Source organism: Neodothiora populina (assembly GCF_041146345.1).
Source record: "Neodothiora populina strain CPC 39397 chromosome Unknown canker_contig_12, whole genome shotgun sequence".
Lineage (NCBI taxonomy): Eukaryota > Fungi > Ascomycota > Dothideomycetes > Dothideales > Dothioraceae > Neodothiora > Neodothiora populina.
Window position 1 is genome coordinate 1,259,920 of NW_027191404.1, and position 109,923 is coordinate 1,369,842.

Here is a 109,923-nt window from a genome sequence, read left to right on the forward strand (position 1 = left end):
GGTGGACGTCGTCGCTCATGCGGATCGGTACGAGGATGTCAAGAGGAGGAAGCAGGAGGGGAAGAAGAGAGTTCGCAAGGAGAGGGGCATGGAGAGCAGGGGGTTCAGGAGGGGGTGGTAAGTGTTTTTTCTATCGTTTCGTTTCTTTCTGGTTCTTTGGTGCGCGAGGTGGGGAAGGGGGATTGTCGTTGGCTAGATATAGGTGGGAATAAGTATAGATATGTACTGTACATAGAACGTTTGAGTGTGTGTCTCAATGGAATCTCTCTTGTCGTTTGCTCTGTTGCTGGGGCCAGTCTCTCTGCGTCTATCCTTGATTGATGTTCCATATTCCGGATCTTGTAGTCCTTCTCTCACTAGCCCAGATCTGGGTATGGTATGGTATAGTCTGATATCGTTAGCCCTCACGAAAAGAGATCGAGATTTCGTATACAGAAGAACTACAAGAGACAAGTAGGGATTACAATATCGACATTTGATCCGCAGTATACACATCGTTACAGTGGGCATGTTCTTCTTCTCTCTCATCTAGCTATAATATTCGTCTTTCATGCACCACTTCAACTCCCTGACCATCCACCTTCCCCTCTTCTTCTTCCATTTCCGCATTTCCTAAGGGACCATATCAGACAAAACTCACCCCTTCAGTCCACCCCCACCTCCACCATACCCGAACCGAATGCCAAAACTGACCCCGACAGCGACGAAAAGCCCAACACAAAGCACCGACGGGCCCCACGCATCATGATAAGTAACCGCGACTCTATTCCTGATCTTGTCGACGCGCCACAAATACAGACACATGGAGTAAAACAAGGACAAGCAGGCGAGGATGGAAAAGGACCAGGCGGAGGCGATGGAGAGGGCGTCGCCGAAGTTCAGAAGCGCGGCTGCGATGCTGGCTAGGATGATGGAGAATTCGAGCTGCAGGAGTGGTCAGTCAATACGGATCTTGGGGTTGGTTTTTAGGATGCGGTTGATTGTTGGATGGGTGGGTGTTGGGGGGAGGGATGATGATGATCTACATGCAGAACAAAAAGAAACTCACCCATGATAAAAAGGTTCTCTCGGCTGCGAAATACACCTTTGGCTCGACGCGCACAGGCACGTGGATCTTCTTGCCCTTGGGCGCCTTGTACCTCTTCTCCGTCACCATTCCCGCGGTGCCGGACGCAGTGGCTCGGGGAATGCCCATTGCGTCACCGCCGCTGACGGTATTGGGCATGGTTGTCGCTTTGGGCGCGGGCACGATCCACTTCATGCTGTCCAGGAGCTTGTTGCCCGCGACGTGCGAGTAGTGTTTGGCCAGTCGGACGCGGTAGTGCCAGCCGCCGATGCGTCGCGCTTCTTCGAGCTCGTCTTCCGAGTCTTCGTCGTCGTCGTCGTCGTCGTCGCTGTCGTAGATGGGGTAGTCGTCTTCGGGCGCCAGAGGCTTGGCTGCCATGCGTTCTTCTTCGTCTAGGGAGTTGGGGTCGGCGTCTCCGTTTGTTCGCGTGCCGTTGCCGTTCGTGGCGCCGTAGTCCATGCGTTGCTCTGCTTCGTGTTGTTCGAGTGCGTCTCTGGCGGCACGTAGGCGGCGCATCTCTTCGTTGTCTTCGTCGCCGAGAAGTGGGGGGCGGGGACGGAAGGTGCGGTATTCGTCGTCATCACCATACTCTTCGTCCGAATCGTCGTCTAGCTGACCGCTGGTAGAGACGTCTCGGCTTTGACCAGGTCGCTCGATACCGAAGCGGTGCGAGACAGGCTTGCGGATGTCGACGTCCATCTGAGGCATCCAGAAGGGCAGCAGATGGATGCGCGAGGGGAACAGGGTCGCAGTTCCATGAATAAACTTGGAAAACTTGGGCACGGCTTCGACCAGATGAGATGCAGTCAGCTCGCGGATCCACTCTGGCGGTTGCTGACCCATCTGGGTCTGGAGCTTGACTTCGAGTACAGCATAGGGGAATCGCTCAACGTCCTCGGGGCGCAGCTGCGAGAAGGGGAAGTCGATGCCGATGTCGGTACGTCTCCAGTTGTCGCCTGCTCTCTTGCGTGCGTCCAGATTGTCTTCGCGGGTCATGGTCAATTCGGTATCGAGTGAAATACGAACACGGGCGTCGCCAGGAAGCTGGAAAGCGGTACGGTTGTAGAAAGAGCGGGTGACGGGGACGAGTTTGCGAGTGATGACGCGGTACTGCACCTCTCTCGCCAGCTGCTCGAGGTCGGCGATTTCCTTTGCGCTCTTCTTCTTGTCGCGGCGCATCTTCTCGAAAGCCTGCTCGACGGTGTAGTCGCCACGCATGAAAGCGTTGACGTTCTTTTCCTTGAGCGTAAATCGAGCCTTGACCGACTTTTCACCGGTCCAGTCCTCTCTATGCGTCTTGCGCTCGACGAAGATGGTGTCCGTCTCCATACCGCCATACCAGCGCAGACGGATAGCCTCAGCTCCCTCGGTCTTCTTCAGCCGACCCTCGTAGAGCTCCCAGGTGTCGGTGTTGTCGTAGTAAATGGAAGAGATGGCCGAATCCTTCTGCTCAAACTCTTTGTTGGCGTTGAAGACCAAGACAGGCAGATGCTTGAGGACGATGAGCTTCAGCTCGGTGATGTTGTCCGGGTGGACCCAATATTTGGTGGTCTGACGGACAAAGTTCTGCTGACCGCCGCCGGCAGAAGAGTCGCCCTTGACGGGGTTGCCGCGTGTCCTGACGTTGTCGTAGAGCTTGGACAGATTGATGATGGACTGGTCGTAGTTGTCCTTGAAGAAAGGCTTAGCGTTGAGACGAGCAGCGAACAGCGGCCTCAATTGCTTGTCGGGGTACAGCTTGTCGTGCTTCTTGATGATCTTCTGGAAGCCGGTGTAGTTCAACTGGGTGAACTTGGCCAGGTCGTGAACGTCGGCGATGATGTCGGACAGGTCTTCCTCCAACAACATGAAGTCTTCCTCGGTGGGCGCATCGACGGGGGCCTGTTGGGACTGAGGCTGGGCGGCTCTCTGGTCGGCAGCATTGGATCTCGCAATGACATCGTTGACCTCCTTCTCGCTGATCTTGATCCTTCGCTGGATCTCACTGCTCTTGACCTGTTGGAAGTTGCTGACTTTGTCCAGCTCGGCCTCGAGTTCCTCGTAGAAGCGCGTCTCGTCCTCGTCCGTCCACGGCTTGCGCTGGACTTGGCCGTTGCCAGCAGCGGAAGGTCTGCTCTCGATCTCGGTCTGCAGGAGTTTCTTAAGCTCGTCGTAGGAGATGTAGTAGTAGTACCAGTCCTTGATCAGCGAACTGTGCAGCTGCTGTCCGAACCTGGAGTTCGATTGGTTATTTATCTAGTCAATGGCGCGCAACAAGCAAAGGAAAAGACCTACTTCATGATTGCGGTGCAGTGACAGCTCGAATTGGCAGTAGTGTTACACCCACTGATGCTACTACCTCTTCACTCGGGTTCACTGGCAGAACCGCAGGAGTCGAAGTGGATGGCGCTCTTGCACAGACCAGAGCGAGGTCGAGTAAGGCAGGAAACAGAACGAAAGACGGACTGAAAGAGAGAAAAGAGAACAGATTCACGACATGGACAGAAAGCAAAAGAGAAAGGTTGATGAACAAATGTTACATTATTGTACCTGTATACCACCACTAGTCTTTACAATCTCTCTCTCTCTCTCTCTCTCTCTCTCTCACAACTTTCAGCTTTCACATTTCCACCTCCACATGGAAATCCTCCGTCATACCCTTTTAGTGTTGACAGCACAGATACCAGTAATTACAATCTACAAGCAAAGAACATTAGAACAACCCCATTGACTTTTGCCATTTCTCAACCAATCAATGTCCAGCGTTCCGTCACGGGCATGACATGTGCTGAAACCCTTGGTCAGTGCGTCCCACGTTTCTTGGTCTGTCGTTTACCTTTACCACTAATTAATCACTATCGCCTTTTCGAGATCCGATGTCCGTCGTTACGAGAACACACTGCTATACGAGGAGAAACATTGTCTTCGAGTTTACCATTATACTTGATGAGAGAACCGGAATACCTTCGCTGAGGCGAAGGCGTCAATTATCATTTGTGGACCGTCATCTCGCCGCCTCATCTCTTGTGTCAGGCTTGGAACCCATGCCCGCTCTGCTCACTTTGCTCACTGCAGAATGCACCGCGTGCTAGCCATGGTCATGATGATAAAGGATAAAAGTCAAGTCAGATCCCGCTCCCCCTGTCCTCTCCTGTCCGTGATGCTTTTCAATCGTCAGTCGAACGCCGCCCTCATGTGCTCAGAAGAACCCCCTGCTCGTTGTGTAGAACGCCCTCGAAACAAGTGTTGTAAATGCCGAGTAGAAAGTGGTAGAGAAGCAAAGAGACATGAATCTCCACCTTCTCTCCTTCTATGCCAGATACCTGTAAGAAGGTACGGCAGCCTCTTCGATGCGCTCCATATACTCGCGCTCGATCAGACTCTCAATCTTCTTCTTGATCATGTTGACGTCGGGCTTGAACTGCCCGCTGAGTTGCGTCAGAGTCTCCGTCAAGACTTGCGAGTGTGAGAGTTCTTTGCGTTGTCTGTCGAATCACACATGTCAGCGATGTCGATGGGGTAAAACAGAATGACAAAAGGAAACATACTTCATGATTCGAACAATGGCCGCCTCCACAACATAGCCTCGCGAGTCATTGTTCTTCTTCTCCGTCACTTTTCGCTCCGTGTCTGTCTCGACCTTGTTGGCGGCCGACACGACGCCGACCTTGATCTTGACGAATTTGCTCTGGAAAGCTTCGTTGAACACAAAGCGATCCGTCGGCTTGACGTCCTTGGTCATCGGCTCCTTGAGCAGAATTCGAGTCTTGGGCGCCACCGCCAGTGATTGTAGATTACGCACGAGCTCGTTGCTTGGGATGTTTGTGCGTGCTTGGATCTCTTCAAAGGTCAGAGCCTCGCCCGCCGGTAGATCGTTGAACAGTGTCAACACAATCATGGCGTACGTCGAAACGTTGATCTCATGAGTCCGCGACCTCGTGCCCTCTTTGCTAGGCACTTTGGGGAAGGTCGCCTTGATGTCCGCGGTTCCCATGTTCGCCTGCCAGCTCAACACACGGCCGGAGTAGCGTTGCGCGTAGAATTTCTCGAAACTCGTCTTGATCTTCTCGACTGCGGGCGGGAATATCGTTCTCATCTTGGCATCTCGCTCATCGTCCAGACCACGCATCGTCTCGAGGGGCCACGTCATACTGGTGAGGACATGGATAGACAGATCGATGCGCTTCGGGTCTGCCTCGCCGAGGCGAGCGATGTGTTGGTTGTACTTGGCCGTGAGCTCCTCTGACAACGTCATATCCTTGAACATGGCCTCGAGCTTGACGGTGAAGCTGTTACCGAGCTCGATCTTCATGCGTGAGATCATCGACTTTTCCACATCGATGCTCAGAGACCGGCCCATAAGCAGACGTTTGCACAGGTGCTTTTTGTAGTAGGTCTCGAAGACGTCCTTGTCCTGGAGGTAGCGTAGCAAGACGATGGCCTTCTCGAGCACTGCATCAATCTCTTCCTCCGTCTTGCCCTTGATTCCCTTCTTCATGTTGTCGTCGATAAACAAAGAGATGTACTCGGCGCTACGGTTGAAGGCGTTGATGACATCGGAAAGACTGCGAGTCAGGGCGGATTGAAGAACCTGGTCCGAGTGGAATGCGACTCTCCATATGCGGTCGAAGCGGTCCTTCATGGCGAGCACATCTTCCACCCATCTCAGCGCAGCCACAGTCTGCTGGTTGACGGCCTTTTCCACGGGTGCCTTTGCTTTTTCTTCGCCTTCTTCTGCCGGAGCGCCTGGCTGCGCAGTGGGTAAGGCGAGGGCGCCATTATTCACCAGAGTCCCGGAATCGATGATGATCTTTTGTATCGCCTTGGTCAACTCCGGCTTCCTTGCGTCCACCCTGCTCTCCAGATCAAAGACCAAGGCCAGATCTTGGTGTTTCTCGTTGTTCACCATGAACTGCACCCCGCTGTCCATCTCGATCAGACCCTTTATTTTGTTTCGGATCAGCTCGTCCTCGACGACTTTGGTTATCCGGGGCGCAGTCGTCTCTGACAAAGTTGATCGGCATCTGTCCAGCTCCTCGTCTATTCTCATCCTTGTGTGTCTGCAGTATGTGCCCGCGTCTGACTCTTGCAACAATCGCTCGCCCTCCCGACGATAGAACTCGGTGCTGCTGCTCAAGAAGGGCCCCTCGAAGTATCTGAGATATATCTTGTCGTCCTCGGCCTCGGAGTCCGACTCGAACAGGCCCTCCAACATGGAAACATTTGCTTTTATGAGTGATTTGTCAATGCTCTCTCCCTCTCGGTCCATGTGAATCTGATCCAAGATGATCGAGTTGAGGATGTCGAGAAAAGTGCGATTGTCGTCTTGAGCAGCCGAGACTCGAGCGCAAAGGATCTGGTCGCGGAACAAACTCATGGCTTTTGTGAAGATGGATGGCTGCCTGGTGTCGGTGCAGTATACGCGGTCCATGTACATCAATACGTCTGTCAACATGGCCATGGCGACCTGATGATCTGTCCATGATTCCTTCAGCGACTGCAATAGCCTCATGCCAGCCTCTCGCCTCTCCAGCGACGTTGCGCTTCCGCCGGCGACCTGATCGCTTGGGTCCAGTAATAATGTGCTGACCAGCAGATCGTAGATGTTTTTGCGCACCGTCTCGCCGAGCCATTTTCTCTCGAAGGCGACGACATTTTGGTAGAGATCCTCGCCCTTTTTCCGGAGGACCAGCTTATAGGCGTTGCGATAGAGGGTTTCGAAACTCAGACTCGAGGCGTTCTTGGTGTGGATCTCGCGAAAGGCAGACTCGAGCTCGCCCCAAGCCGTGTCGAAGTCGAGATCCGAGGCATTTGCCAGTCCCTGATGGTCAAGTCAGGTTAATCTGTCTTCTCTGAGGACTTGGTGGTTGCACTTACTCTTCTCGGAGCGCGAACCTTTATCCGACCTGGTCGACTCATGTTCTGTGTATTTGTGTATACGTATATGTATGAAGACCACAAACGGTCGGCTGTGGAAAACAAAAAGTCTCGCGCCCAGCCAGCAGCGGTGGTATAGTGGCGGGGTATGGTGGCCTTGCGATGGCAGCTTCGTGTATAGAAAGTAAGGGCCCCCTCGCGACTAACAAAGCATGTGTGGCGGGATGGCGGAGCAGGATTACCTTACTGTATGCAATAGCCGTAAAGATCAGACGAAGCTTATGATATACTAATCTTTGGTAATCTTCGAAAGTGAGGAAAAGGAGGAAAGAACTAGAGAGACAAGAGTGAAGACAGAACAAAAGAATGCATCTACTTGAGTTAGCCTATTACAGTAGCTGTAGGTACTGTGAGTACCTTACTTACAGTTACTCCACCAGCATTTAGAGTGACGGCGAAGGCGCCAGGCACATGCAGTACTACCTTAGTAGAGCACAATCAGGGTATAGCCGTTTTCGGCAAGGACACCGTCAGCCTGCGTTCCTACCTCCGGAACTTCTACTACTTGTGCTCTAGAATCTAGAAATGAGAGGCTCTTGGGAAGTGTGGACCGTGCAGAGCGTGGTCCCTTGTTCTTTCTCTTTATGCCATGACGTCGCTGCCAATTCTTTCTCCGTGCTTCGAGGTCCTCACTAAAGAATGTAAAGAAGGTATCTGTCCCTCTAACAAAGTAATTACCCGAATCTCGAAAACAGCCATACCGTAGCGTACATTCTTCGTCCTCCTCTGTAGACTCACCACAACCACCACCACCACCATCACAATGAACAGCATCACATTAACAAAGACTCTTCGACAAGCGACCTCTTCCTCGACAAGAGTCCTCTCCACTCCTCCTCCTGCTCTTCCTCCTGCTCTTCCTCCTGCTCTTCCTCCTGCTCTTCCTCGCCTACCGAGTAATCTATCACGAAGATGGCTACACAACCACTCCCCGTCACCACCACCTCACCACCTGGGCACCACCCACCTACTCCGCCGCTCGTCCCCCATCAAATCCCAACGCCAACAACGCCGCCACGAATCATCAGCAACAGGTCCCAAACCGCTCACCGACCGCCCAGACGTAGCCCCCGAACCCGCCCAACCGCGCGAACCGGTCCCGTCGTACGAAATGACCTTCACGTGCAAAGTGTGTTCGGACCGCAGCACGCATCGCATCACGAAACAGGGCTATCATCACGGCACGATATTGATTTCTTGCCCCGGGTGCAAGAATCGGCATTTGATTAGTGATCACATGAAGGTGAGTGCTTACACTATTCTAGCAGGAAAAGGAGAGGAAAGGAGGAAGAAAGTGTGGGAATGGGATGGCAGTTGGCTGATGATGATGGTTCACAGATCTTTTCGGATACCTCCCTCACCATGGAGGACATCTTGCGCGAAAAGGGTCAGCTGCTGAAGAAGGGCGCCACAGACGGCGATGTCGAGTTCTGGGATGATGGCACTCAGACCGAGAGGAAGAAGCCCGAGGACAGGTGAATCTTGAGTCATTACTCACATCTGGACCCGGAAGGATAATAGAGGGGAGCTTGTGCAGGACTGCGCTTGTAAGAATAGACCCGTCGGTGCCTTGCTTTGCAGGGAAAAGATAGATGACGCGAAAAATCATGCAGCGATTGGGCGAAGACATCCTTTTCGTGAAGAAGAGCATTTTCTTTCCTTTTCTTTTAGCAATCATACAGAAGAAGACGGGACATGCATATAATCCAGACGACCGAGACAAAGAATCTACGCTTTTCTGCCGATGCTCACGTCGAGCTTGCTCACCACCCAGGCGAAGCTGAACGTGCCCAGCACTGATGCGAAAATGACAGTTGGCTTTCTGAAGCCTGCCATGAATGGGTAGTCATATGTGACCTTTGAAGATAAATCAGCTGAATGAGAATGGAAAAAGCAGGCTGTCCGGGATGTGGATACGTACAATGACGTCTCTGTCTCTGAAGTCATCGACCACGTTCAGGGCGGTCAACTTGAGCGTCGTGCGTCCAAGAGTGTCCATGAATGTACGGTGCATGTCGAGCTTCTCGCCGATGAGCGGCATCGAGGTCTCGTACTTGACGTTGCTGCAATCATGTCAGTATTCAATTGATGCGATGGTGCTGATTGTTAGACTCACGTGGCACCCTCGGGCAGGACGATTCTGAGCACGACCTTCTCGTACTCGACGCCCTCGCCTTGCTTGGGACCCTCGATAAAAGGAACCTTGAGCACGTAACCATCTCCCGTCTTGAGCTTCCTCAAAAAGTTCTTGAGGTTCGAGTCCCAGCCGACTCTGAAAGAGTACTTCCATCCTCCGAAAATAGGGTAGCGAGGTCTCAGCTCCAAAAGTCCCTCCTTGGCATTGTTGACTGGGCGGAAACGCGAAGTGCTGACATTGCCAATGTCGTCGATGAAGTACGGGTCGGTGCTTCCGATCATGACAGGGTACTGGAACTCCTTGAGTGCCGAGGTGGCTGGGTGGTAGTACTGCATCTGCTGCCATGCAACACGAGAGAACTGCGCCTTCAGCGTGGCACCGCGGTTCTCGAACCAGTGACGCTCCTCGGTCGCAAGGTTGCCTCCCCAGTGGCTGACTTCGACGTCACGCTCAAGCAGAGTGGAGTGAAGCAGAGGCTTGGTGAATTCGTATCTGATGGCTGCGACGTAGGTGGCTCCGGCTGGGATGTCGGTGTAGGGTCCATAAGTAAAAGTGGCGCCCTGCTTCTGCGGGTCATCCTTGCCGTCCTCGTTGACACCTAGAGTAGTGTATTCCGGTGCGTCGGTGGAAGGCAGCTTGACCTTGGTCTTCTGCTTGAGTGTCTTGTAGGCAGAGGGCACGTAGGCGCTGAAACCAAACTGAACGTATTGCTTGTCTGCTTGGTTGATGCTGGCAGGGACAGGCTTCAGGGCTGACAGAATAGAATAGGTGATGGAAAGAGTGACCTTTTGCTTGGGTTCGAGTGAAACGGGAAACGTGATGAGGAAGTACTCTTCCGGGCTGTATCAATTTGTCAGATCTCGGTCTTTCAATTGACAGTAGAATAACAAGTACCTGTACGTGTCGTAACCCACAATGTAAGGCTGAGGGTAAACCAGATCGGGCCTGTTCTTCTCCTTGACCTCGAGGCCTCCAACTCTTGCGATGATGCTTTGCTCAAAGGGCAAGTAGTACTCAAACTGCGGCCTATCATCCACATTCTCCACCACGACATTGATGGTCTCACGAGAGTATTCCTTCTCGAGGTTGATCGTTCGCACGAGATTGGTGTGCTGGAACACCTGCTGGGGCTTGAAGGTGCTGGAGAGTATCTGCTTGGAGACTTCCGGAACGGTGAGATTGGACTCTGCCTGCGCAAATGGAAGTAGAGCTGCGGCGCAGCTTGCGAGCAGACTTAACGACCTCATTGTGTCTGCTACCGTAGAAGGGGTGATTACTACAGTATGGACAGCGCCTCAGACAGGGACGGCGGACCAGGTGTGTATAGTAGAGAGAGCTTGGCGTTGTCGCACTGCACCTTCCTTGGAGCTGATGCGTGTCATTCTCGGCTAATCTTTCCTCTTTCCTCCACATGGAAGTTTGGTCTGGTCTGTATTGTCCCGAGGTTGGCAGCTGCAGTATAAGATAAGCTGCTCTTATCTCTTTATCGCCTTTATCACTGCCTGTAATGCACTTCAGTGAATAGTACCCACTCTGGTAATCAAGACACGTTCTCTATATATAATCTTCTTTCGCCCAGCATTGTGTATCCTCATCTTTTATTTGACCGTTCTTAGTTGACGCGTGCTTGTCTTCTTCTCTGATTATCATCATAATATCTTCTCTATATGTCCAGGCCAATTCACAATGTGGCGCGCTGCCACAAACGATATATCCCAACAGTACCTACCACTAGCCGGAGATGTCTTTCTGTAAAGAGTCCCTTTCTACGAGTCTCCGAAGAGGTACAGCAAGCCATCTCAGAAGGACAACCTGTCGTTGCACTGGAAAGCACAATCTATACACATGGCTTTCCCTACCCTGACAACATCGCTCTTGCATCCCATCTCGAGAGCACGGTCCGAGTGGCGGGGGGTGTACCTGCCACCATAGGCATCTTGGATGGAGTTGCTCGTGTCGGCCTGACTGCAGAGGAGGTCATCCGTCTTGCGGGTACTTCAGGCAACCCAGACACCCTCAAGGTGTCACGTCGAGATCTTGGTTTTGCATGTGGTCTGGGCTCTCCGGGTCGTCGCTACAATGGCGGCACCACCGTCTCAGGTACAATGATCTTGGCAGCGGCAGCTGGCATCAAGGTCTTCGCTACAGGTGGCTTGGGAGGTGCACATAGAGGCGCAGAAGACAGCATGGACGTTTCTGCAGATCTGACTGAGCTTGGTCGTACCCCAGTAGCTGTCATCAGCAGTGGCTGCAAGAGCTTCCTTGACATTGGAAGAACTCTCGAGTACTTGGAAACCGAGGGCGTCCCTGTTGCTACTTTTGCAGATGGCCGCAGCGGATCTGTAGACTTTCCTGCTTTCTGGACACGTGATAGTGGAATCAAGAGCCCAATGATATTGCCAGACGAGAAGACTGCAGCTGCTGTCATCTATGCGCAACAGTCGCTAGGCCTTCAGACTGGTCTGCTATTTGCAAACCCCATCTCCGAGCAGTTCAGCATCCCCAAAGACGAGATGGATGCTATCATCGAAGTGGCCATTGAAGAAGCAGCTGCCGCAGGTTTCACTGGTAGTCGTAACACGCCATTCATCCTGGCCAAGATCAAGGAATTGACAAAAAGCAAGAGTGTCCCTGCGAACCGCGCACTGATTGAAGGAAACGTGAAGAGAGGTACGCTTGTGGCAAAGGAGCTCATGAAGCTGGAGGCAGAGGAGAAGGGTTTCACCTCGTGAGTGAGGAGCTTCGAATAAGTCTCGTAGACTGGAGACTGATGCGAGAAGGGCGTTCCAACCGGCACCCATATCAAAAACCGTAGTAGGACCTGCTGCGACCAACTTCAACCAATCCGGTACCTCAAAAGGTGTTTTTAAGGCATCAGATGCTCCCAGGACAGCCCCTTCCACCGAATTGAAAACCCCAAATGTGTTTGTTGCTGGTGCTCTAGCAGTAGATCTCAACTGCGATTATGCGCCACTCTCGTCCTCTGTGAGCAAGGCACCCATTCTCGAGACCTCCAATCCTGCAAGGATCAACCAGTCTCTCGGGGGGGTCGCTCACAACGTCGCTCGAGCAGCCAGTCTCATGGGTGCAAACGTACGTCTCTGTAGTACCGTCGGTGACGACTTGGCAGGCAAAACCGCGCTCCAGGCTCTAGCCATGGAAGAACTCGAGAACACCGGCATCAAGACACGGCATGGTGGAAGAACAGCACAATATATAGCCGTGAACGATCTCAACAAAGACCTCGTCATCGCAATGGCAGACATGAGCATTCTCTCCGAAGCAACCCCCGAACAAGACATTGCGAAAGCAGACCACAGCGACACCTTCAACGACTTCTGGCTCCCTCAACTACAAGACTCCAGACCATCCCACGTCATCCTAGACGCGAACTGGTCACCAGCAGCACTCGCCCGCTGGCTAGAAGCAAGCAAATCAATCTCCGCACACGTCTCCTTCGAGCCAGTCAGCACAGCAAAAGCAACCTCCATCTTCCACCTCCCAACCCCTGAAGCCACCCTCCAAGCATACCCTAACCCCTCCATCCACCTCTCGACCCCAAACGAGCTAGAGCTATCAGCAATGCACGCCTCAGCGCGATCCCTAGGCTTCTTCGACCGTCAAGACTGGTGGGAAGTGATCGACGCGCTGGGGATCCCCTCATCCGGCGCCCGCGTCGCTCTATCTCAAGCAACCACGCCTGCCCTGGTCGACGCTGGCCTCCCGCAGCAATGCATCCAGCTCCTGCCCTTCATCCCGTCCTTGTGCGTCAAACTCGGCGCTCAGGGCGTGCTGCTCACGCAGCTACTGCCTGCCAATGACGAGCGTCTGTATAAGAGGGAATATCAACCGTATATTCTCAGCCGATGCAATAATCAGACAGAGGAAACGCTGAGTGTGGGCGGGATATATATGCGTTTGTTCTCTGCCGCAGAAAAGGTCGCTGAGGAACATGTCGTGAGTGTCAACGGGGTTGGTGATACTTTCCTCGGTGCACTCGTCGCTGGCTTGGCTCGTGGATTGAGTGGCAGACCCGAGGACTTGGTTGATTTGGCGCAGAAGGCGGCGGTTCTGACACTCAAAAGCAAGGAGGCTGTCAGTCCCCGTATCGCAGAGCTGGTCATGACACGATGAACCAACTCCTCAGTCTCCCATTCGTTGCATTGTCGGACACCGTCCATGGACACTCTAGCATTGTATCTACGCCACACCGGCGATAGTCAGTGTCTCACTTCGATCTCACATTGACGCATATCGTATATATAGACTTCTGGATCGATCATGATGATCTCAGAGAGCAGATAACTAGATAGTATAATGAGGTAAAGCCAAAAGATTTCGTGTTTCCTAGAGAAGCCACTACCGAATGGGCATGTCAGCCTCCATAAATCAGAAAATAAATCAGAAATCGCTGCCCAATCGGACCGCCGCGTCAAAAATTATTGGAAGTTCACTCCATTCGCAAGAAAATCCGGATAGATCACCATTTCTCCTTCCAAGGAAGCCCATGGATTCGGGACCGACACTTGGTTCTCGGGGAAGAATTCAAGCGTCTCAGCGCTCAGCAGATGGCGAATGCGCATGGTCGACGAGCTTACTGGTGCTGAAACGTCCTGTTGACGCAGCCTTCACGTCCCCATCAATCCTCTCTGACCGGTCTCCAGATCTCCTGCATCTCCAGTTTAGTGATGACGCCACCGATGTTCGAGTCTTTTCCGTTCTTGATGTCCATCATATGTCCTTCGACTGTCTTGTCAACGACCAAAGTGACCAGCTCGGTCTCGGCCTCCTGACCGATACGATAGATCCTCGCAAAGGCCTGCTGCTCGATTGCCGAATTCCACCTACACAAAGTTAGCTGGGGTTCATTGTGAAATATACGGACAAGTCTGACGATTCTTCGTACCAATGGTCAAGCAGAATGACCTTTGAGGCAACGGTCAAATTGAGACCAATTCCACCTGCTCTCAACGATGCTATCAACACCCTTTTCTGGTCTTGATTCTTGAACTCATCGATCGCTTTGTCCTTGGCTTTGGGATTCATACTTCCGTCGTACTTGACGTACTTCCATTTCTCTTCTTCGCAGACTTTGGCGAGCACTTTTCCGAAGCCCAGCCATTGAGTGAACCAGACGATCTTGCCTTTCTTGTCCCTTGCGAGAAAGGCTTGTGTAACGCGTACCAATTCTTTGACTTTGGACGAGCGGTAGATCTTCCCGTGTTTATCGACCCAACTTTTGATGCAACCTTCAACGCGCTGATCATGTCTACTCGTGGCTATATCCCTTGCTACACCAAGTCCGGTTTCGGTTCTGTATTGAGCATAGTCCTCGTACTCAAAGATAGCCACCTGGCAATCTTGGACGATGCAGTGGAAGCCGTAACCGGCAGCGGCGAAACCCTGCATCTCAGAATCTACACATGCTTTGCAGTAGACGTGTTGGCAATTACTGACTTGTGGATCTCGCGCGGTGTGTTTGCATTTCGAGCACTTCGGATCACCTGCATCAGCCTCGCTTTGTGATGTGAAAGGTCCTGATCCGGAATCCTCGAGCGCCTTCCAGAGCGATTGTGCCAAAGTCTTATCATCGGGAGATGAGTATTTCTTGGGATCGGAGATAGAACGCAACTTAGCCAAATCCTCGGCCTCGAGCACCTTGACCAAGATGCGTTGGAGCATCATCGGATGAGAGACCAATTGACGAGGTCGTAGAAGAAGACCATACATGCGATATCCTAAGTTCTTCGAGTTCTTGGGGTCTTTGTTCCCCATCACGGCCTCATCATTACCAGTATTTTTCATCAACTCTTTCGCGTATTGACCAAATCTGTTGTGGATGATGCCATAGACCTTTGATTCGAGAGGGGAAAGCTGAATCGTTGTGTAAGTATGTGTCATCTTGGGCAGATCAACAAGCCTTTTGCCAAAGAGTTTGTTCGCGTAAGTGCGACGTATAGTGCACTTTGAAAGAGGACCGAGTAACATCTTTGCTATGTCCTTTGGATCCGAACTTTTGAAAATCGCCTTGTCGGATGCCAATGGATGTTTGAGGAATTGGAGGACTGCATAAAGATCAGAAAGTCTGTTTATGAGCGGCGTTCCTGTCAAAGCCCAGTGGCGAGTGGCATGCAACTCTCGACACGCATTCGAAACCACACATTTATCGTTTCTGATGACATGTGCTTCGTCCAGGCAAACTCGGAGAAATTCCGCCCTGTGAAGAAGGCCCTGTGCTTTCTGATCGCCTTTTCTTTGGTTGAAACTGTCCACAACCTCGGAAGTGGTAGTAAGTATAATATCAGCTCCATTCAGCTCTTCTAACGCGTTCATGGTGTCCTTTTCGGGCTCTTTGCCACGCCAGAAGACATACTTTCCGATCCCTGGCCCTTTCTTGGAGGAATCGATAGATATACAGTGATCTCTGATCTCCTGCTGCCATTGACGGAAGGTGTTTGGCATGCAGATCACCAGAGTCGCGCGAATCTTGACGTGTGGTGGAGGGCGACAAGCTGCAATCACTGCAAGGGTCTCTATGGTTTTTCCCAGGCCCATTTGGTCTGCAAGAAGGACACCACTAGTACTCTTTTCGATCATGATTCCACGGCCAGCGGCAACCACTTGATGGGAATACAATCCGGTTCGAATTCCAGGGACTTTCCAAACACCTCCCGACTCGGGCTTCACACTTCCTCTTCCAAATGCCCTGCAACATGCCACGAATTCGGTTTTCTGGCGTCTGGCTCGATACTTTTCATCATCTGGGAGATCATCAATGATATTTTTGAGTATGCTATCTCTATCTCCGTCGTTGTCAAAAGTTGTGGCATCCGCGAGATTCTCTCCAAGCGCAACATCTTCGAACAAATCGCTGTCGAATGTGAGTGGATCTTGCGCTCTCGAATGAGCGGCCCGTTTGGCCTTCTTGCGTGGCCTTAGTGGCGTGGAAGGTTGCTCAAGACCATGCTTCTGCGGAGCTATGGTGTCGAGGCTTGCGGGAAAGCTTTTTACCGATTCATCAGAGTAAAGAGAATTGGTCGCAGACGTTGGTTGTCCGTCGAATTCATTGAACTCATTGCATTCATCCCATGACTTATTGAAATTCAGGACATCGTTCATACCATTGGAGTATGGCAAATCGTTTGCGAATACGTTCTGTTCATCGTAGCTATATGGATCCATGACGTCTGTAGGGTAGATAGCAGCAATAAAGGAGCTGACTGTCTCTGTGACTAGGAGAACATCAGTCAAATAAGCATCCTAGATATTCTCGTGCTAGAACTTACCGTGCTTAAGATCTTCTATCGCTGAGATGTCACTCATCAGTAATGTTTGTGTGGTTCAAGCTTTGGATAATACGATCTCTAACTTTGATATTATCTCGAAGACTGATATTGATAGGTGGATATTGGCTGTAGCGTATGATGATGACTACTTTGATCGAGGACAGTATTGTATGTATGAGATTGGATATATCATTGGAGGAAGAGGCAATGTGGAAGTGTCAGATGGTAGATGAGAAAGATGAGAAAGAGAGAAGATGATTTTCCTGGATGTATCTGCTAGGCCAGAGAGTGAATATAGGAGGACATACGTACTGGTTGTATCTAATAAGAGGATAAGGAAGGCACGATATGAGATCTAGAAGTCAAGAAGTGAAGGCAGGTACACTTTTATGATAGGGACTATGCCTACAATATTGGCTCTCATATCATACTACTGTTCACTGAGGATGGTGCGGTGATTGACATGTTTATCACATACTCATCACATGGATATGAGTGATGATCAAGTTGCTGAGAGAAGAATAAGTGAAGGATCTAGGGTATCAAAATCCATTGGAAGTCAAGGAGTTCATCGCGGTCAACGTAAGTGTGAAGCATCCTCATGCCTCGATGAATGCTTTCGGTACTCAAGGAAAAGTGGTATACACTGTTGTCTGACAGAGACGAGCAGTAAGTCATGTTGAGGTGCGCACAGAAAACAGACTGATCCTTCACAATATCCCAGCCATGACTGAGAAGTCAGCTGAATCGATCTCGAGACACTTATACTGTCCTAGATCTCAGGACCTTGACATTATAGTCTCTATACATTTGCCTCATCAAGGCAAGGAGTGTGCTTTCACACCATGGTGGGAGACTTGAGAATTTTGTCGGGGCGCGTGGGATATGTATTGGAATATGACCACAATCACGCCACGTGCTTCAACAGAAGAAGAGATATTATGTGCAAGGCAGGTGCAGAGATGCGCGTACTCGTTTCCCTGATCCCCTATGAGACAGACTTCCATATCTGACATTATGTTAATTCATGATGGTTTTAAAACATGGTCGCAACCGCGATATTCTGGACAGGGTCGTCCTGTTACTAAGACTAGTTGAATCTCCTGGTCCCCTGTCACATGCTCCTCGATGCAAAAAGAAAATTCGTGATTCTTATGTCCGACCCCAACTACAAACATAGTGGGCCCACCTTGTGTGAGTAGACGGCTGACGGACACTTCTATCCTTGCAGCTGAGGTTACAATGTGGATGAAAACTCAGAGGGCATCGCTCCAATACCCATTTCACGTGGTGCCTCGTTCAGAATCTGCTGCACTTGCGGAAAGGGAGACCCACTCCGAGTCCTTTCAACAAAGTAAATCGCGAGCGCATGAAGGAAAGAGAACACATATATGTACCCTTGTATCCATGTACTTTGTAGTAGACTGCTGGACCTCGTTGCCGAGTATGTCAAGACCGCATGTCGAGATCGGAGAGGGAAGTTCAACGGAAGTTTCGCCGAGCTATGGTAAGTTGGGGAGGAGCTGCAGGAGGAAAGGGTGCCTGCAAGGATTGGGAAAAAGACAGCAGTTCATACAACTTCTTGAGAGACACATTCAGCACGCATGTCCACCTCTTGTACGGCGCGTAGCTTTCTTTGATCTGTACTCGACATTTGGCAAAGCTCACAACGGGATCTCACTGTAGTCCATCAGTACAACACTTCGGGAGAGGGTGAAGTGCAAAATTGCTGGACATGCTTGTATTCATTTCCAGGAACGCTTTGCCTGGGCTTGCCATGGCTGTCTGCAGCTAGGAGAATGGGCTGAAAGGCTATTCCAGAATACATGCTGAGTTGTATCACGGTGACTTCGGGTTCGGCATCGGGTACAGCCTTCTTTGTTCCCAGGTTAAGGCGGGCCAGGCACGAGATTCCCTTGGGGCTCGAACATCTACACACATGACGATGGATCTTCAGACGAATATTACGACGTGTCGTGCACGGGAGCAGGATCGCATATCGATTTCATTGTTCGTGACACAAGGCTGATCAGGCCTCCGGGATCCCTTGAGGTGAGGTATTCAGGAATGTACGATATGTGTGCGGTAGATTGAGATTTTGACTTGCCGAAGGTTGTGGTGGAGCTTGCTTTCATGGATGCAACGTTCAGCAGCAAAATCCCGCGAATTTCGTCTTGCTTTTGTCAATACTTTTGACTTCAGGCAGGCTTGCGTAATCCATCCTTCTACGAGCTTTGACGAGTCGAAGAAGCACAAGTCAAGGCTACCTCATGTAGTCCGAACTGGAACATACTGGCACAGTGTCCATGCACACAGGTGTGTTCAGTATCAGCTCCTGCTGCACGGCACAGCGCTGACATAAAGTCCGCCGACTTGCTTTATAGCAGAAGGGCTGACCAGGATGCATTGCACCTCTATGTGTACAGCGGGACTTACGCAAGCTGAGTATAATTTGCGCGGTGTGACAAGGGCATGTTGAAACCGGACGACCGACGAGCTGAGGTGTCGTACGGTAAACTCTGCTTCACTACCTTACCCATGGGTGGGGGGACTCGGCTTACGTCCGACTCGACTCGGCTCGAACTGCATGCAGTCAAGCACGTGTCTGAAGCCAAGACGCAGATGCATCGGGTCACGGTCGCTCGATCATGACAAAATAATGTGACAGCGACTCACAAGTGCGAGTTGAATTTTCCTCTTCTCACCAACCAGCGACGAAAGATTCAGTGGTTGCAGGTTTATCCTTCCAAAGCATCGGTGGAAGCCAGGGTATTGCCGGTCGAGGCGCAACTTGAAACAAAGCCCCCTGTCAAATCGCCCCTTCCCCTGATGCGCGATCTCCCGTTGCCGAGATAGTGCTGAGCTTAGCCTCCAGCTTCATCAAACCGTACTGACACTATCCGCGCCATCCTCCATCCGTGATATCTTTTCTGACCAACGAGAGTACAGTCACGGTGGTTGTATGCATGGTGTACCTTTTCCCGCCCCGTTGAGTGGGTCGAAGTGTAGTGAAGTAGCGAATAGGGACGACTGTTGCAAGCCGCCGCCAAAGTTCTAGCTCATGTATGCAGATTTTAGTAGGTATTCTGGCTCGCGCGGCCCCGTGTTCTGTCTCCTTCTGCAGGTCCACATGGCGGTTGAAAGGTAGGGAATCTGAAGTGCATGTGAGATAAATACACCACTGCATCTTCGACTTGATATTCTCTTTTTTTCCTTACAGCACACTTCCTTTGCGCCGGCATTACTTTCTCTTGAGCATTTGCTCGTCCATTCACTTGTCTTTACAGACAGAATACATTCTTTTCTCGCCCTGGTCGGCTCATCGAACATCGCGCTCTAGCAGCTGCATTTTCCTCGTCCATTACGCGTCTCATCCTTACGAAAAACATCTCACGATCAACGACATCTACCTACAGCTTCATAGATATTTCTAGACCATGTCTTCTCTCATCGTTCTGGCTCTTGCCGGATCAGCTCTGGCTATCCCCTTTGCTGAACATCACGGCCATGTTCACAAACATCGCCACCACTTCTTTTCCGCTGGTGTCACTGGAACCGGCAACCCCTATGCACTTGCCAACGCCACCGGGATCTACGGTGCCACTGGTACTGCTGCCAGCACCGGACTTCCTGTTGCATCAAGCTATGCCTACAGCCCCGAGGTCCAGGTCGCTGCTGGTTCTGCTGACAGTGGATCTGTCGACGACCCTGAGTCGACAACCTGCACTCAGAGCACGACTTATGTAACCAAGACCAAGCAAATCACCATCACTGTGCAGCAGACCGAGACCGAGACCACCACCGGCACCAGCGCTGGCTCCGGCTCTAGCTTGAGCACCGGAAGTGCTGTCACTAACGGCTTCTATGGTGTAGCCAACTCCACTTACGGAGCTGGCAACTCTTCTTATGGAGCTGCTCACCCAACCCACGGAGCAGCCCACGCCACTGGTGGTGCCGTTCACAGTGCAGTCAACGTCACTGATGCAGCCAACTCAACTTCGTTTGCTCCCATCTATGCATCTTCTGCAGCTCCTTCGATGACCCTTGATCTCCGAAACAAAGGCTTCAACAACATAAAGTGGCACAGAAAGTCCACCTCTGTTAGTACCTCTGCATCTTCTTCCGTTGTCGAGAGTTCTTCCAGCAGCGCATCGGTCGCTGCTGCTTCTTCGACTTTGTCATCCTCCAGCAGCGAAAGCACTAGCGTTTATGTTGCACCGACTTCTTCCGTCGCTGCCTCCTCTTCTGTTGCCGTGGCTTCCTCGACCACAAGCTCATCTACTGCTTCGCAGTCTGCCTCTTCCAGCAATGGCAAGCGTGGTTGTGCCTACAATGACGCTACCCTGTGTGCTGCTTTCGAGAGCTCTTCTCAAGTCAGCTGGGGCTACAACTGGGGTCAATCGTCTTCTGGCCTCTCTGACAGCTTCAACTACGTTCCCATGCTTTGTAAGTCCGCCATCTGCTTTACTGGCCCGACATTTTACTAATTTACATGCTATAGGGGGCACAAGCTCGACCTTCACTAGCGGCTGGGCCGACTCTGTCAAGTCATCAGGTGCAACCCACCTCATGTCCTTCAACGAGCCCGACTTGAGCTCCCAGTCAAACATCAGCCCTGAGGATGCAGCAGCAGCCTACAAGACCTACATGGAGCCCTACGCCGGCACCTACAAGCTCGGCGCTCCTGCCGTAACCAACGGCGCAAACGGCATGGGCCTCGACTGGCTCTCGGCCTTCTTGTCCGCCTGCGACTCATGCACCATCGACTTTGTGTCCATCCACTGGTACGACTCCTCCAGCAACTCTGAGTACTTCAAGGACCACGTCAGCAACGCCACTTCCGTCGCCGGCGGCAAGCCTGTGTGGGTCACCGAGTTCGGCTGCACCGATGGATCTGACTCTGACATCTCCAGCTTCTTGGAGACCGTCATGCCCTGGATGGACGAGCAGGACTACGTCGAGAGGTACAGCTACTTCATGGCTTCCGATGGCATCTTGAACTCTGGAAGCGAGCTTTCGAGCTTGGGCTCTACTTTTGCTTCTTAAGCTGCCACCTCTTCTTTTCTTTAAGGAATATCTTACCTCTTTGAACTCCATTGATATGATACAATTCCACATCCTCTCTGTACAACTTTAGGGCAGGAACCCCGAGGCGACTCACAAAAGGGGAGGATGGATGGATTCAAGGGGACGTGATCTGATGGAAACACGAATGAGATATACATGAGGTTTGGAAAGGAAAACGATCTGGTGGGATTTATGGCAGTGTCTTTATCTTCGGAGGAATTTGTCTTACTAGATAAGCCTGAAGGCAGAGAAGGGATATATGGCCCACCTCTTGATGTGATGGGACTCCGTACGCCCTCTTTTTGCTAGTCGGCCTTGGAGTATAGATGGGGAAATCAGAGATGATGTACGCTGCGCTTCCTTTGTTCTTTTCATTTTCTCTCTCGTGTTTTTCGTGTATGCTTCTCCTCCACTCTATGGTTTTCTCGCGCCTTTTGTGACTGTATATATGTGTGTCCCACTTAGCCATCATCATCTACAGTAAGCAATCGCTACTCAGTAGCACCCTCACTCGCCTTACCTGGCTTTGTAAAAAACCCTACTAACTCATACTGTACATCCAACCCTTTTCTCCTCGTCCTTCGTCTCCAAACTCACCCCTTGACTCGGCGCCTGACCCCCACGCTGAGTTGTCGACCTCGGGAAGAATAAAGTATCTTTTCCTGGCTAAGTTGCTGGATTTATATCATGTTCTGCGCGGCGACATCTGCGGTACGGTGAGGTGGATAGCCTCGCCGATTCGTAATTTTGTCCATGTTTTAATGCTTGATGCTAGAGGGTTTCCCGTTTACATATGATAGTAGGTGGAAAGAGGTCTGCACGTTGTCAGATGCAATGGAAGTGGGTTTGTTCGTTGTCTATATTCTTTTTTTTTCTGTATACGTGTATTCACACGTGTATATGTATGTTCTGTGTGCATGTCGAATCTGTTCAAAAGGTGAACTGTTGGAGAAACATACCTACCTCTTCTTACTGCCCTTACCACCCCTACCCCCGCCCTTCTTACTCGCAGTCTTACTAGCCTTGCCCTTGTTATTGTCCGCGGCAGCGGCGCCACCACCCATCATGACTCTGACTTTACTGACAGGCACGACACCGATGATCTCCGCCTCCTTGAAGCCCTTGACGAGCTCGACTTCCCGCGGCCAGATCTTTTCCTTGTCGCTGCTCGTCTGGTCGATCCATTTCGGAACCGCGAAGGCTTTGTTCCAGCGGTCTAAGATCTCGCGCACCGCTTTGCCTTTCTTTTGACTGCCGGGTTGAAGCTTGACTTTGTACTTGTATTTGCCGAGCGCGGCCCAGGGTGCGCAGATGGGCAGGGCTTCGAGGAGCTCGTCGCCGACGTAGGGGGTGCCGATGAATGCGTCCAGTGCGGCTCCCGTCATGTCTGCGCCGGCGGCGTCGTCGTCTTCTGCGGCTGCGTCGTCGGCGGCGGTGCCTTGCTCGAGTGCGAGTTGGCGCTGGCGCTCGGCTTCGAGGCCTTCCTTCTGGGCGCGCTCGTGTTGCGCGCGGCGACGGGCGAGCTTTTCTTCTTCGGTTTCTTTCTTGATGGCGGCTTCTTGCGCGGCGGCTTCGCGTTTCTCTTCGGCTGCGCGGGACCCGAGGAGTTGCATTGCTAGGCGGCGGTCTTCTTCGTCTTGGTCCGCGTATTTGGTCGCTAGCTTCTTCTTCTTGCCTCGCTTGCCGCGCACTTGGGGTTTGTTGTCTGCTGGACTGAGCTTCTGGGAAGAGTTCTCGTCATCGATGGGCGTGGGTTTTGTGTCGTTTTCCTCGTGGTCAGAGTCTTGGGGGATGGACTGCGGTGGAAGAGCTTTGCCCTTCTTCTTGAGTCTGCGCTCTTTCGCAGAAAGGTGTCGCACTCCACCTTGCTGTTGGGGCTTCGCATCGTCTTCTGCTGCAGCCTCGTGCTGAGCTTCCTCGCCATCTTCGTCCTCAGAGTCAGAGCCGGACGCGTCCTGTTTTTCATTGGGGGAGGAAGCCTCAGTGTTTTTGGATGCCGCTGCAGGAGCGAGGTTTTTAGGCTGTAGTGGGTTTGCACGCTCATGGGCGGGCGAGGCCTCGTCGCCGTCGGTGGCGTCATGATGGTCATCCTTTTGCTCCTCTTCGTCGTCATCCTCGCTCTCCTCTGCAGCTCCGTTCTCGGCGTCCGGGAAGTCATCGCTGTCTTCGGCAGCCTCGCCAGCATCAGGGAAATCGTCATCATCATCATCATCATCTTCATCGTCCTTGTTGGCGGCCGTGTCAGACTCGGCAGCGCTCCTGATCGGCAGAGCCTCCCCTGCGCCGAACCTGTGCTTGGTGTGTCTCGCCTTGCTATCCTCGCTGATCTGGAACATGATACCAAAGCCAAGCAAGAGCTGGGCTGGAGGCATGTAATTCTTCTTGCCGCGGATGTTGAAGCCACCGGCAGCCAGGTATTCTCCTGTCGGTCCCGTCTTGGAGACTTGGTCGGCGTTGACCCACCAGGCCGACATGACCGCTTTCGAGTCCCACGCATTGGAAGTGCAAATGGACATGTTGCCAGCTTGTTGCAAGGTGGATGGTGGGATAGGGGCGTCGTCCTCGTTGGGATTGTTTCTGATGATGATCGAAGCAGCACCGGGTAGATCAGCGTGAACATAGATATCACCCTTTTTGAGGTATTTGCGATAGAGCATCTCGCTCTGCTGTGCGTCTTTACCACCTAAAACCAAATAGCCATCCGAGGAAATGAAATGGATGAACTTTTCAAACCACAACTGCTTTCGCACAGGTCGAAGAATCTGCTTCTCTTGCTTTAATCCCTTCTTCAGGTCAGCCTGAATCTTCGCTTCAGTGCTTTTCAGCGCTTTGGAAGAGGCCATCTCTGTCTTCTCCTGCTTGGTAGCGGCTGACTTTCTCTGATCGTAATATTGCCGAGCATTTGACCAGGCGGATAGACCAAGATCGATGTCGACGGCTAGCCGCTTATCTTCTTGCTGCTTGGGCTTAGCCGAGGAGGACTTCTGACCCTCATCTTCGCTGTCGGATGGCTCAGAGTCCGTTTCGTCGGCCATGTCGTCGTCATCGTCCTCCTCCTCATAAGCATACTCGGACACGAGCAGAGTCGCGATATTCTCCTGTAGCTTGAGCGGAAGCCTGATCATCTGCGCGACAGGGTTGTGACGAGACTGTTCCATTTCGATGAGACGGTCGATCTCGAGCCAGTCCATACCCTGAGCGACGAGACCATTCACGGCGGCCGCAGCTTCTTCGACGCGGTCGAGGTTGGCTTCAATGGCCTGCGCGCGCCTCACGTTCAGCTCCTGAACTTGTTCGAGGCCTGCGATACGTCTGGCATGCTCCTGTCGGGCCTGCTCGATTCTCTTTTTGGCATTTTCTTCTCTCTCAGACAGCTTTGATTCGAGCTTCTGTCCTTCAATGGACGAGAAGAACTCGTCTACGGTCTTGTTGAAGCCCTCAAATTCAAGAAATTCGATATCCGGTTTCGCCTCGAGCTGCTTCGGCTTGAACGGGTGGAAGTCGTCGTACAACAAATTCTGTGTCTCTTCTGCGTTTTCGTCCCCTACACTCTGCGTTTGTTTGCCGTGCTTCGCAATGATGTATCCCTTTGCGACATCTCTGCTGGTGATCTCGGTCAGGAGTCTACCGGCTTCCTCGAGGGCCCGCATCAATTTGTCAAGCAGAGCATCATCTTCGACGATCGCAGAAGGCAGTAGTGTCTTGTCAAAGCCAACAAGCTCGAGCGCATGATCGATGATTACGGGGGGAAACTCGGTGATGGAGACGGCAAGTGCCTTGCGCAATGCATCTCCCGGCTTCTTCTTGAGTTTGCCTGCCTTCTTCGGATCCTCGGATTGTTTGTCTATGGCCTTCTGCAGACCGCTCCGTAAGCGGTGCTTTGTCAGCGGCGGTATTCCTTCGTAGTTCTGTCTCAAGGATAGGTTATAGGTCAAGCCCAATCTATATCTCTCATGCTCCGCGCCCTCGTCTACATTTCGCAGAAGGGCGATGATGGTCAGCTGATTGTCGGTCAGGACGATGTTGCCGCCGGCATAGAATTCGAGAAAGAGTCGGTAGGCGCCATCGGAAAACTGGATCTCAATGATGCGGTCAGTGCCGACTTGGGAGACGGAAGTGACTCGTCGGGTCTTCAGATACTTCCGCAATCGAGTGACGAAAGGCGATGGCGCAGAAGCGGTGGCGCGGGCATAGCTGGTCAAGTGAGCGCGAAAGCCAGAGTCTATGAGGAGCTGCTCGCGGTGCTCTGGTTTGGCGAACTTGAGGAGGAAGATGCGGGTGGAGAGATCATAGATGTTGGACAGGCGCAGGGACACAAGGCTGGCCGAGAGCTCATGGGCAATCACTTTGACGTCCAGAGACGAGAACCTCTGCTTCATGATGTGCTATATACAAGAGCAGAAGAGGTTGCAGAGGGGTGGCTCTGTATCACATATAAAGAGTCGAACAGTGGGATGAATAATGAGTAATGAATGACGATGATGCTGAATCGCTGCGGGCAAAAGCGAATCTCGAGTCACTTGACGTCACTTGCTCATTGTACTTGCACAATTTGGCCTACAGTCTTTCAAACAATACTCGTATTCGATCACTTTGATATTTGTCGCATGTATCTATCGAATCTCCAATTGGTGATCCATGATGGTGATCGTTATTGTTCCACGGAATATTCAAACTGTTCATGCCATGTATGTGAGATGCGACCAGAGCTTCGCGAATCGGTAACTTGTTGTCGCGTGTAGTTGACCTCTATGGCCCAGATACGTGGTAAACAAATGCCAGCAATACTAAAAGAAAAGGCTTCAATTGCTCGAATCGTCAAAATGTCACCGTCTCGTACAGGTGTCATCGCTGGCAAGACTGCCAAGGTGTTTCTTTGGGTGATGAAAAGTTGTCATTATTGCATGTCCATGTTCTCTCCTGCACCAGATGACAAGCGCATAGCTGTCCTCCCCTTTTAGATGATGCTCCGTGTCCAAGCCACTCTGTGATATTCCACAACGAACGCCCCAACTCCTCGCCAATGCAGTCGAGCCTCGACATCACAAGCCTTGCCGTAATCTCTCGCCCAGCTTCATCTTGCCGAATTCCCATGCCTTGAGCAGACCCTCTTCCGAGAGATCAATGCCCTTGACCGAAGCCAGGTCCTGGACGGGAGGCTTGCTGACTCTTGATGCGACAATGACAGGGTCGGTCTCGAGGATGATGCCGTCGTCGATGATCTCGTCAATGGCGAGCGAGACGAGATCGTAGTTTTCGATGATCGTGCGCTTGTCCACAGAGTTCCTGTCGAGATGGTTAGCCATGAGTGCAATGATATGTGGAACGATGATTCCGTACTTCAGTAGAATGTTCAATGAATCGCGGAGGGCCAGGATGACCGAGTATAGTAGAATCTCATTCTCGTCTGCGCCTCCGACGACATAAAGCATGACGTCGCTCTCCATCTTGAAGAGCACGACCTTGTTGTCGTAGAGAATGATGTCGCTTGTCTGCTTGGCCGTCTTCTCTAGCAGCCCCTTCTCGAATGCCTTTTGCTCTTTGACATGGGGGTATGGGTTGGCACCAGGAAAGTCGTTGTTCTGGGCATTTGCCGGCGCATGTGGCGGCGAGTAGTATTTGGCCAGAATGCGAGAAGAGTCGTCGGTCGAGAGGATCAGAACGGCATTGACCGAGAACAGGGACATGTTGGGAGACATGATTGCGGTGTTGTGAGGGCAAGGAGTCGGCGCGATTCGAGGACAGGCGAGCAGCACTTGTGCTGGTGGTGAGTGTCACGCGGGTTCGTAAGCTTTTTCCAGTGTCTCGGAGGATGGGGCGGAGGAGGAATGGATGTCCAGCCAGGAGGATGAGTCGTGGAATGGCGAGGGTATTACAGCGACTGACCACTATTGACTGTTGGTGTTGCTGTCGCTGTTGCTGCTGCTTGTCCTCTCCAGCTGCTGCTCCCTAAAGGAGGGGCCTTGGCACCGTCGGCCTTGGCACAGCAGCCTGAGGCTCAGGTACTGTACCTTAAAGGTAAGTTGCGGAGAACAGAGCAGCACCCCCGAGATGTGAATTAAATTTATCGTCATCTCTGTATTGCCGTGACTTTCTTGCTTTGTTTTATTGTTGAGACAAAAATGATCCTGGTCTTCTTCAATGCTACGCGGTAGATTACTGTATAATGCAAATGCATCGGCATGTTTGATTGGCATAGGTAGAAATGGAACCCGATCACCTTTAGCCCTTGCCGCTGCTGGCCAGAGAGGTCTAGCTATCCAGAGACCATCTCATGATGCTGTCTCTTCACCATCTCAGTGCGTTCTGATGGGCTCTCGGTCATTCGTCTCTACGCCTGTGTTATCTGCCAAACACTCGAAACATTCGAAATCTCCCAAGGTCAAATCAGACAAGAACCGTCGGAAGGATTCCATCTCGAAGTCTTCTGAACGCCATACTCCGCATCTCGACACATTATTACAGTTGCGCGATGCCATCACCGACAACGATGTTGCATCTGCGCTCGATGCATATCTTGTCGTTCGCTCCGTCATGCCCATAGGGGGTGCTGATGTGGCCGAAATGGCTCAAACCTTGCATACTGCCTTTCGCAGGAACCGTCCAAGATCTCCTCAAGACAAAGCTCCGCCCGAGCTCCTTGCCTTTGCTGACATCTTGGTCGCCGATATTGGTGCTCATCAGTTGCCTCCGAATCACACCGCTCACTTGCATCTGCTTGCCTACTACAAGGAAGCAGGCGAGCTCGACAAGGGTGTTGGCTTCTGGGAATGGCTTGAGAACCAAGATGACTCTTATGTCGATCCTGCCGTTTACGGTGCTGCCATTGAACTCTTGGCTGTTCAGGGCCGACCAGGAGAGGAAATAGAGCTCCTCTTCGAGCAGGCCTTGAAGCGTTTCCCTGGCGCATACAACGAGTACCACCTCTCCCCTCACGCAATCGTGGCTGATCGATCTCGACCCATCAACATCAAGGGCATTCCTACTACCCTCTTGCAGGGCATCCTGCATGCACGTTTGTTGCGCGGTGACACCAAAGGCGCTTACATGGCCCTAGATACTGGCTTAAGACTGTTCCCTACTCAGCTGCCCTCTCGTTTCTTCAACCTCTTTGTCTCGGAGCGCCCGATTGCAGAAGGGTACAAGGTCTTCCTGATGGCATGTCGATCCGGAACCACTTTGGGTCCTGATTGCTTGAAGAGTCTGCTTCAGAAAATGAGGCATACTGTCGTGGCTGATCCTCTGGCAAATGCTTCTGTACTTCGCTCCATGTTGACTGCTGCGTACGCCTACGCAGCCAGTGGCTCCTCACTATCGACAGATCATCTCAACGAGTGTGTCATCGCCATCACCAGTGTCTTCCAGGACCATACTGCGCGTGGGCTTTCCGGAGACCAAGCCAACTCGCTCAGCAACGCTATCTTGCAGTCCGTGAGTAAGCTCTTTGCCATCTGGCGCACACAAGGCGCTCGCCCGGGCATCGCTGCTTTCAACACTGTTCTAGCGAATGTCGCTGGAAAGGGGCAGACCGAAGCCATTATTGCCACATGCTTGGCGGACATGGAGGCTCTGGAACTTGAGCCAACACATGTGACCCGCCGCTGTATCATGAAGGCAGCTGGAGAGGGTAAACAATCGCACATTCTCAGGTCCACCTGGCAGATTGTGGTTGACAGTCGTCCGAGCCATGATAGAGTGCCTAAGACGCATGACTGGCAGTCACTTGCGAAAGCGGCCGTCAGAACAGGCGACGAAGAATTTGTGAGGCAACAACTCGACAGCTGGTCGTCTGATCTGGATTCCTTTGTTGTCACTCGTATAGAGAGAGTGCTCGATTCAGGAGCTCGCGAGACTGCAAATCATGTTGACAGCAGTGTAATTCCTGACCAGCTTACGCGCCTGATCGAAAAGATCGACCAGGACGCCGACTACGTTGAGCATCAGCTACGAAATGACCGCTTCCTGGATTTTCGCGCAAACCCGTTACCAATGACACTCGGAAGCGCTGAAGCCGCCGAGGGTGTAGATTCGGAGAAGGAGTTGCGGGCTTTGTATGATGAGCTTACAACCGACAAGAGCTACGAACAGGCCAGACTTCAGCAGTCAAAAGACACGATGATGGAGGCGACTGAAGGAACACCAATCATTGAAGCCGCCGGACTGGTCGAACCTGCAATGAGCTCTACTGAATTCGATTATGCTGAGCTTCGATACCAAAACTGGAAGACTCTCAACGAACTGCTTGCTGAGGCGGAACAGCGCGACGATGACTTCTTGCGTGCTGTCGATACAGCGATAGAACAGGGCACGCCGCCACCTCAGCGAAACGACGAATGGAAGAATCCTAGTCCTGCTGGTCCTTCCGTAGGCCTTACCGACTACCATGCAACGAAGGCTGGCTCGAATGGAACCGTTCATGGTGACAGTCAGAACCGCGACATCCGCCAAGAGGTATTGCGCTTGCGCGCATACGCATGAATAGATGGGATAATACAAAGGGAACTTGCATATAAAATTATATGCTATCGGGGTGAGAGCCTGCAATGACAGCACTTTCAAGAAAGAAAGGTTTCTTGTATTTTCTCAATACCAAGTACCCGACCAATGCCTATTAACTTGTACCATTGCTCCATATAATATCAGTATACACCCAGTATTAATAACCACAGTAGACCGAGACCCCACATCGTGTTCCGGTACACCAGCAGCAACCAAATCCGAACCGTCGATTCATCTCATCAAGTCATTATTGTAAAGTTTGACACGTTTTGGTCTTTTATAATTCAGGAGACCGATTCACTTTGTCTCGGTCGACCACTCGCAGTGAAAGTTGATGGGCGATGGAGGTGGGGGCGCGGGTGTCTCCTCGTTTGTGACGAGGCGAATCTGCAGGTCGTTCCTTCGGGGATACGATGCTGACACGGCGAAGGCGTGCTGCAAGTCCTCGTGTGTGAACGAAGAGCTCGAGTCGACTCTGATGAGTTCTGGGGAGCTCTCGGGGCAGGAGAATGTGGGTGATGATGGGAGAGACATTGTCAAGGTTGATGATGTGTTTCGTATCGTCAACAGAGAAATAGTCTTTAGACTGTGAGTGTTGGCTTGAACGCTCGTCGAGAAGTATGTATCTCAGACTGTTTGGCGAATGTCGTTGCGATTCGGTATTGTCAATCTAGTAGACTCGGCCTCGGACCCAAAAATAGCTTGGAGTAGTTGATTTAGTAGTAGACTTCTGGAACAGAAGGCTTTTTGTTGCAAGGCAAGTGCAGGTATTTTTTTTGTATCTATACGAGGCAAGTATAGATATTCTTTATCTAGGGAAAGGAACAAAGAATCGCGGATGAGACGGAGGAGTAAAATACGAGGCTAGAGGGACATCTGGACCAGATATATATACCCTATTCCTGTCTCACGTTGACAAGGCACCCGTATCTCAGCTGGTTTGGTGCGGGAAGAGGGAACGATCCGCAGCGAGAGAAAAGCGAGACACGACAGCGATCCTGTCATCAAGCAATCATCTTCATTTCCAAGATTCCTAGGTTCATTCCCATCTTTTCCAGAAACGCGTCCTGTGCTCCATTTCAGCCCCCTCCCCCTCCTTCATTCCACAGTGTCCGTGAGGACAAATGCATCACACTTTGATCTGCCATCCAACGGATCGTTTCGCGTCTTTCCAATCCTGGCCGAGAAGATACAAGTCAGCTGCAGAGAGGGTGAGAGGGAAACGCGAGTGCATACGACCATCGACCGGGGAATTAGCAATCTATTGTGCTAGCTCCATTCCCGTCCCCACGGTTCCCTGATAGACCTCTACCCACCTCGACCCCACAGCACCAGAACCCCTACCTGAGCCTGACCTTGCAGCATGCAGTGAAGGTAGATGCAGCAACTCCATGGTGGCGGTCCCTCCGCCTTCACCCACCACTTGACGCCCCCCTGCCTGTTTTAATATGACCGTGCATGTGCATGGCTTCGTATCCGGGATTCTGCCCTTCTGCTTTGGTGTCTGACACTCGTTTCTTCTTCGTCACTTCACCCATACATTCGCGGCCGAACCGGATTTTCCATGACCACTTGGTTTTCGTCTTCAACCGTGCTTTTCCGTCGGTCTGTTTGGACGCGCATTTAGCCGTTTCTACACAGTTCGTGATGCGCCGGTTGGTTCACGGTCAGCTTCCCTGGGGTTTATTTCCGACGCTTGGTCGGGACTATCATCCGCGTTCCTAGTGCTGGCAGAGCGCTCCACCGCTCATTGTTAGATTTGCTCGCCTTCCAATATTATTCCGCATGGCTTATCGCGAATTTCTTCTCGTCTCGTCGTCCCTCTTGGACCAAGCGGCTTAGAACAAAAAGAGAACCCGTCATTCTGACCAGTCTCTGTTCTGCGAAGTGCGATGGGCAATTTGTCTCACACAGACATCAAACCTCGTGGATTACGACTCACGTATCATGTTGGTCGTCGGACACGAGCATGGCGGTCGCGCGCCCACACGGAATGGTTCTGTGACAGCTGTTTGCAGTGTCTCCGACCGGGGTTAGACGGATGTGGCGCTTTTTCACTTCTGTGGAGTTACCCCATAATATGCGAGCCCGTTTGGGCCTTGTCTATCACATTCTCCCCTTTGACGTTCCATGGCCCCGTGCAGTTGTTCTTCACATACGCGTACTTGTGAAGTTTTGATTGACATGTCTGCAAGGCTGATTCAATCGTTTGCTTATTGAGGCATGATCGATCGGTTCTTTTCTCCATGCGGGGGGAACAGATATTCGGCGTGATGGTCTTCCAAGCTAGCGAAAAGGTAGGTTTGCATTAATTTGGGCAAGGATGCAGCATAACAGCAGTGCGGCAGCTACAATAACAATCTACAAGTGACGGATGAACACACAGTCCGCACTCGAGACCAAGTGGATCGTGCGAATGAGCATTAATCAGACAGCAAGAAAAGCTCATTGCGATCAGATTGGTAAGGCATTACTGCAATGTTAATCTATTCATGACAGCACCTTCCCGGACCCCATACATTTCTTTGTCTACTCCCTGTTGTTCCTGCTCCCACCCGCTCTCCGTACCACCTCCGAAACATCGTGACTGGTTGATTTCCACGGACCAAATGCCAGAATCCTAGAGGCTTCCCGATTTCGTTCTATCTCCTTTGCGGAGACCTTCCCAGCCCGGGCGACGCGCATACAACTCCGCAGCAAGCTCGTTTCTTATACAGATGCTTGTACGATGCGACAGGACACGATCTTTACAATCCGGTCTACTCTGGGTATCACAAGGCTACCCCACAAACGTCAGGCTTTATTTCTGCTCCTCCGAGGCAGGGAACACGGGCCACATCTATCTTACCTCTTTCTCTTCCCCATATTCCTGTACTCTCGTTTCTAGAAACAGTAGTATGTCGATCTTTGAACACATTTCCTTCTCCGCCTACTGCTGCGGACAATCTACTTGTACCAGCATCCAGGATCACTACCCTAGCTTGGCCGAGAGAGGGGGCGGGATACACGGCTACGTGCCGTGGTGCAGGAATGATCTCCATCGTTCACACACACCGTTGCGTGCTTGAGAGGGCGGCTGTAAAACGAACCGACACGTTCGCAAATCGAGATGGCACATATGACCGGTACCTGGTGTGCTTAGGTAGCGTAAGACACAGATATACGCTGCTTTTCTGTAGGGCTGTAAGGCTCAAGGTAAGATTTACTGTACTAAGGCGGGTGCAGGTACAGTAATGTACGTACGGGATGACCGACTAAACGACTGTGCAATGCTGGGCTGAGCAGGATTTGGCTAAGTCTGTGAGCCTGGAGTATGATGATTATTCTGCTGACATAGTCACATAAGAAAGACGACAGAAGTGTGTGTGTGTGTCACAGAGAGGAAGGCAAAATTGAGAAACTCAACTGACTAATTGACTGACCGACTGACTGAGTAGCGGCCCCTTCCAACCCTCTTCTGCAGGGTGTGCTTATATACCTGTGCAACCTAGTAACTTGGGTGAGACGAAGTCTATTCGATTAATACTCAATGTCACCTCGTCGTCAGTAACTGTCAAAGTTCATTGATTTCTCATCTAGATGCAACGTGGGTATTGCTCACTCAGACCTTGTGTACACACACATATCTATTTCTTGGATACATGCTTGACTACCTGCTTGACTACTTTTCATCGTGATTCACAGTTTGTTCAAGATTCTTGGAATCTCAGACTTATGTTCGCAAGGCAGGTAGACGTAACTATGTGCCAATAATCAGACAGACAGACCCGATCGTATGCGAATAGTCAGATAGACATACCTAATCACAAGTGAAAAACTGCATTAGAACTCAAAAAGACAAAACAAGTAGCTCCAATACTCACTTGTTCGATATCTCTGGAGCCCGCCCTAGATAATCCCTCGAAACTTGAAGACACCCAGAGAACAAAATATATCACCACCTAGCATTACGACAGGCAGGGACAGGGTCACCTCTGTTCATGTTGTTTATCACCACCGAGGTAGCTATAGAGTAGTCTTGGTTTCATCACTAGCTATGGAGTAGTCTCAGTGCTTCTCAGCCTCTTCCTCCTCGCTCTAGAAAGTCTCGATTTCCGAGATCCCGGTGAGAGTAATTTTGATAGAGGTAATCACAATTGAATCGCGGTTTCTTGATCGAGGAGATGAGAGTAGGGGAGGCGTGGGCAAGGGGGTTGTGCTTCAACGACAAAGTGGACGGTGTTCATCGCGTCGCAGATCTCGGTTCTTTCAGCAGAGCGGAGACATAAGAGCAAGGCTCCGAAGGCGATTCTTTTCCGTATCTTACACCGAGCAAGGAATAGCGTGTATGTTGTGGAACGATAAATGTCTTTTATTGTTGTCACGTTGTAGCAGTCATGTTTGTATATGCTCTCTTTCGCCTTGGTCTGATAGATGACGAGTGACTAGATGGAGGTCAGATACACACTTTTTGCTGGGTGATGTATTGTCTGTTCAAGTATGGTCACCATGTAGGCCTGACTGTTCATATGAATGTAGATCCGACTGTCATATGCTGCGCAAAATCACGGCACTGCTTCGACCGATTACTGATCTGGAGAGTTGCGTCACGCGGTGTGAGTTCTAATTGAGAGACATTCAGAAAAGACAGATGCAAGAGAATGAGGTGGCATTGAGTTAAATCGCTAGAACACTGTCTCGGGAAGAACTACAAAGTCGGTCGTCTCAAGATCCACCTGCTACCAACCGGCCAAACGAAGCGCCTCAGGCATCTACCTGCCACCAGCCAGCCAGATCAGCGGTCTCGGCCAACCGCTGCTTCATCACCATCATCATCGCAATCACCAGCGACACGATCAACGGAAAAACGCAACATCGACTGGCGTGGAAGGTTGCAACACGATATCAGACTGCAGACCAGGTGGACCAGGCATGCAGTTCTCGAGCCGGCTGTACGTCTGCAGGATCCGCACGGTTGTGTATGCAACTTCTGTCAGGGCGTATTGCTGTCCTATGCAGATTCTCGGTCCGCCGTTGAAGGGGATGTCTGGGGGAAGGAGAGAGAGAGTGTCAGTAATGGATCTGTCTACGTGAGGAATTATTGCTTCTTAGGCATAAAACAACACTAAGGTCAGAAACATCGCATGCACGGATTGTATTGTTGATGAGATGGAGAAAAAGGCCAGCAAACTCACATGTCCACATCTGGGGGTGCCAGTGATCCCATCGCTCGGGCGAAAATTCCAAGTGGTGTGCAAACGTCTCCGACACTGGCGGGTATATGTCTGCGCGTCTTTGCATTCCAAGAGGAGAATAGAAGATGGGCGTTCCCTTTGGCACACCTATAGGCTGCATACCATCGCTGCCGCCACCTCGAGGAAGAGTGGTGTCCTTGATCGCCACGCGCGTGTTATAAGGCACGATGGGATATAACCTTAGCGTCTCGTTGATAGTGTGCGTTAGATACTTCATGTTCTTCAGATCTGCATACGTGGGTGCACTGCCGTCTGGCAGAGTTGCGGTGATCTCCATACGTAATTTTTCGACAATCTGCGGTCGGCAAGAGATTTCGTAGAAGGTCCACGCCAGCGTCATGGCTGTCGTATCGCGTCCTGCCAACAGCACAGCCGCAATCTGATCGCGTAGTACCTGCGGATCACGCGTGAACCCCGCCAATGCGTGCAGGAATGTGTAGCCTTCGTCAGACTTGGAGTTCTTCTCTAGCTCATCAGGCGAGAGGCGAAGAGTAGACTCGACAAATTGCTCGATGAATGCATCCACGATCTTGAGTTCTTCTCGGAACTTCTTGCGTGGCACGAACGCACTCATCGGACCGATACGAGAGATCAATCCTTGTGTATGCTGGACTCTGGCAAAGGCATCTGCGAATGGTACCTCTGACATTTCGAGACTATGAACACTCGTGCCAAGCAGGAAGTCCGTTGCGGCATCCAACGTGTATCGATAGAAGATGTCCACAAGGTCCACAGGAGTGCCGGGTCTGCTATGGGCACCACCAGCAAGGATAGGCAGGAGCACGTTGATGTGGTTTTCGAAGACGTGCAAGTCTGACACACGATCTTTGATAAACTGGGGACGAATCAATTGACGGGATTGATGCCATAGAGTGCCATCTGTGGTGAATATGCCTGACAACACGAGTCAGTTTTTTGGACACTCGAATGACGATGTACATCGTGAAATGTGACATCAAGACAAGACCAACGAGGGACTCACTATCGCCCAGGAACTCTCTCCAATCTCGGTGAAATACTTCACCCTTGCCATAATCCGCAAATTGAGTTGCTAGTATCGCCTTGATGTTCAACTCATCAATGGTGATAATGGACCTTTGACCTCCAGGGCTCACTTCAACGGTGGTCGGATGATTAGGATTTGCATACTTTCGTAGGAGACTCTGCCAGAGATCTAGCAATTCATGTTTGTTATTTTTGCGGAAGACTTCCACAACGAAACCGATGCCTAAGGGCAGATAGCTAGGCACGGAGGGCGCGTGTCCGCCGGAGCGTCTTATTTTCGACTCTGTCGTGAAATGATAGATGATAGATCGGACAATCCAAGTGACAGTCAAGGCACTAATGGCATAGACTGCAAGAGCCTTAGGTGTTTGCTCCATTGGAAGTGAAATGGATGCGAAATCCTAAAGGACTAGTAGCGATCTGGTCTGTTTGTCCTCACATGAGGAACGGCGTAGCGGCCCTCGCCTTGCTTATACGGCTGTGACCCATGTCCATATGATGGTCCTACGACAATGCCTGCGCATGACTTAAGTGGGGCTCCATGCGCTCTATATGCAACCGCTGGTGTATTTGGGGTCGTAACATAGAGGTTCTCGCGCAAAAATTACCCCTCCTGGTAGATAATCAACTACCCCTCCTTGAAAGCATTGAACTCTGCCTCGGCTTTGCTTCTCGTCACTTCGAGAACAGCAGGTAATGTATCACTTACTTGGCACAATTGATTGAATGGTGATATTCGCATACGAAGGAGTCGCAACTACTTTAGACAATGCGTCTATTCTTAGACTATATGTCTGCGGAGCTCGCTAGTAGCAGGTACAAGCTCGGATTAACTAGTACTGATCAACAACAACTCATTCACGGCACCATAAAAGTACAGTATAGTAATGATGATAAGGCACATGGATTTTGTCGTTTTGAATCACTCCAGGTAGTGAACAGACAGGTCTCTACTGTGTCAGTACTTTTTTTTCATACCTTGATGTATCATCACATGCGTCCTGTGCTTCCCATCTTATGCTTAGGTTCATTCTATGTTTGCCTATAGTAGTCGTAGCATCATACTTGTGTAGTAGCACTACGCAAGTCTAGTGCCCTGTACAACATTTATCCAGCTTGTTTGTGATGACATCCGTCCAGTTGAGTGAGAGCCGACCACAACCCAGGACTCTGGGAAAAGAGTTGGATATGGTCGCATCACACACTCATTAAGATAGACGCAGAAATAGAAATCATTGATTCGACCGATGATCGGGATGTTGTCGCAGTGGACAACGATATCTCCAGCAGCAACTCAAAATACAGTCCGACAAGTATCACTGCATGGTCAAAGGCGCGGTGGCTGCACATTTTCTGTTGAAGCAAAAGGGATATGAAGGTAGTGGATCCGATGGTGAACTGGATGTGCAGTCCAGAGCGGCGACTGAACGGAAGCTCCGCAAATCTTGGCATTTGCAGCTACTGCTGCAGTACGCGCTTCATGTTTCCATCATACCAAGGTTTCTGAGAGTACATAATTCATTCTTTTTTGGCTTGTCAGTCGCACCACATCACCTATATCAGTTGTGGTTCTGCCGAAATAACAATGCGCAGCCAGGCGCAAAAGTTGCTTTGTTTCTCACAAGCATGTGAAAGGGCAAATCCCCATCACGGCTTGATCCACCGTCGCTTTGTTCAGATAGCCGCAACTCCATCTTCGACGAATCCAAGTTCCGACCTCAACAGCGCAGATCCAGCATCTCGCTCTTCCTTGACACCTGGTGTGTAATGCATGTGTTCTTCTCTGTCTGCACTCTATTGACTCTTCGTCAGATGCCCAGTTCGAGGTCTTAGGCAGCCCTTATTCCCTACTATCCGCTTCAATTTCTGCGTCGCAAGACCTTTACACTCGCAAGGGATCTCTAGTCGGCTTCAATGGCGATGCTGAAAGCGTGAGCATGCGACAAAACATTGCGCTCACGGTTATGATCTGATGTCCTCGTAGACCGTGTCGACTCTTTCCATTCTCGAGCCCTTCCGACGAGCCCTGTTCGGCATTCCATTCCTGTATCAAAAGGCAAGACCGGCAGCTATTGGACATGGACGAATTGACCGATGCTAACGATTGAGTAGATAACTTCCACCTCGCCTTACACAGCCTTGATTTCTACCAAGTCGCCAGTCACGACTTTCTCCGTTATTCACCTCGATGGCCGTTTAGATTGGATGATCGCCCAGAGAAACGCGCTCCTTGCATGGACTGGCCACAGCCTGAGTGTGAGACCTCAGATCAAAACGTCAATGGTATACGGACCCGACTCTTGAAGAAGAGGAACATTGCTAAGAGTAACAGAGTCTGGCCCATTGGGGCAACTCCCGCGTTACCGGTCGCGGTTTGTTATGTTTATCAGGCAAGGGTCAAATTTATCAATTGGCTCTGAAGTCTGGAGAGGAATATGTCGTCCATCCCAAGTAAGATATCCATACGATTGTTGGAGAGAAACACCCGTCTGATGGATCCGACAGCAACTTGATCGCCTACAGCGTCATGCAACACGCACCGCAGCCATACAGATTCCGATCATCGACCCTCAGATTCCAAATACCAAGCCCTAGCTCGCTGTTGCCTGATACGCGCTTCTTCCGCATAATGCGGGAGTCACAAAGCTGGCGTTTCATCGCATCAGCAGCATACACGATGAGAACATGGGCGAGACGCACGATTTGGGGGGATAGAGTGAGTAAAGCGCCGAATTCTGTCTGTGACCATACTAACGGACCAACCAGCTATTCCTCCGATTCCAAGGACCCGCGAATATACTCATCCAATCGAGGGGCGCATCCATCCGCGAATCGCTAAGTGCGGGAGACGTAAATGAGATCGCGGACACTCCAGCTGGAGTTGTGCAATCTGCGCTTGCCCCCGCCAAGCCAGTGGAGGCACCTAAGCAATCCTCACAGCCTGCTGCACCTGTGAAGCTCAACTATGCCACAGTGAGCAAGGACGGCAAAGTAGATATCAGCTCAAAATGAGCATGCATTGTCCATTCTGTATAACTAGTCCCTATACCCCTTGTATGATGATTTTACGCGCAAATTGCGATTGCGGTTCTCGAACTCATGATGCATGACTGCGCAAATCCTTGTAGAACCAGATTTCGTCGACGAGTCTTCCGTCTTTTGGGGAAATGCCGTACCTCGGAATCGTGCCGACTGCTGTATACCCCAAACGAGGATACACAGCCTCCGCAGGACTGCCCACCTCTGTGTCAAGTACCTGGAAGATGCATTAGCTGGACACCGCGAGGCTGGTCCAATAGGGTTTAACTCACAAGCAAGTGCCGACGCTGTGCTATAGCAACTTCCTCGAGTTTGTGCATAAGCTGTTTCGCAACACCCATCCTCCGAAATCGAGGATCAACAAGGAGTTTCTCGACTGAACCCCTAAAGGGTCCTGTCTCAGCGCCAGGCATGGCTAACATGACAAAGCCCGCGAGAACATCCGCCAAGCCCCCTTCTGGCGAAATCATTTGCATGATGATGACCCTGTCTCCAGCAGCCGCCTGCGTCGCTTTGCCCTCCCAATACTTCAAGACTCTGGAATCAGTGCTATCACAATCCGAATTGAATGGAGGAAGGAAGGTCGCCAAGGTATGATCGCTCTGCACACAAGCTATGTGAACTTCAGCAAACCTGGGCAACAAATGAGCATGCTGCTCAGGATTAAACAGTGTCGGTGGCGGAAGCATGGGAGGCAGATCGCTGATCGCAGTTCGCGTTAGTGTAGGCGCTGATGACTTGAGGATCGCGAACGCCGAAACAGTTTGCGGATCATGAACACCATCGAAACCCAGGAATGCACTGATTTATATGCGCTTCAAGTTCACAAAGATAGCCTTCCGTATGCCGTCCTACACTTAGGCAACCACAGCACTGAAACCAACTACTGTAGGTACCTACTTCCTACTCTGTACAATACATAGACAACGCATCACAACCTGGATACTATACCGATGGAAACAAGGATTTAGCGCAATGATAGCGCTTGATTGGCAAAGCTTAGCAAGGCGTTGCAATCGGACTCGATCCCTGACTGTGGCTGATGGAAAACCATGAAAACCCCCTTTGGAAAGTGTAAATTGGTTGTTATTAGTGCACTCGGAAGTCACGGACTTTCTGCTTCTGTCGCGATTTCACTGCTGAGCAAGGCCCAGTATGTATATTCGACTGTAGTCTCTAGTCGAGGCCAATATAGATTGTATATCGGAGCGCGATGCGATCACAGTTACTCCGTACACCGGTGTATCTCCCAGACATGTCCTCGAAAGTACTGTGTGATAACCAGTCCGTGTGGCGTTGTGGAGCCCCTTTGTCCGCTACTAACTCACCTTAATCCTTGACCTGTTCGGCGATGACGTCGATCGTGGCTGTTTCCATGTTTACATGCCGTGTCGCATATGAAGTCGATCATTCACACGAAACTCATTTCCTTTCCTGAGTTAAAACATCGCTCTCTCTTCCTCTCCTATCCACCTACCATCGCATTACTATCAAGGGTCAACAAAGAAAACACACACAGAGTGTTTCGTTTGTGTGCTGTGTTGGCGTAGCTCTTGACTTCCATATTATCTTAGGGTCGTTATTTGATTCGGATTGGCAGACTTGGCAAGACTCTTTTCGCAGGGCAAGCATTTCAACTCGTATCTTATCCAGGCAAGGCTCGGCCTGTCACAACGACGATTATGCCTTCTATTACGCGTCAAGCATTGCTTGAAGCCTCACTGTTCTCTTTACTCGCTTCTGCTTCCCCAGCGCCCACTGCGCGTGCCAACAATGTTGCCCCACGGGATCCCGCAATTACCCCTTCTCCTGTGGAGCGAAATCCATCTCGCGTCGTAGGTCGGAATATCTTGGACGATGTCACTTCGGACATCGGCAATATCCTCTCCGGTCTTGGATCCGATCTACCTTCATGGGTTGCTTCAGGAGTGCCCAATTACTTCCAAGGTAAGTCGTGTTGATCGTTCTGTTGGAGCCATAGTTGCTGTTCGGACTGTGTCCACCACATCTGCGAGCACAGATGTAGAGGTGTCAGCCTCAACACTTCTATCCAGAGCTAAGTATGCACAACAGGTTTTCCCACGGGCGACTCTGTCAAGAGCTCTCTGGGCATAGACGACGCTCAAGTGGCTGCTCTGCCTACCAATGTCCTCAACGTTGACCCTTATGCCAACTGGACGGAGTCAGGGTGGAATGTGCGCTTCCACGGAAACGTTTACAAGCAGCCAAACACCTCTGTTGAGGATTTGAACAAGCTTGCTGACGTCTTCCTTGTCAACACAAGCATCGCGGACCTTCCCGAGAACCAAGCAAACCAGGCTCGCAATGTCACCGCTGAGATTTTTGTCATTCAGCAAGACAATGTCGCAGTGAACACGATCCATCTCGAACCCGCTTCAGGCCAGGGTGGCGATGGCCAGCCTGGAGGCGGTGGTGGCTTGACCAACACACCTGGAGGCACACAGGACGTCACCTTGCCTTACAACACTACCTTCGAGGGCGACTTCGACGCTTTTGTTCCCATCAAAAGCAACGGACTCATCGCTGGTAACGAAACTTCGGACATCCAGAGGCTCAACACCTATGTCGAGGGCGCCAGCATTGGAAACGGCACTGCATACCTCGTCCCTCCCACTGGTCTGACTGTTGTTTCCGATATTGACGATATTCTTCGTATTACCAAGATTTATGAACCAGCGCAAGGACTACTGAACTCGTTTGCACGCCCTTTCACTGCTTGGGAGAACATGCCCGAGATTTATGCCAACTGGTCCGCCAGCCTCCCGCACATGCATTTCCACTACTTGTGAGTCACTACAATTCAGGCACCCACTTCGAGATATTCACTAATCCTCGCATAGGACTACGCTCCCCGAGCAAGTTACGAGAAACTACATGGAGTTCATCTATGCCAACTACCCTGGTGGATCCTTCGACACTCGTCCCTTGAACTTCAGTGATGTTTCGGCTACCTTGTCGATTCGCAAGTTCCTCTTGCAGAAAGTCTTCGAGACATTTCCTGAGCGAAAGTTCATCCTCGTTGCGGATACTAGCAACAGCGATGTCATGAAGGATTATCCCCTAATGGCCACTGAGTTTCCTGGACAAGTGCAGTGCATTTTCTTGAGAAACACCAGCGGCACCGATCCGGGTGATAAATTCCCCTACGATACTTCTGGATTCAAGGATCTGAACCAGTCGATGTACATGTTCTTCTTACACCCCGATGATCTCACCAACTTGGATATCGCCAATGGCCAGTGCTACAACCAGTCAATTCCTCAAAACCTCACCTTCGGTTATCAAGGACTTCCTCTGGGTCTGGGTTCTGACCCTACTGCAATCAATGGATCGGCAAACCACACTGGAGCTGCTGCTGGATTGTCCACTAAGGAGACGGCCAGCGCACAAAGCTTGATGGCCCTCGTTGCAGCACTGTTCGCTGCAACGTTCATGTTCTTGTAGGACCACGCAGATACGACTAACGTTCATAATGTACATAGCTTTTGTAAATTCTAGATCATGCGTTCTTGATCATCTCCCAACAAAATTGGTCTTTCAACACTCGAGCATAGTTGAGTGCTATCATCCGCGCAGATTGTCATCACGCACATCTATGGGCTAACTGTCGTCCAAGTTTTCTGCTCGCAGGTAGTCCTGCTCAAATGAGGGGTGCCTGCGTGCAAGCAGATGGATCTGCAGGACACTTGGTTCATTCGATGCTTGTAAGCCCATGCAAAAGCGAATATCGACTTGCCGGACATCAAAGAAGTGAAGTCAAAGATAGAGTATTGTCCCGAACCGACAAAATAACGACTGTGCGTAAGGTGATAACGCTCGGGCCGTTATGGAGAGACCCTCGGAGTTTCGACACAAACCGAACAACGCTCGCCAAAGCACTGGTACAAGCTTACTATCACAACATATCGGCCATCTCCGTTTCGTCGACTAATGCTTTGCTCTAGACTTTCGCCGGATCTCTGAATGCTATGAGAGCACAAGTGCTGATCTCCCCTTCTCGACTGCTGATGCCGTATAGCCCTGTGAACATACTGCTAAAATTTATGTAACATCTACTTCTGAGGTGGATGGTGCATTTCAACAACAGCGAACCGAGGATCAGGGCACATCACGATTGGCCAGTTGTGACCTGTCTAACACACTTTACACAGATGCTCTCGCCTTTTTACCTTCGTGGCAGGTCACGCTTGCCGACTATACTCCTCGGCTGATTGATAATACCTCATACATTTCAATGACTCCCACAATTCGAGTGAGACTTGTTGCACTTCGCGAAAATGGTCCCAACATGACTGACAATCGGCTTGCGATTTCGGAGGTCGGGACTGTGAATCACATTGTTTTCTTACTGTATAAGGAGCTCTGAGTCCTTTCACTTTTTCGAAGTATGAGTCTTCGCCAGCTATCTTACTCATAGATCTTTGAATCTCGACGGTAACGCGACCATGGCTGAGCACACAAGTGGAGCGACAGAGTGAGTATCAGGCCTTCCTACCTGTACGCATCGACTCGTCCCTAATTATCCACAATAGAGTACAGGCGCAGACCTTGGAATCATACATCCACAAAGATGCGGCCGCAGAAGTTGATCCTATCTCTAAGACGGAAGTCGAATATGATGGAACTGTATCCATTGCAACTGACGACGATCGAGTCACTCCCGATGGCGATGAACCAACCGAAAAGGAGCTACAGACTCTACGCAAAGTTGCGGACAAGCTGCCCTGGTCTGCCTATCTCGTAGCAGTCGTCGAGCTCTGCGAAAGGTTCACCTATTATGGCCTTTCGGGTCCATTTCAGAATTATATGGCCAATAGCTATCACGACCCCAATGGTCTTCCTGGTGCTATTGGGCTAAGTCAGCACGGATCTACAGCACTTAGCGATTTCTTCCAATTCTTCTGTTATGTCACCCCTATCCTTGGAGCGGTCATCTCCGATCAATACCTAGGCAAATACTGGACCATCTTTCACTTTTCCATCATTTACATCATTGGCAACCTCATCCTGTTTCTGACGTCTTTACCCGTAGCGATCGAGAACGGTGCTGCGCTGGGTGGCCTTGTCACAGCAATGATCGTTATCGGCTTGGGTACTGGTGGTATAAAGAGTAACGTCTCGCCACTCATTGCGGAGCAATACACAAACACTGCACCCTACCTAAGAACCCTGAAGTCGGGCGAGAGAGTGATTGTAGATCCAACTGCTACTATTCAGAGGATCTACATGATTTTCTATGCCACGATCAACATCGGTTCTCTTTCCAGTATCGCTACTACTGAGCTCGAAAAGAATGTTGGCTTTTGGCCCGCCTATCTTCTGCCTCTGCTGTTCTTCTTCGTTGGCTTCGCAGCGCTTGTCATTGGAAAGAAGAAGTATGTCGTGAAGCCACCGCAAGGGTCAATTATTCCGAAGGCCTTCAAGATCATCTGGATTGCTCTCGTAAATAAGGGCAACTTCAATGCGGCGAAGCCGGAGTATCAGGAAGAGCTGGGGGCAAGACGCAAATTCGAGTTAAGCTGGGATAGCGTCTTTGTTGATGAAGTCAGACGTGCCTTGACTGCTTGCAAAGTCTTTGCTTTCTACCCGATTTACTGGGTTGTGTATTCGGTATGCTAGAGGCACATTACGATGAGAATTCAAGCTAACAATAAAACTAGCAAATGTTGAACAATTTCGTCACGCAGGCCGGTACCATGCAGCTGCATGGTATTCCCAACGACATCATGCAAAATATCGATCCTATCACTGTCATCATATTTATCCCCATCTGCGATTATCTGGTCTACCCAGGACTTCGCAAGATTGGTATTCAGTTCAAACCAATCACTAGGATTACATGGGGTTTCTTCTTTGGTGCATTTGCGATGGCTTATGCCGCAGGTGTGCAGAAGCTCATATACTCTACTGGTCCTTGCTACGATCGTCCTGCTGCTTGTCCAGCTGCTCTCCAGCCAGACGGAACTTACGCTCCTAACAACGTCCACGTTGCCGTTCAGACTCCTGCTTACTTACTGATCGGTCTGTCCGAAATTCTCGCGTCCATTACCGGACTCGAATATGCCTACACCAAGGCTCCAAGCACGATGAAGAGTTTCATCATGTCAATGTTCCTACTTACAAATGCAGGAGGGTCTGCCTTGGCGATAGCACTTACTCCTACTGCAGTGGATCCAAAACTTACTTGGATGTATGTTGGTCTGACAATCGCTTGTTTCTTGGCCGGTTGTGTGTTCTGGATCTTATTCAGCAGATACAACAAGACTGAGGAAGAAATGAACGGGCTTGACAAATTTACCGTCAAAGCTACACCTGTCGGCGAGGACATGGACGGCGAGAAGGGTTTACGAAAGACTATGAGTGCAACGTCAATCGCTGTCTCTTCCAGCGCTTAGACGATTGCTGTAACTTTCGATGCTTCAGTATACTGCATGATAATGACAAGTCTTTGGGAATGCCAAGACATATAGTGATCCTGTGCCAAGAACGCTAGTATGACCACCTTACCATACCTTATCCAAGGCTATTTTACGACTCGTAGGTCACAAGATGTCTTGAGTAGAATCGTTTGAGTATAGTGCTGTATAATGTGAGGCGTGAAGCAAGGTGCAATCATTCAAGGTGTCGTTTCACCTCTAATCTCACGGTCTTACGATGGAAGCAGCGCCTCCGACATACGAGAAGGCTACCGCACCTCAGAAGTGGGATCTTATTGCGCAGTATCTCCCTTCTAACGACCTATGCTCAGCTGCACTAGTATGCGAAGAATGGCATACTGTATTTGCACCTCATCTATGGGGAAACCCTGCCTCGCACTTCGGAACGGAGAATGACCGAGTCTACGGTCCGTAGAAGGCGTCTCTAGTATTGTTTACCTGCGTATAGCTTACGATCATTGATAGTTGCTTTGACGAAATTCCAACGAACATTACTATGGGCTCGTCTCCATGTCCGGTCGTTGACTCATACTTTGCATATGCCTCCGGCTCATGCTCAGATCTACTATGGTCCGCATGCTGATTGGTTGAGAGAAGTGCTTCATCGCCTGCCGAATCTACAATCACTGATTGTTAGGGGACTTCCATTTTTCGATCATGCCTCTCTCAATGCTCTGAGGTGCGTTCAACCTGTTGGTGGAGAGGGCTACCAGTTTGCGAGGGCTTTTGGGCTACGTCTCCTGGATGCCTCGAGATGTGCGAACACGACTGCAATCGGCCTGAGCCAAGCTTTGGATAGATTCCCGTTCATGCTCTATTTGGACCTGTCGTTCACTTTTCCTGCCCGCGACCATGCAGTCTTAAAGAAACTACGATCGATGACTGGTTTACAAGTGCTGAAGTTACGAGGCATATCTCTGCGAGACGAAGACGTTGAAGTGCTAGCTCCTGCTATCTCTACGAGGATCAAGTCATTAGATATGAGAGATAATCAACTTACAGATCGTGGCGTGCATGCGCTAATCCAGCATTGCTTTTCGCCGCAGAGATCGCAAAATACGTCTACATTTTCTGCTTTCGGCGATCGATCTCCTTCCCTCCTGCGCTATCTTGGCGCGGAGATGTTTGCTATCTATAGAGGCGAGCAGTACGAGGCTTACATACGGAAGGCTTTCACCATAGGATTCGTAAATCGTCTTGCTATTGAAGATACCCCGGAAAGTGGAACGGGCATTACGCATCTTGCTGTCTCTAGCAACCGAATTACCGTCAAAGGCGCGTCCGAGCTGATCAAATCAGGAAGGCTCAATGTCCTCGACATCGGCTTTGTTGCGCCTGATCTGGAAGGATATGCCCTCGAGAGTATGGATAATTTGGCATACCCGGGAGCAGAGAAGCTAATCTCCGTCCTCATTGAGTCAGCCGGTCGTACACTCACTTTCCTCCGAATAGATCATCGATTGGTCACAGAAGCAACATCGACAGAGCTCGACGATCTGGAGATGTCGTCCGGACTCGCGGAGCTTCCTGATTATCAACCAAGTGTGCTGCCACGAGGCATCGCTGAGTTACCGGCCGAATCCATCTATGAGTTGCCAGCTGACGTACCAGAACGGACTGAACTTGCTGGAGATAGTGTTCATACGCCCACCGTCTTGGCGGGCATGCAGGCCCCGAGCCACAGGGCAGAAGATACTGCAGAGTACCGTGCACGTCGTGAAAGCGAGATAGCACCAGAAGTTGCTGATCCGCCCGGATACGAGGATGTGACTAGCCATGGGACCGCCGGTCCTCTTTCGTACGCATTCGACATCGCAAAAGCACGTCGAGGTAGCGAAGTAGCGCCTGAACCGTTCGATCCTCCACAATACGAGTCTGATCACTCTATCCCCCTATCGACTGCCCCGGTGATCTCGCCACTAGACGAAGGCCCTAGCAGAACTGTCTCCAGTACCACCAGCACTATACCTCACAGAGGTCGACAACGATCTTACTCGTCGGTAGTATCGGAGAGAATGTCTCGAGTCAAGACACACCTGACTGAGTCGAAGCTATACCCAGGTGCTTTACCGCGTCTGACGAATCTGGTACTTACCGACGTACCACCGTTCGCTCCCACTCCAGTCATAGGAGAGCGTCTGGTGGAATTTATCCATGATTGTGCCGATGAGACTAGACTTGCCCAGTTACAGGCGCAACTCGACTATACAATACCACCGGGCAGGAAACAAAGCCAGACCGCTCTACTCACGCGAGCGAATACACTTTTCCCGCTACAAGAGATAGTATTGGAAATGGCTCACGACGAACCACGGAAACCCAAAGGCGCCGCCAGTACATGGAGACATCACGGCACCAAGTCAGTTACGCAAGACCACGATAGTGAGGCCCTAGCGGCAGCAGCAGACACTGATTTCTCATTCTTCGGCGAGTACGACGACGAAATGCCCAGTCTCGAACCCACACAATCAGTGCCGTTTCCCGCCATGTCAGGACTAGAAGTTGGCATTGCCCCTTCACCTGCTTTACCCCCGCAGTACGAGGACGAAGCTCCAGTGCAACCACGTCATGATGTCATTGCTAAGATCGCAGAGTTCCGTAAATCGAAGAAGGCAGCTTATCAAGCTGTGATTGCTTGCGGCGAGGAGCAGCCGAATGTCGAGGGTTATTGGGGTGGGAATGTCAAGGTCATTCGTCCGTCGAAATTGGCGAACCCGATGGATGAGGACGATGAGGTTGTCGCGGATTATTATGGTAACGTGCACTCGACTGGAGGCATCTATCGATAGTATAAGGGCAAAGCAAGAGCTTCTGGCTCGTCTTTCGGCTAAATGTCGCCGAGGTGCGGCATTCATTCAATTTGCGAACAGCCACACATAAGTCATGTCGTGGTCAAAGTCACGGTAGTCTTCTCAATCAACGTAAGACTCCATAATGAGACATGTCCAATCATTAGAACCCCGCCTCGTGATTCCTGCTCCTCATCATACATAATCATCATCATCAAATCATTCTTTAGCCCAGCCTAAAGCTGACCAGAAGGCACTTCATAAGGACCATACCCCGGTCTGGGGAACCTCGGACTCCCATCCTCATTCCAACCAAACCTCTGCGTCCTAATCGTCCTCGCACTCCATCCATGCGTCGGATCCCTCATACCATGATAAACAATCCAATCCTCAGTCGCATCCGGACTCTTGACAAAACTCGCATGCCCGACTCCATACGCCTCCTCGCGCGGATTCTGGTAAAACACACAGCCACGCGTATCCTTGCGCCAATCCGCCGGGGTCATAGGATCGTCTCCCACGAGCTCGAGTAGTCCAAGACAGTAATTCCGATTATCGGAGCGCGCGGCACTGTAGATTACGAAATTCTGGCCCGTGGCTGCGTTGACTAATTGCTGCGGTCCTTCGTTGGACGAAAGCCGGTCGTTGACGGCGCGGCCATACGGTGTCTTCTCCCATGCTTGGTCCGGCACACTGATGATTTGGCGGTCTGTGAAGTTCGAGGACACGGTCCAGGGGTCGGAGAATTTGGAGATGCAGAGGTTAGAGGGCCAGGATGAGTACGCGTCGTACCAGCATGAGTAGATGTGGTATAGCCCTGTATCGTGCTGGAAGTAGGTCCCGTCGATGGCGAATTGGTCGTACGTGTCGAGTTGGCCTTTGAGCGTGTATGCCGAGTCCCAGGGGTCACTGGATGACCCTTCAAGAACGTACATTCTGTGGAAGACGGCGGGACAATTAAAGGGGCAGAACATGTCTATCTGTGGCGAGGGCGTGTCGTTGTTGGGGTCTGCGGTCAAGATTATGTACCATTTCCCGTTGAGGTTATGCAGTTCTGGAGCCCATAAGTCTGTCGAATAGGGCATATCTGGGGGAGGCTGGAATGCTAGTTTCACATCCGCTGCGTCCCAGTCTGTGAGGAACGGACTTCGCAGGATGGTTATGTTATCATTCGTGGTATATGTCATGTAATAGTAGTCACCGTGACGAATGACCCACGGGTCTGCGCCGACTTTGTTCAGGATCGGGTTCATATATGTGGTGTTGGAAGATGAGGAAGAGGAGGAATTGGTATACTGGGCAGAAGTGATGGCGCAAAAGAGCGAGCACAGGAGGCAAGCAAAGCCAGGCCATACTCGCTTTTGTCTTTGTGAACGATACATTGTGCTGCTCTCACATTTCGATAGAACAGAAAGACCCGACAGGCGGCGGGCTGTACACCTTACTTATGTCCTTCGAGAGGATTGGCGATCAATGTAACATTGCAATAGATCACCGTTTCCCCTCATCAATGGTACATGTACCTTGCATTTCATGTACTATATGGTACAATATTTTTCCCCGTCTCCGTCATTCATGATGGATGAAGGTGGAGTTTCCGGAAGCCAAGACGAAGCCTAGTCGATTCCCCCAGATGCTTTTAGCCGACCCCTACCACAGACCATGTCGCGAATCAGATAGACTCCATATCATCTCAAGTCAATCGATCGGCACCAGATGTGACTTGGCCTTGAAACCAAGAAACGTTGGATTGTGTGTTGAGTGAGGGCCTCGAAGTGAGATGCGATGTGAATGATACAATAATATTGATACAATTGGACGATGGAATATTTCGTCCTCACTTTCGTCGGTTCATGACCTTTTCGCACATCTCCAAAAGTCCGGATTTAGCTTGACTGTCCGGGAAAGACGAGATGGCCTGTCGGGCTCTATCGACATACTCGCGGGCCATTGCGCGAGTCTGCTCGATACCGTCGCTCTGGATGACGAGATCTCGGGCCTGCGAAACATTAGCATATACTGTAGTCTCATTCAGCAGCAATACTCACTCTCTGTTGATCACCATCCTCGGCGAAACGTCTTCCGACGAGCTTGCCGAGTTCCTTGTTCTCTTTCCACGCGAACAGCAACGGTGCAGTCGCCAGACCCAGCTCCAAGTCAGCTCCAGCCGGTTTACCCAGCTCTTGACCGCTGATAGTGTAATCTAACATGTCATCCACAAGCTGGAATGCGAGACCCAGATTCTTGCCATATTGGTATGCGGATTCGACAACGTCCGGGGTACAGTCCCCGAGGATAGCAGCAGCGCGGCAAGATTTGCTAATAAGAGAAGCGGACTTGAGGTAGGTCTTCTGGAGGTAGTATTCGACAGTGTCCTCGCTCCACACCGGGTTGCGCTCGTCAGTTGCTGTGTTCTTGAGTTGCATGAACTCTCCCTCGACCAGGTTTGCGATGACGGTTGCCAGAAGTTCGGTAACCTCGGGATCTCTTAGACGTGCAAGCGCAACTGATGCACGACCCAACATGAAGTCTCCAGCTAGTACTGCCATCTTGTTTCCAAATTCGACATTCGCAGAAGGAGCGCCTCGTCGGGACACTGAGTGATCGATGACATCGTCGTGAAGTAGGGAAGCGGTGTGGATAAGCTCGGTGATCTCTGCCAGTCGACGTTGAGAAGGGAGGACAGAGTCATCCGCTAGATCCTCTCCGACAGGTGGTGAGGTCAATGGCGAGGAAGGATTGGCGTCAGCGAGAACGGCAGAAGGAGAAATTGGCGCATCCACACTGAGCAGTGTTGAGGAAGGCACGTCGCGCAATGCTTTCGCTGTCAAGGCAGTTGCCTGCGACATGAGAAGTACCAGTGTGGGGCGGACATATTTGCCTTCGGATTGCGAATAGTATTTTGACACAGTATCGAGCATGGGATGGCCGGATCCCAGCAATTGTTTGATGTTTCCGGTCAGAAACTTGAGTTCCTTAGCAACACTTCTCAACGGATCGATACCCAAAGGACCCGGCGGAGGAGCTCCACTGCCAAACATCTGCTTGGCTGCTGACACCGCCGCTGCCACCGACGACTGGTGTCTTCTTTGGCCAATCTCATAGCGAGCGCCGAGAGTCGCGGGGACGCCATTGCGAGCGACCGGTCCTGCGCATTCCGGACATGATCGAAGTTGTATCCGAGGACGATGTGCGGCGAACGATGTGGTGAGCGTGGACGCTCGAGCTCGAAGAGCAGGCATTATATTGTTGTAGTGCAACCGGTGGGTTATGCCCTCACGTATATGTGCTTCTTCAGACCGTCAAAGATGGGCAACTCTGTAAACGCCGTTCGCGCCAGGAGCGATTGCAAGGTGAATTAAAGTAGAAAAGAAAGATATGGCAACAATTGAACAACACAACCTCAGAAGCTCTCGATGGCAATGGATGATGCTTCAATGCTTCCACCGTGGATTTGTTGGAGATTTTGCGGATGCAATCGGCGTTAACAAGTCCCGACGACTTTATCAGGTCCAAGCTTCAATGATTCGAGATTCGAGATGCAGATCTCGCGGATTGATTATTGAATCACAGTTCAGGAACAGAGCATATTACAGCTAAGGTATGCGGTAACCAGGGCAGAAGAAACATGCTGTTTGCTTTACTTTTACTCACACCTTCAACGACTCTCTCCGAATGGTTCTCCTCACCATCACTCCTGCTGCAAAGACTGCCATAGATCGCTATAATGCCGTGACAGACTCTCGCACGCTGTCCTCTCGTGATGATGTTGATGCGCTCGATGAGCCTTCATTGATAGACGTATCTGTCGGGGACCCTGTATCCCATACACAATTGCTGCGCATATCCGACCAATTTAGACAGCGCAATGCCCAAGCTCCTGGTGCTCACTCGGTCACTGACCTGGAAGTGGCCCGTCTGGATGCATTGCTAAGAGGCTCCAAGATCCATACTCCTCCACCCAAACCCAAGCCAGAGCCGGTATGTATCTTGACATTACATTCTTACCTGATCTACCTTACGCTGATAATTCTTTCTGTACCCCAGAGCCCTCAATATGTTGCACTTATGGCCAAGTTACGCCGGGAAGAAGAAGAGCGTGCCTATGAGAGGATGATAAACCCTCCACTCCCTACCGAAACCTTTTCTCAGCGCTTCCCCAGTGCAGCGCCAGCTATACCTGTGAAAGTAGAAGATGATGAGGTGGTATATGCAGACGTCAACAGGCAGTTGGCTCTTATTGTCAACGTCCTTGTATCTGTCATTGCTTGCAGTATTGCCATCTGGATTGCTGCACGTCACTGGAGCGTCCCGCAGAGGCTGGCTTTGAGCATGGGTGGAAGCGGCCTGGTGGCTGCTGCGGAGATAGTCATCTTCTCCGGCTACATAAGGCGGGTGAGGGAAGCGAAACAACTGGAAGGTCGCAGAATTGAAACGAAGGAGGTGATGGAAACTTGGGTCATCGACAAGAAAGAATTACACGGCGGAGGTCCGGTAGCTGGTGATCTCCGTTATAGGAAACCTGTAAAAGGGAAACACAGATAGACTTTGCCCTCATCTTTCAAAATCCATCCCACGTGATGCGACATGAATCTGACTTTCTTGTTCGCCTGCTTGTCAATTATTCCGTATCATAACAGCGTGCACTCGATTAGATATTGTCTGAAGATGTCTTTGAGCTTCTAAAGCCTTGTAAGCAACAATGCATATCGTTACGATCATCTCAAGTAGGGTCAACTCCCGTAACCACAAAGATGGATGACCGTGAGAAATTCCATCATCCATATCAGCCATATGATATTCAATTGCAATTCATGCAAGCGCTTTACAAATGCATAGAAGAGCAGAAGATTGGCATATTTGAGTCGCCGACAGGTATGCCTTGAGTAGCACACAAGTGGATCACGAATTATACCCTAACGTTGTGCTAAGGCACGGTATGTGTAGTATCAATCCTATATAAGATGTATTCCTTACACATCGAATTGTAGGGCAAATCCTTGAGTCTGGCTTGTGGTTCCTTGACATGGCTTCGAGACCATAAGCGACGTGCCTTTGATGAGAGTCTAGCCGCAGTCGACACAGGTACAGTATCTAGTGCATCATAAACTTCGCGCCTCACTGACACTGCTCAGATGATAGTGAACCTGACTGGATGACAAGTCATGTTCGCGAGGAAAAAAGACGTGCTATCTTGACGAGGAAGGCAGATCTCGAGGTCAAGCTTGAAGCGATCCGACGCCGCGAACAAAAGGTCCGACAACGTCATGAAGGTGGCCCGCCAACTCATAAAAAGCGAAGAGTCGACCCAACGACTGATCCTGATGATGAGGATCAATTCGCCCTTGAAGAATACGACAGCGATGACGGTGTCTCATCTGACTCGAAAGCCATCAATGCTAAGACCGACATCGGACTGTCTAAAGAAACACAAGCATTGATGAAGAAACTAGGTTACTCACTAGATGCCAGACCCATGAACGATGATGCAGAACCAGAAGACGAACTCAAGATCTTCTTTTGTTCCCGAACGCACTCTCAACTATCTCAATTTGTTGGTGAACTTCGCCGTATCAAGATTCCTTCGGCATATCCGAAGGATACGCTGCCTGGAGAGACGGGCACACAGGATGTCTTTCCAACAGAAGAGATGAAGCATCTTACGCTCGGTTCTAGGAAGAACTTGTGCATCAATCCAAAAGTGACCGCACTGCGGCATCCAACGGCCATAAACGAGCGGTGTCTAGAACTACAGGATTCAAAAACGCCGGTAGACAAAAAGTGCCCATTCGTCCCTAACAAGGAGAATGAGGCTGAGGTTCTCGACTTCCAACACCATACACTCTCGAAGATCAGGGACATAGAAGATCTGGGGAAGATCGGAGAGAAGCTTTCGGTATGCCCTTATTACAGCACCCGGCCTACAGTCAAGCCTAGCGAAATCGTTACATTACCATATCCGCTCCTTCTGCAAAAGTCCGCAAGAGAAGCGCTCGGTCTGTCACTGAAAGATCATGTCGTCATCATCGACGAGGCACATAATCTCATGGACGCTATACTCGGCATATATACCATTGAAGTATCTTTAACGCAGCTACAGCGTGCCCGAGAGCAACTTACCATCTACCTGTTGAAGTTCAGAAATAAGCTGAAAGGGAAAAACCGTGTTTACGTGGCACAAGTTGTGCGGCTTCTCGATTCTCTCATCGGTCACCTCCAAGGCGTCAGCAAGAGTCCCAAGGCAAGCGCAGGAACTGTTAAAGGTGTGGATCTGCTCCAGGGCAAAGGTGTAGACCAGATCAACTTACATAAGCTGATGCATTACCTTCATGAGAGCAAATTGGCGAGGAAAGTAGAAGGCTACGTCAGCTTCCAACAGCAGAATGATCCCAAGAATATGAAGAAGGACCACACTACAGTACCCAGTGCTACTATGCCTACTCTCAGCCATATTCAATCTTTCTTTTTAGTGCTAACGAACCCTGCAAGCGAGGGTCGCTTCTTCTTCACATCAACAGGCGACGCATCCGAGACGAAGCTCAAGTATCTTCTACTCGATCCCTCCGAACAATTTCGAGACATCGTTGTGGATGCTAGATCTGTAATCTTGGCAGGAGGGACAATGTCACCTATGGACGACTATATTTACCAATTATTTCCATATCTCCCAGCGTCAAAGATCACTACATTGTCTTGCGGACACGTCATTCCAGCGTCCAACCTTTTCGTCAGTCCAGTCATGCAGACACTGACAGGTATGGAATTCGACTTCACCTTTGCGTCACGAAACTCGATCGCTACGATCAATGGTCTAGGGGAGACCTTGGTGCAATTATTGCCACTGGTACCGGATGGAATAGTGATATTCTTCCCTAGTTACGCATACCTTGATCAGATCACTACGGAATGGAACAAGCCGTCAAACTCTGCAAAGAGCACTGTCTGGTCTCGGCTAGCTAGTATCAAGCCAATCTTCAAGGAGACCAAGTCGGCCTCTGTAGAAGATGTCTCGACCGAAGACGTCCTTATCTCATATACACGAGCTGTTGAAGGTTCTGATCGTCGCGGCGCACTATTACTGGCGGTCATTGGCGGAAAGCTGTCCGAGGGCATCAATTTCTCCGATCGTCTAGGAAGGTGTGTCGTTGTCGTCGGCCTCCCGTACCCAAACCCCAGCTCGCCTGAATGGAAGGCAAAGATGGAGTATATCGAGCAGAAGGCGGTAGCGAGGGGCATTCCAAGTGGCACAGCAAGCAGAGACTTCGCAGAGAACGTTTGTATGCGCGCCGTGAACCAGGCCATTGGTCGTGCCGTTCGACATAAAGGAGACTGGGCTTCGATATTGCTGATTGACAAGCGATATGGACAGAAGCGCATAACAGATAAATTGCCTAAGTGGATCCAGGCAAGCTTGACGAACGCGGTTGCTGTTAAAGTTGGCTCTTTTGAGGATAGCCTAAAAAGATTCTATGCCTCAAAGGCGCGCATACAGTGAGAAATCGAATTGCCCGGTCATGCTTCCTTGCTTAGCTTATCACTACAAGTAACTGTCACTACTACACGTCACACATGAATCTACCCACAAGTGAACTCGGGAAACGTTCTATTCACTTTGATTGTACAGAAAGATTATCAAGAAAATGGAGCCCGATGCCTGGCACGCTTGGGGGTTTTCACTGAACAGCAGGATCTACAAATCTCGGCAGACGTTCTCCAAGTCTTGTTGGTTGCCAGAACGATCAGATAACGCGAAAGGAAAAAGCATCGCAGAGTCATAATGTAAGGCTGAGCTATTGGATGTGACCCGAAGGACGTTGCTAAACCTCTACCAAGTTTAGGTGAATGCCCGATAGCAGATCAAGCTTTTCGTAGTTTTGCATGCTATGCAGTACGAATGTACCATACATCAGCAATTGGGAGTCAAGTCCGCTAGTATTGCAGTGGAGACCTTCATCAAGTTCATTGGTTCTCTGTCATGTAGACCACTGAGCAGTCTGATCGTCTTGACATTAATATAAGAAGCATTTAGCCCCATGCTTTAACGCCGGATGGGGTTTGTGCTTTTCCAGCCTCACAGCCTCATCAACAGCTTACCCCAGTGGCTATAAGCGAATGATTACATCACTGGCAGAACTGGTAGCGTGAGTGGAACGGGAGATGACATCGACACCTACCGCATCTCATGCAAGCGAGCTGGACAGAACCCGAGGCTACCTACCTTGTACACACAACAAACCTGTGAATCAGCAACCACGATCCCACATCCCTGCGCGACAGGCAAGGACCACTAGATTGATAGTCCAGATTGGGCAATGACAAGCAAGATGTTCTGGTTCGGTAAGTCTCTATGCTTTGTTCCCGAGACGCCTCCGACGCTGTCCCACCCCCATTTCATCGAATTGTGGAGTGACCTCATCTTTCTTGTTCCATCGCCCAAGCCAGCGTCCTGTGTCCTTGGATAAGGTAGGTACTCGCTAGTCACCGCAACGAATCATGGGTATTGGACGTGACGGACGGCCTGGTAGCACAGAAGATCTTTCCATGCTGGCATTGCGATCAAATGGTTCTGCCGTGTTGTTTCACTTGTAGATACAGTAGGTCCGGGTCGCTATTTCCACTTTGACTTCTGTTTCTTTTCTTGTTTGCTTCTCGCATACTTTATGCGCTGCCTCTATCAAGCTCTATCATACGCGATACTCTAAACAATAATTATCGAATCGAAAGGATTCTACCAAGTCAAATCATTAGGTGCAGATAGCTAGTGCAATTGTAAAAGCATAGACTGCACTTCTGTCTGGGAACCACATAACAAGTACAGCTTTCTCAGTCGCAAGGCTCAATTGATTTCAGGTCATCTCTGTGACTCGTCAGTCTTATACCACCCGTATTAGACAAAGCTGTTATGGGCTCAATTTACCAGCACACAGACACAATAAAGAAAGCCGAAGGAAAAGAAGAAAGAGGAGTTGAATCCAGAGACCGGACACAAAATGGATTCTCCCATTCATACACTAGGAAGGCTGCTATGATAGCATTACTGGCAGCAGTTGGGATTCCTTTGCTCCATGGGACCTCATGGCCTGGCAAAGCATCTGCCCCTGCGATAGGCGCCGAAGGTGGCGTTATGCGACGAACACCAGGTCCATTCATCGATTCGGAGAACAAGGTGTTAGTACGCCAATCCGACAGTCCCACGGATATCTGCACAAGATGGGCACAGCAATGTGAGATTTTATCATCAATTATGGCGGTGCTATGGCTAACAATGCTTTCCAAAAGCTGCTGTCGTCAACGGAACATTATACCTGTACGGAGGGGAGGCTACTACTTCTACGAGTCAAACCGAAAATACTTGGAGTGGGTTAAGACTGACTAGTAGAGTGGAGGAATATATGTCACTGATAATACTCGCAGACAACAATTTTATTGCCATGGACTTGAGCAAGACGTGGCAGATTGCAGCGCCTTCGATGAGTTATCTACCCCAGCCATCAGGTCCACCAAGTGTAGCGCTTGGTTCTTTATGGAACTCTTACGATTCGTTGTATCTGTACGGTGGTGAGTTTTCATCCAAGCCAGCCGTTTCACCTGTGCCGTTCTCCCTGTGGCAGTACGAAATCAAGTCTGGACAGTGGTCTGAACATAGCAATCCGACAACGTCTGAAGGCAACAATTCTGAAGCAGCAAATCAACCTGTACAGCGAGCGGCCGAAGGCGCTGGGGTGTCCGTACCATCATTGGGCCGTGCTTGGTATTTCGGGGGCCATCAGGATGGCTACACCACCGAGGGCTGGTCCCAGAGCATTTGGCGGATTTACCTTAAATCGCTGCTGGAGTTTACCTTTCCCGGTGCACAGAATAACCAGGTCAACAGTCTCTCGGATGGCGAAACTGCGGGGTCAGATGGTGTGTGGCGCAATGTCACGGAAGGCGGCTTGCAAGATGAAGCTGGATTTCCTGAGCGCGCAGACGGCATCTTGACATATGTTCCCGGATTCGGAGCAGAAGGATTATTACTCGGACTTGCGGGTGGAACAAATGAGACATTGGTAAGTTGAGAGACTCACTTACCGAGTGACTCTCGCTGCTGGAAGCTGACCCACTGCCCTGCAGACCCAGATGAATGTCATTGATGTATATGACATAGCGACCTCAACGTGGTACAAACAAGCCACTAGTGGACCTATGCCTCCAGCGCGTGTCAATCCATGTGCCGTGGTAGCAGCTGCACCAGAGTACGTTCAACTCTACTTCCATATGACTAAGCTAACGAAATGATTACAGTGGCTCATCATATAATGTTTACATGTTCGGTGGACAGGACCTCAAGAATGATCAGACACAACTTAATGATATGTGGATTCTGACCACTCCATCTTTTACTTGGATCAAGGTTGATCAACCCAGTGATCAGTCTGTTCCATATGCAAGAGCTGGACATACATGTGCCATCTGGGACGCGCAGATGATCGTCGTGGGCGGATATGTTGGCACATCGATCAGCTGCGACTCGCCAGGCATCTACGTCTACGACTTGAGCAGCTTGAGTTGGGTGGAACAATTCACAGCACTCGGTGCATCAAACAGCTCTTCCTCTTCGATTAGCTCCGGTTCAGCATCAGCTTCAGACTCGAACTCATCCGGATCAGCTACAGCCTCAGACGACGAATCGAAACCGGCCGCAACTAGCGCACCGAATGCGGAGAATAACCCTCTCAACCAACAACCAGCTCAGATTGCCAACGCCACAAACGCTGGTGGTCTCGAAGGCTCGTACGGGTATGAGGTTCCGCAGATTGTTATCGCCGCCATTGGCGGCGCCTCAACAGGTGGCGCGACTTTGACCACTCCACGAGTTACTGCAACTTCTGGACCCTTGGCTACAGGAAAGGCCGTCACGTATACAGTCACACAGTCAAGCGGTGCAATAGTGACGGAGACGTCCGCGCCAGGCAACACGACTGTTGGCGGTGGCAGTGGTGGATCCTCCAGTCACAATGGACCAAACATCGCTGCTATCGTTGCAGGCACTGTGGCAGGTGTGCTCTTCCTTCTGGTATGCTACCTCGCATTCTGCGCCTGGCTATATCGCAAGCAACTGGTCCTCTATAAACGCCATGTCAACATGGCACAGACTCAAGCCCTTGGAGAAAAGCGACCCGCAATCCCAGGACTGTTCAGCACAACCGAAGACTCAGACCGAAGTAGCTCGCAAAGACAGTACGACGCGAACCGACTTCGCAACAGCGAATCGGCCAGTGGATCAGGAGGTAGTTGGGCACCGTATGTTCCTGATCGCCGCGGAAGTGATAGCTTACTACCACGTACGAGTTCAGAGAACGGTGATGTGGACGACCTGCTTGGTGGACATGAGCCTTCGTTCTTGGGAGTTGTTCTTGCCCCTAGACGGAGTCTCAGAGTGATCAATCAGGATTGAGATGTTATTTTCATAATCCCGTTTTTGTATATTCACGCAAGTGCTCTTCAGTCATGTTTTGAAGTTTTAGCGTTTATGATCGGTATCAATTCTATGGATTTTTGAGCTTTTTGGCACTACTTCTTACATTCGTACTTATCAGTAAGCTCGGCGACCCCTAGATGGCGCGCCATTCGACGCGTATCACAGTGCAATGTCCATTTGGATATTGGTATACTTCTACTTCGAACCACATGTTATATTGATCGACTATGGACCAAGGCGAACTCGAGATACAAGCAGCCCTTCAAGAGCTTCAAAACCGCCTGAAAGATCAATCAAAAGTATTGCACGAGAACACGGCATGTCAGACACAACGCTCCGTCGTCGCCGCGACGGAGGCATCAACCGACGCGCCAGTCACGAGCAACTAGAAAGAAGAATTTCCTGTGATGTGGATACTGGAGGACGATCTGCATGGATACCCGCCTTCTCACAAGCGCGCTCGCGAAATGGCTTCGCGTGTACTTCGCATGCGCGGCGACGACAACGAGCCTCTCGAGGTCAAATGGTTGCCTCAGTGTATCAAGCGGAATCCGAGAGTTGCCTCTGTCATTGGACGTAAAATTGGGGTTGCACGAGTTCATGGAACCACGAACACGTGAGCTTGCGTTGTTCGAGAGATAATGCCGCCACACGCGATCCAGAAATTGGGTTAAGGACACAAAAGGCATCTAAAAGCATCAACTCATAGATTGTGCTAATATTCCGGGCGTGTAATACCGGGTCATCGAACACACCCTTTGACTAATCAGTAATAGTGATGGGTATGATTGCGCATTTATATATTGAAAGAGTTCAAGAACGCCATGTAACTTGCAAATATTATCATAAGTTGTGCCGGGGGTATCATATATTGTAAGCTGTGGCTTGTATCTAAGCTCTTCGTCATGCTCGTCTTTCCGCTCCTTTCCTGAGCGGCCATAGAGATACTCGGTACGGATCATGACTCATTAGAAGATATCATTGTGGTGAGATTCAGAGAGGCGCGCAAACCAGCGTCCTTTCGTCCGCGAGTCATTCTTCCCTTCTGGCAAAAGCTTTTGCCTTTCTTCGTCTGGCAGCCGTCTGAGGAGTCCAGATACCGAGAAATAGTTCTTCGCACTCATTTTCGTCTTCGCTGTCGAATTCAATCTGGCTCTGATCAATTGAATCCTTGGGAAATGGATCAGTCTCTCGAGCGATTGTGTTATCGTCACCTTCCCAGCAATTATTCCGGCATATGCGTTTGGTCTCCAGGATGAATTTACCGACTTTGTAGCGTTGGCTCTCTTCTTCGGCGGCAACATACTTCCAGCCAAGCATGCTACCGCATTGCGAACAGCTGATGTCGCTGACTGTGTGTGCGCCTGTCACTAGATTCCTGGCAACAGGCTTGTGTGTGTGCGTATTTGGCAGATCTGGCAATCTCCCATACCTCGAGCCTCTGCTAAGAGCTACATTTTCGAGTTGTCTTGGAGGAGCTACGAGATAGGCACGACCATGCCGTCCGGTGAAACCTTTGGAGATTATCTGGTCTGCCAGAGCTAAATCTGCAAGGCAGCGAGAGCAACGAATGGCTGATGAGTGGCCTGTCAAGAATGTTTGAGGGTTGCTAGACGAGATTGTGCTGTCAGCCGTCCCAGAGCTGGACGCTGAAGTACTGGAGTCAGTGCTTGACTTTCGACGTCCGAATGGCAGTGATTGTGTAAGGTAAGTGGGAAATAAGTCAATTGGTGAAGGGATGGAGAGACGCATTTCTTCGATTAGTGAGGTGGCGGCACACACAACCTCCAGGCGAGAAGCTACAAGACACAATCGCGTTGTCTAGGTAGTGGTGCGAATGGATCACTACTGGACTTTCAATGTGTCGCCACTGAGAGCATCCCACTCTCACTCTCATTATAAATGAGTTGAGACATCAAGACGAGTAGGCAGACAAGTAACTCGAAGGGAGGGGTAGAACGGCTGGGCCACCCATACTGCTGGCTTATCAGTCACCTCATCATTAGGTAGCCAATATTTATCTCTGATGCTTAGGTGCAATGTCTGCAACGTCCTCGTGACCACTAACGAGTCTTGGAGCTTCATGTCCAATCCTACCTCATGTAAGGATGATTGCATTGCCCCGCACATGCTATGCCCCTCAGCTGGCATGTGATTTCGATCTCACCTTATCTGTTCTGCCAACACCACAAGCATACCTTACCTTATATACGATATTCATCCCCTGTATACCTGTCAAACGCGCTAATATCAAGTCCATGAAAGATAACCTATAGTGTATACAACTCGAGCCAGAGAAAGCTAGCGAGGCTAGTAAGATGTTGCTGCACTACTGCGATCGTATAGCATTCGAATTGTTGTATTCGTAATGTGGACGGTAGGTGGCAGGTCACTTTATGATGAACCTCAGATGACAGTCGGTCGCTCTTTCTACTTCTGATCGCGTGTTATGCCTTTCTGTCCAGCAAATCTATAGAAGCCCATAAGTTCTCTCGTTCACTTCTCTAGACGAGGCGTTGCTTATCACCAACTTCAAGGTTGTCTTATCCCCATCATTAAAACATACAGCTTCATGCGATGAGAGCTTCCAACTCAGTCAAGAGAAATGAGTCTTTTTCAAACCACATTCATTCACCAGTGCAGCGTCAAAAGGTCCATTTTGGGGAGAGTTTCGAAAGCGAACAGCTCATCATCGCACCACATTCATATGCAGACAAGACAAAACCTACCACCATAGAAGCACTATCACCTACAGCCAAACTTCAGCGAAAACCCAGCCGACTTATTGCCAAGCTACACCATCACCGAGGTATGTTCTGTTTCGTTGTCCGCGGATTGGTAGCTCTAATATCGCCTTCGTCAGATGAGTTAGAACCTCTGATACAACGAGGCTCTCACAAATCACCGAGTCCAACTACTAAACTAAAGAAGTTACAACGGCTCTTGAAGCCTCCAGGCTCTATCTATGTTCCACGCAAAGCCGTCCACTTTGACGGCTCACCCGAGGCTTCCCCAGAATCTAACGCACATGAAGGCTCGGAGTCACTCAACTCTGGTTTGCCCGAGGCCAGTTTCTTTGCACCTTCTTCCCCATCCTTCCTACTGCGAACCTCGAGGACAAGTCATGCAGCACACAGCATCACATCTCTGGCTGATATGAATGGTGGTAGTACTTTCCTTCCGTCGGCCATCGCCACAATCATACACCGGCCGAACGAAAAGGCCCAGCCAGTGGTATTGCACCTGGATACGGACACTGGCAACCCCCCAAAGAGCTTCCATGAACATGGGTCGGCGGTGATATCCCATGGTAACTCTTCTATACCCTCCGAGTATGATAAGAACCTCAGTGCAAGTCCGATCAGCAAGGCATCAACAGGCAAAACGTCTTTTTACCTGAGTGGAAACTCTTTTGGATCTCAGAAATCAGTTGAGATGAAGACTGCGCTCGATCAGTCCCACTCTCTGAATCGAAATCTTCTTTCATGTACAGAAGAGTTGGCCCCGATCGAAGAATCTGGGGTCCGCTTGATAAAAATTCCTTGTGTTGAGGCATCACTCACTTTCAAGCCAACAGTGGTAACCGTCGAATCCGCCACAGCCGCCAAGGTGTTCTTTGAGACACACTTCAATTCGCTCCTGTCAGATCCAGTGTCTCCTCGTACAGCACGTCGCTGCAGATTACAACAGAGACTATAGGAAATGTCGCTCAACATCGAAGATCGAGAACGGGCTTACCAACGATGGAACCAAGCCGAGAGTGATCATTTACGACAGATTCGTGTCTTAAAGAGCACATCGCTTGCAAGACACGCTGCAAAAGGAATTTCTATTGCAGGTTATGAGTCCGTCCGGGTCCTTGGTAAAGGAAGCTTCGGTGTGGTCAGACTGGTGAGGGAGAAACCTGTCGTAACCCCACTTTCGGATCCTGTGAAATATGCTTCAGATGGAACTTTGGAGGGTCAGCAACATGAGACCGACTTGGGTATACAGAGCAGTTACTCGAAGGACGTCTACGCGATGAAAGTCATTCGCAAATCAGAGATGCTGCGAAGCTGCCAAGAAGGTCATCTTCGCGCAGAACGGGATCTCCTGGTCGCGAGTGAAGGTTCCCGCTGGGTAGTGCCACTGATCGCTAGTTTCCAGGACAATACAAATCTCTATCTTGTCATGGAATACATGGTTGGTGGCGACTTCCTCGGAATGCTTCTGCGAGAGGACATGCTGGATGAATGGGTTACGAGATGGTATATTGCTGAGATGATTTTGTGCATCGAGGAGGCCCACAAGATGAACTGGATCCATCGCGATATCAAGCCTGACAATTTTCTTATCAGCCCTTCTGGTCACCTCAAGATCTCGGATTTTGGCCTGGCGTTTGATGGGCATTGGTCGCATAGCCAGTCATACTACTCTGGACATCGCTACACACTTCTCGAGAAGCTCGGGATTTCGGTCCAGGGAGACGAAGAAGATGTGGAAGAAGCAAAGTGCAAGGACACACGTTCGACATCCAAGCCCACCTCTACAGGGAAGACCGGAAAACGTAGAAATGATGCTGATGACGGTGCAAGACGAGAGGGCCTTCTCAATTGGCGCGATCGAACTGAGCGCAAGAGACTCGCGAAGAGTATCGTCGGTACAAGCCAGTACATGGCACCAGAAGTCATACAAGGTCGAGAGTATGATGGACGATGTGATTGGTGGAGTATTGGAATTATTCTATATGAGGTGCAATAACCTCTCACTTCACGTCTGAATAGACACTGACTAGATACAGTGCTTGTACGGCATGACGCCGTTCTTCTGCGAAAACCGACAGCGTACCAAAGACAACATTTTGGTAAGCTCTGAGTAGAGATACGATCGATATTTGGAGCTGACATTGCAGAATCACCGGGCTACCTTGGAGTTTCCTGACCACGAGCGATGGTCAAGACCCAGCAGTGACTCAAGGAGGCGATTGCCACCTGTTGGTAACGTAGTGATTGACCTGATCAGTAGTCTGCTTCAGGCCAAAGAGATGCGCTTGAGCTCAAGGGTGTACCGTGTTCACGACTTTCGCACGGGGAGGCGCGTGGGGTCCGCACCTGCATTGCAGGGGCTCATTGGCAGACACGTCTATCCTAACGGGGCCGAGGAGATCAAGGCTCATCCATTCTTCTCGGGCATTCCATGGGATCAGATGCATTTGACTCGCCCTCCTTTCATTCCGAATGTACGTGAACATCAATCTATCACCAAATACTTTGAAGAAGAGCATGATATTGTGACGGACGATTCCTCAAGCTACACCAGCATGAAAGACAATGTCGACTCCACAGCTTCAGAGACCCAGATCAAGGATTTTATGGGCCACCATTATGACAAGTGGAGAGCAGAGCGAAGGAGACGGGAAAAGGCGGAACTGGGCTTACACGAGTACCCCGATGATCAGTATGAGGTTCTCAAGGACAGGATGGGCCATCGCTTCGAGCATTTTCGAGCTCAGCGAATCTTGGAAGTGCGCCGATCGCAGCTCAACAAAGGCATCGACCCTGACGCTGCGCTTGCAGCCACGACCAACAAGAAGCCGAAGGAAATGAAGAGACCAAGGGACAAGATGTTGAGGGATCCAGATATTGCAAAGGTGGTCATGAAGCTGAGGAAGAAAGGAGCATTCTTGGGGTATACCTATCGCAGACCTACGCCGTTTCCTGTGGATGAAGCGATGTGCAGGGGAAGGGTGGCCTGTTCGAGGCCTAGTATTATCCCTGTGAAGCCTTGATTGTGTACAGTCGAGGTCACTTCGTTTCAATACTACCTGCGTTTTCTCTTCTTTGAATGGTTGTGATGACTTTCGTGTTCGTATCGTAGGCTTCAAACTCTCAAAGCTGATGTGGAAATATTGGAATATATACGTACGAGCAGATGCGTGGGGTGAATGTATAGAATGAAGTAGCCAATATCAGTCTATCAAGCATGAAACCCATCTATAGAAGCGAACAAGATTAATCAAACATATAGTTTCATATTCGGAAACGTTACCTTCCTCGGACCTTCCAGCTCTTGAAACAGCGTTCCAAGGTAGAAGAGAAAAAACAAATGGATATTCGATTCATATAAGCAACCAGAACAACGCCGTCCCCTCCCCTCGCCTACCCTCCGAGGCCTATACTTTCGCGGAGCTGTCGTATAGGCATATCATCCCACTCCCCCGGTTACAACAACACGACAAGCACAGCCGCAACAACCGGCAGCCCAACAGCCCCCGCCCATCCCATTGCCCCAGTCGTGCCAACCCTCAGCGCCGCAGCACCAGACGCCGACCCTGTAAGATTGAACAGCGTAAACTTCAACCTCCCACCGCATATCTCGCTCGTATTGCCCACGCAGGCGAGATTACACTCGCTGGCGTCGAGCTGCACGGACAGCGTGCTAAGGTACGGCGAGCACCAGCACTCCTGGCCGTACTCGAGACCAGCGTACTGGAAGGAGCCCGCGGCGCAGAAGTCGAGGCAGGATTTCGTCGAGGCCGTCGCGTTGGATTCCTGTTTTTGTTTCCATCAGTGCTTTTCTTGCGCGCGCGCGCGCGCGCGCTCTGAGTCGTACACTCGGATAGAGGTGTAGAACGAAGGACGCACCATTGCGCCGTTCGCTAGTGCGCGCGCCCCGCTGCCGTTTGGCACGTAGACTGTCTCGTTGTAGCACCCCGCGTACGTGTAGCCGTGCGAGCCGGCGCCGACGACGGCGGTCGAGTTTGCGATTTCGGGCGTCAGGTCTCTTTTGTGCAGGCTGGATTTACCGGCTGAGGCGAGGGATGAGAGGGCCAGGAGCGGGAGGGCGATGAGGGATAGCATGGTTGTTTGTTTTTTCTGTCTTCTGGCGTCGCGGTGAGAGGACCAGAGGGGGTTGAGTCGTGGAGTGAGAGAGTGGTTTGCGAATACTTGCCGTCGACGATACAGAGTGACTGGAGATGGAAAGAAAGAAAGGAAAGAAATTGGTGATTCACCTGCTGCGCTGCGGAGAGAGATAATCTGGCACAACCTTATCTCTTGTGTTTCTGTAGGATCGAACAACACAAGGTAGGCGGATCAAAGTAATTGAGCTGAACTACCGTACCTTCTTTTACCCTTTTTCCTACCTTGAGCTTAAACCTGCCATAGTACTTGCGCCGGGTCTAGCAGGACGCGCCGAGGAAGAAGAGGGCTGCTGCTGCTTTGCAGTTGGGTCCCGCCAACCGACCGTTTGCTGTGCGCGTGTGTGCATGCATGCCACCACCCCCCAATTCCTATCAACGCCTGAAGAAAGAAAAAAGACTAACGATTGTAGACAAGCCCACTGCATGTCTAGAACCTGAGAACGAAAGGGTAAATAATCCACTAAGAACAAAATGCACGGTTCGGGGAGAGGGAATCATGCAGGTCCCTGAGCCGGCAAAGTCGTTTGTCCTGTTTGGGGTTGGCTGGCTTTGCCCCTGCGCAAGCCATGGGCTAGCTTCTTTTGCTGAAAGATACAAGTAGAGAGAGAGGTGTGGGTGGGTTTTGGCGGTGGACTTCGTACTCGTGTCTATTTATATGCTATCTCTGGTCATGTCTGTATTGCATATTGCATACTGCATATTCAAGTGTTCCGAGGCGCTGGGGCAGTAGTATACGAGTGGTTCTTGCGATATGCATGTATGATAAGGTAGTCTCGTGGAAGGCTGACTCAGGTCCCAACACATGGCTTGGATCAGCACAGCGTTTGATTGTCGTTAAGAATTCGATCGACCACGAATATTCACTGTACATACATTCTCCAGAAACACGTAAAATCATGTCTACGACCGTACATACACGGCCACCTTGAGCAACCTCTACTCCTCTCGGCCTTGCGCCGACATCATCAGCCGCGAAGGGTCAGCGGCACTTTCAGTATGACAACATGGACAGGGTCCCGTGCCCAACCCCGGCGGCTCCAGGCAATCTTCGTAAAAGTCATGACCATCCGCCGTCGCAAACCACACTGGTGCAGCCGGTCCGATAACACCGCTGTCGCCAGTCAACAGATCAAGACCCTCTGAGGATGTATAGCTGCCTGCTACACCGCCTGTTGAGCTGATCGTCGCGGCATCGTTGTCCGTATCCTCTTCCTCGCTTGTTGCAGAGCAATCAGAGTGAAATGCGATCCCTGAGTCGCGAGCAACATGGATGCGTTCGCTTTGAAGTCTCTCGTCAGTTTCACTTCCTTTGTGTATAGACGATCCGGCAGGATCCCGAGCTCTGACCTCAGAAGCCATCGGGAAGAGTGTTGTGATAGGTAATCCGATGAATTTCACCTTGCGATGACGCTGCTTATACCGATCCACGTCGACAAGCTTTCCCTCGGATGAACTGGTGGGCGGTGCAGTCATGGAGAAGGCTTGCGCAAGTGGTGACATCGTTCTTGTGGTGTTAATGTTGTAATATACCGCATCCCTAAGGCATTTCGGCAATCGTTGAATCAGCTCGAATGGCATCGAAATCGTTTCTCTGTTCCGGTCATGGCCTGCTTCTCCATCTTCCTCTACTTCCGCCTCATAATCAGAATCCGAAGCAGTCGTCAATCGGGCCATCTCTTCGATGGGACACTGCGGCTGCAGCACATTTGCTGAAGCCAGCTCCTCGACATTGTCTGATGTATTGACAGGCTCAGTCGTCGGGACATGTACACTTTCAATCGATGAAGGGCCCGCAGACATCAATAGTTCAGCAGACTGGCGCCGTCGCTGTCTGTCGGCTGCTTGCTCATAAATTGCCTGCAGCTGGACCATGTTCTTCTCGTGCTTGGTGGTAGGAGGTGCGGCATCACTGCCAGTCTGATCGGGTTGGTTTCTCCTGGCGGCTTGGTCGCGGATGTTGAGGAGTTGGGCCATGATGCGTGCGTGTCTTCCAGTCCGAGACTCCATTGTTTCTTCCGCGTGGACAGATCGCTCTAGATAACAAGGGGTGATCTATGAAATGTTTCGAGATGGGGGCTCTGAGTTTCTGATGCTGGGTGCTGCTGTTAAAGATAAGGTTGGAGTGAGAGACGAGTGTATCCTTCTTCTCCAACTCTTTTACGAGGGAAGTACGACTTGATCTAGTTCCTTGTAGATGATGAGAGCAAAACAATAAATTGAGGTTAGAACTTCAAGTACTTTGCTCTTGATCGGGAGTTTGCCCATTTCATATACCAAAACTGTTGCACTTAGCTTTCTGGACCTCTAGCAATGTATGTTGCGCATCACAGTTCGCACACCTGCACTTTAGCTTCACTGGTCTTGGGTTTGGCTTATTAGACTTGCTTGCAAACGCACGTATGTTTACACTTGACTTATTTACCTTGCCAATACCGAAGGCAGGTTGGCTTGATTTGCATTAAGGGTATTACAGCTCGCGAAGCGGATTTCAATAGATATGATGTCGTGAGGCCTTGAGTAGAGCAAGGCAAGTAAGGGAAAGTGGTAGTAGAAGCACCACTTTTACTTGCTTACTGATGGTGTTAGAACAGAGTGAATGGGAACGCAGCTCCTTCCTTAACTTGGCCAGAAACCGAAAACACGTGAACGCAGTTAAGCTTGCTAACACAGTCAAGGAAGCTTATAATCTTGTCAAGGCAATCAGAGCCAGACACAGGGATTGGGGAACAACGACGATGATGGTGGCCTTAAGAATGATACTGAATCTAGATCAGCTCCTGTGCAAACACACCTCTCGTGAAATAGGCAAAACACTCTCTACCGCCCGAGTATCCTTTTCGCCACGATTTCCAATTGCCCGTGATTGCGTGTGCGAGAATGCAGAATGCAGAACTCCCGTGACACAAGGAGGCGCCGCCCAAGGGAAAACCAAAAAAAGAAGGAATCGGACATGTAATCATTCCGGCAACACCAGCCAATGTTGGGGAGGGAAAACAAAAGACGAGGGACCGAGGAATGCACCGCTCGTGAAGACCAGATGTACTCCAAGGAGTCCAACCCAGGGAAACCGCCGTCACTGAGAAGAAATTCTTAAAGAAGTTCCCCATCTCCATCGCCGGCATCACTACCACTATCCCAATCCACCTCATCATCCTCCAACTCCTCGGCACGACGTTGCACCTCTGCCAAGCCGCTGACTTCCTCGACGAACCCCTTCTCGTTGACAGCTCTCTTGACGAAATCCCATCCGTCCTTCTCAAATGCTGAGATAATTGGTGGTGAACATGCGGAACAGCAGTCATAGGAACGACCTTTGATGGTCATTGTGCTCCAGTTCGACAGGAAGCCGCGGAGTTGGTGAGGTACTGTACCGAGAGGATGGTCGGATTCGTCCTGGGCCGCTTGTTTCGCTGGTGCCGAAGACGACGAGGTCATTTGAGATTGAGATTGAGATTGAGATGATGAAAGACCAGACGACGATGATGTGGTGGGTTGTACGGGTGCGGGCGCTCGCACGCGTCGTGGATGTTGTATCACTGACACAAGCAGCTCGACGGCCAGCGCTGATGCGAGAGGAGCGACGCCTGGTCTCGTTACGGTGCATTGCTGATCCAAAGTCGCGGATTTCAGGGAGTCAGCGGGGGCTACAACATCACTACAGAAATAGCAGCCCAGTTCTTCTTCTTGCGCCGTCATGCGCACGCCATGTCTCATGACCATGTACGTATCGAAGCCCAGAGCGGCATTGATCATGATCTTGCCCATGGATTTGCCCATCACTGTCGGTAACCACCGGGATTCGCGGGTGTCCATGAGTAGAAAGATGGCGTCGTGCTCTCTGATCAGGTCAAGTAGCTTGTCGTACTCTGCTTTGCCTTTTGCATCGTCCATGATGGGGTGACCGGCCATGGGAACAGACATAACGTGCCCCGTGGCGTCGACACCTGGATATATCTCTCTGAGAGCTTCGGCTGCGCGTTCCGCTTTGCGTGCGCCACCAGACAGACAGTCTTTGAAACTGTAGAGGGGTTGTCGGACCGGATTGCTGTAGCTCACCTTTGCGTTGTCGACAAAAGTGATCTTGCGCACTCCCCAGCCCATGAGGTTTCGTGCGACGTATGAGCCCAATGTGCCAGCACCCAGTAATAGACATTTTGTTTGTTTGATGGCATCGAGATCGATGGACGGAGCGATGCGCCACTTGATGAGTTTCAGGTTCAAGTCGACGGCTTGATCTGCGAGTCTCGAAGGGTCCATGTAGGCAGCCAGGTCGACGGTTCGAGAGGTAAGTTTGTTGTTATCATTGCGTTCCCAGCCAGTGATCTTAGGGCAGGGACCTCGTTCCTCGGGCGGGATGGATCGGGGAGAAATGGCGGGTGGCGTGCTCGGTCGAGAGTTGGCTTCTGTCTTCGTCGCCGCTGCAGGGGCCAGTGATTGTGTAGGCTGTGCAGCCGTTGACTCGGGCCGGGGGGCCTTGTCGCTTTCGGTCTTGATGCTCTCGATGTGAAGGATGATACTGGTGGGATGCTCCCGTCGCGCATGCGTGTCTCTGTAACAAAGGACTTGGAGATGATCGAGTTGCCAACGCTGTCGCACCAGTACAAGCAGGTTTCGTAGCATCCAACCTGGATTGCTGGGGTAAGTAGACGGATCGGCGAAACATATAAACCGGTCGCCGGGCTCTGCATTGTCGAAGAAGCCCTTCTCGTATGCGGACAGAGAATCGATCTGCCAAACATAACCGACGTCTTCCTCGGCCGGAGTGGTAGGATAATCAGTGCTTCCCCGTCTCTCGTACTCGTCGTGATCTTCTGGTACGTCCGTGTCATGGTGGAGATCGAGGAGACCCTTCTTCACCTTTTTGGCCAAGAAGAAACCGCGTTGGCGCGTGTCGACGCTGTATTTCCACGTCTGAACTTTGTCGACCAGGTGCAGGGTGTCGTTGGGGGTGAGCTGCTGAACGGCAGCGCCTGGGCGCATGCGCCACTGCGGACTCGAGTGCAGGGCGGGATATGCAAAATGGTAGTTGAACTTGTATTTCTTCAGGTCGGCGAAACATATGGCGGAGAAGGAGGCGAGGAGCGAGGGACAGGAGAAGATTGTGCCGTCGTGGATTGCATCCCACAGAGTCTGGCCGGCGCGTTCGATGTGTGCCGTCCTATCGACGCTCTTGTATTCTCCGATGGTGTTGAAGTTGCGGATGTAGCCCTCGCTGCGATAGAAGTTGTTCGGAACATGGTCCGAGGTCAGAGCATTGCCGTGGATCTGCATGCGCGTGGAGCGCTCGGGCATGTCCTTGTGCTGGATCTCGTACAAGCCAATCACTCGGCGGGCGGAAGAGTCGAGCTTGTCATGATTGATTTTGAGATTGGCGAGAGCGGAGTAGAAGGCGAGCTCGATGTCCGAAGTCCAAGGCGCATACTGCAGTAAGCCAGCCATGGTGGACGCTGGACGCTGGACGCTGGACGCTGGACGCTGGACGCTGGACGCTGGATGATGGGAAAATGCGAAGGGAGGGGCAGAAGCCGGAGGGATGTGGGGGAAAGGGGGGAAGAGTGAGGCTGTCAAAGGATATCAATGTCTCAGGTCAAGTCGGTCATGCGGCAGGCACTCAGATGATTAGATGACTTGGGTAGAAGCAGGAGGCGGTTATTATTTCAGGTATTCTTGTCCTTGTCCATCGTGGTCAGGCCTCATGCACCGTCGACTCACACTGCCACAGTAGTAATCCAACACTTTATGGGGATATACAGACACGCGCTAAGGCAGCTCAATGACGTTCATGTGCCTAATCCGGGCTCATGATTGATTTGCGCAGCCCAAAGCGCGTGTTTCGTGTTTTGCTACGCGTCGAGCCCCGAAGAAACCCTGAAACATGCGGCTGAATTGTGCAACAAGTGATTGTTGTTTCGTGTACTACGATGAGGTCTAAAGCAAGATATCACATAGAGATATCCCTCTGTCACTGCTGCGCCAGACGACTTACGCTAAGAAGCTCCTGCTGCAGGGACAGTAGGTACAATACAACAAGCCAGATCAGCCATCTCGTCTATCTCGACCATGTTGATCGGTATATGCGGCGGTATGTGTGCATCTGCACCACCCGACTCGTCGTTGGTCCTAAAAAGCTGAACCCAAAGAAAAGCAATCTGCGCAGGTAAACAATCAGTCGCCAACTACCTGATCCAGACACACGACTTCACTCCGCTTTCCATGAAACGACCATCGCCGACTCCCGCAATCGAGAAATCAGCCGACCTGTGCGATGTGCCGTCATCCACACCTTCATCATCACCAGCAACTACATCAGCGACGACAATCACTACCGCCACACCGCAACCCATCGAATTCGAAAATGTAAACGCTTTAGACGAGCACGTTTCCCGCGACTGGCGCACGAACTTTGTCCTGACCACGATCTGGAACGAGTCCATCCTCGACCACCTGCAGAAGCGACCCTACTTCATCTTCATGAGCATCGACGCCCCGACCGGTTTGCGCTGGCAACGCTTCCGCGCTCGCTGCGCACAACACAACCAGGAAGCCCCGACGCTCGAGGACTTTGTCATCCGCAGCGACGAGCACGTCTACGACACCACGAACAATGGCAGCAGCGCGGGATCGGCGAGTCTGGTGGCGCTGTCTGCCCGCGCTCAGATCCGCATCGTGAACTCCGCCTCGGAGATGTCGACCCTGAACGCAAGTCTCGAGGCTCTGAACCTGCTAGATCCAGCCAGGCTGCGGCCGACGTGGGACCAGTACTTCATGCAACTCGCCGACTTGGCTGCGCGAAGAAGCAATTGCATGCGGCGGCAAGTCGGCTGTGTGCTCGTGCGAGAGAAACGGGTCATCAGCACAGGATACAACGGCACGCCCCGCAACGTGACGAATTGCAACGACGGAGGCTGTCCGCGGTGCAATACCAGTATTGGACGAGGCGGCGCGGCATTGAGTACCTGTTTGTGTCTGCACGCCGAGGAGAACGCGCTGTTGGAGGCTGGAAGGGAGAGGATCGGGGATGCGGCCGTGCTTTATTGTAACACGTTCGTCTTTTGGCCTCCGTCGCAACCATCGTGCTGCCTCATCGTATCAAGACTCACACTGACTTTCGACGACCACAAACAGATGTCCCTGTCTTACGTGCAGCGTCAAAATCGTCCAGGTCGGAATCACAGAAGTCGTCTTCAGCCAAAGCTATCACATGGACGTCGAGGTGACAACACCCATCTCTTTATTTTAATATGAAAAGACATGTGCTAACATGAACCAAATAAACAGAGTGCCAAAATCTTCCAGCAGGCTGGCGTGCGCCTGCGACAATTCTCACCGGTAAGTGGAACAATACCTTTGCAGAAGGAGAAGAAAGCAGAAAAAGCATAGACACTGACACACGAGAGAAAAATAGCCCAGGGAAGGTCTTGTCAATCTATGTTGAGGTGATCCGGATGACTCCTTATATTTTGTCTTTTTCCCTGCGGGATCTGGGAACTTTGCGAGAGGGAAGAAGGAATTGAGGACGTGTGGATATGGATTTTCCCCTTTCTGTCTCGACAGTGTTTTTCCCTCCTGAAAGATGAAGAAAAGGAAAGAAGATTACGACTACGCGGTATGCCGTATATGTATGCCCTCTCTCTCCACACAGATCACAGTCCTATAAAGTCAACGACACCGACCCCGTAGAAGACGTCGGGATATGCGCCTTGGACCCCCTGAAGAGACTCTGCCAGATGAACGCCTCGCTGAGCAGCAGCTCGATGTCCTTTTCCGTCCACTCGCGCGTCGGCAGCGCTTGCAGGAACATCATGACTTCTTGGAAGTCCATCTTGAGCAGCTTGTCCGACCATTTGACGAGAAAAGCGGCGCAGACGTACAGGTGGAAGTGCGAGAAGCCTTGGTCTTCGGCCTGTTTTTTCTTACATTAGCATTGTGACGGGTGATTGTTGGTGGTGGGTATGATGATAAAAAAGAAAAGGAACGTACCAGATATGTATCCCACATGCGAATCGTGTTCTTGACGCTTATCTCGCGCATCAGCAGACAATTCATCCATCTGAAGCTGAACTGGATGAACTCGACGCCCTCCTGTTCCAGATGCTTGGCGAGGTTCGCGTCTATTCTCGTCGTCAGATCCTTCAGTGCCGCCACTTGCCTCTGTATGCCGGGCTGGGCGTAGATGTAGTTGTCCTGGATCCCGTCGAGTAGCTTCGTCAGGCACCAGAACGTGTCTGCCTCGACGGCGTCCAGCACTTGCTTCGGTAGTTGGCCCGGGTCCATTCCGGATTCGATCTCTGGGTCGGTAATGTACATTGCCAGGAAGACCTGCCAGAAGGGCGTGACGAGATCGTTGATGCCTTGCACGTAACCGCTGGCGGGATGTCTGATCGCCCACACATAAAGAATACGTTCCAGTGATCGCTGGGTGGCTTCGTAGCCGTACAGTTCGAGATGTGGATTCGTGCGCGGGACATCAATGCTGATTTGATGCCATATAGCCTCATCCAGACCGCGGCCCTTTCCTCGCTGTCCGACGGGCGAAGAGGCTGGGCCTCCCACCCCTACCACGACGGGCGCATCGCTGGCTGAGGTCCCCTTCTCGAATGCCTGACGCACACCATCCAGATACTCTTTTCGCTTGCGCTCGAGTGTGGCGACTCGCCTCTCGCTGCTGGTGGGGAGGTAGCCGAGTAGGACTTGCCAGGACATGGCGCGAACCTCTTCCGGCAGACCAGACCACGCAGAGTCGCGCAACTCAGATAAAGATATAGAGCTGGATTGCAGTATGCGCTTGAACTTGTTGATGCGCGTGATGCGCGCCGAGTGCTCCTCGAGTTCCTTTGGCGATGCGCTCGGTGAGACGGGAGGATGGTTGATCAGATGTAACAGGTTGGCGGGATCACGTAGGATCTCTTTGTATTGCGGCCGGAGGATTTTCCCGTCGGGCTTTTTGGCAGATGGATAGCTCGGTAGTTTTCTCTCTTCGGCTATGTCACCGTTATCGGCCAGGCCCCAGGAGGGTGACGGGGTGATTGGAGAGAGAGTGGGGAAACTGGACGTCGATCCACCAGGGTCGGATTTCTTCTTGGTCTTCTGTCGCTGGCCCTTCCTCCGCATGCTAGCTATACTCGGCAGTCCAAACTCGTCCTCGTCTTCGTCGAAGTCCAGGGCGCTTTCCCCCTCGTCGTCAATACTGGCGATGGATAAGTCATGTCTGCTTTCTCCGAAGAAGCCAGAGTAGCCACGCCTGGTCGGTGGCGGTGATGATGCATTGCTGGCGGATTTTGTTGGAGGCCTGCTTGACTCTCGTGTGGGCGGTGTTCGAGGCCGCGAGGAAGACAGTGATCTTGAACAGCGTGAGTATATTACAAAGACAGAAAGAGAATACCGAATCATACAATGAGTCAAAGTTCAAGACGTCGGCATGTGAATATGAAGCGCCAAAGACTTTCCGGCCATCACTGCTGGTCGAGGGTTCGCGCTTGGAGGTGTTGGAGGTAGTACGCCAGAAAGGAGCCAAAGAACTGCGGGCACATGCATCAGTCTATACCAATAGCCAAGGACAAATTGGACGTTCTGTACCCACTCCGATCTGTCTACATAGGACCAAAGGCCACGTCAGCTTGTTCGACTATAGCGCAATCGAGGGATAGGATGATTGTGTGTGCGAAAGCCACTGGAGACGAACCGACCTGTACCATTTCCTATAGACGCGGTATCAGATCAGTGTTATGCGCAAAGTAAAGCACCATGGCTGGGCAATGTTCTTTACTTACCTGTTGACCCTTTCTGGACATTCTTGTCGAGCTAGACCAGCTCTGTCTTGTTGCGCAGTCGTGGATTGTTTGTGTTACTTAGCAAACAAACATGGTATGATTTCACATGGACAACAGGTCTGTCGTGAATATGGGATTGTTTTGCTGCAAGGTAATTGCATATGCAATAACAGAACAGTGCATGCTGCTCTGCTGGCACAGTTGACAACAGCAATGAGCCCCCAGTGGCCCCCCATGTCTATTGGCGCATACCTCACTGTATGATGCCATTGGCGTCTGGGCGTGATAGAGACCCTAACCGTCTTGGGCCTGTCTCTCGGGCCTCTCTCTCTTGCGCCCCTCATCGTGTGTCTGTGTGGCTACAGTGTATTGCGACGGAAGCGGAATGCCGAGCTTCAGCCATATATCCGGCCAAGACAGTCACTACTACTGTCGCGATGATTTGGAGCTTTGGCCTTTGAGCTTCGGGGCTTGGCGCTTGGGCCCCTTTGAACCCCCGAATTTGTTCACAATCCAGACTAACTCTGTACAAAGTAGAGGCTAGAGAGAATTGAGCTAGAGAGAATTGAGCTAGAGAGAATTAAGAATTAAGGTACAGGTAGGAGCCAGACCAGCTCACTGTCAAGTCTCGACGTTCACTCTACTTCTCTTTCTTACCTTACCTACCACAGAACCACATCATCGTCTACCGCTTCTACCATTGCTTTGAAAGACGACATTGTGACCACTCAGGGTGTCTCTATCCGCAGAGAATCTCAGAACCAGCCGTCGTCACAAACCTTGATTTTCTCGGCGTAGCCTTCGAGCGCGGTTGATCTGGCAATCTCTGACACCCTCATCTATCCGCTAACATGGCAGACCACGACGAGGAGGATCTGTTCGCTGACCTGTAGGCGTTTTCTGAATCATACCATCCTCGCCTGAGCGCACTTCTGACGAGCTCTACAGGTACGAGAACGAAGATGCAGCACCCGCAGCTCCCGCCCCTGCTACCACTGCACAACCCGCCGCGGCTGCCCCTCAACCGGAACCTGCAGTCACTGCACAAGACAACTCTGCCGCCCAGCAGGCACATTCTGTCCCTTCTGAGGCTATAGCAAATGGCTCCAACGACTACGGCGCGTACGATCAAACCCAGCAGGACACAGCCCATGATGATTTACAGTATGACGGTGCACAACAACACCAAGACTACGACTATAACAATGGCCATGACCAAGGAAACGGCCAGGTTGCCGCACAACAGCACCAGGAAGAAGATTACAAGCCTATCGGCATAAAAGAAGACGGGTAAGTCCTGCAACCTTTTCTTGTCAACTTTCGAGCCATCCGCCTTCGAGGTAAGCAAGTCAACACGATCCAGGCGAACCTGGGCACGGAGCCTACAGCCCAACATCGCCGAGGCTGTTGCCGTTGTCGAACAGGTGTAAGGTTCACATTATGAATGTAGCAAGCCTTTCAGACTACTGGGGTTTTGCGAGTCGTCTGCGGCGGCACTATTCACTCTCTAGGGACGCGTTCCTTGACACAAACGAGAAGCAAGAAAGCGGTAAAAAGATCATTGAATCATGCTCGCAAGTATATGTCACGGAAGGAAAAGAGACGTTTGGGATGAAGCGTTACACCTCCTATGGGTCATTGACCACTAGCGAGAGGCTACTCAAGCATATTTCATATCAAGATATTGGCCTGGATACATCAGATGCACGGTGGAATTTTTGGAAAAAAAAAGATTGGACATCTATGGGCTACATATACGCCGTAGTGGTCCGTGTCCGTCAGACATTCGCGACCTCTCTGAGCTGGGAACTACAGAGCTCGCGAGCATCGCCCATAGCCATTTAGCTTCATGTCGATAACTCTTCATAGAGCTTAGCTAAAGCATGGAATCGAAGCTGCCGCTATGCCATTGCAACGACCTAGTCCCACTGCGTTGCTTCAAGCAATCGTGGAATTTATTCCTCTCGACAATACTCGACTTGCTTGACATCGTGGGGCTGTCAGACGTGCCTGCTTCTTTCTTGGCACTGCCTTTGGAAGATTCAGACCGCATGTGCGCTTTCCTGGTTGGCTTTCATATTTGTTGTCACCATCGCCTTCGCCATCATCAACATGGTCGGTCTGGAGAGAGACTACAGGCAATCGCCTTTGGACAGTCCATTGGGCATCCCTACGAGTATTTCACGCGTAGACGTGGCCAGAGACCTGGCACTGTTTGTGTTGAACAGACGCGAGTTCATAAGCTGCGGTACTCCCGCTGCGATGCTCAAGCAACTGATCAGATACTGAAGACTTGCGTGTTACTATTAACCTCAATGGAGGCTGGATGGCTCTATTCTTGACTGACTACTATTGTTACTGATGGTGTTAAAAATTATGCTAATATAAATCGCACCATAGCAAAATGTTTATTGGAGGTCTAAACTGGGAAACCACCGACCGTGAGTGTGATACCTGACTTGATGTATATTTTGCTGCAGCTGCTAACCATGAGTGTCGCATAGAATCTCTCCGCGATTACTTCTCGCAATTTGGCGAGGTTGTTGAGTGTACCGTGATGCGCGATGGCGCCACCGGTCGTTCACGTGGATTCGGCTTTCTGACCTTCAGAGATCCCAAGACTGTCAACATCGTCATGGTCAAGGAACATCAACTTGACGGCAAAATTGTAAGCGGAACAGTCAAAAACTGCAGGTAAAGTGTATCTACTAATGTAAGGACTCCAGATCGACCCGAAGCGTGCGATTCCCCGCGACGAGCAGGAGCGCACCAGCAAGATTTTCGTTGGCGGTGTCAGCCAGGAAGCAACTGAGCAAGACTTCAAAAACTTTTTTATGCAGTTCGGCCGCGTCCTGGACGCTACGCTTATGATGGACAAGGACACTGGCCGCCCTCGTGGCTTTGGGTTTGTCACTTTCGACAGTGAAGCTGCTGTTGACCGTACCCTTGAGCGACCCCTTGAGATTCTTGGCAAGTACATTGAGGTCAAGAAGGCACAACCGCGTGGCAATATCCGCGATGATGACGACAGCCGAGGTGGTCGGTTCAACAAGCATAACAAGTTCAACCCGAATGCAGGCGCTCAGAGTGGCGGAGGTTTCGACAATTCTGGTATGAGCGGCGGTCAAAATCCTGCTGCCATGGGCGGCGCCAACCAGGGAATGAGCCCTGCGATGATGGCCCAGTACTGGCAGCGCATGCAGCAGTACTTCCAGATGATGCAGCAGCAGATGGCAGCCGCGAACATGGGCGGTGGTGGTGGTATGAACCCCATGAGCAATCCTGCCATGATGCAGCAGATGATGGCAATGCAGCAGCAACAAGGAGGTAACGGTCCTGCCGGCGGCATGAACCCCGCCATGATGCAACAAATGCAGCAGATGCAGCAGATGCAGCAGATGCAACAACAGCAGCAGCAGATGCAGCAACAGCAACAGCAACAGCAGGGCAGCCAAGGCAACGTGCCTAGCGGTCCGGCGTCAGCATCTCCCATGAACGGTGGACCAGGTGCGCGACCAGGCTACACGGCTCAAGAGCAGATGGCATTCGAGCAGCAGAAGTACGAGCGGCAGCAGGTCACTCGCGGTGGCGGTGGTCCGGGCAGCGCTACCTCCTGGGAAGGCATGTACGATGAAGTCCCCGCTCCGGGAGGGAATGGCATGGGTGGCGGCGGCGGCGGCGGCGGTCGTGGTGGCTTTGGTGGCAGAGGTCGTGGTCGTGGTGGTGGCAGCCAGACTCCTCAACCTCAGGGCATGGCACCGGCCAACGCACCTACCGGTCCCAAGAATGCCGGCAGGCCAGGAGCCAACTACCGTGGCGGTGGCCGCGGCGGGCACAGAGGTTTCCACCCCTACGCCAGAGGTGGTGCGTGAGGGGGCATGTCGACGATACCGAAGGATATCAACGTTTGTCTCGGCGACACTAAACGGAGCATGGCGGAAGGGTACAATTGCTTCACCCCCGGGCAATGATCGCACAATTCACGGACTGCTGGCCCATCGCCGCAAGCGATCCGACCTAGGACAACCGACGCCCCGTTTCTCACCGATTACTATTCCTCTCACAAGATCTCTCTCTCCCTCGCTCTAATCTGTTTCTTTCGTATATTACACTTTAACCACAACGGTGTTTCCAGCCAAAGGGAAAAGCTGGCGGGAGGAAAGGCGCAGTCATTCGGGAGGAAAGAAACCTCTGTCTTATTATATAACATGTAAAACCAATTCAAAACCACGAGGACATGGAAGGAAAACGGTTTTTCTTTTCCTTTTGGGGCCAAGTATGCGTGCCCGCTGGGTGAGATGCGACGTGTTCTACTATGGGAATCTGGCGTTTTACATTCATGCATGGTAGGAGGGAGATGAACTTTTCTCTTTCGTTCTTCTTTCCCTTGAGGAGGGAGCTAGTTAGGGATGGTCGGAAGGCAGTGAAGTCAGAAAAATATCAACTCAATATGTACTAGCAAGCAACGGAATTCTTCACATTTGGAGGGATTCTCATAGAATTCCTTCGGAATACCGATTACATAATCTGTAGGAAACGATGCGCTTAGTAGGCTCCCATACGATATACAAGGTACTGTTCTGTGCTTTCATTCTATGAACCACACATCTTTCCACCATCCACTCTGCTTCGGTTTCCGAGAATCGGCTTGTGATGCCTGTGATACACTAACGAAAGGATATAATTATGGCTTGAAGGAGATATAAGTGGTGAACTATGAAAGGACCAGATGACCTCAAGCATCGGCGAACTTGACTCTCTTGCCTTCTTTGCCGCTTGCCTCCTCCTCTGCTTCTCCTTCTGTGGGCGCTTTTCGCTTACCCCCGTTTGCCTCTACGTCTGTCGTTAGCGCCGCACTTCCATCCTCTTGCTTGATCGCCGAAGGCTCCGGTTGCCTCTTCTTCTTGTGCTTGATCAGTCCTGTCAGGTCGTTGGCGGACTTCGTGGCTTCTTCGATCTTGGCCTTTTGCGCTGCTGCAGATTCGCCGAGTATGGAACCCAGGATGCCCCCTAGTGGGTTTGAGGCGTCGGTGGAGTCTTCTGCGGGGGCGCCCATTGCAACGGCTGGGTTGCGTAGGTCGATGAGCTAGAAAGGAAAGGTTAGTCCAAGGTATATTGCGAGAAAAAGAGAAAAGGGCCCACATACTCGTTGTTCCATATCGCCAACCATCTCCGTCACGTCCGAGATGCTCCTTTCTTTGTCCTTCTTCTGGTCTGCAGCGAGTGAAGGCAGTGATTGCTTTTCTTTTTCGATACGCAACTTGCAACTCTCGATGGCGGATTCCATGTGTTTGGCTGCTTCTGCTCGCATTTCCTCGTCGACTTGAGAAGTGGCATTCGCTGCGGCGGCGTTGGCTGCCTCGCCCTCTGATTGGGTTTGTGTGACTGATGCGAATTCCAAGGCGAGGGAGAGCTTGTAGTGGGCTTCTGCCACCAGACTGCTTTCTAGTGGGAACAGTCTGAGCTTCAGATCCAGACTTGCTTTCTCGTCAGCCACTGCGTCAGAGAACCGCTCGTTTTCAAGAGAAATCTCGGCTTGTAGGTCGTGTGTATCGGCCAGGCGTTCCATTATCTGGCGACCTTCGGGAGTCTCTTCTGGTGGTATCTCCTTGGCTTTCCCCTTTCCTTTTCCGTCGGTCTGCTCGGAAGTGGACAGAGACTCGAGTCTCCTTGTCAATAGCACACGAGCTACGTCGAGGATCTCGTAGGCGATCGCGAAGTCGTCTTCGTCCTCTGCACCTTCTTCAGCTTCGCCAGCATCTTCGTCGTCGTCGTCGTCGTCGTCGTCGCTGTCCGTCCAGTTCTCATCGCCGGTGATCTGGAAGAAAGGCTTGTCTGCCTCAGCAGCCGAAGCGTCCTCTTCTTTTGGTTCAGCAGCCGGTGCAGCAGCTTCTGTATCGCTCTGTTTCGTCTTGCGCTTCTTCTTGGCAGGTTCTTGTTCGCCTCCTGCTACTTTGCCACCCAACACATCACTCTTGCTGACAGCGACGTGGTACAGACACCGGCCGTAGGCGTAGAGGAGAGCAGCGTTGGAGGGGTTCATCTCGCCGTTCAGTTCTGCTTGGATCTCGGTGGCTTCTGAGTAGAGCTCAGCTGCGGCCGAGTAGTTCTTCAGTGAATATTCTCGGGTCGCTGAGTCTCTGAGCTTGGTGAGTTGAGCTTGAGTGGCTGAGGGCGCGGCGGCTTCTGCAGCCTCTGCAGGGGCAGGAGCTGTTATGGGGTCTGCCATGACTGTGTGTATAGCGCAGAAGTTGAGAAGTTATCGTGCGCCCACCAAAGATGACCTATTTTGGTTTCTTTGCTCGGAATGCGTTTGCTCGGAATGCGTTTGCTCGGAATGCGACACGGCGATGTATGCGGTGATGAGAAACAAACAAAAAAGCGAGCGAATGCTGAGTGAATCGCAAAGTGACGCGATGCGTGGCTGCCAAGACCACTCAAGGCGCGTTCTGATCGCGTCACCCCCACGACTTGATCGGGAAAGTACGCGTCTCCACCAAAATTCCACTTTACCACCGTAGATTGGGGGAAAACAACACCCTTCCTCGCTCTGCTGTAACACAACACATCGTAGTCAACCATGGCTGCTGCATTTCGACGGCAAGAGAGCAATGCCATTCCCTCTTCGAGTCCGGCTTTCGGCACCCCGGTTCATCCCATCAGACCACGAGATCAACGACCGCCGATTCCTCCTCCCGTCTTCAAACCCGCTGTCTCGACCATCCTCCCAATCCTACTGCCTCCGCCGTCGTTGCGACCACTGGCCTTCCGCACGTTCACGAAAAAGCACAACCTCACCCTGAGCTCACCGGCGTTGCAGTCTCTGGCGACGTTCGTCGGGCGCCATTGTGGATCGGGATGGCGAGAAGAAGGCACGGCCGAAAAGGTTCTCGATGAGGTGGCCAAGACGTGGAAGAGAAGCGGCGGTGCATTGATTGTGGAAGACGGGCCATTGATGAGAAACATCCTCAAAACACTGGAAGGATGCATGAGTGGCGGCAAGATGGTGCCACAGAAGGCTTCTGCGGGCACACCACTGAGTCGACAGAGCAGCTTCGCTTTCGGGGCAGGAGACAGTCAGGAGTCCGGAGACGGCGCGATAAGACCGACTCTGGATCACCAGAGCAGCAGTTTTGGTCTCTCTGGCTTGCAAGTGGAAGAAACAGACGAGGAAGAACTCGAGACACAGGATCCTCGCTCGTGGCTCAAGGTTGTCTCTGCATTCGAGCAGCCACGATTGTACTACGACACTCAGAAGAGACAGTTCGAGACGATCGCAGCCAAACCCTCCTTGTTGCCTCCGCCGTCACATAAAACACTTGTCTTCCGTGACCGCTACAACATCGTCTATCAACGCCTCATGCGATCCGAGGCATTCCAACAACCCTCGGTCAATATCCTTTCGAGACGCTCGCTTGGTCGAGCAGACAGCACCTCACTCCAACAGTACTACAAAATCACGCCCATTGCCAATCTACTGGGTCGGAATGGTTCCTCTCATGTCTTGCTGGGTATGTTAGTCGTCACCCCTACTGGAACACTAGCATTAAACGATCTGACCGGAGGCATCACCCTGGATCTTCAACACGCAAAGCCTATGCGCGGCGAAGACAGCGCTTGGTTTTGTCCCGGTATGGTCATTCTCATCGAGGGCGTCTACGAGGAAGAATATGGTGGAGCTGGTTCGTCGGGACTGGGTCAGACGAGCGGCGTGGGAGGCACAATTGGTGGCAAGTTTATTGGGTTCATGATCTCAGGACCCCCATCGGAACGAAGGTACCAAAGCCTAGGCATCGCCGAAGTCAAAAACGAAGACCTGACCATGGGAGGAGGATTCGGCTGGACCGATTTTCTTGGTCTGGGGAGTGAGAAGGCGTTGGGAAGCAAGATGAGACGACTCGAACAACGCTTACTCGCGCCCACCGAGTCTACGACAATTACTCGCAATCTGGCGGAGCGAAAGAAGGCGGTCATCATGAGTGAAGTGAATCTAGACGACCCATCCGCCCTCGAGGCCCTGCGTTCAATCTTGAAACTTTACTCTGCACCATCCGAAGCCGACCAGATCCCTGTCTCGTTCATCGTCATTGGCAACTTTGTCTCCCATCCCGTCATGGCAGGAGGCGGTAGCGGAGGAAGCATAGACTACAAAGAATACTTCAACGATCTTGCCGCTGTCCTCATCGACTTCCCTGCCTTACTAAGAAACTCGACCTGGGTATTCGTGCCTGGCGACAACGACCCCTGGCCCTCTGCATTTTCTGCAGGAGCAAGCACGCCCATCCCAAGAGGCGAAGTCCCGTCATTATTCACAACAAGAGTCAAGCGCGCCTTCGCCGCCGCCAAAGCCGAGGTCGGAGTCCGAGACAGAAGCAGCGGCAGCGTCGACGGCGAAGTCATCTGGACATCCAACCCAGCACGAGTGACATTATTCGGCTCCGCCCACGAGATCGTGGTGTTCCGAGACGACATCTCGGGCCGAATGAAGCGAAGCGCCATCACCTACGGACAGGCCAACCGGAACCCAGACGATGACGACGACGACGACGACGACGACGACGACGACAATGCCAACCCAGACTCGGACCCAGCAGACGCCGAAGCAATGGCACTCGCGGAATCCGGCGCCGTGAACGACCAAGCCATAGAGCAGGAAATGGCCAACGAGATGGACCTCGACACAGACGATAGCAACAAACAAATGCCTCCACCTCCGGCAGTGCCTCGCCAACAGCAAGCCAACAAAGACTCGAGCCCCGAGGAACCCTCGGCATCAACAACAGCCTTCGCGCGCAAACTCGTCCTTTCCCTCCTGCCTCAGTCTCACCTGTCTCCTTTTCCCTTGTCTGTCCGTCCCGTATCATGGGACTACGCCACCTCGCCGTTGTCCCTCTACCCCCTGCCTCACACGCTGGTGTTAGCAGACGCCGAGGCACCTGCATTCGCGGTTACGTTCGAAGGGTGCCATGTGCTTAATCCCGGGCGGCTAGTGAGGGAAGAGGGTAAGAGGCGGAAGGTCGGGTGGGTGGAATATGATTGTTGGGCCAAGAGGGGTGTGGTTCGGGGGTTATGGTTTTGAGACAAGACTTGGACTGTGATGGACGACTCGGATTTTTGCATAGATAGGACAAAGCAACGGGTCGGTGGATGGGTCGTCATGTAGTCAGGTCACGAACTTTATTGGGATATGGTACCCGTTTTTTCCGGTCCTTCTGCTTTTCTTACTGCCGCTGTCTCTCTTCTTCGTTCGGCCACGAAACGCATCATGATACAGGACACTGACGCCGTTAAACCCCTTTATTTCGATCTTCTGGATCAGACCATGTCGAACCTCCTCCTTCACGTACACTCTGAAGCTAAGCGACCCGTGCCATGTCGTCCAACCCCATTCCGTCCAGGCTATCGCTGAAGATCCAAGGAGATACTTCCCCCGTCGACACTGTACGTGTTCGATCAAGACTCGGATGGGCCTCTGCTGTTGCTAATAAGGAACAGAGCCGACTTGACGAGTGCAGCTATTCATGAACATGGGACAACCCCCTCTCACTTTTCATCAAGAAAGGTTCTTCGTGGATATTCCATCGGCATGGCATGGGCGCCGAAGGTCCAACTGCTCGACCACTGTAGACACTTCCTTTCTCTACATGATGTGAAGCTCTACCAGGGGTACCACTATACTGATTCCGGTGAACAGGATTGAGAGCAGACCGCTTTGCCAACCGAGCATTGAAAGCTGTCAGGAGTCTGATCTGGACAGTGGTCAGGAATTAAATCGATATGCCGGTGGCGGGCTCAAACGTCTATAAGATGGCGGCGGCGGACGAGGAGGAGGAGGAGGAGGAGGAGAACCAGAAATATCCGGCACAGACGTCTCTGCATCATAAGGCGGAGGAGGATTCGACGGCGTAGTCTCCGCCGGCAGACTCCCATACGAAGGCGGTGACTGTGCCATGGAATCAATTCCCGATCCTCCACGCGGCGCAGATGTCATGTGTGACTCCGCGTTCACGCCCGCGTTGTTCGTCGGGTCGTGCAGCCAGATATACACAGTCGTGTACCACGACCTCGAAGTCTGCTGCGGCGCGCCGGACCTGGATCTGGAGTGCTGCTGTCTGTAGTGGTCGTGGATCACACCGTATCCATAAGGGATATGTCGAGATATCGATGAAGGATACTGATGATGTCCCACGCCTGGCCGTTGTCTTCTTTGATCTCGAGATGCTGCTGGGAAGTAGCGCGTGGAGATCTCGGTGAGAGAGCCGGTGGAATGGCGACTTCCGAAATACGGAAATGCGTCCTCGCGCGCCCACTCACGGTTTCTCCTCTCGTCGTATCGACGACCGTGATGTGTGCGCAGTAATGGCTCGTGGTCACTTCGCCAACTGTGCCGATGGGGGTGGTAGTTGCGTACCACTATGGATTTGAGGAAGCATAGGACGTGTAGCAGGACACAGATGACAAGAGCTGAGGCTAGTATGATGATGGACCACCATAGCAGAATAAGTAAGATGTGCCAGATCGAGGCGAAGAGACCAAGGAACCATAGACCGACGCTCTCGAATGCACCGATGACTACTAAGAAGCCCCCGACTATATGGCTCCATACTTGGTTCAGGAAAATAGCAATGTCATGTGGAATATGTATAACGCCAGCGGAAACGTCCACGATGACTTTCCAAGCATGGCGCAACGCAGCGACAATATCCTGAGCCAGGTCCTGAACATCCATCGTGGAGCAGGGACGAACGAAAAGTATGAAAGGCAGAGTGGTATTGAGTCGATGAACTTACATGTTTATATGGTGAGTGTATCTACGGAAGGAAAGATATGAGGCTGTGTGGGTTACTGGTGTCAGGCAGTGTGTATGTCAGACAGCTTCGCGATTGGATGGTGTGATTATCGTACACGCGCCCGAACGAGACAAGGCGGCGAGCAGGAAACAACCAACAGGCGGGTGCCTCACTCATGCATGCATGCCTGATGCATGTTGTCCGGGATCAGGAAGTATGCCAACCACGATTAGATACTGGCCCCTACTGAAAGCCATGCTGGCCTAGGTCACTGATGTGACGAGAAAGAAAAACGTCACCCTGTCGGTGGGGTGATATGGTGAGATGTCCGGTCTATACAGGAGGCATGCCTCAGGCTAGTAAACTAGAGCTGGTTGCAAGGCGGTGAACGTAATAGGAAATGGGAGATAAGCTCTTGGCTGTACGAAGGCAGATGGGCGGCAGCACTCTTTCGCCCCACCAAACACCGTCATCGCGGGAGAGGCATCCATTCCTGAACCCCCGATTGCTGTATAGCAAGCAATACCCTACCTTAGCCTTAGCCACCAACGTTTGGCAGCACAGAAAGTTGCTACAGTGTATAGCATATCTACTTCGCCATCCCGCATAGCTTGAAAACACTCAGTCTATACACAACTACAACGCCAATATGCAGATCAAGTGAGCAACAGAGATGCACCCCCTACATGTCCCCCTCTCACACACACACACACAACCACAAGCAACAGCGATACTGACATGCTCCTCCAGAGTCCGCACTCTCACCGGCAAAGAGATCGAGCTCGACATCGAGCCAGACTACAAGGTTCGTTTTCGCCCGCCAACCACAGCATGACATGCACGACCGAAGATATATCTCAGCAAGCCCACGCATGACTACTGGTCTTCTCTCTGCTCGATCTACACTCAGATATACAAGTGGGCCATAATCTAAAACACAGAACAGGTCTCTCGCATAAAGGAGCGCGTGGAAGAGAAAGAGGGCATCCCACCCGTCCAACAGCGTCTGATCTTCGGTGGAAAGCAAATGTACGTCTCTTGTATTGCCTCTGGCCCGCCTCTTCTCTTCCCCTGCTTTGCTTGTGGAAGGGAGGACGAGAGTCAAGATCTGGCTGGTTTAAAAGAAAGAACAGATAGCTAATCCTTTGGTCATAGGAATGACGACAAGACGGCAGCAGAATACAACCTCGAGGGCGGAGCGACTCTGCATTTGGTGCTTGCGCTGCGCGGTGGGCGATGAAGACAAGGAACCCAACTTCGTACCGTGGATATGACATGACCGGAAGATCTCAAAGGCGAAGAATGTGCATCCTTGCGGTAGAGATTGCGCGATGCATGCCTGGACATGTCTTTGGAGTGGCTTTTCGCTCCATTCACAGACACTTGTCTAACATGTGAGGGCAAGGCTACAGTAGTTGCGTGAGCTGGCTTGTCTAGATCAGGTCATGAGACATGGGCCGCTGCGTGTTCGCTACGAGAGCAGAAAGCGTGCGGACGTAGACGTGTACTTATCTGAAGATGCATGCATGGGACAAAAGGCGTTCATGGTTGGTAATATCTGCAACTCCTGTCGCGCTGTCTACCTACGGTTGTGGGCTTGAGCCTCTATCTCGAAATTACGTTACGAGATAATTGGCTGAGAAGAGTAATACATCTTCAGCAAGTAGATTGCATATTGTTTTTGAGAGTGTGAAGTAATTGACGAGTTTGAGATTCAACGAGGTATAAGGTTGCGTCTCTATGATCTACCCTGACCCCTCCATGTGCCCAGACCGCCGGGCTTTCCCATGTATCTCCCCAAGCCCCATGCTCTGTTCGGGGCTGTTCCTGCTGTCGCTGATGCTGGCAAGGTTCTGATTCGTGATTCGTTATGTGGTGATATCCCCTACAACATCCATTCTGCAGATTGTTGCTGTATGGATTGACTGGTGACATTTGACTCAGGCCAGCCTCATCCGACGTGATCCTGGTCTTTGGGTTTTGCAGTATTAGATGGTGAAATGCCTATTGAACCATATGCCTCGTCATGTTTCGACGAGGATGGTAGTTTGGTCTTGGACATGGTGATCCTGAAATGCGCCTCAAACCTTGCGCTTCTTGGCAGGAAGGAAAGGATCGTAGGCCGGTCTCTTCCTCGGCATCCTCGAAGCTGACTGACTCGGCAGACTTGAGCTTGGATGACTTGCCGGTCTCGCGGGTGGAGAAGCCGACTTACGCGCCACCGTGGTGCTGGGCCTGGAACTTGATGAGGCAGTCAGAGCTCGTAGCCGTTTCTCTTTTGCTTCTTGCTCCTTGATGGTAGCCATGTTTATAGCCCTCTCGCTGGCGGACCGAGTGTTGGTTCTCGGGGCGAAGACCGTGGGACGAGGGGCTGTTTGTGTTGGGACTGGTGGTTGTTGGATTTTTGGCTGGTTACGGTTGTATTGGCTGACCATAGACCGAGGAGCCTGCTGGACGACACCGCGTCTCTGCTGGAGTTCGTGGGAGGCAATACTCAGAGCAGCGTTGCGCCCTTGTTGTCTGGTAGCGGTCTGACTCTTGAGAATCTTGAGCTGATCCGCGGCCGTTCGAGCATTCCTCAGAGCCTGTGTACCAGAGGGAGCATCACGCGGGGCTCCACCCCACACATTCTTCTTGCCTTGGGGAATGACAGAGTGGATGATATTGACCGCGTTCTTGGCTTTCTCGCTCTTCTTTCCACTCAAGGCCGCCTTGAGCTGTTCCTCTGCGGCGTCCTGCTGTCTCTGGTCTGCTCTCTTCAGTTTGCGGTACACCTTACCCCAGTCTGCGGGATTAGCGGGGGCGTTGGCCTGCATCTTCCTGTCTCCATCTGGTATATCCCGTTTGATGAAAGTCCGCCATATCTCGCCGGAATCTTCTGCGATGTGTGGAGATGCTTCTTCGATCTCAGCAAGTTGGCCAGGATTGGTGATTTTGCGGAGCATTGGTCGGACGAGGCGATATGGCAACTCGCCGACATCCCTGATGTCAATGGCGTCCCGGATCGCTGCGCGCTGGCACATCTCGATGAGAGAGGGTACCATCTTTGGTATGGTGGAAAAGGGGTTGAGTATTTGAGACTTTGATGAAAGCGGTATTACTACGCCTGTACAGAGCTGGAAATTCTGAAAAGCAGGACAAAGACTCTGGTAAAGTAGTATACTCGATCACTGTAAAGTAACAAAGGAGAGATGTGGTGACGGAGAGCGACGACGACTTTATAGACTCCAGACAGAAAAGCGAATTGCACGAATACTCGACAGCCGGATCATGACAAAAAGGGTGGCATAATTGGTCAGGATCAACAGAAGTTACAATATGTCCAGATCATATGGTCCAGGATCAAGTGCATCTGGCTACAATAGAATACAATAGATGCCTCACAAAGGCTAAGGTACCAATACACAGGTGCTCAGCGGACTAGCTTGAGGTGCTCAGCGGACCTGCAACTGCCAAAATTGGCATCACATGCGGTCTGGACTGGGGAAAGCGTGACGGAATCACGCATTAGTGTGCATCGGAGCGGAGTCAGACAGAGTCCTTTTGGGAGCTGCTCATGACTCACGACACATATGTCTGAGCTCAAGTCTCAATGCGCGACAGTCGAGGTAATCACAATAGTAGAGTAGGTGCAACACATTACACAACTCACAATCTCTGTGCTGTCTCTACGATCAACTCGGCTATACGCGACACTATCGTCATGTCCGGCTTTCCTCTTCTCGAGCAGGCCTCGGAAGGCAAGTGCGCCACATCGCAACAACCACAATTGCCCACCACTGACTTTTTCCCAGATTCACTTCACCTAACACGTCTTCTCAATGTCGAAGAGAGACCTTTCGCCAGGGTCTCGAAGCGCTTACTCAGTCGCGATGCTTTACTACGTTCCTTTCCCGCGCAGCTGCCGACTCCGCCACCCGACGAGGCTTCGGTGGACGAGGCCGCCGCCGCAGTCGAAGCCGAGCGCCAGAAACAAGAGCAGGAGCGACGTCAATGGCGCGACGATGTCATGCTGGATTTCGCCAACCTCGAAAGCACATTCATCCGCGTAGAGCTGCTCAAGAAGAGCAACGAGAAGGAGCGCGAGCGCTATGCGGCAGAGAAGATCAACATCCTCGAGACTGCCGATGCTGTTCGCAAAAACACCGCCGATCTGCGCATACAGCTGTCAGATGCGCAAAGGACGCTGGCCTTGCGCAAAGAGTACGATGCGCTCGCGAACAAAATCACGAGCAATCGTATGCTCAAGCCGAGAGAGGAGCAGCACGCAAACCTGGAGAAGCTCAACGCCGAAATTGCCGATTTGGAACAGGAGGGACACGACTATGCGCAGACGTGGGCGGAGCGGAAAGAACAGTTTGACAAGATCATGTCGGAAGGCAGACAGATGCTCAGGATCATCAGAGGAGAGAAAGACGAGTCGGAGAAGGAGGAAGGCATGGAGGATGCGGATGAGGCGGAGGGCAATACCGACAAAGACACCCCGAGACCCGACATGGGCGGTGCTACACCTTTGCCACAAGACGGAGAGACATCTAGTGCCTCGACTCACGCCCAGCGCCTGAACAAGGAGCTGGGATTGTCAGCTACCAGTGGCGCACCCTCGGTCGAGGTCAGTGCCGCTCCAACACCCGCAAGAGACTCGGACATGGTGGAAGCAGAAGCAGAAGCAGAATCAACGCCTCAGCCAGGCCCTGCTTCGGATGTCGAGGAAGGTGAGGCCGCCGAGGATTCACTTGAAGATGGCGAGCACATGGATACGACATGAGATACCCACAGCATTGAAATGAGAAGAATCTACGTTCGGAGGACTAGCCTTGGTATCATGAAATCACACAGAATCCTAGCAGACACTCGAGAAAAGTTATGAAGTCTCCTTGAGGGCCTGCAGAGCGGCCGCCACTGCCTCCTTCGCCTTGGCAATGTCCTCGGACGAAGAGTGTTCCTCTTGCTCCTGCTGCTTCTTAGTCACTGTGGACGAGCGTTGTCACGTACAGGAAAATGACTTACCAGTTGCTGCTGGAGTTTGGCGAGAGAGTCCTTGATACGCTGCTGCAGTTGCGGGAAGACGGCTTTAGTCTCCTCGATAGCTCTTTGCTGTGGAATGTTAGAGACCCAGACTGGAATATTTGGCACTGGCTTTACTCTACCTCTTGCTTCAATTTGTACTCGGCATTCTCATCGTCTTTGTCATGTCCGATGTTGGCAATTCTTGCCTGCTGTTGCTCGAGCTCTTTGTAATAGCTTGCCTCTTCCTTGACCAGACGGTTGACCGCACCGGTGGCGATAGCTAACTGAGAAGGTGGTGCCATATCGATTACTTGTTGTGTTGTGATTTTGAATGAGTGCGACAAGAAAGATGCAGTAATGAATATTACAGTACAAACGTACGGCGTGATGCAACAATTTGGAGGGGTTTCGAATGCGGGTCAGGGTGGAAGTTGACGCTAATGCAACCACTTCCGCTACGCGCCACAGTCGCGCCTCTACGTGTGATTGACGCGAACGAACCCCTTTCCGCTTCTCAAGTGTTTACAGCGACAAAGCGGACATTTTGCCCACGGTGATGTTCTTTTCTATACTACACACTCTCACTACCCAAACATGTCTTCGCCGCCGCAGAATCGCTACCAGCGCTCTTCACCGCCGGGCTCGCCCAATCGGGCTCGACAGAACACAGACGGGCTCCCGAGCAGTCCAATGCAGGCAGATTCTGGCCCAGACGAACAATTACAGGCTGAAGCATCGCAAGAATCGCAGAACTCGCTGCAAGTGCCTGGCGCAGAGACCCCGCGCGCGCATGCCAATGGCACTTCCCAAGACACTTCACAGATCCCTCCCACGTCATCGCCGCTGTTCTTCCGCTCGTCGTCGGCAGCGCCTGCAGGTGTGAACATCAGCTCTCCTCTGCGAGAACAGTCGATAGCTCCCAGTGATGATGGTGCTACTCCTCGTGCCTCTGGCCAGACTATCGGAGATTCTTCTCCAATCAGATACGCATCGAGTTCGAGCGCAGCACCTACTCCTCGCACCGGTGGTAACAGGACAGACCAGATCAGAAGTGAAAGCAGTGGTCTTTTTGTTCGTTCGCCTCTCAATGTACCCTCTGCAGCCATCAACAGGCGGCACGACATCGACTCAGACATCCTCTCGAGCAACGGTCGACGGAGGAGACTCTTTGTTGATGAGAGCGGTAGACCTGTGCGAGAGGACCACTCCGATGCTGCTACCTTTTCGAATCTCAACCCCAACACCTCAGAAGCGAATGCGCTGGGTGGGAACTCTACCAAGATCGTCTGGGGTACGAACATCAGTGTTTCCGACGCTACGTCAAAAGCTGCAGACTTTTATCGCAACTTCCAACGAAAGTACCGTATGCTGCTGGATGAAGAAATCGAGTCGACTCGCAATCTGCCTGCCGACCATGTAGGTAATGAGAGACCATACGCCGAGGTCATGAGTGCGATGCTCGACTTTGGCACTGTGAACCTCAATCTCGACATGCAGGACGTCAAGTCATACCCGCCCACGCAGAAGCTCTGGTACCAGGTTCAGAATTTCCCCGCCGAACTCATGTCTGTATTTGACCAGGCATTGAAGGACGTCATGTATGAGATCGCGGAGAAGCGCATGGCTGATATGCGCGCTCAACAACAATCCACCGCCGGCGCGACCGATACCAGAATGAGAGACAACAGTTCCGTGCCACCTGTGCCGAGTTCAGACATCGATGCAACCCCGAGACGCCAGCCCGATGCAGTCGACATTCCAGATCTTCTCAGTGAGGTGGAATCAAGGAGCTACAAGATCAGGCCCTTTGGCCTAGACAAGACTATCAACTTGAGAGACCTCAACCCCGGTGACATGGACAAGATGGTCAGTGTCAAGGGTCTCGTCATTAGAACAACGCCCATCATTCCCGACATGAAATCTGCCTTCTTCAGATGCTCCGTCTGTCATCACACTGTGCAGGTCGACATTGACAGAGGCAAGATCGCCGAGCCTACCATCTGCCCTCGCCAAGTGTGCGCTTCTCCCAACTCCATGCAGATTGTACACAACCGTTGCAGCTTTGCAAACAAGCAGGTCATCAAGCTTCAAGAAACCCCAGACAACGTTCCGGATGGACAAACACCGCATTCCGTGTCACTCTGCGCCTATGATGATCTTGTCGACGTGTGCAAGGCCGGTGACCGTGTGGAAATCACCGGTATCTTCAAGTGTAACCAAGTCCGCATCAACCCCCGCCAAAGGTCAGTCAAGAACATCTTCAAGACATACGTGGACTGCGTGTTTATCCGCAAAACCGATAAGCGACGCATGGGTATCGACGTCTCCACGCTCGACGAGCAGCTCTCGGAACAAGCCACCGGAGGCAGGGAAGAGGTTCGCAAAATCAGCGAAGAGGACGAAGCCAAGATCAAGGAGGTCGCCGCTCGACCGGACGTGTATGACCTCCTCTCCAGATCTCTAGCTCCGAGTATCTGGGAGATGGACGACGTCAAGAAGGGCATCTTGCTTCAACTTTTCGGAGGCACTAACAAGTCATTCGAGAAGGGTGGTAGCCCCAAGTATCGTGGTGACATCAATGTCCTGTTGTGTGGTGATCCCTCCACCTCCAAATCGCAACTGCTCTCGTATGTACATAGGATTGCACCACGCGGAATCTACACCAGTGGCAAGGGATCCTCGGCTGTTGGTTTGACAGCATACATCTCTCGGGACCCTGAGACTCGGCAACTCGTTCTCGAATCTGGAGCCTTGGTCCTGTCTGACGGCGGTGTTTGTTGCATCGACGAGTTCGATAAGATGTCTGACTCGACTCGCTCGGTATTGCACGAAGTCATGGAGCAGCAGACGGTATCTATTGCCAAAGCCGGCATCATCACAACACTGAATGCAAGAACGAGCATCCTTGCTTCAGCCAATCCCATTGGCAGCAAGTATAATCCTAACCTACCTGTACCGGCAAATATCGATCTACCGCCAACCTTGCTCTCACGTTTCGATCTTGTCTACCTCGTCCTTGATCGAATTGACGAGACGACTGATCGTAGATTGGCGAGACATTTGGTGGGCATGTACCTTGAAGACACCCCCGAGAACGCCAGCGCCAGTGAAATATTGGTAGGTAGCAACAGGCTTGTAATTCTGATAAGACCAAACTAACAAATTGTCTCAACAGCCAATCGAGTTCCTGACAGCCTACATCTCCTACGCCCGCAGCAACTGTCACCCCAAGATCAGCGAGGAAGCAAGCGAAGCTCTCGTGTCGTCGTATGTCGCCATGCGCGCCCTAGGAGCGGACATCCGCGCCGCAGATCGTCGTATCACCGCCACGACGCGTCAACTAGAGTCCATGATCCGACTCGCCGAAGCCCACGCAAAGATGCGTCTCAGCGAGATCGTGACAGCAGACGACGTGCACGAAGCCGTGCGACTGATCCAGAGTGCGCTCAAGCAAGCAGCCACGGACGCGCGCACCGGCCTACTCGACATGGGTCTCCTGACAGAAGGCACGAGCGCCAGCGAACGCAGACGCAAGTCTGACCTCAAAGACGCCGTTCTGTCTTCTCTAGACGACATCTTGAGACACGGCGGCGGCGCAGGATCGAGCGTCCGGATCTCGGATCTTGTCAAGACCGTCGGCGAGGGCGCCAGTGTTAATGTCGAGACGGCAGAGGTCAACGAGGCCTTGCACGCGTTGGAGGCGGAGGGTAAGGTTCTGCTCTCTGGCGAGGGCCTCAGGAGGAGCGTCAGGAGGGTTACTGGTATTGCTTGATTTGACATGATGTGGTCCTGGTCATGGGGTATCTAATAAATGAGGAGGGAGTTTGGGCTTGCGAGCTCCGGCGTCTGGGTGACTTATCATAGTGGTGTTGTTCATTGAATTTCATGTATCGAACGCTCAGGATCAAACGAAGGAAGGAAAACGAACGACCTGCACGTCACGCTTATGGAGACGGGGAAATTAGAACATAGCAGATGAACGGGATCCCCCTTTGCTTTCTTGCTGATTTGTCTTCTATACTTGTATGCATCGCCCTCGTCCACATATGCCACGTAGGAAACGTACACGGAATGAACGCAACCAGATAATCTGCCAGCAGTAGGTAAGGAAAGAGTGAGAGCGAGAGTAGTGTTTTGCTCCGTTTTTCTTTTGTCATAAGACTCCTTCCCGGACCTTCAGTAAACTCGTGATCACAGGCTGGAAGCAATAGTGAAGATTGAAACCATGGTCCACATTCGCGAGGTAGTCCTCTTTTTTTTTTAAGGAGTAGATTTAGAATTGCTAACGAGGAAGAAAAAGAAAGGGGATGTTTACAATTTCGAATCTCCATTTTTTGTCTTTTGTTGGAACTCTCGATTTTTGTTTCCGTGCCTTCCAATACTCAATTGGAAATAGGGGGGGGGGGGGTAAAAAGTGAAGAACATCACGAGGTGTTTCTTTCGTTTCTTTTGATGTGTATATGTCAAATGCTAATGATAACGAAGAGAAGAAAAGAAATGTTGCAATTTTTGGAACTCCATTCGTCTTATTCCGAACTCTTCATTGGAGATGAGGGTTAAAGTAAATACATTGCGAGTTGGAAAGGCCATCTCTTTTTTATGTCACATATCTCCTCGCTCTTCCTTCCTTCGATCTTCATTTTTGCTGGGAGATACACAGGGGGAAAAAAAACGTCTACTTGATCTCGAGGCACTTGACGTCAAAGACAAGAGTAGAATTGGACGGGATGCCGGGCAGAGACTTGCCTCCGTAGGCAAGGTGGGCAGGCACAGTGATTCTGCGCTCACCACCGACGCTCATGCCGGCGATTCCAATGTCCCAACCCTTGATGACCTCTCCGGTGCCGAGCTTGAAGCTGAAAGGCTTGCCCTTCTTGTTGCTGTCGAAGACCTTGCCGTCCTTTTGGAGCTTGCCGATGTAGCGCATGCCGACGCGGTCACCACGCTTGGCGGCGGGGCCGGATCCTAGCTTCTTGTCGTCGATGGTCACGCCCTGGACCGTCTTGGGGCCGAGGGTGGCGCCGTTCTTGGGCTTCTCTGCGGCCTTCTTCGCTGCAGGGGTGGCGGCGGGAGAGCCAGTGGGTCCTTGCTCGAGGTTCTTTGCGAATTGCACCTTCTTCTTGTCTGAGGAAGGAGCATCGTCCTTGGTCTCTGCGGCGACGGGCTTGCCCTCGTTGTTCTTGAGCTTCTTGGCTTGCTTCTTGCTGAGCTTGTCGTCACCGTTGGTCTGGGCCTTCGAGATGAGGTCGTCGAGGCTGGTCTCGGTCTCCTCTGCTGCGCGCTTGTTCTTTCCCTTCTTGCTGTCGGCGGCCTTGATCAATTTCGGGGCCTCCTCCTCGGACTCGTCCTCGACCTCGGTGATGCGGGGGTCCTCCAAGTCGTCAAGATCATCCTCGGAGAAATCCTCGTCGAGCTCATCCTCATCGGGGGAAAGGTCGTACTCGTCCTCATCCTCGTCGTCTGAGTCCTCGTCGTGAGTGTGATCGGGCTCGACGTAGTTGCCGGTAAGGAAGATGGAGTGGGTTCCGTTCACGACGAACCAGACCTGCTCGTCCTCGCCGACGGTGATGTCGAGAGGCTGTTGGTAGTGCTGCGCGGAAAGAAGGTCAATTCATGATCTTTTAGTACAGGAACGGTCGCAATGCATACCTTGCTGGGGTCGAGTGTGCAGAGAACAAACTCCTCAGGCTCAAAATCCTCCTCGTCACTGTCCTCCTCGCTGTCCTCGTCGTCGTCCTCAAAGTCCTCCTTGATGTCGAGGACCTTGCCCTTGCCTTTCTTGGGAGCATCGTCAACCTCCATCTCTTCGGCGAGCTCTTTCTTCAGTTGCTTGACAGCGGCGGCCTTGCGGGCCTTCTTGCTCTTGGCGGGGTCGCTGGGACCACCGTTGGCCTCCTCGTCGGAAGACTCCTCTCCATCCTCGTCCGAAGCAAGCATGGCGTCCATCTCGTCAACGTCAAAGTCAGAGTCTTCGTCGTCGTCCATGTCGATGAGGGGAGCGCGAATGATTTTGAGAGTTGCGCGAGGGTGCTTGCTGTCGCCCTCGGGCTCGGCGCTCGGGTCGATGGCGGCCATGGTGAGACGGAACTGATGGCGCACGTTAGTTTTCGATGTTCAGTCGGCTTCTTCCTTCTCTTCTATCTCCAGCAAGACTTACAGCAGCGGGAATGTCGCTCTTCGCCGGGATTGGCACACCACCGGGGGGGACCTCGAGTCCGAAAACAGCCATAGGAAGAACACCCATTTTGAAGATGAAACTGATTGAAATGGGGAAGAAAATTGGATGGAGACAAAAAGATTTGGGAGGGAGAGAAGAGAGAATAACTTCTTCTTGCCTGGCAACCAAAAGATTTATCTTTCTTTCATGTAGCAATGCACGGCCCTGATCTTTTGCTGATTATCTCTGAACAATCTACAGTATCTCTTGGCGCTGACGTTTGGCTGTAAAACACCCTTTCTCGCCTTTATCCACGGAATTAAGAGACGCCGCCTCCGCGTTCGACACGCGCGTGTGTGGCTAAATTGAATCCAGGTTGGTTGCACGTCTTGTGGCGTCATTCCAGGCTAGTGCCTTCCTTACCTTCCATACCTTCCATTGTTAGCCTACCTACCTACCTAGGTTCGACATCAATGATATGCATATCGACTAACTCGCTATGGACATTGCGCCCGCCCTAATGTCATCAACCATCCCAGCGTGGAAGCGATCAAAAGAGGCATGTTGAACGCGCTCGCATATCACTTCCACATACATGTACCGTAGCCATGGGGTCGCGCCTGGAGAACAAATCGGCGCAGGTCCGAAAACGTATCGAAAATCATACTTTCGACAACGAAGAGGGAGAGGAATACGAGGCATCCAAGTTCGGTGGCTTCAATGACTACTTTCGCCGTAAAAAGATCAAACTACAGAATCTCGATGTCGACTTACGCGCAAAGTCCGCCGACAAACCACAAATCTTTCGTGGAGTCGTTGCTCACGTTAATGGATATACTCAGCCGTCACTCAATGATTTACATGCTATGCTTGTCAGCCATGGCGCTGGTTTCGTTCAGTACCTCGACGGCAAAACCATGGTGACCCACATCATCGCTAGTAGTCTCACCCCTAAAAAGGCTGTTGAATTCAAGAGATATCGCATGGTGAAGCCGGCCTGGGTAGTTGACAGTGTTCAAGCGGGTCGATTGCTACCTTGGGACAGCTATCGCGTTGTGGATGAGGGGGTTGGCCAAAAGGTGCTGGCTTTCGATAATGGTCAGATCACAAGCCAGGTCAATAAACAGGTCAAGGGCTACAGAGAGCAGAGCGATGCTAGCTGGTACACCTCGCAATTGCAACCTTTCCTCCCAACTGCTGGCCAAGGCTCTCCACTTTTGTCACCAGATCTTGCTCCCACCCCGGAAGTAGAAGACACGCGCGCCTCAGGAGCAGATGATCCGAGTGCATCTTCAGGCCTGCAAGTTTCTGATCTAAGTGATTTATTGCCTTCCGTTGGGAGTGACATTGGTCCGGCCGCTGCAGATCAACAGACGGCAGCGTCACCGAACACAATACCTCTGGAGTCTGAACTTGATGGAGTCACCCTTGCGCTGGACACGGCAGTAGAGAAGGACGACCAAACTACGGCCAACGAGTCAACGTATGCTGAGCAACAACTCCGCGGCACCAAGCGCTCACTCGAGGATGCTCCAGTGTCCCCAAGGAAAGCTACAAAGCTTACTGCCGAAGAACACAATGCGATCCTACTTGCCGATCCTCGCTTACGCATGTCAACTGTCGTCAATCCCGATTTTCTTGAACAATACTACCGTGAATCTCGCTTACATCACCTCTCTACCTGGAAAGCCGATCTCAAGGCCCAGCTCCAATCCATCGCTGCCGAAAAGTCTTCCTCGCAGAAAGCGCTGAGCAAGAGAAGGCCTGGCTCTCGCCGCTATATCATGCATGTCGACTTTGACAGTTTCTTTGCCGCTGTCTCGCTCAAGAAGAACCCAGAGTACAAGGACGTACCGGCCGTTGTTGCTCATGGTCCAGGATCCGGCTCAGAAATTGCGAGCTGCAACTATCCCGCAAGGAAGTTCGGCATCAGCAACGGCATGTGGATGAAGAAAGCACTAGAGTTGTACCCGGAGCTCAAGGTTCTCCCGTACGACTTTCCAGCTTATGAAGAAGCCAGTCGCAAATTCTACGATGTCATCTTAGCCACTGGTGGCATTGTGCAGAGCGTGAGCATCGACGAAGCTCTGGTGGACATCAGCGATAAGTGCATCTCTGCCAGTGGATCCGACGGCGTCCACAGGAGTGAGGGTAGTAATTGGCGTGAGCAGTCCAGAGCAGATAAAATCGCAAAGGACCTCAGGGACAGAGTGTTTGAGCTCACTGAATGCCATGTCTCGGTCGGTATTGGAGGCAACATCTTGCAGGCTAAGCTTGCGCTTCGAAAGGCCAAGCCAGCTGGTCAACATCAAGTGAAGCCTGAAGAGGTCCTTGACTTTATCGCGGGACTCGAGGTGCAAAGCTTGCCAGGAGTTGCTTTCAGTATAGCTGGAAAGCTCGAAGAAATCGGTATCAAGCTTGTCAAAGATATACGCGAAACCTCAAAAGAGCGACTTATCCGCACGTTGGGCCCTAAGACGGGCGAAAAAATTTATGAATATGCCAGGGGCATTGACAGAACAGAAGTCGGCGACCAGATAATGCGTAAATCTGTTTCCGCAGAGGTCAATTGGGGTGTCCGGTTCGAGAACCAAGAACAGGTTGATGAATTCATCCAGAGCCTTTGCGGCGAGCTTCAGCGAAGGCTACTGAAAGAAGGTGTCAAGGGACGACAGCTCACCATGAAAGTCATGCGTCGTTCGCCTGACGCTCCACTTGATCCTCCCAAGCATCTGGGCCATGGAAAGTGTGACACATACAACAAAAGCCTTCAGCTTGGAGTCGCTACAAATGACGTTGATACCATTGCGAAAGAGGCATTGGCGACTATGCGTGGTTTTGGCTTTACGCCGGGCGAGCTGCGCGGTCTGGGCGTGCAGATGACCAAGCTGGAGCCGATCAAAACCGGTCCAGATGGTCGAGCGGATAGCAGTCAGCAAAGACTGCTGTTCAAAAGACCCGAAGCGCCCATAGCCAAGCAAGCTGTCGTCGGAGATCCGATCACAGATGACATCGAAACGCCCAAGAAAAACCGTGTCCGTGACGTCTACCAGCCTGCGATTCCATTTAGTCTTTCAACCAATAAGAGTCCTAGTCGTCGTCCGATGAATATGTTAGGAACCCAGTTCATTGTACCTACACAGATCGACCCCAAAGTCCTTGCAGAACTGCCTGCGGAGCTCCGAGTAAAGCTAATGCAGCAAATGGGTTCCAAGAACGTGGTTGCGCGCGAGGACGATCAAGATACAAGTCGTGCTACTCAAACGGTCTCTCGTGCGCACTCTCCGACGCCAGGCAAACTGGACGAAGACTTTCTAGATTCTCTCCCAGAGGATATTCGTGCAGAAGTCCGCGCTATGTACCGTACTTCTCCCCGCAAAGCAGGAGCGCAGTCGCTCCTTCCCCAATCCCCTCGAAAGAATCGAGCGCTACCTCCTCCACCGAGGAAACCGCTGACGAAAAAGCGTGGTGGAGGTCTATTTGGTCGTAAAAGTGTCTTCGGTAAAAGTAGCTCGTCTACACTCACTCAGGCCAATTTCGTCGCGCGCGCTAGTATGCCAACTCCGGAAGCATTTGAGGGCACAGGTACAGATACGGATGGTGAATCGACGATACCCGGCATTGATGAAGCATTCCTCCAGGATCTGCCCGAGGCTCTGCGAGAGGAGGTACTAGAGCAACATCGAGCGGCTCAGCTTCGCCGTGCCGGAGGCATTGAAGTATCGGTGCAAGCTCGAAACCGTCTGAAACAGAGACAGAAGGCACAGCAACAACCGGATAATAGCATCGAAGCCTACTTCTTACCGCCCCCACGAAAACCAAAGCCGCAATTCATGAAGAAATACTCGAGCATCGAGGAATTACGTCAAGTCCTTCAGGCATGGGTTCGGGGATTCAACGACGAGAGCCCCTACGATGAGGACGTCGATGCTCTACAGGCATATCTGCATGACGTAGTTGTGGATGAACGTGATGTTGACAAGGCGGTCAAGGCTGCGAAATGGCTATCGTGGGTGGTAGGCGAGGAAGTGGAATCGCGTCCGCCGGATACTCAATGTGCTGAAGCATGGTCTGAAGCACTCCTCAGAGTGCAGAATGGAATACAGCAGGCGATGACACAACGCGGACTGAACGAAGTGGATTTTGGCTAAGCTCACCTCCAACCACCACGCTATTCGTCTGCTAGTGAGGGATATTTGTTGCAGACGAGTGCGTCATGACTTTTCGTCAATGAAATGAAAAAGTTGCCCAGATGTGGACTAGGAGCGTATCCTATTCTCTAGCAAACTCTCGCTCCACCTGAAAACTCAGGCAAATACAGGTACAATAATATACCCTAATATAATGGATATACGAAGGCATGGTTATGATTTCCATTTTGTTGAGAAAATGTAGCGCGATGACAGTACCGCTGTCCTCAAAACTTGCGACTGCTCGTGACTTGCGGTGCCATTCTACCTGTGGGTACCATTCCCGCCAATAATGTGACCGAATCGTGAAACAGACGATCCAGAGAAGTCACTGCGAAAGACGCCGATAGTCTGCAACCTTTCTATCTTGACATCACCAAAGTACTCATTGCCAACATTAACGTTCGCTCTCCCCCCGACTTTGTTATTGTCAAAGACCAAGCCTCTTTGCTCAGCGACGACATCGGCAGCATGCTGCAACTCGATATCGTCACCGACGAAGCCAGGGTCACGCACGACTTCCAATTGCTTCTGGTCTAGAGCAGAGATGTCAGCTTGCAGAAGTTCCCGCTGATACGTTTGGTGAAGTGGGAAGCTCTCGACGAACTCATTCGTCGCCGTGCAGATATTGTCGAGGAGGTTGTCGAAATACGCTTTCCTGTAAATGACCCAGCGGGCCTTCGCCACCAACCCCGTGCTGGGGACGACGTCGACGTCGACGTTCACTGCTCGACGACGACGGCCGAGTCTAGTCCGGATAGCGAGACCCAGGCCCAAGTCATCAGCGCTGGCACCACCCTCGCCTTTCTGCAGCGCTTCTTCATCCTGTATACCGCGTTGTCTCGCGTACTTCTTCGACTTGGCCTCGGCCCTCTCAAACGCCTGATGGATATCATCGAATATCTCCTTTGCCTTGAGCGTGTCCAGTTCACCGAAAGACCGAGCCTCTGTACTCATCGAGCCACCGTCTCCAACGACCGACTCGAGTGCTTCCTCCCATTGCTTCAGCCGCAGCCCGGCCATGGCCAGTCGGGCTTTGGACAGCGCAAAGTCCCCCTCGTAGTTGCGCGCGAACTGGATCGTCTGGCAGAGCTGGATACACGCGTTGATGGTACCCGGGACCCCGAGGACCGCTGAGGCCGTTCCGCTCCCTGACATGGTCTTTTATTGTAGGCTCGGGGGGATTTGAACGATCAGGTGGGATGTGAAAGACGAAATCTGACCGCGACCCCCCATGGCACATGCATATATCTACTTATAAGCGCCCGTGGCGTCCAATGGGGTCACCTTACCACTGATCTGCGTTGTCCCTGCTGCTGCTCCTTTCGTTTGCCTCGTGCAGATAATTAATGCTTATCTAAGTGGAGGGGGCGAAGTCTTACTCGTTCGAGGCGTATCTTCAATACAGCCCAATTAGACGGCCTTGAGGAATGAAGCGTGTTTCGTACCGAGTCTTGGGGCCTGGTGGTGACCGGTCTTGGGTGCCGCAGGATGACAATGGCGCATGTTCTCTTCGAAACGCACTCTTTCGCCTCCGCTTGATCGTTTCCACTTAAGCAATCCATGCACAGCCTGGCAAGATGATCTAGGTCTGGTGACCGCATGAAATTAGCATTATGATTCTGCACCTCCCTGGACCTCAACGAAGCAGCACCGCGGGCAGCCTTTTTCAGCATAAGACACAAGATGCACATTCCACCGTACACAGGTCCTGGCTGGATGCAGAGTGCGAAGTCACAGGCGCGTAGTGATAGACAAATATGTAACAATTGTGTGACATTATGCATTATTAGATAATAGGCAAGAGCGCTACGGACCTCCAAGTTCTCGGAAGGCGGCCAAAGAGGGAATCGAATGCTCTCTTGACACGTATGGGACTCAAGCCTCCCAGGTTCCCCTATCCCATTTGTTGCGCGGAAGAGAAGAAAACGGCTAGACCAAGTGCAAGTCACTTCGGATCATGATCTTCCGCCCTCTCAACCGGTGTGCACTGAAGGAAAGGAAGATGCCAATAACAATCGATGGAAGGCAGTGGTCGTGGCATTATATACAATTATCTCCGCAGCGAAACAGAATATATGGTTTCTCTTGTGCGCTTCAATAGAAGAATTTAATTATGTTATGGTTTTTGTCCAGAAACGTGATTGTTAATATATCGGAAGCGACAGTCGGAGATTATAATTCCTGACATTTGGATTCCGAGGGTTGCCATACAGGAAAGATGTGCGGACTATCCGAAGATGGATTAGATCAAGGGCTGTTTCAATAGCTGCTGTCTGGAGGTTTCCATTGCGATGGGGTGGCCGATAAGGTGAAATGGCCAGTTTCAGCAAGAATACATCCGAAGAGGTTGGAATTGAAATGGCCACGTCGCGCCAGCCAAGGTAATACAGGATGCCACAATCGCGGCACAAGCCCTAGAACGTGCCATGGACGATGCGGAAATATAACGCCGGGCTATGCTATACGTGAAGATTCGTGAAGAAGAGCCGTGAAAAAAGCGTTCCGCCCATCATGAGATCCAGAAATAGGTCGTGGGCTGGCTAAAAGCGACAAAGAAAAGAATACGCAAAAGAACAGCAAAGATCGGGGGCATGCGGAATTGGTCACATCCCGATCGCTCAAGATTTTTGGTATTCGTTATCAGACGCCGAGGCCAATGTCTCGCCCTCCCACGTGTCCTCGGTAGGGCTTCTCATGCCCACTGACGGGCTGCGGCTGGATGAAGCGACTGAAGAAGATGAGCCAATGGTCCACTCGTCGCTATCCATGTTCATGGGACGGAAATCGTCATCCAGATCGGTCAGGCCATAAGCATAGCCTTCCTTGGCCTCTCCAATCTCAACATAATCGTAATCCCAGCGGAACATTTTTCCAGGTTGGACTCTTGGTAGGAATTTGCCCTTGGCAATGAAATAAGACATGGCAGCAAGCAAACTACCGCCGACGAGATCGACGGCGTAGTGGTGAGAGAGATACATGGTCGCCCACCAGAGCCAAAGGGTGTACACGACGAATAATGGGCGAAGTTTGGGGAAAGTGAGACTCATGAACAGCGCCTCAATGGTAGCAGAACCCGAATGCAGCGATGGGAAAGCACCGAAAACCATGGGCGAGGCTGTGAAGGACGAGGTGTACAGATCGATACCAAAGAGCTTGTCGATAGCGGCGAGACCAGCAGGAGAGCCCGACATGGAGTAGTTTGCCGGAGCCAAGCCATACTTGTTCTCATACCAAGGTGGAGCGCAAGGAAACAGAAGCTGGATCACAACACCGATCATGTTCATGTACCCAAAAGCTCTTGCAAATACAGGCGTGGTTCCGGGAGGTCCGAAGAGGAACAATATTCCGGACACGACAGCCGGGGCTCCAAAGTGGGTAATGCCATACGGCAACCATGCCAAGACGTCAAGGGCCACTGCCTTGTGTGCGGACAGGATGTTGCTCAAGTTGGCACCGTACATGATATTTTCGAGAGTCGGTAGCACTCGAACCCAGATTGGAGGTCTGTACTCGCCAGAGATAAATCTGTCGCATACACGGTTAGCTAACGAATGCTCACGTAAGAATCGGAAGGCGCGGGGAGCGTCGACTTACCCGCAGGAGTAGAACAAGATGAGCCATGCTGCGATAGGGAGGAACGGCAAAAAGAATTGCCGAGTGATAGGCAGGAGCAGAGATATCATCAAGAGTGTGGCGACCAAAGTCTTGATCAAAGCACCAGGGAACTGGATCACACTGAGAGCAAAGATGCCGATGACAGCCAATAAAATGTATTGAGCATCATAAGCCGACCATTGGTGCATGCGAAGGGCCTTTAGGGTGTCTGCAGGATTCCAGGAAGTCTGTAGAGAAGTGATAGACGATGTGGGTGTCTGTCTGCTTCGGATTTTTGACCGAGTCGACCTGAACTTTCGCCTTATGCGATGCGGCACGAATGCAGGCATTGACGGCCATGACACTGGAAATTTTGCTTTGGTGAAGAATCGTTGCGTTCCATCATCGTCGCGTAGGAAGGAGTAGTTGCCACTCATTATGATGTTCTATCGGCGAAATACAGGTTGGTGGTGAAGGAGAGACGAACAAATTAATCCACGGATAAAGCTATCAGGCTTCCACTTGAGGGCTGGGGCGATGTTGCCAATGTTGATGGTTATGACGCTCACGCGTGACGTCCAGTCCTGAGATGGGAATAAACCTAACCGACCGCAGACGAGACCTGTAGCAAGACAACCAGCAGGTTCGAACGTAGAATGCTGGAAAGAGAAATGCGATGGGTGTCGAGAATGCGCAGAACAATGAAATGGAGCAAAAGGGCGAAACAGAAGAGCGAGTATCGAATCGAACGACCACCGTAAAGTAATTAATGCAAAGTTATGAAGTCAGGCCTTCTTTCTGCTCTCACAGTCTTCACCCTCTGCATCCGCCAAACGTCGGGAACGGCAGATAGAGGCACCCGTGCAATGGTGCCTTGGCGCTTATCTGAAATTGGAACCACCCGATTCTGTCGCGCTCGGATGCAATTTCAGAATCTTGCCGTAGATGCTGTCCTCTGCTTTTGTACTCAAATAAACAACCCGATCCAGGAGATGTCTGATTTGTTTGTCCGCACTCTGTCTATTCTGATGCAAGAAAGTCTGTGTCTCGATTGCGTTCCGGGTCCACGGGCCTCGAAGCTCTAAGCGGATAGCAGACCTCTCTGCTATAGAGCTGTATGTACTATTTGTATCTTGTCAGGCTGGCCGGCTGTGCGCGGATACAGTCAACGCTGCATCATGACTTCAATGCTGTCGATGGGAATAGGCTTGGCTTTGCTTCGCCCATATCAATGCTCGCGTTGAACCTTTTCTCAAGGTGATTTCAAGCCTCGCATATCATCGAGCTGCCACGCTGCAGCTCGAATCCATCACGTCACACAGCATCTCCTTTATTATTCACCATCGGGTATGTCGACATGGGGTTGCGCTCGTGCTGAATGAGAGCACCTTGCTGCTGGCGCGAGCGCATCAGACAATACGTCTTCGAGTAATTTACAGCCAGAAATTCGCGCAAATGAGCCTGTGAGATTGGCATAGTCAGACTCATTCGCTTACTATCGCTCTAGACTACCGCCGTAGGTACCTTGCTCTGGCGGCATCCATCTGATGCGGGAGTGGTACAGTATGCCCTAAATCTGCTTTACCCTCTTTTTTTCCCCACGAAATCTTGACAAACGTAGAAAAGCCATTTGAGGTTGAAGAAGATTAGGGTCACTAAGCAGGCCGCAAAACCCGAACCGTACCGGTCGGTTAGCTCATCCTTCCATGGCAACACTCCGTTGCTGTATGCCGCTCATGCATGTGACCTGCATACGCCTGGGTTCGTTTCATGGTGAATCAATTGCATACGAACCGTTGACAAGGAATATGATTGTATGCTTGGTGCTGATTGGATTCCGATGATTCTCAGGGTGCAACAAATGTTGTGAGAAAAGGCATACCTCAGAACCACTCGTGATGGGCATCTGTCAGGGCTGCTTTAGAGCGATTTGCGATACAATTCTACTTCAACTTCTCGAACCACTACTGTACAGTCTGTATTTGCAACAAAAAAAAGAAAGAAAAAAGGTACCGAAGTCAATTAGTTGTACTCGGCATGATGGCGGAACACGCCGATCGTCAAGCTGTCCATCGAACCGTATAGCGCTGTGAGACCGAGTGCTATACTGCGCCTTGCAATCTGCCTATCCGTCCGTGCAATCTATTGATTGGTTGATCGGTTGGCGCGGTCGTTGGGCTTTGCCGTCGCGCCCGTCAACATCCGACAAGGGGTCGCCCGGTTTTCGAGCGTTCACGTTATTTCATCGCAAGGTCCGAGCCCCTTAATTATGCAATGGTTCGGCATCTTGCGTATGACCGGATATCACAATCCGGTGTGAAGACTTACAGCAGGTGCTCAATCGATAAGCTATAGATATTTGTCTATACAGCTGACTCTCAGTTTGTTGGACATAATGAATCTAGGAGGGTTTTCATTGCATGGTAGATGCATAATATACCACTTACCACGACCGACTCGAACCTGATTTCACCGTACAGAGGCATGCTCCATATTCCGGTACGTTATAAGAAGGCTCGATGGGAAATTTCTCTGGCTCTTTGTGTTTCACCGTGAACATTCAAGGTACACTAAGCTCCAGCTCTTTCCGTATCTCTGCTGGCCGGCCATAATCTTGCTCTCCGCTGCTCATTCCGGCATCTCAACAGAGCACCACATCTCCATCTTCGTCAACACGAAGCCTTCACATCTCTTCCTGCTCCATCATCTCTCGCACTTAATCATTCGTGAATACAAAACGAAACACCAGCAACACCTGCCCCAAATCAAAAGCTTATCCACATCCAGCACGATAGCTCCACCCTGCCATAGCTACCATTAGGACATCTCACACCACCCAACAACCACAAGTGGGTCTCGCGAAGGGCCACAACCCAACCCCGTCCCGCCCGTGAATTTGCAGACACTATCGTACCCTGACCCATACCTCACTCATGCTACTACTGAACAAGCTACCGTACATTTGCCTTCTTTTCTTCCGTTGCGTGCTCACGAGACCTTAAATGCCGATCGTCAGCTCCAACTTATCCGAAATCGTAACCATGGGGCGACAGAGTACTCATCAGCCTTATGCTTTGGTAAAGGGAGGAGCGCGAGAGTGAAAGCATAGCTAAAGAAAGAGAGACAAAAATGGTCCTGCTTGTTGCTCTTGCTGCTACAGAACTGTTGCTGCAGGTATAGTGCAGCGTGGCAGAGACGCTACTGTACGCGCGCGGCAGTCTAGCGATGGCGTATGGTGCTGGGTAAAGGTAAGGTTTGTAGTCTACCTAGATCTCTTTCCTTCATGTCACTCTTGGGATCGTGGGGTGTGATTGTGGGGGATCTGTGGAGGTACAACACATAATCTATCAGTGACGAAGAAATAAATTTAGATCTATCAGACAAATGATCAGGGGTGTTGGAGGTCGGTTGCAGGATCTCGAGAGGGCACTGATCACTTGATAATAGGACAGTGAGGAGAGACGACAAGTGTGGGAGAATACAAGATTTGCTTTGCTATGGTAGGTGAAGGACCTGAACGACAATCTAGAAGTCCATCATGCTTTCCTTCC

General features: G+C 51.4%; 33 protein-coding genes across 40 annotated transcripts; 17 read left to right on the top strand and 16 right to left on the bottom strand.

Annotated features, from left to right (window-relative positions):
* Positions 1-636: 636 nt before the first annotated feature.
* On the bottom strand, positions 637-3,345 carry AAFC00_001120 (uncharacterized protein; the record flags this gene model as incomplete). The annotated part of the gene is made up of 3 exons (XM_069340267.1): positions 637-924; positions 1,049-3,278; positions 3,341-3,345. 3 exons carry the CDS (start codon positions 3,343-3,345, stop codon positions 637-639), a joined length of 2,523 nt encoding a protein of 840 aa, XP_069203738.1.
* Positions 3,346-4,355: 1,010 nt separating this feature from the next.
* AAFC00_001121 (uncharacterized protein) lies at positions 4,356-6,964 on the bottom strand (the record flags this gene model as incomplete). The annotated part of the gene is made up of 3 exons (XM_069340268.1): positions 4,356-4,530; positions 4,594-6,866; positions 6,923-6,964. 3 exons carry the CDS (start codon positions 6,962-6,964, stop codon positions 4,356-4,358), a joined length of 2,490 nt encoding a protein of 829 aa, XP_069203739.1.
* Positions 6,965-7,745: 781 nt separating this feature from the next.
* Positions 7,746-8,461, top strand: AAFC00_001122 (uncharacterized protein; the record flags this gene model as incomplete). Its single annotated transcript, XM_069340269.1, has 2 exons — positions 7,746-8,225; positions 8,321-8,461. 2 exons carry the CDS (start codon positions 7,746-7,748, stop codon positions 8,459-8,461), a joined length of 621 nt encoding a protein of 206 aa, XP_069203740.1.
* A 249-nt stretch (positions 8,462-8,710) lies between these two features.
* On the bottom strand, positions 8,711-10,366 carry AAFC00_001123 (uncharacterized protein; the record flags this gene model as incomplete). The annotated part of the gene is made up of 4 exons (XM_069340270.1): positions 8,711-8,839; positions 8,904-9,045; positions 9,099-9,959; positions 10,014-10,366. 4 exons carry the CDS (start codon positions 10,364-10,366, stop codon positions 8,711-8,713), a joined length of 1,485 nt encoding a protein of 494 aa, XP_069203741.1.
* Positions 10,367-10,786: 420 nt separating this feature from the next.
* On the top strand, positions 10,787-13,253 carry AAFC00_001124 (uncharacterized protein; the record flags this gene model as incomplete). Its single annotated transcript, XM_069340271.1, has 2 exons — positions 10,787-11,847; positions 11,900-13,253. 2 exons carry the CDS (start codon positions 10,787-10,789, stop codon positions 13,251-13,253), a joined length of 2,415 nt encoding a protein of 804 aa, XP_069203742.1.
* A 6,589-nt stretch (positions 13,254-19,842) lies between these two features.
* Positions 19,843-21,451, top strand: AAFC00_001125 (uncharacterized protein; the record flags this gene model as incomplete). Of its 2 annotated transcripts, XM_069340272.1 has the most annotated exons (3): positions 19,843-20,505; positions 20,698-20,851; positions 20,907-21,451. In XM_069340272.1, the coding sequence occupies 3 exons, from the start codon at positions 19,843-19,845 to the stop codon at positions 21,449-21,451; spliced, it is 1,362 nt and encodes a 453-aa protein (XP_069203743.1). The 2 variants fall into 2 exon arrangements, with proteins under 2 accessions (XP_069203743.1, XP_069203744.1); XM_069340273.1 differs by having other exon boundaries at positions 19,843-20,851.
* A 980-nt stretch (positions 21,452-22,431) lies between these two features.
* Positions 22,432-25,851, bottom strand: AAFC00_001126 (uncharacterized protein; the record flags this gene model as incomplete). Its single annotated transcript, XM_069340274.1, has 1 exon — positions 22,432-25,851. One exon carries the CDS (start codon positions 25,849-25,851, stop codon positions 22,432-22,434), a length of 3,420 nt encoding a protein of 1,139 aa, XP_069203745.1.
* A 663-nt stretch (positions 25,852-26,514) lies between these two features.
* Positions 26,515-27,171, bottom strand: AAFC00_001127 (uncharacterized protein; the record flags this gene model as incomplete). The annotated part of the gene is made up of 2 exons (XM_069340275.1): positions 26,515-26,758; positions 26,813-27,171. The coding sequence occupies 2 exons, from the start codon at positions 27,169-27,171 to the stop codon at positions 26,515-26,517; spliced, it is 603 nt and encodes a 200-aa protein (XP_069203746.1).
* A 7,635-nt stretch (positions 27,172-34,806) lies between these two features.
* On the bottom strand, positions 34,807-36,587 carry AAFC00_001128 (uncharacterized protein; the record flags this gene model as incomplete). The annotated part of the gene is made up of 3 exons (XM_069340277.1): positions 34,807-34,997; positions 35,146-36,099; positions 36,188-36,587. The coding sequence occupies 3 exons, from the start codon at positions 36,585-36,587 to the stop codon at positions 34,807-34,809; spliced, it is 1,545 nt and encodes a 514-aa protein (XP_069203747.1).
* Positions 36,588-37,795: 1,208 nt separating this feature from the next.
* AAFC00_001129 (uncharacterized protein) lies at positions 37,796-39,222 on the top strand (the record flags this gene model as incomplete). Its single annotated transcript, XM_069340278.1, has 7 exons — positions 37,796-37,970; positions 38,023-38,141; positions 38,195-38,266; positions 38,323-38,493; positions 38,543-38,661; positions 38,716-38,926; positions 38,977-39,222. The coding sequence occupies 7 exons, from the start codon at positions 37,796-37,798 to the stop codon at positions 39,220-39,222; spliced, it is 1,113 nt and encodes a 370-aa protein (XP_069203748.1).
* An 85-nt stretch (positions 39,223-39,307) lies between these two features.
* On the bottom strand, positions 39,308-39,938 carry AAFC00_001130 (uncharacterized protein; the record flags this gene model as incomplete). Of its 2 annotated transcripts, none has more annotated exons than XM_069347895.1 (2): positions 39,308-39,466; positions 39,522-39,938. In XM_069347895.1, the coding sequence occupies 2 exons, from the start codon at positions 39,936-39,938 to the stop codon at positions 39,308-39,310; spliced, it is 576 nt and encodes a 191-aa protein (XP_069203750.1). The 2 variants fall into 2 exon arrangements, with proteins under 2 accessions (XP_069203750.1, XP_069203749.1); XM_069340279.1 differs by having other exon boundaries at positions 39,522-39,590.
* Positions 39,939-40,931: 993 nt separating this feature from the next.
* AAFC00_001131 (uncharacterized protein) lies at positions 40,932-42,714 on the top strand (the record flags this gene model as incomplete). Its single annotated transcript, XM_069340280.1, has 3 exons — positions 40,932-41,196; positions 41,323-42,055; positions 42,111-42,714. 3 exons carry the CDS (start codon positions 40,932-40,934, stop codon positions 42,712-42,714), a joined length of 1,602 nt encoding a protein of 533 aa, XP_069203751.1.
* Positions 42,715-43,715: 1,001 nt separating this feature from the next.
* Positions 43,716-45,665, top strand: AAFC00_001132 (uncharacterized protein; the record flags this gene model as incomplete). The annotated part of the gene is made up of 3 exons (XM_069340281.1): positions 43,716-43,744; positions 43,803-44,880; positions 44,931-45,665. 3 exons carry the CDS (start codon positions 43,716-43,718, stop codon positions 45,663-45,665), a joined length of 1,842 nt encoding a protein of 613 aa, XP_069203752.1.
* A 259-nt stretch (positions 45,666-45,924) lies between these two features.
* Positions 45,925-48,496, top strand: AAFC00_001133 (uncharacterized protein; the record flags this gene model as incomplete). Its single annotated transcript, XM_069340282.1, has 2 exons — positions 45,925-46,114; positions 46,173-48,496. The coding sequence occupies 2 exons, from the start codon at positions 45,925-45,927 to the stop codon at positions 48,494-48,496; spliced, it is 2,514 nt and encodes an 837-aa protein (XP_069203753.1).
* Positions 48,497-48,732: 236 nt separating this feature from the next.
* On the bottom strand, positions 48,733-49,878 carry AAFC00_001134 (uncharacterized protein; the record flags this gene model as incomplete). Of its 2 annotated transcripts, none has more annotated exons than XM_069340283.1 (1): positions 48,733-49,878. In XM_069340283.1, the coding sequence occupies one exon, from the start codon at positions 49,876-49,878 to the stop codon at positions 48,733-48,735; it is 1,146 nt and encodes a 381-aa protein (XP_069203754.1). The 2 variants fall into 2 exon arrangements, with proteins under 2 accessions (XP_069203754.1, XP_069203755.1); XM_069340284.1 differs by having other exon boundaries at positions 48,733-49,749.
* A 455-nt stretch (positions 49,879-50,333) lies between these two features.
* On the bottom strand, positions 50,334-51,738 carry AAFC00_001135 (uncharacterized protein; the record flags this gene model as incomplete). 2 transcript variants are annotated; one of them, XM_069340286.1, is made up of 2 exons in its annotated part: positions 50,334-50,495; positions 50,545-51,738. In XM_069340286.1, the coding sequence occupies 2 exons, from the start codon at positions 51,736-51,738 to the stop codon at positions 50,334-50,336; spliced, it is 1,356 nt and encodes a 451-aa protein (XP_069203757.1). The 2 variants fall into 2 exon arrangements, with proteins under 2 accessions (XP_069203757.1, XP_069203756.1); XM_069340285.1 differs by having other exon boundaries at positions 50,545-51,537.
* A 433-nt stretch (positions 51,739-52,171) lies between these two features.
* On the top strand, positions 52,172-53,041 carry AAFC00_001136 (uncharacterized protein; the record flags this gene model as incomplete). Its single annotated transcript, XM_069340287.1, has 2 exons — positions 52,172-52,477; positions 52,544-53,041. 2 exons carry the CDS (start codon positions 52,172-52,174, stop codon positions 53,039-53,041), a joined length of 804 nt encoding a protein of 267 aa, XP_069203758.1.
* A 4,480-nt stretch (positions 53,042-57,521) lies between these two features.
* Positions 57,522-59,933, top strand: AAFC00_001137 (uncharacterized protein; the record flags this gene model as incomplete). The annotated part of the gene is made up of 5 exons (XM_069340290.1): positions 57,522-57,720; positions 57,776-57,853; positions 57,911-58,545; positions 58,610-58,731; positions 58,781-59,933. The coding sequence occupies 5 exons, from the start codon at positions 57,522-57,524 to the stop codon at positions 59,931-59,933; spliced, it is 2,187 nt and encodes a 728-aa protein (XP_069203759.1).
* A 3,726-nt stretch (positions 59,934-63,659) lies between these two features.
* Positions 63,660-65,724, top strand: AAFC00_001138 (uncharacterized protein; the record flags this gene model as incomplete). The annotated part of the gene is made up of 3 exons (XM_069340291.1): positions 63,660-64,688; positions 64,738-64,800; positions 64,849-65,724. The coding sequence occupies 3 exons, from the start codon at positions 63,660-63,662 to the stop codon at positions 65,722-65,724; spliced, it is 1,968 nt and encodes a 655-aa protein (XP_069203760.1).
* Positions 65,725-66,157: 433 nt separating this feature from the next.
* AAFC00_001139 (uncharacterized protein) lies at positions 66,158-66,796 on the bottom strand (the record flags this gene model as incomplete). The annotated part of the gene is made up of 2 exons (XM_069340292.1): positions 66,158-66,487; positions 66,581-66,796. The coding sequence occupies 2 exons, from the start codon at positions 66,794-66,796 to the stop codon at positions 66,158-66,160; spliced, it is 546 nt and encodes a 181-aa protein (XP_069203761.1).
* Positions 66,797-69,948: 3,152 nt separating this feature from the next.
* AAFC00_001140 (uncharacterized protein) lies at positions 69,949-72,297 on the bottom strand (the record flags this gene model as incomplete). Its single annotated transcript, XM_069340293.1, has 1 exon — positions 69,949-72,297. One exon carries the CDS (start codon positions 72,295-72,297, stop codon positions 69,949-69,951), a length of 2,349 nt encoding a protein of 782 aa, XP_069203762.1.
* Positions 72,298-72,918: 621 nt separating this feature from the next.
* On the top strand, positions 72,919-74,293 carry AAFC00_001141 (uncharacterized protein; the record flags this gene model as incomplete). Of its 2 annotated transcripts, XM_069340294.1 has the most annotated exons (5): positions 72,919-72,940; positions 73,004-73,901; positions 73,984-74,071; positions 74,137-74,187; positions 74,264-74,293. In XM_069340294.1, the coding sequence occupies 5 exons, from the start codon at positions 72,919-72,921 to the stop codon at positions 74,291-74,293; spliced, it is 1,089 nt and encodes a 362-aa protein (XP_069203763.1). The 2 variants fall into 2 exon arrangements, with proteins under 2 accessions (XP_069203763.1, XP_069203764.1); XM_069340295.1 differs by lacking the exon at positions 74,264-74,293 and having other exon boundaries at positions 74,137-74,238.
* Positions 74,294-77,479: 3,186 nt separating this feature from the next.
* On the top strand, positions 77,480-80,500 carry AAFC00_001142 (uncharacterized protein; the record flags this gene model as incomplete). The annotated part of the gene is made up of 5 exons (XM_069340296.1): positions 77,480-77,517; positions 77,577-77,918; positions 79,029-79,069; positions 79,133-79,296; positions 79,355-80,500. The coding sequence occupies 5 exons, from the start codon at positions 77,480-77,482 to the stop codon at positions 80,498-80,500; spliced, it is 1,731 nt and encodes a 576-aa protein (XP_069203765.1).
* An 863-nt stretch (positions 80,501-81,363) lies between these two features.
* Positions 81,364-82,857, bottom strand: AAFC00_001143 (uncharacterized protein; the record flags this gene model as incomplete). The annotated part of the gene is made up of 2 exons (XM_069340297.1): positions 81,364-81,714; positions 81,775-82,857. The coding sequence occupies 2 exons, from the start codon at positions 82,855-82,857 to the stop codon at positions 81,364-81,366; spliced, it is 1,434 nt and encodes a 477-aa protein (XP_069203766.1).
* Positions 82,858-83,208: 351 nt separating this feature from the next.
* On the top strand, positions 83,209-85,707 carry AAFC00_001144 (uncharacterized protein; the record flags this gene model as incomplete). The annotated part of the gene is made up of 1 exon (XM_069340298.1): positions 83,209-85,707. One exon carries the CDS (start codon positions 83,209-83,211, stop codon positions 85,705-85,707), a length of 2,499 nt encoding a protein of 832 aa, XP_069203767.1.
* Positions 85,708-88,067: 2,360 nt separating this feature from the next.
* Positions 88,068-88,658, top strand: AAFC00_001145 (uncharacterized protein; the record flags this gene model as incomplete). 2 transcript variants are annotated; one of them, XM_069340301.1, is made up of 4 exons in its annotated part: positions 88,068-88,078; positions 88,169-88,223; positions 88,365-88,447; positions 88,574-88,658. In XM_069340301.1, the coding sequence occupies 4 exons, from the start codon at positions 88,068-88,070 to the stop codon at positions 88,656-88,658; spliced, it is 234 nt and encodes a 77-aa protein (XP_069203769.1). The 2 variants fall into 2 exon arrangements, with proteins under 2 accessions (XP_069203769.1, XP_069203768.1); XM_069347896.1 differs by having other exon boundaries at positions 88,380-88,447.
* An 841-nt stretch (positions 88,659-89,499) lies between these two features.
* Positions 89,500-90,462, bottom strand: AAFC00_001146 (uncharacterized protein; the record flags this gene model as incomplete). The annotated part of the gene is made up of 1 exon (XM_069340302.1): positions 89,500-90,462. The coding sequence occupies one exon, from the start codon at positions 90,460-90,462 to the stop codon at positions 89,500-89,502; it is 963 nt and encodes a 320-aa protein (XP_069203770.1).
* A 659-nt stretch (positions 90,463-91,121) lies between these two features.
* On the top strand, positions 91,122-92,186 carry AAFC00_001147 (uncharacterized protein; the record flags this gene model as incomplete). The annotated part of the gene is made up of 2 exons (XM_069340303.1): positions 91,122-91,158; positions 91,213-92,186. 2 exons carry the CDS (start codon positions 91,122-91,124, stop codon positions 92,184-92,186), a joined length of 1,011 nt encoding a protein of 336 aa, XP_069203771.1.
* Positions 92,187-92,282: 96 nt separating this feature from the next.
* AAFC00_001148 (uncharacterized protein) lies at positions 92,283-92,730 on the bottom strand (the record flags this gene model as incomplete). The annotated part of the gene is made up of 3 exons (XM_069340304.1): positions 92,283-92,372; positions 92,429-92,515; positions 92,569-92,730. 3 exons carry the CDS (start codon positions 92,728-92,730, stop codon positions 92,283-92,285), a joined length of 339 nt encoding a protein of 112 aa, XP_069203772.1.
* A 292-nt stretch (positions 92,731-93,022) lies between these two features.
* On the top strand, positions 93,023-96,200 carry AAFC00_001149 (uncharacterized protein; the record flags this gene model as incomplete). Its single annotated transcript, XM_069340305.1, has 2 exons — positions 93,023-95,545; positions 95,604-96,200. The coding sequence occupies 2 exons, from the start codon at positions 93,023-93,025 to the stop codon at positions 96,198-96,200; spliced, it is 3,120 nt and encodes a 1,039-aa protein (XP_069203773.1).
* Positions 96,201-97,103: 903 nt separating this feature from the next.
* AAFC00_001150 (uncharacterized protein) lies at positions 97,104-98,672 on the bottom strand (the record flags this gene model as incomplete). Its single annotated transcript, XM_069340306.1, has 3 exons — positions 97,104-98,018; positions 98,078-98,515; positions 98,586-98,672. 3 exons carry the CDS (start codon positions 98,670-98,672, stop codon positions 97,104-97,106), a joined length of 1,440 nt encoding a protein of 479 aa, XP_069203774.1.
* Positions 98,673-99,193: 521 nt separating this feature from the next.
* Positions 99,194-102,736, top strand: AAFC00_001151 (uncharacterized protein; the record flags this gene model as incomplete). Of its 2 annotated transcripts, XM_069347897.1 has the most annotated exons (2): positions 99,194-102,137; positions 102,171-102,736. In XM_069347897.1, 2 exons carry the CDS (start codon positions 99,194-99,196, stop codon positions 102,734-102,736), a joined length of 3,510 nt encoding a protein of 1,169 aa, XP_069203776.1. The 2 variants fall into 2 exon arrangements, with proteins under 2 accessions (XP_069203776.1, XP_069203775.1); XM_069340307.1 differs by having other exon boundaries at positions 99,194-102,736.
* Positions 102,737-105,396: 2,660 nt separating this feature from the next.
* AAFC00_001152 (uncharacterized protein) lies at positions 105,397-106,809 on the bottom strand (the record flags this gene model as incomplete). Its single annotated transcript, XM_069340308.1, has 2 exons — positions 105,397-106,303; positions 106,373-106,809. The coding sequence occupies 2 exons, from the start codon at positions 106,807-106,809 to the stop codon at positions 105,397-105,399; spliced, it is 1,344 nt and encodes a 447-aa protein (XP_069203777.1).
* Between the last annotated feature and the right edge of the window lie 3,114 nt (positions 106,810-109,923).